Below are 144,179 nucleotides of genomic sequence, written 5' to 3'. Positions count from 1 at the left end.
ATATGCCACGCACTTAGAAAAATCTGTTTTCATTCATTTTCTTCTATGTCTGAAGTTCTAAACTGTACCATCTTTTCCTTTAACCGCTATATTTAAATTGGGAAATACTTTACAAAGACTTGCAAAATATTTTAAAATGTGTTTTGTAAATTGTTTTTCCAACAAAAAGTCACTTTACAAAAAGATTTAGTTCCAAAATGTATTAGTGCTCTGATGTTTGACTCTTTAAATCACGGTGGTGAAATAATATTGTCAAAAATAAAGTGCCTTTCAATGATTTTTCTTCACTTTTCAGTTTAATTCTTAACATCAGACTTCATCTAATGTCTGGCCCCTGTTTTACATTCTTCTGCTTAATATTTTAGTATCTGCTGCTGTTTGTTTACTGCAGCCACTGCTCATATGTTCAGTGTTTTAACCGTCACATTTCCTTCTTCATTTTGTTCTTCTGCTTCTTCTTTTTCCACACTTGTTGCAGCCCTTATACAGAGCTTATGGTTGAAGCCTGCTACTCCAAGAGGTGGATATGCTCTCCCCATTTCTCTTATTAGCCTTCTTTGCTGTTTCAGCAACATTGCTGTCCTGTTCTTCTCCAAATAACCTCTTGACTGCCACACTGCATTGCCTTACCTTTTCCTGGTTCATTCTTCTCTGCTACTGACAATAATACTGTTTTTCCCCAACCCTCCTGAAGCTGCAATCATGCTGACTTTGTTGCATAGCTCTCAAACAATCGGGGACAATTTCAGCAGAATCACGGACAAATCCAAAAATAAGCAGGGACAATCAGGGATACATTTAAAATATTAATATTATTAAATTGAGGTATTGACAAAATAAGGGAATGTGAATTAATACACATTTTATGAATATAAAAGAAGTCTATAACTCAAATTATTTTCATTATTTAAGTGTAATTCACCAACCTGTCTTCAAAAATTACCATGTTTAAAAGGGATTAAGAGGGACAGATCTAAAAATTGAGTCAAAATCAGGGATGTTCCTGAAAATCAGGGTCAGTTGAGATGGAATGCCATTATCTATCAAAACATCTTTTTCTTCCATTACAGAATTTTCTGTGTAACAGCAACAGCCTCATTGCTTTCCATCTCTGAGTGAACTGAAGCTGTGGTAGCAGCCTTCTTGCGCCACATTGCAGCTCCAAAGAATAGTGGAAAATCCCTGATGGCTTAGCCAAATTCCCCTACCCAGTATATAAATGGCACCTTGGGTCTCCCCTGAAAACTGTCCACTGGTCTAATGGGACTAATCAGGTGAAGAAAATGAAGATAACACAATTAATATACCCCAGTTACTAAGGGACAGACTACATGTTTATTTTTGTCCACCAGGTTTCAGTGTAATTACCAAAATGGGTTGTTTCCTGACTAGTCTTTTATTTGTTTAAAATGGCAACCTGGGAGGTGCGACATGATTGAGAAGTATTTATAAACATCATGCCCTATGGAATAAGGCTGATATTTTTAAAAATGCATACCTAGGTCCTTTCAGAGTGGAAAACACTGTGACACAATGGAGTAAGTCTATGTTCCACGTTCTTAGTCCATCATTTAGCTGCAGAACTCCATGTACAGACAACATATGCAAGTCACCCAGAATGTTTGTGATTCAGAAACAGTGAGACAACAGCACATGAAATGGTTCCAGTTACATGAAATAATGGTATCCGAACAGATTACTGACACCTGGGATAGTGAGTCTTCCAAGACTGATTCCTCCTTCTCAGCACAAATGTAAAAAAATAAATAAATAAAATTGGAAAAAAAACCCCACTTTTGTATAGTAAGAAATTACATGCCAGTTTCAGTGATTGCTGTGGTACATGTGAGCTACCACAACCATACGTGCTCACAGTAGTAATGTAACAACACTCCAGCCAGTCAAAACACTTGCCCAACAGGTGCCCCGTCATTAAGACAGAATGTTAATATAGCCTTGTCATGGTGACAAAAGACAAAACAGCAATTTATACAAAGTTTGTCAAGTGCTTGACTTGGGAGGTGAGCACTACTAACTGTTTGAAAAGGGCACCAAAACTTTTAAGTGCATCTCCTTAAAGGTGTATATGGCCAGGCATCGTGTAGTCAGCGTGACTGCTTACACAGTATTATTTCTATGTTCCTAATCACTACCAAACCATGACTGTGGATCAGGGAACACAATGCAGTTTCAAGTATTTTTATAATTTCTATTAGCTTCACATGTATCTCCAGTACAGCTTGTTTACAATAGACAATGTTCGACAATGCTGAAGACCTGCATGATGCTATGCACGTATTTAATTTTATTTAGTCTCGGTTGCTTTGTCAAACTATCCTTAAATAAACCCTGTATGAACTATACTGACATCTTCCATTCTTCCACACCTATTATAGCTATCTTTTTATTTTGTGTTGGTTCTACTGCAGTAGCAGTAGTTCTTTGTCTTCATTTTCACTATATCAAACAGTTGAACATAAATATATGTAATTTTGGCAGCCCTCAGACTGTATAGTACTTAATACTCTCCCCAGAGTATTTGCATTAATGCCTGTTCCAGTATTGTTTAGCAGTAGTCTTTTTCCATTTTTAAAACTCCTTATTTATTTTATAATGCATCTATTTATTTTACATTTGTTTACCAGAAAGTAATGTAACCTGTTTTCAGTGAAGGCCCCAGGAGAAAATTTCCAATGCAATAGCTTACAAGTAGTCATAATGGGTACAATACAACATATTAGTAAAGTTACAATAACATTATACACATACTATACAATGCACTAAGTAATGAAAGAATCATAACATAAATAGTATTAAAAGTCTTGAAGTGTACTGACATAAAATCCATCTGGACATAAATTTCAGCAACAGGAAGAATAAAGTATAGTTGAAGAGTATACAGTATTAGGTTACAGAAAAACAGGCATTTTTGCTTATGAGAGAGAGCTTTTAATACTGAAAGTAATTAGGGCTGTACAAGACAGGATATGACTTGGCAAGAGGATTTGAAGCTTTAGCCTGGAGTTGAGCAGGAGCATAGCCAAGTATTTATTAGGTGTAGTTTTACTTGGTCATTAAAGGACTGGTGGTTGATTATTGAGTTCTAGAGTTTTGCCACATGTCTAGAATATAGAGAATAGAATAGAGAGAATCATCAGCAGAGTAATTTGATTTAGTTACGTCAAGGAGCAGCGTATCTCCTGAGCATTGTGGACTGACAGTTTGGAGTATAAAGTTGTATGAAAGCTTAGTTCTTTCAATGCAGATCCAAACAGCTCACAGATATGTTCACATTTGCAGGGATGAACAGCATAAGTGAACTTCCTCATGCCACTATCTTGCACTACTGCATATAATACATAACTGTTTACTATGCAGGCCTGTGCACTATACATAAAACCTGTGTGACCTCTGGTCATTAGCAGGATCCATCTGAATCATGTTGCTGACAATACCATTTAGTAACATATTGCACGCAGCTATGTATGTAGCTAGCTATGTATTATTTTTATGAATATTGAGGCATAGCAGAGCATTATTCTAATCAGTCTAGTTTTCTTAGAGTTACATCTCAGCAGAAGTTCATAAAGACAAACAAAAAAAATTCTTAGCCTTCTTTTTATGATAGCAAAATAGTGGCTCTTTTCTTTTAGTTATACTTGTTTTCTGTAGGAAAGAAAATGTGTTATTTTGACTGCCATATAAATAATACTGTGGCCAGAAAAAAGAAATGGATTAAAAAAAACTAAGGTACACACAGCAGAAATGGTATACAATTTCAGTATATATTTCGGATCTCCCTGGTTACCTGGTGTTAATAGTTTCAGCAAATATACAGATTATGATTCCTATGAAATAACTTTTAACATTTCCACATTATTTATTTTTTTTCCTCTGTTTCATTTCTAACACGGTAAGCAACTTTAAAGACCTGCGCATTGTCTATCTAAGTGGGTACAGTAATAGATAAAGTAAAGGATATGACTTTTGCAGGACTTTTGCTTCTTTCAAAGATGACAGTCCTAGTGCGGAGACGTTTTTCTGCTTCATTTAGAATAGGTCGTTCTAAAAGTTTAAAGTGTTGTGTTTAAAACCTGCATAGTGTGAATGACTCCATATTACCAAGAAAATGGAAGTTTGGGCTGTAGTAATTATCCCTACTCTTCAGACAGATCCTGCATTAACCAAATTCTTATAGTTATCACTGAATGAACATGACAAAAGCGACAGGCTTTATTTAATGAGATTGTTGTTAATGTCAACTTGTCTGAGACAGATAAAGACAAAATGCAGTGACTCATGAAATGCACAGCATAATCCTTGAGACAGCAACTCTAAAGAAGCCTTATTTAATAGTAAGCAAACCTGTGAAATGAATTTAATGCTGACAACAAACAGCAACCTCCTGTTGATATGTTTGCAAAGTTTTTGCTGCTGTGAGGTGATTTCTCATTTGGTCTCCTTTAATAATAGTATTGTTTGTGTCAGGCTGTCATTCTGTGAGCTGTTTATGCATTTCTTTGTAAAATGCACTACTGACCTTGAATTTGACACTAAAGTGATGATTACTTGAAATCTGCAGACTGAGCATGCATTGAATGAAAATATATATTTTCTCATAGGTTGTAAACATTTGTAGATGGCAGTTTACCACTACATTTCAGTGTGATTTATGACACACAGGCAACATTTATAAACATTTTGAGTAATTAACTGCACATGAATTCTGTATAAGCTGAGGGCAAGGCACAAGCACCCAGGAAGAAACACATGATTAATACAGTAAGAAATGGGCACAAAAGTGTCAGCAAATTTCCATTTGTCTAGTCACATGTTTCTGCTAGAATGTGTTTTCTTTCTGTACATTTGCAGTGGCTACTGGTGCAGTGTAAATCATACCTCTCAACCTCTTAGAGTAAGAAATCTGGACAAAGCCATAAAAAGTGGTACAAATAGGGACAATTTTGAAATATTACTCTTACAAACTTAGAAAGTTGATAGGATAATAGGTTTTGCATTAACATGAATTTTCTGAAGGGTATGAAATCTAAAACTCAAATGTCTGTCATTATTTTTGAACTTCAATCTTTAATGAACTGTAAGTACCATTTATTGTCAGCGTTATCTTGCTTACTACATGTACTGTCGTTTGATGTTATCACTATTAGATTGTATTACTTTTTGCTAATTTCCTCCTTGCACAACTAGGATAAGGACCCTGTAACGGCTGAATCCGCTAATTGTGTTTTGCATTTATAAATGACTGCTCTTTGTAAAGTTGTTTAGAATTACATTGTGGTTATTCTGTCTCATTGCTGAATTAGACTGCATATATGCTAGCAATAACTCGCTTGTGTTTCCTGCACGCCTTGTCTGGAATACACTTTAAGGTGATTTTGTTGTCCTAGCTTAAGGATTTAAGAAACGCTAGAGACTACTTGTTTTTTTATTCGTTCCCTCCCAAGGAATGTGTATTTTAGTACAACCTGTCTGATTGCTAAATTAGACTGCATATACGCTAGCAATAACTCGCTTGTGTTTCCTGTACGCCTTGTCTGGAATACACTTTAAGGTGATTTTGTTGTCCTAGCTTAAGGATTTAAGAAACGCTAGAGACTACTTGTTTTTTTATTCGTTCCCTCCCAAGGAATGTGTATTTTAGTACAACCTGTGTTGAATACAATCACGTTTGATGTAATGTCCTGGAAATTGAGGTTTTTATAAACACTAGCGACGCCAAGCTTTAAAAACGCTAGCTAGTACAACCTGTGTTGAATACAATCACGTTTGATGTAATGTCCTGGAAATTGAGGTTTTATAAACACTAGCGATGCCAAGCTTTAAAAACGCTAGCGACCACATGTTTTTGTTTATGGTCCTATAAGGAATGCATTTTTAATACAACCTGTGCAGGAAACAATTCAATTCAATTAATTTAATGACTCTGAGACTTTAAAAACGCTGGCGACCATTTGATTTGTTCGTTGTCTTACAAGGCTATGTGTTCTTAGTACTACCTGTGTAGGAAACAATTTGAATCTAATTTAGGTCCTGGACTATGAGTTTTTGTAAAGCGTTAGCATCTACTTGGTTCTTAGCATCTCCCACGTGGACTGTTGTTGCGCAGTTCTTTGGAGTGTGAATCTTTACCATTAAGTGGTATCTTGCCTACCCTCTGTGGTACTTACTATCAATATACCAAGTGGCTGCTATGAGCTTTTGGGAACCTGCCTAGCCCTAGCATCTCACCTTACATAACCTGCTGCTTGAGACTGTTCTTTTTCTCGACATTTGTAACCTGTTAATGGCTCCATTGCTAACGTTTGTTGTTATAACTTTTGGAACATATTACCTACTGCAAACTGCTTTATACTGATATCCACTGTTAAGCTTCTTATTTTATTTTATTCTAGGCCTGTACCTATGTGATATTTCAATGTTAGAGACTGTTTTTACTGACAGTCTAAATGCTTTTAACTTAGCCTTAGTAGTGCAAGTGTTTTTTATGTTCACAGTTGAATATTACTATTAGTGTAATGATTATATTAGTTGTCTGGTAGTACTTTTCCTAATCCTAAACAGTTGACATATCTACTTTTTTTTGAATACTAGAGCTACTTGTTATTTGCCTCATGTTATTAACACCCTCTCTCCTTACCTTCTACCCTCCTAGCTCTCTATCCACTACCCAGAACTGAGGAACTCCCTGGCTATTAAGGATACCCTCATCTACTTCAAGCTTTGCCAATTTGGATCTACTTTTTGTGCTGTCCCAATGCTTTACTACTGCTTTAGCAGCATTTTACAAAGTACGTCTTACCACTTGACCTTGCTGATAGCTATTCTCAGCTCTGTTTTTTTATAAGTGTACTAACTTATTTGTTTGGCCTCTGTGTCAGGAATACTAGCAGCCAGACTCCTCTCTAAGACCAGTATTTTTCTAAGGTCTTCCTTCCCATACTGCCTACCTTACCCTTCCCAACTTGAGTTATGTTTTTCTGCCCTCAGACACCTGTTGTAATACCACCTTTGAACTCTAGGGGTCAGTCTACCCTGGCCTAATCCTTACCCTCCTTCCATTCGTACTAGCTTAGCTCTTTACACTACTCTTTCCTATTTTATCCTCCCTTGCCCTGTTCCCCAACTATTCCCCACACTCCCACTCTCTCCCCCTAACCTGCATTCCTCTCACCTTCTACCCTTGGAAGACTAGTAAGGTATATATTTTTCATCTTCTTTGCCTTTGTCTTGACCTTTACCTGCTCAACTGGACGCTACTCACCAGCTTACCTTCTCTAACTGGGCAGCTCTGCTCACTGATTGTTTCCCTCTCTACTTGCTGTCTCCCGCTCCGTTCGCCCTTCCGGCTCACTCCCTCCCCTACCCTACCCCAATTCCCACCCACCCCAGTGCTGTTACACTTATACCTAGCAAGTTACACCCACTTTCCTACCTACCCAATCACTCTCAACATATAATTCTCAACTCCTCCCCTTCTTGCTCTTCTCTACTCCACCTCTTTTACTAGAACTATACCTCTTGACTTCTCTCCTCAGCTTACTCCTTACCTACTTCTACACATAATCAGTATCTATAATCACTTATTTTACACCTATTTATTTATCTTATACTCCCTCTCCCTTTTTCTGACTATCTTTCTAAACTCTTAACCTATATCTTTCCCTACATTTGATCCACATTTTCAGCTTCCTATCTCCTGTATATAACCTCTATATTCCACTCCCCAATGGCCCATTCTCTCAAACCTTCCCTGAAAAACTGTCTTGTCTCCTCTTCCTTATTTCTCCTTCTATCCTTAACCCACTCTCTCACTGCATACTGAACACTACACTCTAAAGCTCAATGTGACCTATCTACAAACACTCCCCATCACAGATTCCCTCAGTCTTTCTCATAGTAACATTACCTCTACCTCAGCCTATTTGCTTCCCAAGTTCCATAGGAACACCCATGTTTCTTACCTCCCCAATAAGCTATCCCCACCCAAGTACTATAAATACTTAAAGATTTCATCCATTCAAACCATAAACATTTTAACAGGTGGAGATATTCATCCCAATCCTGGTCCACCCTTACCAAATACCAATCTACAGAATCCATCATTTAATAATGCTACCTCTTCTTTCATAATTCAGAACTCTCTCAGTATAGCACATCTTAACATTCGTAGCATTAACAACAAAGTTAGTCAACTGCATGCTCTCCTTCAGGTTTATCCATTTGATATCCTTTGCCTTACTGAAACTTGGCTAAAACCTTCCACTCATGACCTAGAAATAACCCCTCCTGGATATAATATATTAAGATATGACCGTACATCAAAAAAGGTGGCGGTGTAGCTATCTTGTCCAAATCTGATCTTCTGGTTTCACTACATGATGTATCACTTCCCTCAAATACCAGTGCTGAGACCCTTACTATCAAACTCCAATTGAATAGCTCTAAAGCAATCTATATTGTCTGCTCTTACATCCCTCCAGGAAGTAATATTAGCACCCTAGAAAACATTCTCAGTAGCCTTTCTACCCAATTACCACAAGAAACAATTGTCCTAGGTGATTTTAATATAGACTGGACCTTATGTAATTCCCCCACCCCTAACACCCATATTAATCTATTTGGTTTCAATCAAATAATAAACTTCCCCACTAGAATCCACAAACCAAATAGCAAAGAATCTACTCTTGACTGGATCCTTATAAATAGTCACCCAGATTCCTATAAGGTAGGATCTCTCCCAGATGACATTAGTGATCACATGCTAACCTTTATCACTAAACAAAAGAAATATAGCCCAAAAAAGAACAATTTTGTCACCTATCGCTCTAAAAAACATTTCCATGCTGAGAACTTTATTAATGAACTAAATGCATGTAACTGGTCATCTCTGAAACTACTTAATCTAGATGAAGCAATCTCTTACTTCAATTCTACTTTCCTTCATATTCTAAATAACCACGCTCCTTTCCGCTCCTCTAGAATCAGGACAAAAATAGCCCCATGGCTCACAAAAAATACCAAAGAAAAAATGTTTCTTCGAAATAAAATATGGGCAAGATGGAGAACCTCTAAAAACTCTGTTGATCATCTACACTTTAAGCAACTAAGAAATGCTGTCAAAAAGGATATAATCGCAGACAAAAAAAACTACTACTCCCACCTGCAACATTCACACTCCAATAATCCTAAAAAATTCTGGTCTGGCATTAATAAACTTCTCAAACCAGGACATGCCACAACTCCTTCCCCCTGCTCTATTCCAAGTAGTAATCCTCTGCAAATAGCTAATGCCTTTAACAATTACTTCATTGAAACTATTCAAACATTAACTCAAACTCTAGTTCCCATGTCCCCCATTCCTACACAACACACAAATTGTCCCTTTCCCCCCCTTCATCTGCAACCTGTTCCCATCTCCTTTATCTGCAAACTCCTTCAAAAACTCAAACCCTGCACTCCCTCTGCTGATTGCCTCCCAGCAGAATACCTTCAAATTGGAGCCAAAGCCATAGCATACCCTGTTTCTATCCTGATAAATAGATCCATCTCTGAAGCCTACATCCCCTCTATTTGGAAATTCTCACATATAATCCCTCTGCACAAAGGTGGTAAATCTACTGAGATCTCCAACTACCGTCCTATTGCTCTACTCTCCCCACTAGCCAAAATTATGGAAAAATGTATTCACCATCAGCTACTCCAGCACCTTCTCCAAAACAACTTGCTTGCTAACTGCCAACATGGATTTAGGCCCTTTCATAGCACTACTTCTGCCCTTTTAACTTTTACTGATTGCATAAATAGGAATCGTAACAATAACTGTCTCTCAGCTGCCCTATTTATTGACCTTTCCAAAGCCTTTGATATGGTCAATCATAACCTACTTATCAATGTGCTAAAAGCCCAATCTCTTGACCCACAAGCAATCCTTTGGTTCAAATCTTATCTGGAAAACAGACAACAAGCAGTACTCTGGGATAATAATCTATCCACATACCTCCCAGTAAGCTCTGGAGTTCCTCAAGGTTCTATCCTAGGCCCTCTTCTTTTCTCCATCTTTATTAATGATCTCCATACTGTTTTTCCACAATCCACCTGTATACAATACGCTGATGACTCTACTCTTATCTGTACTGCCAAATCTTCTTCCTCTCTCCACACCCTTACACAAAATGTATTTAACACAGTTGAAAAGTGGTTCGGACAACGCTGCCTTCTTCTTAACCCTAAGAAAACTAAGCTACTACTCTTTACTCCCACTATAAAATCTCCTCAGTTCCACTTCACTATTACCTCTGACAATGGAACCTGCATTTCCAATTCTACTGCCCAACTACTTGGACTAACTATTGACCATAACCTCACCTTCGATGCCCATGTTAATAATATTATAAAAACTGTTAATAAAAAATTAGGCTCCCTGTATAGAATAAAACCCTTCCTTACACCTCTAGCTAAGAAATCCATAGCCCAGACTCACCTTACTTCCACCCTTTTCTATGCTTCTGCCATTTACACCAATCTATCTAAGCATAATCTCACCAAACTTGAAACTAGCTACAATAACATAACCAGATTTGCTACTGGCTCTCCATACAGAATCCATCACTGCCTTAACCTTAACCTTAAACAACTCAGATGGTTAGAACTACAAAACCAACTACAATACAATCAACTTGTGATTGCACAAAAAATCCTGCACCATCCCTCTAATACTCCCATCCTTACTAATCTGATCTCCCCTTATAAAAATCTTTCTACACTACGCTCAGCTAATAAACTTCTTATTGCCTGCAACCCTTCTAATAACAAAGCAGGCGATTCCCTCTTCTCCAATGTTGTGAGTAGAATCTGGAACAAACTTCCAAATACACTCACCTCACTCTCATCCTCTGTAATCTTTAAAAAACATCTTAGAGACCACCTTAAAATACATTGGCTTTGCCCCTGCTCAAAGCCTGATTGAATCTACTTTTCATCTCTCCCCTCCCCTGGTTCTTACTTTCCTGCTTCCTTAATCAATTACCCTCCCATATCTTATGAACAACACTATAACATGTTTCCTAATGTTAAATTGTTTTAGTTTTGATTGACTTCACATGAACCCTACTAAAGCATTAAGACTTGTTTAATTTTTTTACTTCTACTCTAATGAAACGTTACTTTATTCACAATTTATTTTTTTCATGTCTTATTTTGTAATGTAAAACTAATCTTTTTTATAATATTTTGAATGTATTAATTTACTTATGTTGGAGCTTTTCTCCTTGGGCCTCTACTGAAAAGGGATATGTATCCAGCTAGACTAGCCCGGTCAACAAATGTAAATAAATAAATAAATAAATAATGATTTGCCACTAATTTGCCGGAAAGCCACAATTTTATTAAAAACGGACCAAAAATATAAGACAAAAATCTGGACATTCTGTGAAAATCTGTACAGTTGAGAGGTATGGTGTAAATGGTTTACTCATATGTGTCTATGTAAAACTTACTGCCTCAGCTGTGTTTTCTGGTGTCCTGACCTTACAAAGTAAAGCATTTTCATGTTTTTTTTGAATGAATCCAATACTGAAAAAATGTTTTTTCGTAAATGCATTAATATTTTCTTCTCATTTTCACATTTATTGTACTACTTGCTCCTCACTATGAAGACAAAAGTTGTGCATTTATTTTATTTTGCCATTGTTAACTGGGAAATTCCGACTGGGTGCGGGAACACCTTTTCAGTGGAGACTCTGGTAGAAAAGCTCATTTCAGTAACAATGTACAGTAGAATTTACATGGGAGGAACACATACAGACATAACATATACATGCACACTGGATAGTTATGGTAGTCCGTTGGATGGGGGGGTTCCAAATCTTGGAAACATGGTTGGGGTATAGTGCATTTCCTTTTGTATTTTGGAAGTTATTTAGGATGAGTATCGTTTGTCATGGGATCTGATCGCTCTCTGGGTTATAGTGGCGGATCATATCATTTAGGGCAGGGCACTTGCCTGGATTGCATATTAAACTGAGTGCCACTGAAAGATGAGGTAGGTGAAGGCTGCAAGGGAGTTCAGTCCATGTTAATAGTTTAAGGGCTTGACAGCGGTAAGTTTGGTAAGAGAAGGTTTCAGTGAATTTTGTGATTTTATTGTAACATTGCTCAAGTTTAGTATTGTGGAGTGTTAGCAAGTTTGTGAATTTGTGAAAGTCATATAGTAATGTTGGCAGCAAATATATTTTTGCCATTGCTTTCCTGACTTTATTTGCAGTTTGGCTTTATACAGCAGGTCAAGTTTTAGGCATATACTTTTAACTGCTACTTGGATCTGGAGGTCAACTTTTATGTTACCATATATTATGATTCATTGGAGTTTTGTGTGTGTGTCTGTATTGATTGATGAGGTAATTTTAAATTGGTCTTTACTTTGTGAGTGATTTAGGAGTAAAGAGGAGCAATTTTTTTCAGTTTAATAGCAGTTGTGAGTTATCTAGACAGAATTTGATAGTTAAAAAGATGTTGGTGTCACTTCTGTAGTTTGTGCAGTTTAGGGATAGAACAGATTGCAGCAGTATCATCAGTGCATTGTATCAGAGTAGTGTGTTTAGCTGTTGAATGCAGATTGTTTGTACATATATTAAACAAGAATGGTCAAGTTGTAGATCCCTGCAGCACACTGAGTGTGAGAGGTAGGAAGTTGGAATTCTCATTGTGCATTTGACAGATATCGGATAAATAGCTTTGAAAGTAGGAAAGGGAAGTAAGAAGTTATTTGTAAATAGGTAGCTGTGTATGTATGTATGTATGCAATTTTTAGGGATTTTGGACATGGATGGCAAGATGTTGACTGGCATGAAACTGGTATAGTCATTGGAAGGGCCTCCATTGTGAGTGGCACTATCTATGCCTTTTTCCCAGATGTCAGAGACATGGAATTCACTGATGGGATATAGTTATTATATAGAGTTATGTAAGGGCAGGCATCAGCAACAGTTTCCAAACATTCTGGTGGAAGATTGTCTATAACTACTGGGATGATTTTCAATTTGAGGAGATATTTTTACAGCTGAGGTGAATACAGATTTTAGAGACAGATAAGTTAGAGTTGGATTGATGTAATGGGAATACCTTATAAGTGGTCTTATTTTTCTGTAATGAGGTTTTGGCTTGTATGAAATGATTGTTGAATGAATTTACTATTTTTGCTGGTAGGCGGTCTGGTGAGGGTTGGGAGTTGTGGTCTTGATTTGGTAAGTCCCTGATGGATACCCAGTTCAGTGTTGGATTATTTTGGTATGTTTCCTGCATGCTACAGTAGTTTTTTTTGCTTAGTTTTATGTTATTATTGGCTATATTCCTTAGGTTCCTAAAGAGTTGGAAGTTTTCCTGTTTTTTGTAGGCATGCCATATTTTCCAGGCTTTGTCCCACTGTCTCATAAATTAAGTTTTGCAGGATAGTCAGGGAGCGGGGCTGAATTTAACTCTTTTTCTTCTTAGTGGGGCTTTTAGTATAGTAAGGAATATTTTATGGAATTTAAGTGCAGCTTATCTAATGGTAGTATTTTTATATGGTACAATTGTAGGATTTCAGTGTACTATTAAATGCTTCTGCATTGAAGTTAGACTGCACACCGAGTTGTAATAATGTTTTTTAGTGGTAGCTAGGGGTTCTATTAGAAAAAAAATGGATAGATGGTTGTTTAAGGTGTCAGATAAAGAAATTATGGTAGAAATATTACATGGGTGTGATAAGAGCAACCAATCTAGTACTAATGCTCTCTTGGTGGACATATAGCTAAATGGAGTATAAATAAGTTGTTTAACGCCATATAATTTGATACTAGCTTTGGGGGTGTCAAATATAATAATGAGTTATTCTATGTTTAAGTTCCCAGGGATTAGTGTTTCATGTGGTATGCTGTTGGATACCCAAAATACTATATCTTCTGCAGCAGGGATATTATTTCTAAAGGGCTCTATAATGGAATGATATACAGACTCTTCAATAATATTAGTTTAAGAAAGGAAATATGAAGCTCTGCATTGTTAAACTGAGATAGATTAGTTGATAGAGAGATATAAAAGTTGTTTGGATATATGAGAGCTACCCCACCAGCCTTTTTGACTTTATGGTTTGCGCTGAATATGCTATATCCTGCTGGAAGGATTTTAGTGTCTGGCAAAGCTAATTTAAGGGTGAAAGGGCTCATTTATTTGCTTTCCAATAAAGAAGCTTTGATTTCTAAATAAGTAATAATTGCTTGATTACTCTGAAGTCTCAACTAAGCTGGTTGATAGTGCATGCTTCTTTTTTTCTGATTTTAGGATTCTCAGCTAGCAACTTTGTTGTTCACAAATAGCCATTTTACCTGTGGTGTACTCATCATGAAGATCTGTGATATGGATACACACTTATATATGTGTGATATATATACATACAAAGACCCGCATGTATATATTTTAAATGTATTATGTGCATGTGCACACACATGCGTACATACATGCAAACATTTTCCTTTTCATTTTATTGTGTTAGCCAGTTCATTGGATGGGACCGCCTGGCCCTATTTCAGCCTCACACTAGTTACAGTAAATACTGCAGTCAGAAATTTACAACAAATACCTTACTGACACATTTGATGAAAGCATATTATTAGTGATTCATTGGAATGTTTTGAAAGCAGTGGTTTAAGGATCACCACCAGTGCTGTAAATATTGCACACCGCCGGCATAATATTACAAAAGTGGCTAATGAGCTCCTTGTACCAAGCACACTGCAATAGCATAAAAGAATATAGTAGCATACATCGCAGAATGGCAGGTAGATTCACAAAATAGCAGTTTTCTAAAAGAATTTTGTATGATGATGGTATTAACTCTGTTCATAAAAATGAATAATGCTAGTGTCAGACCATGCACACACCCATACTGAAGATATGATCCACACATGAACAGCCCATTTCTGTCTCATGCTGTGCTCACAATGCTGGTTAGAAATGTAGCCCCAGAACTAGTAGATTTGCACACTTCTGATCTGCCTCTGTGGCTCATTAAAAGCAGTTCACATGCATTTAAATATAGAATACCACTTCACATATGGTGTGTTACTGTAACATACATGTCCGTATGGAAATATTATGTATATTGTTCCACTGATGTGCAAATGTATCATAAGATGTAGCTGCTACCTGGTTCTATACCCAGAATGCACAGTGTGCTGCTGATTGCCTCTTGGATGGTATGTATTGTACAGGTGTGTGTCAGGCTCTGTACATGCTATGTTCACCTGATTGCCTCTTGGATGGTATGTATTGTACAGGTGTGTGTCAGGCTCTTTACATGCTATGTTCACCAAAAGACAACCTAACAGTTCTTTATAGCTTTTGTCTGAGTAGTGAAGCAGGGTTGAGCATGATTGGATGATACTGGGGCCAAGGATGCAAGTACTAAACATCGAGCAGATGGTACAACTCAGGTGTGATCATAGCTGTTACGTTCTTGCACCTGGCATACATAGATATCTGTGGTAAGCACTGCAGTACCTTAATTATCTCTGCCTATTGTACTTCTGTGGTATGTGGGTTTTTACTGTGTACTAGACCTATGTATCTGTGGATAGGGACTGAGAATAGAGCCTGAATTTATTAAAAGTTCAAAAAATACACATAATGTTCAATACACACACACACACACACACACACACACACACACACACACACACACACACACAAATAATTTAAAAAAATATATTTTCAGTAGACAAACACAATTAAACACAAAACAATATTCTGAATAATGTACATCTTTAATCTTATCACCTGACAATAATAACTTAACAGATTTGAATGTAGCAACTGAAAAAACAATGTTTATGATTGATTTTCGTAATCTGGCATTTCTGAACTCCAAAGAAGTTCTAGATGAAAATCTGTCATTTAAGCCATGTCATTTACTTGTGTATAATTTATACTTGTGCAATACTTCCAAATGTCATCATCTCTTTCTATTATCACTGGTACTGATTCTTATATATATACAAGAACTGTGAACATAAAGTCGGGTATACTGTGTGCGTATGCTGTTCTCCGAGAGTGGTGGTGCTCTTACTTGTATCCTGTTTGTATTCTAGAATCCATGTATCAGACCTACGTTCAGTTATTTTGTCAATACATAACATGAGACAACAAACACTGTTGTTTATGCTAGTCATCATACTCCTTAAAATAATTGTCTTTTATCACAATCAGGATATGTAAAAAAACAATCTTAATGAAGGGGACAGCTGCTATTGTGACATGAAAGCATGCCAGTAGTGATTAAACTGGGTGTTTAACTTTACAGCGCTCCATGTTCTGAAGGCTACAAATATCAGCTAATTTGTTATTACTTCTATAATTAAACACGGTCTGTCACCTATTTGTTTGGCAGTTTTATTTCTATTGGTCAATTTGCCTCTCAAGTGTACAGATTTTCAAAGAATGTCCAAATTTTTGCCTCTCATTTTTGGTCTGTTCCTCCTAAAAATTGTGTTTTATGGCAAATTTCTGGGATGATCTAAGGATTAAAGTAATTAAATAATGACATGCATTTTAGTTTTAGATTTTAAATCCTTCATAAAATGCATGCAAACACAAATCCTGTTATTCTAACAATGTTCTAAGGTAGCAAGAGCAATATTTAAAATGTGTCCTATGTTTGGGCCTTTGTCCCCCCATTATGTCAGACTTTGTCCAGATTTCTTGTGCTAAGAGGTTGAGAGGTGTGGGTAAATAAGGTAATAAGGTCTAGTTAAATCTAATAACTTCACTTCACCAGTGTTATTATATGTCGTACAAACCCTATGAAAATCATGGGACAACCACCTAATAAACTTAAATTGATCATCGTAATTTTGTAAGGGTAAAAGTGACCCTCTTTGTACCATATGAATAATGTCATCAGGGACAAACTTTTAGAAAAATTCCTGATGACATTATTCACAGGTCATAGATGAAGGTACTTGGCATACTTATCCCACTAAGGGCTGTTAGGATACCACTGTAACTTCCAGTGTTCTCAGTATCTGTAAGAAAATACTGAGGTACTAGGCAGACTGCAAGGCGACCAGGGTTCTAAAGTTAAAATGCAGGAGTACATAGAAGAAGAAACATCTACCTAAAAATATTCATTATCTGAATATGAATAAAACCTCCGTGGTATAAAGTAAATAAATGTACAAAAAGTATATAAACACCACCAGAGGTAAGACACAGCTGCAAGTCGATGAAAACAGGAACAAAACCAGTCGATCAAAAAAGTAGAAAATCCACTATTTATTTTAACATACAACAAGGTAAGCGCTTTCACATAGGAGCTTCATCAGACCATTAATAAACTGTGTACCTCACCAACCTTTATATAAGGCCATTCCATTGCAAATCAATTAAAAAATCTACTAATCAAGTATTAAAGCTACAGCTTAAAGAAACATAAAATAACAATGCAACATATTCTTAAAAAACATTGTTAAATAAAAAACATAGTGTCACATACAAAAATAAAACCATAATACATCCACAAAGTGGAATAAATAAAATAAAAACTGCAATGAATAAACTTTATTTACACAATCTCCTTTTCTTCAAAATGGGCTTTATAGAGGCCCTTTCGTTCAAGCCCCTGCCCCTGTCTGCTCTTAAAAGAACAATCCAACGAGTTTCCTTGTACTCAGTATGTGTAATAATGTCACCTTCCCTGTTGCTCCGTGCAATAACTTCAGTCACCTGAAACGTGAACGTGTGAGAATTACCGAACTCAATGACATGCTTGGCAAGTGCATTATGTACTTTTGTACCCATTAATCATCCCCTCGTAGAAGCCTATTCTAAGTTAACCGAAGAGGACATATTACAGTGCTATGATAATAAGCGACATTTTAAGAGGGTTTACAAAAACAATCTCACTTATATGGAGAGACTAGCTTTGAACCAACTTTAGAATAATAGTTCCCTTACTATTAGACCCGCCGATAAGGGCGGATTGATTGTTATTATGGATAGTACTTTTTACCATCAAGCTATGCATGATATGCTCAGTGATACGTGTTTTTATAACAGAATTTCAGTTTCAGAGGTGCACAGGATTATTTCTTCTATAGACCATGACACCAGAGATTTACATGCAGCTGGTCTTATTACTGATGAGTTGTTCTCATTTATGAATGTTACTAACCCCCTGATTCCAGTTATACAAGGGTTGCCGAAGGTTCATAAACAACCTAGAAACCCACCCATGAGACCTATTGTTGCTGGAGGGGGGGGTGGGTGACTGAACTTTTATCATTATATGTAGAAAAATTCTTACGGCCAGTTATTAGTTTGAATTCGACTGTGTTGAAAGATTCTAAACAGTTTCTATCAGATTTATATGACTGTGTCAGGGGATTAGATTACATTAATGATTTGGCATTCGTTACGCTTGACGTTCAGTCATTGTTCACAATGATACCCAATGAGCTTGGCATACAATGTGTGCAGAAATATCTTTTAGCACACAGTGAATACTCACCCAAGCAGATTGATCTGATTTGTTTCTTTTTAGAGACTGTCTTGAACAATAATGTTTTTATCTTTGGGGAAGATATGTTTTTGCAACAGCATGGCATAGCTATGGGCACTTCGTGTGCCAATAGCTACGCCAACATGTTCCTTGCCCAATGGGAGTCTGAGTTTCTATTCCCACTTTCTGAGTTTGGAAACCATGTCGTATTTTATCGACGTTTTGTGGATGATTTGTTTGTGTTGTGGCGAGGGACATCAGAGGAATTTGCTGGGTTTTTTGGGATTGTGAATAATTTAACTGAATGTCTCAAGTTTACCTATAGCCTGTCGTATATGGGCATCAATTATTTGGATGTTTGTGTTGAAAAATTGAGTAATAACATGATCAATACGGGGATCTTTCGGAAGACATGTCATAGGAATGCCTTCCTATTTAGGTCCAGTATGCACCCAGGTTTTATTTTTAAAAATCTTATTAGGGGACAGGGTATGAGAGCATCTAGATTAAATCCTTCTTTAGTAGGATTTCAACAGGAAATGACCAGCCTGTAGAAAAAATTTTTGGACAGAGGTTACACCTTAGATGAACTGAACATACAATGTTCTGATTTAGTGGAGCTTAGGTCTACCAGGGCATGTCCTTATTTTGGTCCATCCATGGAAATTAATAATCCTTGTGCACCTAACATAAATCACCAGACCAAAATCCCCCTTTTTTATACCAATGATAATAAACAGGTTACTCATCTGTTTAATCAGCATTGGCCTATCCTTTTAGTGGACCATGATATTGGTAATATTGTAGGCAGTCATCCCAGTTTTCGGTATAGGAATCATAAGAACCTTAAGAGGTTATTATGCACTGGGAGATTTACCATTGATAGGCCATCTAATGGCCATACTGAACCATGTGGAGCTTGCAATTTCTGTGGCTATATTGATTCATCTGGTGCTTTTTATCACCCTGATTTACAGAAAGAATTTCATTTTAAGGGAGTTAGTAATTGTATGACCCCAAATGTTGTGTACCTGGCACGGTGTGGGGCATGTGGTGCATTTTATGTTGGGAAAACCAACAGACCCCTACGTGATAGGATGAGGAAACACCTCTATCACATTAGGAAGGGGTCCCCACATAATGCACTTGCCAAGCATGTCATTGAGTTCGGTAATTCTCACACGTTCATGTTTCAGGTGATTGAAGTTATTGCACGGAGCATCAGGGAAGGTGACATTATTACACATACTGAGTACAAGGAAACTCATTGGATTGTTCTTTTAAGAGCAGACAGTGGCAGGGGCTTGAACGAAAGGGCCTCTATAAAACCCATGTTGAAGAAAAGGAGATTGTGTAAATAACGTTTATTCATTGTAGTTTTTATTTTATTTATTCCACTTTGTGGATGTATTATGGTTTTATTTTTGTATGTGACACTATGTTTTTTATTTAACAATGTTTTTTAAGAATATGTTGCATTGTTATTTTATGTTTCTTTAAGCTGTAGCTTTAATGGTTGATTAGTAGATTTTTTAATTGATTTGCAATAGGATGGCCTTATATAAAGGTTGGTGAGGTACACAGTTTATTAATGGTCTGATGAAGCTCCTTTGCGAAATCGCTTACCTTGTTGTATGTTAAAATAAATAGTGGATTTTCTACTTTTTTGATCAACTGGTTTTGTTCCTGTTTTCATCGACTTGCAGCTGTGGTGTTTATATACTTTTTGAAAATTTCAAATGTGTTTGTATTACAGCTATAAAATCGATATCTGCTACCATCATAGATATAAAAGACTATTTGAGGAACACTATAAATGAAGATTAAAAATAAAGCTGTTAGCACTTCAAGATCTGGCCCTACAATGTATAACTTTGTGCACAGTCTCATAAAGGGATGGATTGTTGCTAGTGGATGGCCCCAACAAGTGTGTGATTCATAAAATTGAATCACACTACTGTAAGGACTGTAGATGGGTGTCGACGTGTACAGTCTCTTAAATGGATGGCACAAAGTATTCTGAAGAAATGGTGGCATCCCGAGTCTGCTCCTTTATCTCTGGTCATGGTAGGGAGTGAATTTTAAAAGTTTTGCCCTCTGTTGTCATGACTGAAGTAGCATAATCTAGTCATGTGAGGATCCAGTCTGCAAGAGTTCCCCATGAATGGACCATCTCTGCTTCACTAGTTGGGGGTGGTGACTGAATGTGTTTGTGGTAGCAGGTTTGCCTGCAGCACAGGGGACTCTGTTCCCAGCAATATTTATATTCCATGCTATGGAAGCTGAGCAGCATGTCAATAGGAAGGGAAATCAGTGCAGTCACAATCACTATCCCAAATGTACGTCCACACGTCAGATTCCATAAGTTACTCCCTTAACATTAGACTATGTATAATTGGAGTGTTTTTTTTTTTTTAACTGAATATGATTCTGGGGGATGGTCATTTAGATTTGGACTCTGTAGATTACTATGTTTCCAAAATGGAGAATACCACTCAACCTCTTAGCACAAGAAATCTGGATAAAGCCAAAAATAACAGGGGGACAAAGACCCACAAATAGAATTATATTTTAATTACTGATCTAATAAACTTAGTTGTTATAATGACAGGTTTTGCATTAGCTTGTATTTTCTGAAGGATATAAATACTGAAACTTAAGTGTCTGTCATTATTTTGTGACTTTACTCCTCAATGATTTGACAGATTGTATGAGGGATAGCCCAAAAGCACAAAGCAAAAATCTGGACAGTTGTGAGGTATGCAGTGGGATAATCCTGCATACGATGTCGTAGCCCATTGTGTGAGACCAAATTGCAACATACTTTAGTACATCATTCTACATCATTTCAGCTCTGCTTTGTACTGCAGAATGTTTATGAATAGTGCACTGACAAAACGTACATAACTGGGAATTAGAAGTGGCACCAGTGTATAGAAAAAAATATGAATATCTGCCAAAAAAAGGACCAACTGATGTAGCATTCAGATCTGACTTGGTCAGGTAAATTGGTAATACAAAAAAAACAGATAATACTTGTGATAACATTATTCTGTTAATATAAACAACTCTAAAATATTTGAGAGTAAAAGTATAAATCACTAGGCTAACCAATAAAGTCATTATATAGGGACACAAGAGAATGCAAAAAGCAGCAGTTTAAATGCAAAACAATACTTATGTCCTAAAAGAAAACTTTTTAAGTCAGTAATTGTCACAGAATCTGCACAGTGCACATCTTCAGTTTGCACAAAGTTCATGTAAAATGCATTAGTCCATTGTGGAAATAAAATAGCGAGAGACGAGACATCAACCTCAGCAGTTCATGGTGCATAGAGTAAGCTTGAATATGCCAGCAAAATGAAAGAAGGAAGGGAGAGGTGAAAGAAGACCTTGAAAAAATCATTACTACTGATGCTATCACTTTTCCATTCTAATAACAGAATTAGTTCAGGTTGGAGAAAACATTAGATGATGAGCAGGTATGTTAAAGATGACAGTAGTCAGTCTGTAGATAAAAAAAAATCATAAATGAACTTGTGAAATGGGCAATCAGGTACATTATAGGATGTAAAGGAAGTATGTCTATCACATTTTTAGTTCAGGAAATACCTGGCACCATATTTGTTTGACAGAATAGTAGGAGGTAGTGCTAAAAAATTCTTCAAGAAGGCTTTGATAATGAAGAAATCCTTAATATCATATTGGTTAATTCAGTAATGGAAGTCTTAAGACACCAGTAATAATATGCAGAATATCAGGGGTTCACCAGCAACTACAGTGTAAGACAGTGCAGTCAGAAAGGGGAATGTAGTTCCGACAGAAAAACCTGATCACTTCACCTGACGGATCATTACTTTGGATCAGAAGGTCAGTTAATATTGTTTGCCTGGGTTTCAATAAGGCATTTTATATAGTACCTTATAAAATTCTTACACATAAATGTGTAAAACTAGGAGTGCTTCATAATTATATAAATTGATTTAGACATTGGTTGAATGACTTGAGAAAAATATTTTGGTCAGTGGTAATTGGTTGAAGGAAGCACCAGTGAATGAGCCCTTAAGGAATACACCTAAGACCTGTCTTTCCCAGTAACATTGCAGAAGGCCTTGAATGGCAGGTCAGTGTATTTGCATATCACACCAAAATCTGCACAGTAGAAATGCTCAGGGAGGTGAAGAAGAATTGATGAGATATTGTTTTAATTAGAATAATAGTGTTGGGTTGTGATTTAGTATGGAAGGTGAAGAATGAGGCATCTGCAACACAGTTAAACAAGGGAGGACTACATAATAGTTACAATGCTCCTAGATGTAGTCATATTTCATTATACAAATCCAGCTAAAAATATGTTACTACTGTGGGAAGCACCAGTACGTTAATGGGATTCATATAAAGTGAACAACCCAGAAGAAATATGGACTTTTCTGACAAACACATGGGTAATTTTGGAAGCTGTTTTTGAATTGTAGTTACATTATATGATTTAAATCAAGCAATAGAGACATTGGAGAAGCATAGGCTGTATATGACATGTGGAATCTGTGGTACCTCCCTGTATACTGGTATAATCTGATGAACATAGAGTTCCTTGCAGTCCAAAAAACATAAGGTACAGATGATGTGGTAGGAGAAAAAATAATGGAAGAAACAGTACTTCCTGAAAGGGTAGTAGATATAGGGAGCAGGCTCTAAGAATAGGTATTAGAGATGTTGGCACAGCGGTGCAGGACATAGTGTTTGTCACCTCACAGCAAGAGGTTCCCCAGTTCAATTCTCAGCTAGGGTGACTTCTGTGTGGAGTCTGCATATCTACCCTGTGTTTGCATGGGTTTCCACTGGCTTCTGCGGTTTCTTCCCACATTCCAAAGACATGCAGTAGGTGGACTTTACACACTAAATTGGCTGTAGATGTATGTGTGTGTGTGTATGTGTATGTGTGTGTGTGTGTGTGTGTGTGTGAGAAAGAGAGAGAGATATGGAAGAACAAGCACAGCTAGCCACCCAACAGTGTGAACACTGGCTCTAGATGATTGTCACTGTAGAAGTGACATCCTGACTCCATGTGCAAAATTGGAAAAAAGGATGGAAGGATTCAGCAGTGAATGAGCCTCTCACACAGAACAGGAATACTAAGCAGGACAGGATGGTGGTATAAGTAGGGAGCTACAGAGTTGTGAAACAGAAATGAGCAGACTAAATTTTCTGTTTGTTTATGAAATCATTGTCTATGTTTCTATTTGGACAGTTTCTGTTCTTGAGACATAGCCGACTTTATAACCTTTGCCAAATGTATAAACTGAAGAAACTACAATGCTTGGGGACAAGTTCAAAATGTCTGATAGGGTAATGAAATTCCTACAGGTCATACTGCTCAACTTATTTGTTCAATAATTTTGGACAAAGCCAAAAAGAGTAGTAGGACAAAAGCCCAAAATTAGGAACAATTTTTAAACTTTGGTTTACTTCACATAAAAAGTTGAGATGTTTTGTATCAACATACATTTTTGAATAATAAGTGGTACACAACTTTAATGACTGGAATTACTGACTGACTGTAATCTTCGGTTATTTATTATACAAAAAAACCCAGCAAAAATATGAGGCAAAATCAGGGATTGTTTTTGTAAAATCAGGGACAGTTGGGAGGTATGGTACAGGTAATATTCTAAACAGGAAAGGTCAAAGACAAGTGCTTTGTTTCAGGTATATTAATGAATGGAAAATTCAAGTAAATAAAACCTTTTTTTTGCTTTTCTTTGGACTCCTTGCCTGTCTGCCTTCAAGCTTCCTTGAAATGGATTTGAACCCATTTTTTCCAATGTACTGGAGAGTTTCCAGAACCATGGAGATGACAGCCATCCGGTGGGCCCATCATTCAAGCAGACATAAGGGTTGCTTGTGCCCTTGATGGTATCCTGGCTAAAAGGACATCTAAAAGCCCTAACTTCAATCCCCTAGTTGGGAGATGAGATGCCTGTATTATTGTGGGGGCCCACAGTATTAGATGTGTGAGCACATTTCCATGTACTTGCTAATGAGGACTACCTACCAAAGTGTGGCTTGGTGGACTGAAAGCATGTGTCCAGGATGTCTACACAGTGCCACCCCTTCTCTGAGGCTTATGACAGTATGCATCCTGCTCCTCACAACCTCCCCCCCCAGAATGAGCATGCCCATTCTCCCCCGACACGTCTGTCAAGTTTGTGTGCCACTAGTTGAATTCTGGTCACCAAGGCTGCAGTGAGGACTTTATTCTTTTATGCCACTGGAGCTGGCTATATAAGGGATTTGTTTTGATCAAAACATCACAAATGGTGCATACCAAGGAGCTATCATATTTAGTACATGTGAACAGTGCTTCATAATTTATTAAACATTCATGCAACTTCATGATGAAAATCGTTCACTGTATGTAGAAATCTTATATATACAGATGTTGATAAACAGCTTTTAAAGTCTGAAACTTCAGAATTAATTTTAACAAAATGAACTTGGGCAAATTTATGTGTTTTAAAACTGGGAGGCACAGAATGCATTTTCAAGGTGAGAAATAAAAAAATATAGTATTACATTTAAAACATGCGCTTACTGAGTAAATGGCTAAAGTGAAAGTTAAACCTCAGTTTACCTTATCAGACAGATAACAAGAAACACAAGCAATTGTCTTGATACTTTTCAAAGGTTGTAATATTTTAAATTATGTAATAAATCTTATAATACCTTCACTGCAATTTGGTATTACTCTGTATGGGTTTGCAAATAAATGATACTGATTAAAATTATGTTTTTAGAGATAAGCAAAGTTTCTGCTGCAGTGCTGCCATTGTTCTCATCATTGGTATTCATATTTTAAATTTGGTCTGATGCCTTTAGCTATTAGGTGGAAAATAAAATAGCTAAGAGTTATACTATAGTGCAGGTTTTTATGGAAAACTATTAAGCTCAGCAGCTAACATAATCAAGAGAGAAATTAAATACCCGCTGAGGAAAGTCAGGGGTAATCAAACTCTGTATTAAACGATGTTAAAAGAATATACAGAAATGACTTTCAGGGTAATCAAACTCTCCATTAAATGCTATTAAATGAATAAAAGGAAATTACTTTTGTGCTTGCAGGTTCTCATTTTTTGACAATTTAAGGTGCAAGTCTGGCTCAATTCAAGTTTGTTTAACTCAGCTGATAGATATTTGAAAAGAAGTTTCTGCTCAACAGCATAGAATTTTAAATAATTTAAGGATATGTAAACAGCTGATATTGTTACAACCATTTTATTACTTTTATCTAATGTCATTTAATATTCAAAGTAAATATACTTCAAGAAATAAGAGCACTATAAGAACTGAACATTGCACTTATAATTGTGTATTCACAGAATAATATGACAATGTGCTTTTTATTTATTTGTTTGTCAACCTGTATGCCTTATCTGTAGTTTTGTTCAAGATATATTGGAGCAAACATTTCTGGTGTAGCATTTGCCCCTTTCTGCACAAAACCTCTGTACTGCACCCGTTCCTTTTGAGAGAAGGGTTTATTAATTTTGTGTACAGCAAGCTATGTCTGTCACATTGATAAGGTTTCTAAAGTTCTTGGGCAATTAATTTCTGATAAGAGTTTTGTTACTGGGGAAAGAAAGCGAGACATCAGCTCAGGAATTAAAAAAAATTACAAGCATATAACAATGAATGATAGTCTGTCACATTTAATGTCAATTTATATATTTATATGTGTGTGTGTGTGTGTGTGTGTGTGTGTGTGTGTATATATATTATTCCTTGGGTTATATTGGGATACATAAAGTCAGATGAAATTAATTTCTATGAAAAAAGGAATTGGTAGGTTCATTCCATTGATTCCTTTTTTTTTAGTAAAAGATTAGAGTATTAAACAGCAAGGTTAGTGGACAGAGGGAGACATTCCTATGACATACAGGGTACCTATCAGTTAATCAACTTTTCAGAAACTTGAAATTCAAATGCTTGAGACCATATGATTGAGTTTTTGAAAACTCAAAGCTTTTGAATGGAGATCACAGTACAGTGCAGATTGGGAAATTTACCCTTTTCCTCGCTGTTGTGCAATCTCGGAGTTGGTATATATAATGGGGTATGGGGGGGTTGCCCACCTGAAAAAACATAAAAAAAGATAGAATTTAGTGGTTTTTTTTTGATGTTCGAGTTTTTGGAAATTTGATCATCTGACATTGATCCAGCACAGAGGGTTAAAACCCTGCCTATGACTAAGGTGACTCGGGTACAATTAGTAGAAGGGAGGGATGGGTGAGCCTATCTTAGGGGAGGGTGGCAATGTGGGCATCTGTCTGCAATGATCCTACTGGGAGGAGAAGTGGTCCAAAGAGGAGGCAAGGGTGCACCTGGCTGAGCTTCTATGGAGACAATGCCCCTGTTGTACGTACCCCTCTCAGACATAACCACATCACTATGAGGGAGGATGGAGTGGCTAGTCACCCCCCCAATGGATTTAAAGATGGCCGAGCCACTGGGATACCCTTACAATCCACAACCAGACCCAGGAATATTGGCGTATGTTTGGGAGTAGGAGATTAGCTGGTACACCTAGCATGGAAGTGGGGAACTGGGGTGCTGGGCTAGTAAGGATGATGTAAGGGGACAAAAAAAAGTTATTGAACAGTGAGAGCAAAGAAATTTCTCCTTACCACCCCCAATGTTGTGCAGTCTCAGAGCTACTATATTTGGAGATGCAGCGATGTGGATGCTGTATTTGTGTTTTTTTTTTTTTTTTTTTTTAGTAGAGTTATATACTGAATTAGTAATTTTAGTACTGGTTCGATGAACTGCATTGTCAATTTTTTTTTGTTTTTTTTTTTTCTCCTTGGAATAGGCTCTAATGAGAGGGATTTTCACTGACATGACATTTGACCCATTACATTATGTGAGTTCCAAACAGGAATTATTTTTTACCTAACAAGCAGCTTTCATCTCATGATTTTTATTGTGATGTAGTACTGAGTATACTTCACGAAGGAAAATAATATGTACAGCCAGAACAAATTCTTTACCAGTGCAGCAGTTCTAGTCAGCAAGCAAATTGTGATTAATTTCTGAAATAAATAAATGTTTGTCATGGGTGAAGGTTGATTTTCTCTGTCTTTCTGACTACAGTACTTTGAAAATTTTACAAAATTAAGTCACTTTACAGACTTCTACTGTCACATTACCTACTCTCCAAAACACAAACCTTCACAGCTTCTCCCCCAACAGAAAAATGTGTGTTATACCCACAGCATTCCTATAAGCTACTCTAGGTCATGATGGTCATGATGTATTTGAATATTTGGCAGCATATTGCCCAGTGGTATGCTTTGGTGTTGCCATGTTGTTTCCTCAGATATTGAATGGCTACCAGATTGACATGTGTACCAAAGAGGTAGCATTTTAATTAACAGTAGGCCACTTCACAACCAAATGCTCCCTCTATATGGCTGGATACTTCTTTTCAACATTGCTTAATTTTTTAGTGCTAATAGTATACAGGGTGCCTTTTTTATCAGCAATGCCATATTTTTTTTCATCTGCAATAGTGGACTATCACTCTACTGCTACTAGCCACATCACCTCAGCCACGAGTCCTATCCTTGGTGGACCTGGGTGTTCCCTTCACTATAAGGATCTCCCCTACTAGGAGAGGTTGTCTGTATTGTGAGCAGGGTAGGAAGGGTATGCTATACACCAGGCAACTGTTGGGAAGGACTGACAGAGAAGTTGTCATCTGATCATTTTGGGATTTTTCACTGCTTAATCATTCCATCTCTACATGTTGATAGCCTTGTCTGCAGGATGAGCAGACAAACTTAGGGCCACTCTGAGTGCATGCTTCATCCTTGGTCATAGGCACACATGCCTTAATATCTCCCATTCATCTCTGCATACCAGATCCATCTCACAAGCCTCAACCTTTAGCAGCTCTTATTGGACATGTCCCTCCCTGCTAGGATGGGCATGGCTGCCTTCCCTGTCATTCAACCTGTCACTGGAGCCACTAACTGACCACAGGTCACCTGGACTGTAGTGATGGCTTTATCACTGTGTGCAGCTGAACTTACTCAGTGCTCCTTGAGTATCTTGGGACAACACTGTTCCCAAACATACTTGTAAAACAAACAAATGCAATACTTGGAATATTCAGTAGTAAAATCAGGAGTTACTAACACTGGTTTAGAACATAATACTCTTTTTACTTCCATAAATGCTATATGTACCTCAAGAGAGGATTGCATCTTAATAGGAGCTTTTCCTTTATCAGTCAATCTCTGAAAGGTGGCAGGAGCTTCATGTATGCTAAATTGTAGTACTGTATATTAACATAGACATTCAGGGGTTAAAACAGCTGTTTTTTTTATTTAGCAGAGGAAGGAGTCAGTGTCTGCTAATATCCCTGCATCAGGTGTAGTGCTGCCAGCTATCTGGCTTTTTCTAGGTTGTCTATCAAGTCCTCAATTCTGGACATAGAATAGCTATCACACTTTGGAATACTAGCAGTCTGGCAGCAGACAGAAGATTAAGGAGCTGTTTCCAGTGGTTAAGAGATCCATAGTATGTTTCCCCAGCCCACATTGCCTGTGTGACTCTGAGCAAGTCAGTTAAGCAGCCAGTGCTCCTGGGATAAGTCTGAAAAAGGTCCAAGGAGATAAGTTCTGTACCTCACTTAAACACAAATAAAATAAAATACTGTTCAGTTTTCTAATCTCTTTAGAGAATGTGATACTTCTATCAAGTTTATGAACTGCCACCACTATTCTGCTCAATTGTCTACATAACTCTTCTGTCACTCTTACGTTGAGTATCTTTTGAACTGTTTCTTTTACTAATTGTTTGTGCGACTCTGGTTCTCAGTAAGATCAAAGTCTAACCTTTGTTTTTTTCTGTTATATCTTTTTATTCCTTAATATAAATGATCTTGTTTACTACTTATATACTTTTGTTAAGAATTCTTCCAACTACACTTTAGGTAGAAATTCACTGGTTTCTCTTGTATGACCTTCGGCTTGCAAGATAATCATAGAGCATTCTATTGCTTTACATGCTTTAGAACATTAAAATGGTAAACCTCCTCTACCATTCTATTTCTTGCTTGGAACCCCCTTGTAATTCACAGGTTTTATTCTTTCAGTCACCTCAAATGGCCCTGCCACTTTACTAGAAATCTGCTGTACATGGAAGGTATTAACATTCAGTGGCAGCAGGTGACATCAAAGTAAAGGGGGCAGTAGGAAGCAACTGAATGGTTCAGACACATTGGAATGGGGGTGAGTCTCTATTTTGGCAGGTCAGTGACCATTACCTTTGAGCAAACAATCCTGAGTTTATTCATTTTCATTCATAGATTTTCTGTCAACTTTGATGTCCAACTGAAATGAAGAAGAGCAGCCATAGCTGAAATGGAGCAGTATATAAAGGATTCCGTGGGCACCCCTGTTGGACAACATTCTCACCTGTACCTTCCCAGTGCTTTTCCTCTTTTTTTTCCACAATCTGTCCTCTTTACTTTTTTCCTTTTGTCCTCCAACCTTTTAACACATCTTAAATGGCCAAGACTCCAATGCAGTAACAATGGAGGAAATAACTGTACAAAGCCAGGGGTCTGGGGGCTGCTAAGCCCCCAAAAGTCAGAGTTCTAGATGTTCTGAGGTGTACTGCAGATCTTTTTTTTTTAATCTATGGTGGCATTTATAAAAATGAATAAAGAAAGAAAAGGTATTTTTTTCTTTAAAGACAAATTAAGTTGTACCTAAAACTAAATGTATAATGTTAACAAAACGGTAGTTCCCAATAAACTGTGAGACCAAATGCTTGCAAGAATGTATAAATCCTATCTGGGAATAGTGTCTGCCAAAATTATTAATTAAGCTCGCACCCGTGCACCAAAATAAAAAAAAAATTTAATTTTTTATTTTTCCCGGGGTGGGGGGGAGAATTGCAGTCCAGCAGCCAGCACCACAAGCTGCCTCTGCTAATATTGATTCCTGATCATCTGGGTTAATTTTTCTAAGCTGGGCATTGTTTCTTATTCATTGTTGCTTCTCCTGGGACTTCCTACATGTGCTTTTTGACTATGGGCATAGCTTGACTATGGGCATAGCTAGCTTTAATCTGTACTACAGACTAACATAGTGTTCTGTCAAAATAGTAAATGATGTCTTCTCTTTTTCCCATGTTTCTGTAGGAATATCAAATAGACCTCTAAGATGTCTGCCGTGCAAGAGTTCAAATGTAGTAAACCCATTTGAAGCTTGTGACAATTCTCTTCTTGAAAACAACGTGCAGTCTGGTCCCACTTCTTGCCATCTGTATCAGCTACTTTCCATAGCATGGATTTCAGTGTTTTACTAACCCATCAGTATGGGGGTGGTATGCTGAGGCTTTCACTTGCTCAACTTTAAAGCACTGCCATGGCTGATGTACAGCTCTTGCATAAAGAGGATGCTTTGGTCAGTAACTGTTTAGGGATACCCAGTCTAATAACAGCCTTAGTTTTAACCTTGTATTATGGTACAGCTTTTGGCAATGCTGTAGCATCTTACGTTTTTACTGTAATATACTGATACTCATTGCTGTATTTCACAAATGGCCCTAGATTGTTCATAGCTATATGTTTAAATGGCACCTCTACAGTAGGCATTGGAATAAAGAGACTCTTAAATCCAGGATGTCGTGCAATTTTCTGACATTCTGGACATTTTCTGGAGCATAAGATTTAGCTCTCTCTGTCTCAATACCTTTATACCACTCCATAACATCAATGCTTGCTGCTCAGTCTTAAACTGAGTATTTCAACAACTGACTTGTTTATTATGCTCTCCCTATTTGGTCACAAATATCGTCTCAGCAATTCATATTTTTCCTGCCTATAAAGGGTTTAACTACAATCACTACTGTGGACAGTGTCATCATTGTCATAGTTATCATCATAGGTTCATAGGTAGGTACTAGGCTATTGGTCCTAGGGCCTATACAAGCCTAGCCAAAAAGGTACCCTATCTTTCGCCACCCAAGAAAATTATTCCTGTGCCCCTGTCAAGCAGAACCACAGAAGTGATCCCTGGGGTGAATTTTCTATTACCCATCTAATCATCAAGATTTTTCTTCAAGAGTGTTAATGAGGAGCTCTGTTTGACATAGATAGGTAGTCTGTTCCAAAGTATGGGAAGTCTCTGGGACAGGAATCTATCCCTCCAGCATGTTCTGTTTATTGTGGTGACAAGGTTTAGGTCCCTAGAGCGTGTAGCTCGGAGGGATTGGGATTTCTTTAAGTGGAGCATGTCCAACAGCTATGGGTTTGACATAGCTTTGTATGTTAGGCAGAGATCGCCTCTGAGTAGGCGATATGCGACGGAGTAAAGCTGGAGTTTTTTGAGACGGACTTCATAAGGCATCTGTTTGAGGCCAGTAATCCTCTTTGTGAGGTATTTTTGCGGCCTTTCCAGTTGTTGTAGATGTCTTGTGAGGTACATACCAAAAGGGGCATTGTACTCTATAATGGGTCTAATGAGTGATGAGTAGAGGGGGAACAATGACCTCTTTTTTTTCTGGATGAGAAACCTTTTGTGATGAGGTGTGCCATGTAGAAGGATTTCCTGACCACTGTGGCAATGTGATTATCAAAGGAGAGACTACTGTCCACCTGTGTCCCAAGGTCTCTTATCAGACTTTTGGTGTTAAGTAGACTACCGCCTATGTGGTAGTTCATGGGTACAGAGTTTTTACCAAAGGGGATGACAATGCACTTTTTGGCATTGAGCTTGAGACCATGTCTTTGATACCAGGCATCTGTCTCAGTGTGGCCCTTTTGTAGGATGTCCACAACGTTAGGAGTTTCGATTATGGCTCCTAGTTTGCAGTCATCTGTGAATTTAGTTAGCCAAAGACGTTCTGTGTTAGCCTGTACTTCAGAGAAGTAGATACCAAACAGGAGAGGACCCAGGACTGAACCCTGTGGTACTCCACTTGTCACTGGTCTGAAGTCTGATTTGGAGTCTGCTACTTTCACGGTGTGGGTTCTGTCAGTAAGCCAGTTGGCAATCCATCTTGTGACATAGGGATTTATACCTAGTTTAGTGAGTTTATCTATAATTCCAGAGTGGGGGATGGTGTTGAACGCCTTGGCGAGATCTAGATAGGCTGTGTGAACCACTTTACCCTCATCTATGGCTTTGGTGACTACTTCAAAGAAGTCTATCAGGTTTAAGAGACATGATCTGCCTTTTACAAACCCAAACTGTGCGGGGTCCAGAGTTTGGAGATCTCCAATGTCTTTGTTTATGAGTTCCATGATGATACGTTCCATGGCCTTGCAGACGAGACTTGTCAGGCTAATGGGGTCATCATCAGTAATTCCATTTTTCCTAGCATATATATATATATATTTTATATATATATATATATATATATATATATATATATATATATATATATATATATATATTTTTTTTTTTGTGGGCTTGTGGTATCACTCATCATCTGTTTTTATTCAGTGCTACTCTTTAACTTTCTTCATGCCCAGCTGTTGCAAGTCTTCTGTCATACAACCCTTCCATCTCTTGGCTGGATGTCTTCATTTCCTTTTACCTTCTTCCTGCCTGCTTTACCACTTGACCATACATGCATTTTACTTACCTGTACATGATCAAACCCATGAATTCTGTTATGCTTGTGTTGATATACTCCATCAGTGTTTCATTTATTTTTACCAGGTCTGTGTAGAGTTGTCTTATATATTCTTGTAGGTTACTGGAATTCATGTCTGGAGGTTGCGAACAGCTGCAGAACTTTCCCCAGTCAGTGTTTCTTCCTCATTTTTCATATAAAAACAGTAGCCAGGAAAGGAAGCTAAGTGGTTGTACAGAACCAAAGACAGTATATATTAAAATCAACACAAAGTATAACACATCTCAGGCAGGCATGTTTAATAACACAAGTTAGTGCTTTCACAATTACAAATCGCTTCTTCAGACCAAGATTGTAATTGTGAAAGCACTTTCTTGTGTTATTAAACATTCCTGCCTGAGCTGTGTTGAACTTTGCATTGTTTTTAATATATACTCCCTTTGTATTTTTTCCTGGCATCCAGGCAGTACACTTACTAGCCAGTTAATGAAATTTACCCATAATCACGAGTCTACTGGGCTTCTCTGATGAGTTTCTGTTTTCACACTGGGAGAGCTAAAATTAAGCTGTTACTCAATGTGCAGCCATCTTGGAAGTTGCATTCTGTTATGCTTAACCTGTTCTGTAGCAGGGGCTATTTTCGCTTCAACTCTGATGTCCTCATTTCTTTTTCTGTCCTACAGTTTGCATTCCACTACCCATCTCAAACAGTTCTTCTCCATGCCTCAGGCTTCTTCAGCTGCTCTGCCTTCACTGACCAAATTTCTGTGCCACATAGAAGCATTAGTTGCACCACTCTTTTGTGGACCTTACATGTTAGCTTTGTTTGACACACATTACCTGACACATTGTGTTACCTGGCTGCAGCACCACTGATTCTTGCTCTGACTTCTTAATTCTAACTTGCCTTCTCCTCAACCACACTTCCTAGATACCTGAAGCTGTTAACGTGTTCCACTGTTTTCCCTTTTATATCAAGTTTCAGCTTCTTCTGATTTTCTCATGTGCTGCTATTACACATACCTTGTCTGTATTCAGTTCCATCCCATGTGCCTTAAGTTTTGCATTCCATTCTCTTGTCATGTGCAGAAATTCCTTTTCAGAGGGTTCTTGCAGTCCCACATTATCTACATACAGCAGCTTTGTTGATCTGTCCCCTTAGATATATTGCATCACCGATATGAACTGAAGCAAGCTCAGAACTGAGCTCTAAGTCCAAAGATTATTCATACTTGTGTCAGTGAGTCCTTGTACATAGTCTGCACTAATTCTACTATTGTTTCCAGGACCATTATAGCCTTCTTGGGACCTTGTTATATGCTTTCTCCATATCTAAGAAAGCCCATCTGGGCTCTCTCACATATCTAGCTTCTTCTCCTCTCTCTGTCTTAATGCAAACATCAGGTTCATTGTACTTCCCCCATTATCTGAATCCAAACTGCTCATCTCCCATCTTTCTTTCTACTAATCTGTGTATTCATTTATAATCACAATAACAATGTACTTTAGAGATGAGTCTGAAACCATACGCAGCAGAATTTGTCAGTACATTAAATTGCATTGTATGTTGACAGAATTCCACACGTCTTAATTTGTAATTTGTTTCTCTCCCTTAAGATTTTTACAATTTCCCCCTGTAAATGCCATATACAGCCAATGAGCACTGTAATATCCTTTCTTATTTCTTTCATAAATAATTCACCTTTTGCTTCATAGAGCCAAGCACTTTCTTTTGGTACAGCTTCAGTTGTTGTTTATAACCATAGATTTTTGTGTAGTCCCACGTATGCCTGGATGATAACCGGACATTATTCTTTTACCAACAGCACGTTGTTGACTGGCAGTATGATGGTGGTGTGATGTCCAGCAGTTTGATTAATACAATGATGCTGAATGGTAGGAATGATCAAAGTGTGCATTTCATATGAGAGAGCTCATTTAATCTGAAGTGCAGTGATACTAGAGATTATTAGAGTCTGGTATGCAGAGGTGTGGGTCCTTTGTTTCCCACAGCAGGAAAGCAAAATGAAAAAAAAAAAAAACATGTTTTAACTGTGCTGGTGGTTAGTTGGATTGCTTTTTTTTTTGTCCAAAGCATCATTTGTATTATTATTGGTGTGACTTCTCCTTCCCCTGAAGGATTTCTAACCCATTGTTATTCCCACTGTTAGGACTGACAGGTGTTTTGTGAAGAATGATTCTGTCATTCTTTAAGCCTAGGCATATTTTTGTCTTATCAAGTACAAATTTAGACAATCTCAGATTTGTAAGTGTGAAAGATGTAACCATTAGTACAATGTTCTGGTTTATGACGTTCAGTAGAGGCTCCACCTGGGACATGTAGGACACATGAAAATAAAAACAAACCAAACAAAGACATGCTAATAAAGTATAAACCACATGGTAATTCACCTGCAATGCATTATTAAAAATGAAACACATTTCTTGATGAAAAAAGTAAAGACAACAGTCCAGTACTATATTTTACAAATTCTGGCAAACTGCAGAGCACATGTCATAGCTACTGATTTGTCAAGCTCAAAGATTATGTTTTGGATTAAGTGCCATGTTGCAGTATGACAAATTAAGTGGGTAGCTTGCAATATAACAAAGAAAGTGGGAAAATGTAATGCACACAGACATTTATATTCCATTAAAAAGAGGAAAAAATCCCATTACACAAAATTAAGATCAGAAAGTCAAATCTATTTTGTATTGTGCTGCATTGTAATGATAAGGATGATATGACAGAAATCATAAAATACTTTTAAGCAACTATTGCACATTTGGCCAACATTCAAGGTAAAAGATGTGTATCTTCTCACTGTAGACACTGCTGAATAGTCAGAGTAGTTTAAAATGTCTGTTAAAAGCTCTGTGAAGCTAAAACAGTGTGTAAAAAGCTCATGGTTAAATTGGTAACTTTGACACCTGAGGAAGAGTGGGAGTGATGGTCTGTCAGTACTTGAAGAACTAGAAATTGGCAGCCTTAGAAAAGACCTATGGTTCTGCTACTTTATTTTGTTGAGGACTTGCAACTATTGTTAAGAGATGAAAACAGCTCTGAGCATGCAAATCACAGTATTAAAGCAAAAAAGAGGGAAAAAGTTCCAGATGTTGTGCAAGATTCCTTTCGCTCACACTACTGATATTCTTTTAAGATGACATTAAAATAATAATCTCTTTGTGTTTAACATGACTCAAAGGGGTATTAAAATGGATTCTGGAAGCTAAACATTCAAATTCAATTTAACAGAGCAGTCCTTATTAAAATATAATAAGTACTTGGCAATGTTGATGCATTAAAATAGTTCAGAATATAAAGTTACAATGAAAGAAATACGATACAGGTCCTGATTTTAAAAGACTTGCTCTCAGTGAAAGTTACTTACCCAAATGCAAGCCTGCTTTACAGATAGGCCTTATATTGGAATAAGCCAGTTAACACAGAAAGCAGTCCTTTTGGAATCTGGCTGATAGTGGCAACCATAAATGACCACACAATGATATAATTTTCCACAATCCTCCCAGGTAAATGCACTGAGGAAGACAAAACTGTACCAAGCAAATGCAGCAACAAAAACAGCCTAGTACTCTGTTTCTGGTCAGTACTACTAACAGCAGAAGAAATAATTAAGATTTGAACAGGGATGGCCTTTGGTCAACTGCTGCTCTAGGCAAAAAGTCTCCACATCACCCCCCCAACACCACCCAGTGCCACTGTCCTGGTCTACTTACACTATCCAGATTACTGGAAAAGCTCCCCTGCTAGAGTGGCACCCTAGGTGCCGTCTAGTTGGCCTATGGCTAAGGCTGGCTATGGATTTGAATGATTTGGGGTAGCACACGAAGGATAAAGTCTGATCACAAAAATACACTCATGATTTCAGTACTTTTTATTTGGAGGGGTTAAATGATTCAGTTATGGTTTTCTGAATGATGTTATAACTGCCTGTGAACAAGTCTCAGCTGAATAATTTAAGGATTCGTAGATTTAATGACTGACGCAATCAAAACTACAAATGATTATTAAATTAGTCTGTTGAGACAATTTCATATTCATATAGCTTAGTGTAGATTGACAGTATTACCATACTATTCATAGCGCTAATAAGCAAAATAATTAAAGAAACTACAGCCATAGTCAATCTTCCATCTTCAAAATGTGGAACACTGCACTCTCTCTCTCATAATGTATTAACTTAAGATAAACTTTGAAGGAAGCTCACATCATGGTTAAAACGTGGACTTTATACTTATTTTGTTGCCCAATTTCCTTTTACTTGTCATATAACAGCTTTAAAACTATTTCTGATTCAAAACGTGTGTGTGTGTGTGTGTGTGTGTGTGTGTGTGTGTGTGTGTGTGTGTGTGTGTGTGTGTATATATATATATATATATATATATATATATATATATATATATATATAATGTTACAGTTCACATGGATACTTATTTGAACTTTTTGTGTAGCTGAGTTTGTGAGAATGTCTGAGTACTTGTCCGGATGGTCATTTAAAGGTGAATACTTTATTTGTTTGTTTGCTTTGTAGAGCTGGGAGTTTGTGTGTGTGTATTTTAGGGTTAGAGTACAGGTTAGGTAAGGAGATAAGTTTAGTATAAAAGTGTGACTATAATGACTAAAGACTGGATTCATTATATGAGTGTGTATGGGTTTTAGGATAAGTTAAGGTTAAGGTAAGGAGGTAGGTTTAGTGTTTGTGTGTGTATGTATGTGCAGTTATGTGTTTTTGGGTTTTGGGTTAGTGTTAGGTAAGAGTATAGATTTATGGTAGATTCATGAATGCCTACACTAAGTAGGGATGCCAACTTTTCATGTAAAAAATTCTGGACATGTATGTGAAAGCAAAATGCATGTAATTTTGGTACCCTGGCCCCTCCCACACAGCCATTCCAGTGTCCCATTACTTGGCTATTTCTCCATTTCTTCTAGGGTTGCCAACATTTCATGTAAAAAATTCTGGACATGTATGTGAAAGCAAAATGCATGTAATGTTGGTACTCCTGTCCCCACAAACAGCCATTTCCAGTGTCCCAATACTTGGCTATTTCTCCATTTCTTCCCAGTTGCCATAAACACTGTTCAAAACTCTCAGTGTGCATGCTGTTTTCTGCTTTACTTCTACAATAATTACATATATTTGGATTTAATTTAAAACTTTTATTTCAAATTTTATAGTGCAAACACTGATAGAGATTTGCTAAACAAAGTAATACAGTCTCACAATGAAAACAGACTTAGCATTAAAACTGTTCTCCTTTGAAACTCACATTCACTGAAACAGCATTGAAACCTACATTCAAAGAAAATGGACCTGGCCAGTGGCGGATTAAGTTTACCTTTGGTCTGTTTCCAAATCATAGGCCCCTTGCACACATTTTTAGGACCATGCAAAAGTTCTTTGATTCACCTTCCTGATTGTAGTAAATTATGATGTACAACAATCAAATTATATCCTTTGCATAATACAGAAACACTTGTTAGAGAGTAGTCAAAAAAGAAAATGCAGCAACCCACAGGACAAACGTTCCGTTACTAATAACTAATAAATCCAAATTCACCACAAAACCACATCGTTTTATGGACTTTTAGTATCGTTTGTTTTGTTTATGCCTTGGTCGCTCCTTTACTGTGGTTTTGTGGTGAACTTGTTAGAGAGTGTTTTAGTGTATACTTTTGAACAGTTTTCCAGTAAGCAATGAAACAAAACATATGAACCAATAATGACAAAACTGTCCAATTGAGAACATTTCAACCATAAAAGGCCACTCAAACTTCTGTCATTACAATCCACCAATATCAGTCAGTATGCACAATCTCTGCAGAAGTAGACGTCATCTGAATAATTCCACATTAAAGAGATCTTAAAAGGTTGCTGCTAGCAAACAACTTTGTATTTCACTGTTTCATCTACAAAGTCAGGACCTGCTGCCCTTGAAGAATAAATTGCCTTTGTTACATTAAAAAATGTGAAGCTGGTAATATTGCAATAAGGAATAGATGTCAAATTAAAAACAGGTTCATTAAGTTCATAACAAATATTGAAGTCTACAGAAGAAGCGCTTGATGGTTTAGATAAAAGATAATCCGCCATCCTGGAGAAAATCTTGTTTAGATACACTATGAAATTCAAGTCTGAGAAGCACAGTACTATCATGATTGAGTTTATTTCAAGCGAAACAAAGCAAACAAAAAAATTAACTTCAACAACCTAGCAGGATTTAGCACAATACATATAATGCAATTCCTCTTTCATTCCATTTGCGTTACTTTCCATAAAATGCCCTAAATACCAAGTGTCTTTGCCAGCAGTTGTCACAAAGTGATTCAAAAAAGCCTCTGCTAGAGAGGAACATTTTTCAGTGCTGAGTATTTACAATATAATGCAGTTTCTGGTTCAGTAGTAGAGATGAAAGATAGCTTATTTTGGTGTGCTCTACTTCCCACCTAATGCAGGAAAGTATATATTTCTAGATTTCTTAATAAGTATCCAGAAAAGGGGAGATATGTAATGTAAACAATGTGCCAACTGAAATCTTAACACAATGTTCCCTTCATCTTGAAAAATAAATAACAGACAGAAGGCAAATGTATGTATTAGCCATTTATACAGCTCCCCTAAATGCTAAAAATCTGCCTAATGATAAAGCTGTATGCCAAGTTACAGAAATTTGACCAGGTAAAGAAATATGCTGAACTCTAGTTTAATGCAGTCTAGGCAATGACAGCATCATTGAAAAAAACAGAGTAATACTATGCCTGGGTACTGCTTCATATTTACAGAACAATGCCACTGCGCTAAGTACTGAGCAGTTTGGCACTTTTCAGCTTAACCTGCCCCTGAAAAAAAAATAGCCATCTATATAATGGATGTTAGCACAGATATGAAGGGGTTAAGAGGAGAACCTCTGCCATCAAGAGCTAAACCCAAGTTAAAGTATATATATATATATATATATATATATATATATATATATATATATATATATATAGAGAGAGAGAGAGAGAGAGAGAGTCAGAAACAGAATCAGAGCACTTAAAGTGGACTAATAAGTCTGATATTTAATGATGAATTGCTTGTGTTTCTACCAACATATAAATTCTGTTAGACCGCAGAAAGTCCAGAGCTGCAACAATGGCTTCTTAGTATAGTGAGACCATATTTTTCACCTCATTGTGTCAGATCTGGAACATTGGGCCTACTCAATATGAATATCAAGAAAGTAACATGAAGGGGAACAACCCGGGTGGCCACATAGAAATGCACACAAAGACAGACATGTTAACCACAGTATATTATGTCTGCATGTGAATTAGTCTGCTGAGTTAACAAGTTACACAGGTCAGTAAACTGGTCTGAGAATCCTTTTTAGCCATGCCCCAGGCTAAATAAGCAGATACAAACAATGCAGACAGCTGTATTACATGTAGTGCATTTACAACTGGTTTAACATGCACAGAAATAAACCTTCTATCAAAAGTATAGAGATATGTAAGCAGCAATATACAATAACTAAATTATGTGCATTTATGGAAAAACTATTTACAATGTCATATAATAGCATGGGAATCACAAGTGAGTTATGTAGTCAGCTTTGTCCTCCTGTACCACTTTAGTAATGGGTGCTAACCCTATAATGCTGCCCCTTTCCTCAACCTTAAACCCTACATCTTACCTTCATTAAATCCATCCCATAACACTGCCACTACACAAGACACACTTGGACACACAAACAATACTGTATCTTATCCCCTAACCTAACCCTGATGCTAACTCTAAAATACACAGATTCACACACAAATATATAACATCTATCCTTTACTCATCCCCGATCCTAACCCTACCTCACATGCACATACAGAAACACTCTCAGCACTCCAACCTCATTTACCTATCTCAACATTACACAATATCAACACTTCCACTGCGTGGCTATCCATATCACTGACATTAAACCACACACCCTGTGTTTGTTGAAGAAACGGCATTCAACAAAAATGTGGGGGACCCATATTTATATATATATATATATATATATATATATATATATATATATATATATATGGGTCCATTTTGGAATTTTGAAATTTCACAATCCTGGTGTTCTAAATACCGATGCTCAGAACCTCGGAATTGTGAAATTTCGAAAACTGTAAGTGGTGATCGCCATACAGTGAGGAATGGGAACATTACCATTCTCTTCACTCTAGTATAATCTCTGAGTTAGTATATTTGAGTTGCAGGTGGTGTGGGGGGTGCAGTGGGGCTTGCCCCTCTGAAAAAATCATCTTTGTTGATGTATTCTTGATTTTATTTTTGTTATTTCGAGATTTCACAATCTTGATATTCTGTGCATCAGTATTTAGAACGTCGGGATTGTGAAATTTCGAAATTTCACAGTGGACCCCTAAACATACATACATAAAACCAAAAATATATACCAAATATACGCTAAGCAGGACCGTAGGTCACTGCAAATATACCTGTAAAACAATCACATGTGTGTATGTATTTTTTTTCTTTTTTTTGTTCATACTATAGAACAAAAGTGCAATATTGCATTTTAAAGAAGTTCATATATTTTTAACATAGCATAAATTATTTAAAAATGTATAAATGTGTTTTTATACCAAAATGTGATATACATACACACGTGTTTGTTTTACAGGTATATTTAGAAACTGTATGGTAACAGGGTGTAATACAAAACTGTGTAGGCTGAATGAGCAGAATTAATGAATATTCATAAGGTTATGTTTTATTCATGATAAGGTCAATTGATTGAGCATTCCCATTGGATCTTGATTTTTTTGAAAATGTATTATATAGGGAGGAGAAACACACAGTTCATTGTTCTGATGAAGTCTGCAGTTAGCACATGAAAGCACTAAACCTGTGTGTAAAATACAAAAACAAAGAAACGGAACCCAAAGCAGTGTCAGGACAACAAATGTAAACAAAATAAGTCACACTGCTGCTGCACAGACCAAATCCACTTTATTGTTGTATGAATCCACAACAACACGAAAATTTCCACTGCAGAGATGAAGAACTCAACAGCTTAGACTGCACACACAGATTTGCACACACCGATTGAATGCTTTCCTCCCTTCAAACAGGGACTTCATCAGAATCTGGTGTTCAGTTACCCATTCTCCTTAAATAACCAACAATTAAAGGCAACACCTCATAAATTAACACATCTTTAAACCTCCCCCAATAAATATACCCATCACTCTAGGCAAGTACTGAACACATACACAACTTTTTCCTAATGTCTGTTAAAAATCACTCTATAAAAATGCTTTTGACAAATATTAAAAACATCTAAAAACTATGTAAAATATGTAATGAATATATACAAAATGTGTAAACATTGTAAAACATGGCAAACCAAACAGCTAGCTTTCCTATTTAAAATAGGCTTAATTGAAATAATTTCATTAAGTCCTGGACTTTGTAATTTAATCTGCCATCTGACCTCTCTTTCCTCTATGTAGCTTTTAAAATCTCCCCCTCTGGGGTTTGCTAAAACCTTCTTCAGAATGGCAAACTTAAAACCGAAAAAAGTGGGACAACTAGTAGAATGTTTAAACAGGGCATTATTATTATTGCTGGTGGAAATTTGGTACATGTATTCATATATCCTGTCCCTTAATCTTCTTTCAGTTTTACCAACATAAAAACTGGGACAGGATGAACACATGGCCAAATATATCACACCTTTACTCTGGCAATTACCATAACTGAACTGTATCTTGGTTTTCAACATGTTTCCAAGTGTTACATTATCTTTGGTATAAATATGTTTACACTGGGAGCAGTTTCCACATTTTTATATCATATTTATCAGTCCTTTTTGGGACATTTTCAAAGCTTTTCTTTAGGTTTACCCCCGTCTTAAAAACAAAATTGGGTCTAACACCCACTACTGACCACAACTTTGAATTGTTCCTTAAACTAGCCCAATTATTTTCAACAATCTTTTTCACCTCATTTGCCTTATTACAAAAAGGGACCACCATGGATCTCTCAAATTCTTTGTTCATGTCCCCTTCTACTTGTACATAATTTCTAATACCTTCAGGTCTACCCAACAGAGGTTTATATTTCTTTCCCCACTCCTTCCTAACATAATCAAGGTTTTCTTGAATAATCTTATGGGGGTACCCCCTTTCTTTAAATAAAGTAACTACTTTTTGTAATTCACTTTCTATATCTTCCAAATGGGATGTCATTCGGGCCACCCAAATGAGTTGTCCCTTAATAATGCTCTTTTTTTGATGTGTTGGATGATTACTGGAGTGCTCTAAATACGAATTACTAAAGGTAGACTTCCTAAAAACCTTAGATCTAAAACTGTTATTTTCCTTTAAAATATAAGTATCCAAATAATTGATACCCCTCTCATTGTATCCAAAAGTAAATTTTAAAAATTCTGTGGTACCATTCAAATATTCAACAAATTCCATAATCTTGTTCTCCGGACCCTTCCATAAAATAAAAATATCGTCCAGAAACCTAACATATAAATTCATGTACCCAAAAAAATCACTTTTGAAAACAAAATTATTCTCCCATTCAAGAAGTACCAAATTAGCATATATGGGGGCACATGAGGCCCCCATAGCTACTCCTTTGTGCTGTTTAAAATATTCTCCTTCAAAGAATATATAATTATGGTCCAACACTATTTCCATAAACTCCAACACTAAATTAATTTTATTTTCAGTCAAATTAGTATTTTTATGCATACTGGCATTAAACCATTCCATCCCTTCCTGTTTGGAAATTGAAGTATACAAATCAACAATGTCAACTGTAACAAAGAATAAGTTTTGCTCCCATAATGAGTCCCCTAATCGCCCCCAAAAGTCCCATGAATCTTTTAGTAGGTGTCTAGCATTATACACAGTCTTTTTCAACTATTTATCTATCACAACCCCAAACGGGTATGTTTTGGAACCCAGTCCTAATACAATGGGTCTAAAGGTCAACTTATTAAACCCTTTATGTATCTTAGGGATCCCAAAAATGGTTGTCACTGTGGGGTTCTTAACTTTCAGAAAATTCTATACATCTGGGGAAATCCTTCCATCAATCAAATATTCTTCCAAGTAAAAATCAATCCTGTGTTGACTAATATTTATTTCATTAATGGATGAAGGTAAATAGGTGGATAAATCATTAAGCATTTCATAAATGTCCTGGGAGTATTGCATGGCATAATAAATAAATGTGCCACCTCCCTTATCGGGTCACATAACTCTTATGGCCCTGTCATTTATTAATTCATTCAGAACTGCTTGTTCTTTAACACTTAAATTCCAAACCTTTGAACAAGAACGTTCCCTTACTTTGAGTTTATAAATGTCTTCCATAATGGCTTTTTCTAAAATATTCAAAGTAGGCTCAAGGGGTGGATTAACTACACTTTTCACTTTTAATTCTTTCCCTATTTTACAATTCTTATTTTGTTCCTGAAACATATAGGCCAAATTTAATTTTCTAAGGAACATTTTAAGCTCTAAAATCATTTTCGTGTAGTCAAATTGTCTACAGGGTACAAACTTCAAACCTTTCATACACAGGGAGAAATGCTCTTTGGTTAAATTAATTCCAGAAAAGTTATATATGTGATAACCCTGGAATGTCCAAATGATACCATTCTGTATAATGTTCTCTACCACTTCTCCCTGTAGCTCCTTTTGTTTCTGCCCCCCCCATTCCTCCTGGTACAACCTCTCTTGATCCAATCCTACATCCCATTCTTGCCATTGGTGAAAAGACTGAGGAACATAACCTTGTCTACCATATTCTTTTCTATTATTCCCCCTAAAATTCCTTCCATCCATGAACTTCCCTTGATAAGGTTTTATATACCTACCCCGTCCATTCTTAAGTGGTACATCTTTCTTGATATCCCTCACCGAATATGCCCTGTTCTCATTATAGTCTTTTAAATCTCTTTCCATTTTTTTGCATTTTTTATCAAATAATTTATTACACATAACATCCACACTTTTTATCTGTTTGTGATACAAATCTTCATATTCTGAAAATAAAAGGTCATCTTTAATATCACGATTCAATTTTTATGCTTGCCCAATAAGTGAGCTCAACTTTGCATCATTACTTTTAATAATTTTCTCCATTATTTCAAAGCCATGTCTGTTAAACATTTCAATAAATTCATTAATTAAATTGTCATCATATTCAATTTCAAAAGGGAATTTGTAAACTCTAAGTCCCTTAGGGACTATTTTTCTCTTTAAACATTCAGATAAATAACCATTTTCAAGTTGCAACTTTTTAATAACATGCATTTGAGACTCAAATGAATAAATCATATCTTTTAAAGTCCCACTCTGTTTGTCCTCTTTATTGTGACCAGCCGGGTTCTTAACACAATTAGAACTCTCTTTATCTGTAAATACGAACTATTTTCCCAACAGTTCATCAAAACTGGAAATGTCCCCTGTCCCATTGTGTACTCTATTGGTTCCACGGCTGGAGGCCCCTTCGAATGCCCAGCTGTTGCTTCCATTAGTAAAGCTGCTAGTACTGTTCCTAACTTCTTTGCCAAACAAAACATTGTCATGACCATTAATGTGCCTAGAAACAGTACCTGTATTTTTTGACCTTGCTCCAGTCCTCATCGCCTCCTTGTCATCAAAAATGAAAGTTTGTACACCGGTGTTACCTCCTGAACTCAATCCATTCTTGTTTAAGTTGATTCCTCTATCCATAGTGCCTTCACTGTTGGCCATGCATGCCGCCGGCACATCCCTGGGTCCCCCAACAATGATGTCAGTGTCAGGAGAAGAGTGCCGTTTCCTTTTGTTATACGCTCCCTTGCTTGCTTCCTCCGACTGGGTAAGGAGGTCTATGATACATGTTGAAAACCAAGATAAAGTTCAGTTATGGTAATTGCCAGAGTAAAGGTGTGATATATTTGGCCATGTGTTCATCCTGTCCCAGTTTTTATGTTGGTAAAACTGAAAGAAGATTAAGGGACAGGATATATGAACACATGTACCAAATTTCTAGTAGCAATAATAATAATGCCCTGTTTAAACATTCTACTAGTTGTCCCACTTTTTTCGGTTTTAAGTTTGCCATCCTAGAGAAGGTTTTAGCAAACCCCAGAGGGGGAGATTTTAAAAGCTACATAGAGGGAAGAGAGGTCAGATGGCAGATTAAATTACAAGCAAGCCAAAGTCCAGGACTTAATGAAATGATTTCAATTAAGCCTATTTTAAATAGGAAAGCTAGTTGTTTGGTTTAGCCATGTTTTACAATGTTTACACATTTTGTATATATTCATTACATATTTTACATAGTTTTTAGATGTTTTTAATATTTGTCAAAAGCATTTTTATAGACTGATTTTAACAGACATTAGGAAAATATTGTGTATATGTTCAGTACTTGTCTAGATTGATGGGTATATTTATTGGGAGAGGTTTAAAGATGTCTTAATTTATGAGGTGTTGCCTTTAATTGTTGGTTATTTAAGAAGAATGGGTAACTGGACACCAGATTCTGATGAAGTCTCTGTTTGAAGGGAAGAAAGCGCTCAATCTGTGTGGGCAAATCTGTGTGTGCAGTTTAAGCTGTTGAGTTCTTTGTGTTTGCTGTGGAAATTTTCGTGTTGTTGTGGATTCGTACAACAATAAAGTGGACTTGGTCTGTGCAGCAGCAGTGTGACTATGTGTAAAATAGTTTTAACCCTCAGGGGTTCATTTTTATTTGTTTTATTTGTTTTCTATTAAAAGTGATTTTTGAAAGTAAGCATTTGCAGTGAGCTACAGTCCTTCTTAATGTATATTTGGTATATATTTTTGGTTATTTGGTCGCATATATGCTTACAACTTGGTATTTAATATACACACACACACACACACACACACCTTATATATATATATATATATATATATATATATATATATATATATATATATATATATATGCAGTATCATGTGTATATGGTACACTAAGTTTTATAAGGCAGTCATAAAATCAGATACATGAATGTGCATGTTGATCATATGATCTTCTGAGATCATCCCACTGAATACTGATTTGGCAACCATCATCTTTTTAGAGAGAGGGGTATGCTTAAATTGTCTGTTAGTATTTGATGCAACTAGATTTGATTAGAACAACAGCATCCTCAGGCTTGTCACACTTGTACTTTTGGATACATTACATTTGTATAGCACCAGTTACTAATATTTATCAGAAGTCTGTGATCACATCTGTCACCAGAAATGAATTCACCCACAGAAAGAAACATTTAAAAGACTTCTTTGATCGGATTAAATGATTAAGTCCCCACCAATACTATCGAAATGCATAATCAAGTGCAACAAAAATATTCTACTTAATCACTTAGTGCAAACATGATTATAACAGCATCGTAACTGAAAACGGTATCATAATTTAGTAGCCTTCTGTTTCAAAATATATTTAATATTCACGGAGTCCTTTAAACCTAATATATTTATTGCTTGCAACTTTAGCCACCAACATAGCTACTTTAATATCCAATAAGAGTACTTTGAAATATTACTGTATAGCTAGGAATTCCACATTCTACTTCCTCTATCTATGCAAACAGACTATGGAATGAGTAGGTAAAACTGCAATGTTTCATAAGCACCTGAACCATATTTGAAACATGCCCATGTGTGGTCTGCTGCACAGTTCGAATGTCCTCAATAATTAAAATTCCACATGTGTGGAAGACAAAGACGTAAGCAATCATCTGCACAGATGCAGAGGATTGCTTTTGTCTTCTGCATCAGTGTGCAACTGGATGCAAAGGGTGTTCTTAAAGAAGAACACACTAAAAAAAAAAAAAAAAAAAAAAAAAAGAAAATTAATCTCCTGGTATTTTTTTCTGGACAATATGCTGTCCTTTTCGTTTTCTGGACAGTGTCCCTTAATTCTGTACAGTCCAGAAAAATTCTGGACAGTTGGAAACCCTAACACTAAGTGTACACTAAGCATACACGATCTGTATTCAAGACATCCCTACCGTATTTTCTTGCTGTCTATTCACTCAGAAAGCTTACACTAAGTGTAGACAAAGTCTGCACATTGTGGTAGAGTTATGAATACCCCTCAATATTTAAGGTTGCAAGAGAATTAGTAGGAAAACAAAATTAGGAGGAAGGTGGGAGTTGTGCTTGTGTTGTCTGTTTACTCAGAATGGTGAACACTTAGTGTGGGCATTAATGAATCCGGTCTTTATTGTGTTTTGTTTGTGTGTGCATGAGTCGTAGCTGTCTTGTGTAGTGGTAATGTTACAGAAAGTGAGCAGAGGACTGTTTCTGTTTCATTATAGGCACACTTTTATAATAAAGCTAAAGTTTGAACAAAAGTCTTGAAGACATATAAATAAACAATGAGTAGTAGGTCTGGTTATTAACAATTTCTTTGCCTACACTGTTGAGGGAGCCAAGAAGTAGCCTAACATACATTTCCACAAACTGGCATTGCACTTAAATTGAGAAACAGAAGGTGACATTAATGTAGCTGAACAAGCATAGAGTATATTTAATCCATTGTATTATGGCCACACTTTTATACTAAAGCTAAGTCTGAGTGGCAAAAGTCAAGACATGGCCAAAAAAAAAAAAAATAAAGCTGGGTTAGCAATTTCTTAACCCCTTATTACAGTTTACAGAACCTGAAGAAATTTGGAATTGCTCTGTTTCATCTCTATCCCATCAACAAACAGTAAATGCTGCTCCATTTTAGACCATTTAGATAGCCTTCATCATCTTCTCACTACATCAGACACACTTACATACTCAACTGCCGTCACGAAGTGGCACATTGCTGCTATTGTTTATAAACTGGCTAACACAGGTAAACAGAATGTAGCAAAGGTCCAGGGATGTATAGTCCACTCCACCAATATAGTTGTATTACTAAGGCTTTGAGGCAGAGCAAGACTAAAATTTCCCAGATGCATTATGCTTGGGAATGGGAAGGTGCTTATTTCAGATGAAATGAGACTCCATCCCTTAAAAAAAAGTAAAACTCACAGCTGGCAACAGCTCTCACATCTGCTGCAATTGCAAGCTTGTGATCATAACTAGACTAAATTGTTGCCTTGGTTCAGCTGTTGCTGGTGATACTAAAAAAAAAATAATTTCTTATTCTTCTAGTGACCAGGGGGGACTCAGTAGGGCACACAATTTCACAAACTTGTGTTCCTATGTGCCCTGGTATAGGTCCAGCCATGACAACCTATAAATAAATCTTTACAGTGGAACAGCACATTTTAGTCATCTTGCCAGATGTATAATACGCCACAGCATTCTGGCAATGACATGAAATTTCTCTAATCTTTTGGCCAAATGTTTCTGTTTCATTTAATTAAGCACATCAGATTACAGACAAAAAAAAACAAAAAAAAAAACACTATTATTCATATACTCACCATGAGACAATAGTGGTATGCAAAATGGATGAAAACAAATATTTTACTTGTAAACAGACTTGTACTTAACTTGTGAATCATTATAGCACTGTGTGATCTTCTGATGTAGTTAAGCAAGTGCTGTTTCCCCAACATAATACAGAGTACTACATAAATAAACATTGCAATCACATATGTGCAAACTTAAGCAAATGCTTACTTTACACCCAGGACTGGATTTCATGTGGCAGCCATGTCACAAGTTGTGCTGATGTCACTGTACAGCATGCAAAAGAAAAACTTAGTTAATAAATGAATATTAAAATATTATTATGATAAACATTGGAGTATTATATAGCAATCAAGTAGTAAATTATGAAAATGTAATATTAATAAAATGTTCTGAAGTGAGTATGGTACAGTATACATTTTAATTAACATGCTGATGGGGGGCATGTTATCTGCTTAGTCCACTGGAGAACTTGGATTGACTACAGATCTGTACATGATAGAGCAGAGTTGGGGGGGGGGGGGTGTCTTTACAACCAGTGACATCTTATCTCACTTTTCTTGGATGGAAATGGTAAAACTGAACCAACCATGTTGCAAGCTTAGTGTACCTCTCTAGACCATTAAAAAAGATATGTTTGGTTGTATTGCTGAGCACCAGAGAATTGACTGGTAGAAGGATTGTGCGGGCTAATGTCTTTTTGCAGGAGAGATTTTTCATAACATTGATATTTCCTGAAGAGGGGAGACCCATCCTTCCCAAGGGTGACATGTGTTGCTAAAATCTGTGGTATTTGAACAAATGGGTCAGTGGGAAAAGGGTTAAACATAGCTTGAAATCAGTGGGAGATGAAGTCTCCCCAACAAACAAAGGCATTAGAATGTGCATTTTAAAATGTGGACTCACAAGGATGAAAGATGTAGACTTTCTCTGATTACTTTTTTTACCTTTGTAACACAACTGTCTGTCTGGCTGCAGGTCCTCATTACTCCATATTTTGACCAAAGTTGCTCTGAAACCAGGATGTGGGCTGCACTGCTGTTATCCTCTTAAGTTATTATCTGCACACAGGTCTGGGGCTTGACATAGAACAGTGTCTACCAAGATAATGGATAATGCTTACTCCTGGTTACAGAGACCTGCTCTTACTACCTACCATCTTTTTTTGTGACAAATTCTCGTTTTTGAACCGTAGATAATTATGATACAAGATACACCCTTCTAAAGTACTGAAAACATAAGACATGCAATTCACCATCTAGCTCTTTTTCTTTTTTCTTATTGCAACTTTAGTGAAAAAAGATAAAAATATTTCATAGACAGCGGTGGAACTGAGGCAATGTAAGCACAAGAATTAACAGAAGGAATTCCCAGACTGCACTGCTTTGTAACATATGAGACACCAATGATAATGCTAGTAATTTTAATATATAAATATAACTAACAGAACACACAATGAGTGTATCTCTGACAAATGTAAAAGAATCCTCGCTATAAATTTTCCTACAGGTGAATAAATGGAAGTGTCAATCATCATTTTTGATAGTGTGCAAAAAATATCATTCCTTATATGCAGAAGTTTCAGTATTGTTATTGAAGTAAATAGAAGCAGCCAGGACTGATCAGCACACGGGATCTTAGACTGAGAAGACAAAGATACGAGATGAAAACAGGTGAGAAGATGAGTATTTGTAAAAGGTAAGGTCATGATGTATGGTACGTAACTTTAAAATGCAATTTAGTAAGCTGATAAAATGTGCATTTTCGGTTTCAGAACATAGACTGCAGAAGGTATGTGCTGCATACCTGAGTCTGTCTGTCTCTTTCAGGACACTCTTACTTATGAGCTGTTACAGACACAGAACTAGTAGGCCCTGTAATGGCTAGAATTAGTACCCCATGTTTAGAACTGTTCCTGCACATAGACAAACTGAACAAAACATTTCTTAGCTTGTTATTATTTTGGTTTAACAAAAACTGTAGCATTTTATTATGAGAGCAATGATAACTGTGTCTCAGAGAATTTAGCCTATTGATGAGAAAACCTATACATGCAAAAAACATTTCTGTTATCTGCATCACAGCTTATAAAATCATCACAGCTGCAAATGTTTCTTAGCAGTAACCTGTCAAGTATCACTTACTGGTGTATTTTGTTGCTTGACATTTTTGCTGTTGTGTTTCATGGAAAGACAGACTTCTGGGATTTGCCAGCGTGTGATTAGGGTCACTGAACAGAGCCAATTTCTTGGTCTGCAGTTAAGTAGCGGATTCCAAAAGTAATCCAGTTAACACATGGAATGGACTAGTAAATTGGGTGAAGGAGAATCCAATGAGGCATTCAAGAGGACATGGGCTAATGTGGTAAAGGTGTGACGGAGAAGACAAGGGTTGAAGAGTGGTAGTATATTAAACACACCTAAAGAACAACTGCCTCCATTTGCCTTCAAGAAAATGCATTGTACCTCAAGGGACCATGAACTGAGAGAAGAAAAAAGTCTATTTTAAAACATAATGAGAGAAAACTTATTTAAGTAGATGGCAGATGTAATTTCTCATGCAGTAGACCCAGCAGTGCAGGAAATAAGCCCATGGTGATATGAATAAGTTTGACAAGAAGCCTGCAATGGAATTTGAAGGGCACATTTACTCAGTTTCATTCATTTACAGCTGTATCTGGACAGCAGCCCAGCTGCCATTTCTTTTCACTTGCCACTGAAGTGAGATGAGTCAGACCTCCATTAAAAGAGTGTATCAGAAACAAATCTCTTGCTCAGCTATGACTTTCAGAACTGGATGGAAAATGAAAACCCATCAAGCTGAAATATGTCTGAATGAAGCTCATCATAGATTATGTACTGCTAAGACAAACTTCATCTTCAGCTGTACGCATTCTTGTCAGACTATTCCCAAAGACAACTAGATGCGAATCACTGGAAAGCTATGATTGTATTACTTTCTCTTCTAAATGCTAATGTTTTCTTGCTTTGGGCTTTCATTTCTATAAAGTTCTTGCTTCAGATTTAGTTTCTTAGAGATGACACAAAGTAAAAGACAATGCATACTCTTACAGAATGGTGATGAAACATTTTTACTGGTTATATGAGGTAAGAAACAGATGGGACTTAAAAAAGGAAACCCTGATTCCTGTTAGGTTACTGGTGTTGCGTAACTGTAGCATAGGAAATATGATGAACTAACATTCTGCTTATGGAATTTTGTTTATATAATGGTTGTTAAAAGCACAGTACATCAAAACGGAGTTTCAAAAACTGACACTTTATTGCTTGTCTGTGCTGAATAGTTAACTATAATCTTCACATTACCAAAGTGCTACATCCTGTGACAAGGCCACTGAAACTCGCATATGGATATGAAGCGGAGGTTTTATTATTGGTCTCATATTTTGTTACTCTGACAGCATTTGCAAATACACAGTTTATATTAGCTTTCCTTATAAAGTGTCACTTGGTAATAATTATTTATACTGAAGTATTAGAGCAGTTACAGTTAATGAAAAGTAATTATGTTGCATTGTTTGGCACAGTGCAATACCTGTGCCATAAACAGTATGGACTTAATGGGCAAGTGGTCATAAATGGTAAAGTTCTTATGTCTCCAAACAACTGACTAGTAATTGAAGTGACCTTTAAAATGAAGCTTGAAAGGACGCAACTATCACCAAATATCTGCCAGAAGGGTAATAACTTTGTCATGCCCAAATGCTTATACATAATTTATTATAATTTGCAGTCTGATAAACATAAAACATTATGGGTAAAGAAATGGAAATCCATTTGAACTAAAATATACAGAAGAGCAATGAGGAAGAAATGGTCTTTTTTGTGTCTTTATAATCTGTAGCTAAAATAGAAATAAATTATATGTATTTTCTGACATGATTGTGAGTTCCCCCGGGCACATCTCCAAAGTATATTTATCAGTATAGAATACTGTATTGTATCTAAACTTATTCTTCTGTTTGCTGTATTTCTGTCTGACTGGAACCAAGTCATAGCTTATTCCTTGGGGACAACTGTAGTTATCATTAAAAAAAATATATCTCAGGAGTAAAGCTCCAGGGATGCAAGACTTTGTAGGACCAGCTCCTTGAAGGATTCTGTGTTGATTACTCTGAGCCTCTGGTTGCTACAGTAACTGGTACATTGGCTTGAATTACTGCAGTGCATGTATACTCCAGTCTTTTGGTCTGTCCTTAAACATGTTCTGACTCTAAACTACATTGAAGGTGCTAGCTGATGCAGTAGTTAGTCTTCCATTGGAGAAGCACTTGCTTTTGGTTTCTGCAGCATACCAAAGGTATCCCACAAGAAAGCAATGCCCTTGTCTGAGGAGAGTTGTGCTGCACCTAATTGTCTTGACATTCTTTTAGGTTGCGAGCAGGCTGACCAACAAAGTCTGTTTTATCTTCTGTATCACATTTTCTTTTCCTGTCTGTGAAGATCCTGCATGCTTCTTGTCAGATAGTGATGCCAAGATTAGGCATGCCTTCCCCAGTGGTGGTTCTTGATTAGATAATATTGTCTTTTGTTTGGTAGAGGTTTCTTATGCTGACAAGTAATTGAATTGGTTTCATCTGTTATAGCAGCCCACAACAATCTGAAACCCATAGTTAGTTAAGTCCTGTCTTAAGTGCTTGGGTCCATTTATTTACCTGACTGCCTTGAGAGAGGGTTTGTTCTTCCATCATGAAATAGGCCTTGATTACTCCTGTTCTCAAGAAACCATCCTTGGATCTGGATAACCTGAAGTATTATTGACATGTCTTTAACAATCTAGCCATCTATGAATTTGGACAACCTGAAAAATATTCAAAAACATTATGTTTATCAGTGAGATTATTGAAAAAGTGGTTTACATATCAATTTATTCCTATTCAGCATGGCATGACATACTGGATCTGTGTCAGTCTGGTTTCAGCTAAAGAAGACCAACATTACTAGAATGGTTAGTGAACTCCATATGGTTAGATCAGTGGCTGCATTCTGTCATGGCTGTCTTTGAGGCAATGGAAATAGTGGACCATAAGGTCTGAATGGAGCACCTCTGCACCCCCTGTGGTTCAACTTCCACAGTGCTGACATGGTTCACCTCTTACCTTTTGTGTGGCACTCACTGAGTAGATTCAAGAGATAATTTCTCCATCATTTCTTGAAGGCGTGTGTGACCGAGGTACCAGACGAAGTATGAAATAAAGACATTGCAGCTTTATCCATTTGCTTCCTGACTTCATTTTTTTTTTGAGGAGTATTCCTAGTCCCCTGTGGGGGTTTGTTGGTTTATTTGAATAATTTCTCCATCAGTCAGACACTGACCTTCAGCTGTCATTCTTGACTCCATGTTTCTTCAAATTGCATAGAGTGCCCTTGAAGGATGTCATACATGAAAGAAATATTAGCTCTCTGTTTTATGCTGATTATATATAGTTATATCCCCTGTTTTCTTATGTACTTGCATACGATTTTGCCACTCTAGAATACTACCTGGATGTTATTTTAGACTGGATGACTTTGATTTGAGAACTAGTAGAAAGGCAATGGTTGTACACACCATCACCTTTGCCAGTTCTGTTCACTTGGAGTTTTTGTCTTCCATGTTTAGGTCTGCTTTTTGATGAGATGCTGACACTCAAGGACCACTTGTTAATGATCAGCAAGATATCGTATTTCCATCTGAAAACATTGCCATTTCAAGTATTCTAGTCCCACTATGTATCACACAGTAGTGACTCAGACTCCAGTGTCTTCTCTCTGGAACTACTGTTATGCTCTTTACTTCAAGCATGAAGATAGTGACCTGGCATACTAAAATGGGAATAGAACTCCATGGCCAGACTGCTAGCTGCAGCTTCTCATTCCAATCATATTATCCCTGAGTTCTGGGATCTACACATGGCTGGTTGCTGCTAGGTCAGTGTTTAAGATGCTGTTTTTGACTTTTCAAGCACTGCACCATTTTTTGTCTGTTTCCATGAGCTTCTGGTGTTCTACAATCCAGTTCTCCTTCTAAGATTATTAGGGGAAGGACTGCTATTTTTTCCACAACTAGACTTAATATCTAGTGTAGGCTGTTCCCTGCTTACCCAGTCTCATTTTTGTGGAATCAGCTATCTTTAATGATTCAGGATATGGGATTTAGAGGTTCCTTAAATGCCATCTTTCTAGGGGAAACAGAAATGTTCTTTAACTATTCTTATTATTCAAATGCTTTTGTTTTAAATTTATTGCATCTTTTGTCCATAGGTTCATAGGTTCATAGGTTGGTACTAGGCTATCAGCCCTAGGGCCTATACAAGCCTAGCCATAACAATTCCCTGGCTATTTCTTCCCACATTATTTACTTTCCTGGACCCCTGTCTAGCAGGGCGACTGACGTGATCCCTGGGGTGAATTTCCTTTCTCCCATCCAATCGTCAAGGTTCCTCTTGAAGAGGTCCAAAGAGGCACTCTGCTTGACATGTATGGGCAATCTATTCCAGAGTCTGGGGAGTCTCTGGGTCAGGAACCTATCCCTCTGGCATGTTTTGTTTATTGTGATGACAAGGTTTAGATCCCTGGAGCGTGTAGCTCTGAGGGATTGGGATTTCTTTAAGTGCAGCATGTCCAACAGCTCTGGGTTTGACATGGCCTTGTATGTTAAGCAGAGATCGCCTCTGAGTAGACGATATGCGACAGAGTATAGCTGGAGTTTTTTAAGGCGGTCAGCGTAGGGCATCTGCTTTAGGCCTGTGATTCTTTTATTGAGGTATTTCTGAGGCCTTTCCAGTTGTTACAGATGTCTTGAGAGGTACATACCAAATATGGCGTTGTATTCTATAATGGGTCTAATGAGGGATGAGTACAGTGGGACAATGACCTCCTTTTTTCTGGATGAAAAGCCCTTCGTGATGAGGTGTGCCACATAGAAGGATTTCCTGACTGTTGTGGTGATGTGGTTATCGAAGGTGAGACCACTGTCCACCTGTGTCCCTAAGTCTCTTATCACACTTTCTGTGTTTAGTGTACTGCCACCTATATGGTAATTCATGGATACATGTTTTTTCCCAAAGGGGATAACAATACATTTCTTGGCATTGAGCTTGAGCCCATGGCTCTGGCACCAAGCATCTGTTTCTGTAAGGCCCTTTGTAGAGTATCCACATCATTTGGGATTCAATAATGGCTCCCAGTTTGCAGTCATCTGCAAACTTTGTTAGCCAGAGTCCCTTAGTGTTGACCTGTACTTCAGAGAAGTAGATGCCAAACAAGAGCAGCCCCAGGACTGAACCCTGAGGTACTCCACTTGTCACTTGTCTGGAGATGGATTTGGAGTCGGCTACTTTTACAGTGTGGGTTCTATCAGTAAGCCATTTAGCAACCCATTGGGTGACATAGGGATTAATGCCCAACTTAGTAAGTTTATCTATGATTCCAGAGTGGGGGATGGTGTCAAAGGCCTTGGCAAGGTCTAGATAGGCTGTGTGGACCACCTTACCCTTGTCCATGGCTCTGGAGACTGATTCAAAGAAGTCAATCAGGTTCAGGAGACAAGATCGGCCCTTCACAAACCCAAACTGGGTGGGGTCCAGTGTTTGAAGGTTGCCAATGTCTTTGTTTATAAGTTCCATGATAATACGCTCCATGGCCTTGCAGATAAGGCTTGTCAGACTGATGGGACGGTAGTTTCCGGGATCCAAGGTGGATCCCCCCTTGTGGATTGGGATAACTGTAGCTCTGCGCCACTCAGTGGGCACGAAACCTGAGGTGAGGCTATGATTAAACATGACACTTAGGTGAGGTGCCAGTTCATATTGTAGTTCATGTAGTACACAGCCCGGGATGTCATCTGGTCCCATGGATGCTGTATTCTTGGCTTTAGAGAGTGCGTTTTGTACCTGTGTGGCCGTTATTACTGGAATTTGGCAATCTTCCGGTATTGAGATGGGCCATTTAGGGGGTGAGAAGGGGTTGAAGTTGGCACTGAATCGATCTGCCAGGATATTGGCAATATCCTTCGGATCAGTATATTTAATGCCATTCTGTTTTAGCTCAGAGCAGATCTGAGTATTGCCATTTAGATTCTTGACATAGTTATAGAATGCTTTGTGGTTGTCTTTGGAATCTTTGGCAATTTTATTGTCAGAACTAGCTTTGGAGGATTTTATGAGGCATCTCAGTTTCTTACTGAGGCTAGTAAGGGAGTTTTTTGCATCCTGGGATTTTCCTCTTTTCTGCAAACGTTTCTTCCTTTTGTTGTAAAGTTTGTTTATGGCAGGGGACCACCAGATTGGCTTCCTTTTTTTGAATGAGAGCATTTTGGTTCTATTTGGGATGGCACGATTCATGCATGAGTGGATGTGCTCGTACAGTGCCTTAGTGTAGGATTCAGCAGTTGAACTTTCAGTTCCCATTTGCATGGGTGTCATGAAGTTTGTCACTTCTGACTTGAGTAGCATGAAGTTGGCTTTGGAGAAGTTTTTTATGGTGGTTTCTTTACTGGGGGGTGGGGGTGGGATGTGGATGTTAAATACTTAAATACATTAAGTCTGCAATATATATATATATATATATATATATATATATATTTTTTTTTTTTTCTACTGATACAGACAAGAATATGCACATAGAAATATACACAGATAACTGTAACAGAGAAGAGAATGGGTGCATGTGTCAACCAAAAGAAAACAACAGTTGAATAAATCCATATATGCAGCTGTTTCAGTGTCAACTTAGTTACAGTAACAACCATACTTTGATCTTTGGTGCATCACAAATGATAGGTTTGTAGGTTCATATATCTGAGTATCAATCCAATGACCTATTACATCTCAAGAAGCTTGATTACACTAACACCATGCTGATAGTTTCTATTTCATATTACATATCCAGATTATTTTTGAAGGAAGTTAATGATTGACTTCTGAATGTAAGAGGAAGATTATTTCTTAATTTGGAAGGCACTGTGTAATGTACTTGTCACTTTATTCTGTTGATGATATTTATTTTTATCATCAGGTTGCCTTATATGTACCATTTCCCTCAATGGTGAGTTCCTGGTGTACACTTTCAAACAGAACTTGATCAGACATTGCGTTGTAGACCAGGCCTAGATCAACTATAAGTAACCTGTAAGAAACAGCGTATCATTTCCCTATAAATACCCTATGAGAAACATTATAACAATAGTTTCTGCAGCCTTTCTGACTAGGTCAAAATTTCTAACTGTGATTTTTTTTCCACTAAAGAATCATACTATTAAAGTTCTTTCATGTTGCTTGTTCAAAGGTTACAAAATGTAGCATTGTTTTCAATAATGGGTTAGTTCAGTGAGATAAAATAATATGCCCTTTAGAATTAGATGGCCTAAAGAAATGCTTTTCTGACTTTTAGCAAATGCATGTTGGTCAGAGTTTATATTATCTGCCATTGGCCCTAGAGTTTAATGATGTTTTTTACGATCTGAATTTTTATTTGTACTAAGTATGTATGCCATTTTGCCAAGTCTTGTCCTGTTTACTGATATTAAAGGTGGGATGATTACTACTGCACCAGGTGTGAATTTTTTGCAGACCATCCACAGAAGTTTTATTATCTTTTATTGGTGTAGTTGTTAGCCAGTTTGTAGTCACCATCATTATCAGATCTGGTTATCTATAACCCATTTACCACTTTTATACACCAGAAGAGTAGTCCAAAAAAGTGACCCCAGTGTAATGTATTTTGGGACATCCCTGCTAACTGATGTGTAGATAAACAGGTAATGCCCCACCATGACCTGTTGTGCCCAGTTGATTAACCAGTGTTTTATCCACTAAATTACATATTTATTTATCTACCTATCAATCCATTGTTGACCAGGTTAATCCCATTAGGCTAGTAGCTCCTTTTCAGGGCAGACCTGAGGTAATATTTACAATACTAGGTAAAATATGGCCAGGGCATTGAGGAACTTCCCTTACTCATCACTGTTATGCGTGGGACCTATTTTGGAGGAGCACTTCCTGTTTCCAGTCCAGGTGCAGGGATGGCATGGAGAAACAGGAAAGCAGATGGAGAGTGAATAGGATGATGGAGTGGTGAAAGAAGGGGCAGCAATATCCTAGACCTGGTTATTACCAACATGGGCAACCGGTGCTCCACACCAGAGGGCAATTCCTCGTTGGTCGGATCCGACCACAAGCTAATCACCCTAGACATCCACATCCCTCCCCCACCCCCATTAGGGAAACCACAGTAAAAAATTTCTCCAAAGCCAACTTCACACTTCTTAAGACAGAAGTGGCAAACTTCACGACACCCATGCTGACGGACGATAGAGGTATGACTGCTGAATCCTACACAAATGCACTTTATAAGCACTTACACGAGTGCATGGATTGTGCAATCCCTAACAGAACTAAGATGCTATCCTCCAAAAAAAGAAGCCAATCTGGTGGTCCCCTGCCATAAACAAACACTACAACAGAAGAAAGAAACTGTTGCAAAAAAAGAGTAAAATCCCATGATTGAAGAAGCTCCCTGGTGAGCCTCAGTAAGAAGCTGAGATCCCTCATAAAATCCTCCAAAGCTAGTTATGAAAACAAAATCGCCACTGACACTAAAGACAACCACAAAGCATTCTATAGCTATGTTAAGAATCTCAATGGCAACACTCAGATCTGCTCTGAGTTACAGCACAATGGCATTAAATATACAGAACCAACTGATATTGCCAACATCCTGGCAGATAGGTTCAGTGCTAACTTTACCCCCCTGTCATCCCCTAAAGGGCCCATCTCTATACCAGAAGAATGCAAAGTTCTTGTAATCATGGCTGCACAGGTAAAAAAAAAACACTATCCAAAGCCAGGAACACAGCATCCATAGGACCTGACAACATCCCAGGCTGTGTTCTACATGAACTACAGAGCGAACTGGCACCCCACCTAAGTACCATGTTCAATCATAGCCTCACCTCAGGCTATGTGCCCACTGAATGGTGCACAGTGACAGTTATCCCATTCCACAAAGGGGGAGCCACCACAGACCCCGGAAACTACCACCCCATTAGCCTAACGAGCCTGGTCTGCAAGGCTATGGAATGTATCATCATGGAACTTATAAACAATGATATTGGTAATCTCCAAACTCAGGACCCCACCCAGTTCGGGTTTGTAAAAGGCAGATCATGTCTCCTAAACCTGATAAACTTCTTTGAAGCAGTCACCAAAGCCGTAGATGAGGGTAAGGTAGTTCACACTGCCTATCTAGATCTCACCAAGGCTTTCGACACCATCCCCCACTCTGGAATTGTAGATAAACTCAATAAACTAGGTATAAATCCCTATGTCACAAGATGGATTGCCAACTGGCTCGCTGACAGAACCCACACTGTGAAAGTAGCAGACTCCAAATCCAACTTCAAACCAGTGACAAGTGGAGTACCACAGGGTTCAGTCTTGGGTCCTCTCCTGTTTGGTATCTACTTCTCTGAAGTACAGGCCAACACAGAAAGTCTTTGGCTAACGAAGTTCACAGATGACTGCAAACTAGGAGCCATAATCAAAACTCCAAAATATGTGGACATCCTACAAAAGGGCCTCGCTGAGACAGATACCTGGTGTCAAAGCCATGGCCTCAAGCTCAATGCCAAAAAGTGCATTGTCATCCCTTTTGGTAAAAACTCTGTACCCATGAACTACCACATAGGCGGTAGTATACTTAACACCGAAAGTGTGATAAGAGACCTTGGGACACAGGTGGACAGTAGTCTCTCCTTTGATAATCACATTGCCACAGTAGTCAGGAAATCCTTCTACGTGGCACACCTCATCACAAAAGGTTTCTCATCCAGGAAAAAAGAGGTCATTGTTCCCCTCTACTCATCACTCATTAGACCCATTATAGAGTACAATGCCCTTTTTGGTATGTACCTCACAAGACATCTACAACAACTGGAAAGGCCACAGAAATACCTCACAAAGAGGATTACCGGCCTCAAACAGATGCCCTACGCAGACTGTCTCAAAAAACTGCAGCTTTACTCCATCACATATCGCCTACTCAGAGGTGATCTCTGCCTAACACACAAAGCTATGTCAAACCCAGAGCTTTTAGACATGCTCCACCTAAAGAAATCCCAATCCCTACGATCTACACGCTCTAGGGACCTAAACCTTGTCACCACAATAAACAGAACATGCTGTAGGGATAGATTCCTGTCCTAGAGACTTCCCATACTCTGGAACAAACTACCTATCTATATCAAACAAAGCTCCTCATTAGCACTCTTCAAGAAAAATCTTGATGATTGGATGGGAGATAGGAAATTCACCCCTGGGATCACTTCTGTGGCTCAGCTCAACAGTGGCACAGGAAAATAATTTTCTTGGGTGGTGAAAGCCAGGGTGCCTTTGGCTAGGCTTATATGGGCCCTAGAGCTAATAGCCTAGTACCTACCTATGAACCTATGAGAAAGCAAATATCTAGACCAGGTAATGCGTACAAGATTCTATGGAAATGTTTCAAAGAAATCTGATTGATTGAGATGAGTCAGGAAATAATGGATGTATAATTATAACCCTTCTGAAAGGAGGGTTGCAGGATGACTAAAATGGTGTTGCATGGTGAGCCAGAAAATGAAAGATATGTTTCCTGGGGAGACATTATGGAGAAAATACAAAAGGAGTATGCAGAGACAATCCTGAAGAATAGTGGTGAGATGGAAAAGAAAACATATGCAGAGAAAGTAAAAGAAGGCAGAAGAAAATGAAAAACAGAAGTACATAGTAAGGATTCAAAGTAAAGAAGACAAAGAAATGGATATATATGAAGTGTGGTACAGCTTAATAGCTCCTTTGAGTGTAAATGCACATGAGGTAAGAGCAATTATTTTTATTAACAAAGAGACATTTTGTGACATTATATTTGAGACTGTTTTTTTCAATGGAAACTTTTCTTGGAGAATAAGAAAAAAAGAAAGACTGTAACCCATGGAATGTTTATGTGATAAAAGCGTTTAAATGGGAAACAAAATATAAAATCCATGTACAATTCTGAACAGAGGTAGAAAAGAGACTTTGAAAGGACATCTGTATACTTTATATATTTATATAAAGAAGTACTGGACATTGCAAAAGTTTATAACAAAAAGGGTTTATGGACCAGTGACTGGGACTGTAATATTGTGTTAAAATAGAAAAAGACAAAGTGTGTGTGTGTGTGTGTGTGTGTGTGTGTGTGTGTGTGTGTATATATGTATATGTGTATATATATATATATATATATATATATATATATATATATATACACCAAGCATGATAAATGTGGAGGGGGATAGGGGTGTCATAAATTAGTGGGGACAGCCCAAAATATGTTTTTTTGTGGAAAAGAAAGACATTTGATAAGTAACTGAGACAAAAAAATGTTATATAATGGGGAAATGGGCCTTGATGCAATAACATGTGAATTGAAATGTTATAAATGAAACAATTGGACATTTGTGGATGAATTGAAGAAAAAATTAGATGAGAAAAAAATAATAAGCAGGACATAGAAGAAGGTTCTGAAATAAGTAATGAAGATGACATATATTGGGAGATTGTAAATGAAAAAAGAATTCTGTTGGTAAAATGGTAAAGATGGAAAACGAACACTCATAAAGATAAGTACAAAAGAAAAAAAGGAATGGGGTGAAACAGAATTATTTAGCTAATGATTTGGGTTCGTATAATGGTTAAGGTATTTGATTCACCGACACAAGGTACAGTCTTTGATTCTAACCTTAGGGAGGGAAATTGGCTAGGCTTAGAATAGCCTATTAAGAAAGCTAGCATTGTAATTAGCTATGAACTTATGAAACTATGAATCTAAAGAAAAGGGCAAATGAAAATTTTAGAGTGCTTTCTGTATATATGAATAGTATTAAGAATATAGTAAGAAGAATAAGGATTTTGGAGTGTTGCAATATATTTATTAGAAGATTTTTAACAAATGAAGAAAGACTACTAACAGAGAAACTATGGAGAGTAAAGATAATCTGGAATTTGGGAAATGAGCAATGTCCTGCAATCACCATATTCTGTAGAAATATAGTAAAGATATTATTGTAACTTTAGAAAAATAAGAGATAACCATTGTAGATTTAAAATGGAAAGAACAAGTGTAAAGAATTATAACATTGTATGCTTATACTAGTTGTAAAGAAGTGGAAAACTTATTTCATCAGATTTTAGACTATGTAGTGATAACTATGAATATTATAATAACAGGAGACTTTAATTGTGATTTAAGAGGCAAGTGTAAAAATAATGGAAATGATATAAGAAGAAATGTTAGAAGTTATAAGCTGTGGTAAGTAAAATCTGTGGGACAAAATTTCATGGACTTACAAAGGGTTATGTATAGAAACTGAAATATATTTAATAGTATCAGAAGGTTTAGTTATAGGAGAAGGGGAGGTAGTTGAAACAGGATTTTCTGATCATGTGACTAGAGATAAAGGAAAACAAGGAATATATAAAAATAGGCAAAGTAATAAAAAGGATAAATGAGAAAGCATGGAATGAAGAAAGGAAGAGATCAGTATTACAGTTATGGAAAGATCATGTTACTATGAGAACATTTTATAAAAAATGGTCTGAATAATGGATGATATTCAAAGAAAAATATTAAAATGTTTTTACAGTGGCAATATGATGTGAGAAAATAAAATAAAGAAAAAATACAAAAGAACATAAAAATATGCATTTGAATATTTAGAACATAATGATAGAAACTTCTTTGACAAAGAAAAAGAATTATATGAAAGAAATCAAGAAAAAAATACAAGAATTGTTATATAACCAAAATATTTTTTACTAGGAAAAAGAGAAGCATTGAGTTACTTAAGCAGATTGGTAAAGGAAGATGGTAGTGTAATGAGAGAAAAAATGTTGAAGGGGAAACAGAAAGAACTCAGGAAAATATTATGAATAATGTAGTACAATATGTACAAGCGATGTTTAAAGAAAAAAGAAGGTAGTGAAAAAAACACTGAAAAAAAGTTAACAGAAATAGAGAATAAAGTGTTGGAAAAGGAGATTTCTTTAAATGAGTTAGATAAAGTATTAGGACAAATGAATATAGATTTGGCTGCATGACCAAATTGAATAAGGGTATGAAATATATACAAATTAAAGGTATTGGCGAAAAATTAGAGATTTTGAATGAATGGTTAAATGAAGGTTTTATGTATAAAGAATTATGTAGTGGAATACTTAAATTCATATGGAAGAAAGAAGACAGAAGACAGTTAAAAAACTGAGACCAATACTATTGAATAATAATGACTATAAGATCTTTATGAAAAGTAAAAATACATATAAATGGCTGGTTAAGCTAAGAGGTACATATGAAGAGTGATGTAAGACAGGAATGTCCAATGACTTGTATAGTCTTTGCATTAGTTATGAATGTGATAGTATGTGAATGAAATTATAAAACGAAGGAGGCTGGATATAGAAAACTTGAAGGGTTAAGCATTCCAGTTCTTTTAACATATGCAGAGGACATAATAATTGTGAAAAAATTGATAAAAGATGTAATAATTTGCACAAATGAGTGTCTAGAGATGATAGGTGTGGCTTTAAATAAAGAGAAAAGTAAAGGCTTAGGTGATGTAGTAAAGAAAAGAGGTATATATTTTACAATGAATGAAATGTCTGTTTTGGGTAGAAAATGTGGGAATAAAGATGCAAGTAGAATTCAATGGGAAAAACAATAGAAGAAATAAAACAAACCTGTCTTTCCTGGATAACATATAAATTATCATTCAGAAAAGAGGTTTATTTGATAAATTCAGTACTGATGGGAAAACAGCATACTTAGCAAGTGTATTTATATTGCCAACAGTATTTGAAAATGAATTATTGCAGATATATGTTTTCATTTATATGGTGTTATAGCTTAAACCCAGTAAAAAGAATAGTTTTTCATGTAAATAAAGAAAAAGGAGGTTTAGGGTTAATTAATCCAGTGGTATATGCTGCTTCATTAAATCTGAATAAAGGGCCAAAGTGGATAAATGAAATAGATGAGAGATTAGTAGTAAACTTGTATAAATATAAGTATGATAAATTCTGGGATATGGTAATAAAGGATAAAAAAATAATGTATAAACGAAGAAATAAAATGTTACCAAGAAAAAATATTTTTGTGGAAAATAAAAATTGATATAGAAAAAAGAAAAGTATGGTATAAGAGTTAATGATAACACATTACTATGTAAAACCATGGGAACATTTTACAGATGAAAAAATTAAAGCTACAAAAATAAGAAGCAAATGGTGGAATCAGAAAACAGAATGCCAAGATTGTTTGTGTAGACTGGTAATAAATACATTGTCAGTAAAAGGAAATATGCCATTTAAAAAGTAAAGTGATAGAGTATGTTTACAGTGTTTTTGAAATGTAAAAGAGTAAAAAAGTATGAGGAAAACTATGTAAAGACGATTTTGTGGAAGATATAAATGGATAAAAACTTGGATATGATTAAATATGGATATTAAAAGAATAGAAATAAAGAATATGTTAAAATAATAGATACAATTATTTTAGGTTATATGGAATGAAAGAATAAATTAAATTATGTTTAATGGTAAATAGATTTTACCAACAATATTAAGTAAAATCAGATGGTGGTTATAGAAAAAGGAGTGGTGATCTAATAGGGATGACAATTTATTATGATTGTAAAGGAAATTATGAATATATGTAAATAGATTTGTGAATCTTTATTTGTACATTTGTAAATATTTGTAAATATGTAAATAGTTTGTAAATAAGAGTTCTTTTTGTATATAAATAAAGGACTCCTACTCTTTGGAGCTGCTAGATGGTGTGAGAGAGCTCCTACAGCAACAAGGAAGATGCCTAAGGGAAGTAGCAGCATTGAGGAGGACAGGAAACTATGGAGAGTTTGGAGGTGGAAAGTGAGAATCTAGAGAAAAAAACTGTTCAGTGTGGAGCTTCATTATGCAAACAATGATTCCTGTGTAGTGGATGTTATAAATGAGCATTTAGCTGTCTCCATGGAGAAAGTAGTAAACAAGTATGTTGAAGTGGTGTTGATAACAGAAGTGGCATCAGTAGATGATGTTCTGTTAAAAATTATCAAGCAGAATGATCCAAGGTGAGAGTTCTGCTGCCTAGGGGTGAAATGACAGATAACTTTTTTGGCAGTGCTGAGGATGGTAATGCTGAAAAGAAACCGAGTGATGTGGCAGTCAACACTTATGCAGCAGTGGCAAAAAGTAAAAGAAAAAATAGCAACAAACTGTGAAGGTCTAGTTTTGTGGCAGCAGATCATGCAGTAACTAAAACATATGCAGCAGCAGTCACAGCAGGCAAAAAAGAGAGCAGCAACAAACTGTAAGCAAAGCTGCGTTTAAAATGTAGAGAAGACCAACTACGAGAATAAGAACAAAAATGACGCTGTAATAGACATATTATGTATAGGACAATCTGGTAACTTTTATACGTATTGGGGCAGAGACATTTTGTGACCTAACATTTGAAACTGATGGACTGATGATGAAATTTCTGGAACTGTGTAATAAAAATAGACATTTATTTGTAGAACAATTATTTATTTTCTGGTAGTAACGTAAATGTTACTTTGGAGTTTAGAACTGATGAACTGGAAGAAGATTTTAAAAAATGCATGCAGGGTCTGTGTGAAACATTTGATAATACTGTAAAAGTTAGAGATGAGAGAAACTTATGGAATGGAGATTGGAAGTTGTTTTGAATTGTGAAAAAAATGTGGTGAAGCACTTGTCAAATGTTATTTATGTGGCTGGTCAGAGAGGGACATTAACATGTGCTGGCCAGCCTAAATAATGTTTCTTTTATGGGGACTTTCTCATTTAATTAATGATTACGACAAGGTACAATATAACCAGTGTGGGGGAGAAAGGACATGCAACATGATGTTGTGTACCTGAATGCAGTTTGTGTAAAAAGGGACACCTTTAGATGGATTGGTCAAGAGTAGACAATAAATAATGAAAAAGAAGGGGGAGGGAATAAATCATACTTGAGGAAGGACAACAAGAGGCTGGGGGACAGGGTGAACTAGGTGAAGAAGAAACTGTAGAAGAATCAAAAAATGAAAGGGAGAACAAAGAGGGAGAGTGCATGCAGGAAGAGAGGTCAGGAGAATGGATTGATAATATTTTTTTTAATTTCTACCCAATGAAAAATCTGATTCTGAGGATCAAGGGTTATTTGTATATAAACCTAGGAAAAATATTCAGTTGTGGAAAGAGGAAATATGAGAAAATGAACATTTTAAAATATTTCCCATAAAATTAAAAAAGAAGGAAAAGCAACAATTTAGAGTACCTTCAGTAAATATCTCTGTGATATTGGGACTGTGGGAGTCCCCCAAGGTTCCATTCTTGGTCCACTCCTCTTTATCATATTCACCAATAACCTCTGCACAGCAACCCAGCATGCCTCCATAGTTCAGTAAGCTGATGACTCCACCCTTATCTGTTCTGCTCCCTCCGCCCTTAATCTCCAAATTAGAATGCAATCTGCTTTCCAGGACATCGAATCCTACCTCTCACAGCACCAACTCATTTTAAACCCCAACAAAACCAAAGTTATAGTATTTAGGAATAACAAATCCAAACCTTCCCCAATCCCCCTATCCATTACCTCTGCTAATGGTACCAAAATTACCCCCACTAACCACACAAAACTCTTAGGCATTACCATAGATGAATACCTCAAATTTGACATACATATTGCCCAAACCATCAATAAAGTCCACATTAAATTAGGTAGCCTGTATAGAGCCAAGCCTTTCCTAACACTCTATGAAAGGCTTCTCACTGCATGCACACACCTCCTAAGTACCCTTCTCTATGGTTCCATTGTTTTCACCAACCTCTGTAAATCAGACCTCAATAAACTGGAATCATGTTACCACAAAATCTCTAAATTTGCCACCTACCTCTCGCTCACATCCCATCACTATCAGCATTAAACTGACTAGAGCTACCTAACCTTCTATCTCTCAATCATTTAGACTTAACCCACAAAATAATCTACAATTCCAATAACTGCCCTGTCTTATCCTCCTTAGTTCAACCACACTCCAACCATTGAACTCTCAGATCCTCCAACAAACTCTTACTTAAGGTTCCCAACTCTCACAACCAACACGGCAACTCCATCTATTTCCACAACATAGCCAAACTCTGGAACTCCCTTCCAGAAACCATAAGGAACATACCCTCACATGATCAATTCAAAACACTACTCAAACACCAGGTTAGCAACCACTGGCTATGCTCCTGCCACTCCCCTGCTTAAACCCACTCTCCTCTCTTGTTAGCTACACCCAGAACAAGCTCTCATCCTGCTTCTTTTGTAACTTAGTTCTTCTCCCTGCTCCCTTCTACTCCCTGCCCCCTACCAATGCTTTGCTTAAACCCAGTCTCCTCTCTTGTTAGCTACACCCAGAATAAGTTCTCCTCCTGCTTCTTTTGTAACTTAGTTCTACTCCCTCTACCACCTTTGCCATTAGCTCTCTCAAATTGTAAATAATTCTTTACACAGCTTCCTCTTTATTCACTATATTATCTGCTTTATTAGCAGGTTTTTAATTTTTCATCATCCTGTTGTGTTTGTTCATCAAGGCAGATCTTCCCCCGGGATCTACACCAGTAAACACACAATATTCCTGTAATGTTTTCTTCTTGATATGTAAATGTTTTTACTTAATTGATCTTTTGATATTGTAAAAATGCTTCTATTTTTGTGATGTTATTGACTTGTAAAACCGCATTCTAAGTTTGATAATCAGTGTATCTAATATATACTTGTATTTTACTTTCTGTGGAGCTTTTCTCCCCGGGACTCCCTGGGACCTCTGACCCAGTTGGACATTCCCGGTCAACAAAATATAATAAAATAAATATGAACAGTATTATTAACAATGTTAGAAGGGGAGGAATACTGGAATGGTGTGTTAATGTGATGTGAATGCTATTCTGTTAAAGGATGCAAGATTACTGAAAAGTGAAGAAAGACTGCAAACAGAAAAATTGTAAGGTAGAAATATAATATAGAACTTAAGAATTGAATCTGGCTCTGGACTAGTTGTGTTGTGTAAAAAACTAAAAATGTTAGATGTAACATTGGTAAGAATGGGAAGGTTAACTGTTGTGGATGTGAGGTGGAAAGAACATTTTATAGAATTATAGCATTATATGCATATATAACTAGCAAGGAAAGAGGGCATCTATTTCATCAAATATTAGACTATATGGTGGTTAATATGAAAATTATAATTTTAGATGACTTTAATAGTAACTGAAGGGTAAAATAAAAGGGAAAGATATAAAAAATACAGGAAGTAATAAAATGTGGTAAATTAGCTGTGTGGAACACAAGTCAATGGATGGACTTATAGAATGGGAACACTTAGATTTGAAATAACTTTTTTATTATTGGAAGGCTTGAGGGTAGCAGATGGTGGTACAGTTGTGATGGGTTTTTCAGGCCATTTAGCAACAGATGGAAGTGATGGAAGAAATGGAGTGTATTAAAATAAGAACAAGAATAAAAAGAATACATGAGACATTATGGAATGAAATTGGAAGAGTGAGAAATATTGCAGTTATGGAAGGATCATATAACCATGAAGGACTTCTATAAAAGCTGGCCTGAATGGTGGACTGAATTTAAAAAGAAGTATAAAAAGTGTTTTTTTTTTCCAGTGGCAGTTGTAAGAAAGGAAGGGAAAGTGAAGTATGGGAAATATACAGTAATGTATTAAAGAATTTAGAGAATAACACAAGAGGATATTATGATATGGAATAAGAGTAAAAACAATGCTTTACTGTTTAGGCAGAGATATTATTTACAAGGGAGAAAGGAGGAGATTTCTGCATTTTTCTAGAAAATAGTAAAGTAGGACGTTAGTTTAATGAAGGAAATGAATAATATAAAAGGAGAGGTTAAAAGAACGCTACGGCAAATTATGAGTATTGTAGTACAGCATGTGGAAAGTACGTATGAGAAAAAGAAGGAAAATAAGAGAGAATGGAAGGTAAAATAACATTCCCATAATGAAATAAGGAAGAATTTGAAAAATAAATTCCTATTAGTGAATTGAATGAAGTACTTAGGAAAGTAAATTTTGACTCAGTATTAGACCCAGATGACATGTTGTATGGAATATAAAAGAAACTAATGGATTGGCAAAGATAGTATTTTGTAAATGTACTGAATGAATGCTTGAAGGAAGGGTTTGTTTATGAATAACTATGTAGCAGGGTATTACATTTTATGTGGAAGAAAGATGAGAAGAAGGAAATAAAAAAATGGAGGCCTATCATTCTAAACAATATAGGTTATAATTTCTTATGCGAATAATATAGAGTAGAATGGAAGGAAGAATGAAGAGACATTATGGAAGAAAGTATATATGGAATAAGAGAGAATGGATGTCATGAATTGTTATGGGTTGTGAGAGAAGTTGTGGATGATATGAGTAAAAGGGAGGATGTGAAACTTATGGTAGGTTGATATTAGCAAGCCATTTGATACAGTAAAATATGATGCTTTATGCCATGCTATAGAAAAGTATGGAATAGGTAATAGAATTAGGAGTGTGTGTATTTCAGCATATCAAAATAATAGAGTGAAATTGTTAGTGAATGGGTGGCTGAGTAAAGAAATATGTATGAAGTGTGGTAAAAGACAAGGATTTCCCATGAGTGGAATATTGTTTGCACTGGCAATAAATGCGATAGTGAAGTAGCTTATAAAATGAAAGATGATAGATATGTGATCCAAAAGGAGGTGGTGATTCCAGTACTTTTGACATACACAGACAATATTTAGTTGTAGTTGTTAAGAACCAAATATGGATGCGAGATTTCTGGTTTGTCTGAATGGATTTTTAAAGAAAATGGAAATAACCTTGAATAAAGATAAAGGTAAGAATTTGGGTTGTGTGGTGAAAATTGAGGGGGTGTATTTTTCAGTCAGTGAAGCATCTTTACTAGGGATAAAATTTGGGGAAAATGATGCAGTTATGATGCAATTGAAGGGCTTGATAAAATAAATGAAATAAATATGTCTTCTTTGGAGGATGTATAGATTAGCATTCAGGAAAAAGGTTTATCTGGTGAATTCTGTATTAGTGGGAAAAATAGCATATATGTCATGTTTATATGATCCCAGAAAAATGTGAAAAGGAAATTGTGCAATTGTTTTCTTTCATATGGGGTTCAAGATTAAACCCAATGAAAAGAGGTGTATTGTATATGAATAAAGATGAAGAAGGATTGGGGTTACTAAATACAGTTGTTTATTCTGCTTCTTTAAACTTGTATATAGTATTAAAGTGGGTAAAGGATCAGAATGCTAAATGAATAGTGATAATATTTAAATATAAATGGTTCTGGGAGAAGATGAGAACAAGGAACTGAACATGTAAATGAAGAAATTAAAAATGATCAAGAAAATACTAACATGAAAAATAAAAAATGATATAGAGAAAGAAGTACGTGATATAATAATATGAGGAAACAATATTATTATGTAAATCCATGGGAACATTTACTAGAAGAAGTGATTAAAGCCATTAAAGTAAGGGAAAAGTGGTATACCAAGATAGTAGGGTATCAGGAATATACCATATAAAAAGAAAGTTGAATGAGTGTATTTATTTTGTGGGGAGAAAGAGACAACAGATCATGTTTTTTTGAAATGTAAAAAGGCATTCAAACTCTGGAAAAAGATGTGTTAAGAAAACGTTTTTGAGAATATTAATGGCATAAAGAATATGAATATGATTATGTATGGATATAATAAGAAAGAATATATGAGAATTTATTTGATTAATATTGGTTATTTGGAATGAAAGACTGAATGAAATTTTGTTTAATGGGAATTGATTTTTGGGAGATATATTGCAAAAAATTAGATTATGATTGTGCAAGAAGGGGTGGAGGTCAGTTATGGAAGAATAACAATGAGGATGTTATAAGAAAAATGATAATTACTAACAAAATAGAATTGTGGCTATATGTGTCTGTAAATATGCAAATAATGTTTTTTATATTGTGTTAAATGAATGACCCCCTACTCTTTTTGCTAAGTGCCATGGGATCTTTTACATCTACCTGAGCTACCACCAACCCAAGCAGATGAGACTTCAGTTTACCATCTCATCTGAGGGACAACAGTTAGGAGTGTAGCAGCCCCCTTATGCTGCCCTGCAGTGTCAGCAAGCCATCTATCTGTTGTGAGAATAGAACCCACAGCCTTCTACACCAAAGCTGAGTCTGCTACCTACTGTGCCATTGACCTATGGTATTGATATTTCATGCTTTTAATTTGTAAATCTCCCCCTTTTATGGCATAGTGTTGAAGGCCTTAGCCTTAGGGTTCAAGATGCAAGTTCTTCACTTACCAAACACATACTGTTTCATGTCTAACAGCACTAGCTTCCATATGACATTTTGGTTACTCTCCATTATGACTCTCTACAAGATTTTACACAGAATACTTGTCCACCTGATGGATCGTGTAGTAATACTGCAGTTTGTCGCCATAGGTAAGGGATGCAATTCAATACTAACATTTTATAACATGACTGATAGACTCCTTGTAGACTCACTGTTTCAATACCCAACACTGTATAACTGATTGTGTGTGTGTGTGTGTGTGTGTGTGTGTGTGTGTGTGTGTGTGTGTGTGTGTGTGTGTGTGTATATATATATATATATATATATATATATATATATATATATATATATATATGCATGCAATGCTATGACTGTTGCCCATATACTGTTGAATATTTAGTCGTTCTCCTCATTGTCATAGTACTACATGTATATTACTTTAACATCTAAGGAAACATGAGCAACAGTGTACTATGCATATTATACACCAAATACAGATAACAATTCCATGATGCTTTAGCAGAAAAAAAAATGGTATTCAGCTCAGTAAACGTGGTGTTCTACTTGATAAACCCAATCAAGATACGGAAATATAAAGATATAAAGAAAGCACATTAACAGTGGAGTAGGGATATAGGATATGTGTTAGCATAGCAGAAAACTGCTGTAAATCTAAAGCACATTAATGATGGAAGAAGTTGTATGTTCTATAAGAGTGAGAGAAACAGAGAAAGAAAGAGAAGGGGAAGTGAAGATAAGAGATGGAGGTCAAAGTTCAACAGAGAAGACATGTAAATTGGAAATGTAGAGGCAGACCTGTGAATATTTAGGTATCTCTAGCCTTTCTTTTACAATACCTGCTACTGTCTAAGTGAGACTTGGGCATTTTGAGGCTTGGCATGGAGGAAGTTTTTTTTTTTTACCGAGGTGGTGGTGCTGCGGTAGCGTTGTCGCCTCACAGTAAGATGCTGTCCGGTTCGATTCACAGCTAGAGCGTCTTCTGCATGGAGACATGCATCAATGGTCGTACCTTCATTGAAGGTTGTGCGTCAGGGCTGGTAACTCGGCATGTAAAAATCAACTACCAATCATTAACGGACCGGAGTTCCGCTATGGCAACCCCTAACTGGGAAAAGCCGAAAGAAGCAAACATTATTTTTTTTAAAAGAAATGTATTCTACAAATTTGTATTGTAAACATCACAGCTGAGTCTTCTTGTCTGTTGACAGATAGACTGACTGACACTAAACTGGTACAAGAGCAGATATGTTTCCTATTATTTGTTATAAACTGGTGGGTATTATATTATGCAGAAATCTGGCAAATGTGGTGAACAGTATGTTGGATATGGCTATAATGTCAAAGTTAATGTTGGAGGCTACGGTGACAGTACTGCCAGAGTAGAAACCCTGAAGATTCAGCTAATTCTTCTTTCAGCTTTTCCTGGTTAGGGGTCGCCACAGTGGAACTCCGGTCTGCTAATGATTGCCAGCAGATTTTTACGTACCGAGTTGCCAGCCCTGATGTACAACCTTCAACGAAGGTACGCCCATTCACGCATGTCTCCACACAGAAGACGCTTTAGCGGAGAATCGAACAGGACAACGTCTTACTGTGAGGCGACAACACTACCGCAGCACCACCACCACAGCATATTTGGCCAGTTTCTGTTTGGATCTGCAATGATGAGTTACTTGTGAGAGGGCTTGCAGTGACTATTTCCTAAGCTAATGGAGTACTGACGTGTCAGGTTTGTCAACAGTACCTTCTCTACAAACTACTGGAGATGATTACTTAAACTGGTAGTCATTGTGATTGGGACATTACTGTATCTTATTGAATTAGGTAGAGAAATGAGGCAACAATGCCCCTCCACACCTTTTATTCTTGCTCTGGAAAAGTTGAAACAGAGGCTAAGTAGATATACAAGGTGTTAGGACAATCAAGGAGGGTGTGATAGTGTTCACTTATATGTAGCAAATTGTATGATTTTGGTAGATTATGGGTATGAAAGTTTCTTTAACATGCTAGAGATTTTTGAAAGGTTTGGGACAGAGTCAGGCCTATGTTTGTACTCAAAGAAGTCTGTAATTAAGTAGATGGATGAGATAGAAAGGAGTGGGATGCTGTCCTACTGGTATCACCAGTGGGAATCATATGTAGGTTTGAAGGTATACACAAATGTGATTGGGGGAGACTGCAGAAAGAAACCAGGCAGTTTTATAAGAGAAAGTGTCCAGTTTGTTGGTAAAATGGTCAAAAAGAATTAATTAATTCTATCACAGGAAGGCCTGAGGTCATTCTGATAATACTTTCCTATGTATACTATGTATTTATTATATATTCCCATCGGATAAGAAGGAAAAGCAGATTCAAAGTTTTGATAGTTTTGTATGGAAGGAAAAATGGGAGAGGTTTAGTAAGAAACAATTGCATATGGGACAGAATACGCCTGATTTTAAGTGAAATGTTTTGTCTACATCCTCATAGCTGCACCAATGGCTACCTCCAGGACCAGTAGTGCCCGCAACAGGCACGACTGCTCCAGGTCCCTATATGTCACGTCACTCTGCATAGATTTCAGGATATTCTAAAGCTCTTGTAGTGGTCACATCTCCTCATACAGGTCAGGCAGCATACTCCATGTTTCTGTGATAGTCTGGGTAGTGGCCATCTGTGCCTGGATCACTGACTTCCATAATTGCTGACTGATGTCATGGATGGCACTCGGGGGTGTCCTAGAGTCATAGTAGCAATAGCCACTTATTCTCGTCTGCCATATGCTACGTGTATACAGCTTGGAGGCAGTGTGGGCCTCAGATGCTTTCTGTGCAGGTGACACCTGTGTAGTAAACGTGAGGTTGACGTGGGTGGATATCCTTTGCCAACTATAGGGGATACTGTAGATTTAATTTACTCCTTCACCATCATTTCGGCTGTGGAAGTTGTAAGTGTGCTGTCCACTGTTAACATTGCTGACAGTGCCTCTATAATATGAAATTGTGCCGTGTGCATGGTATCATCAACACCTCCTAGTGCCTGCTGATATCAGGCATGGCTTGAACAGTTATGCTGGATTCTCTTGCAGCCATCTTTGGTCAGTGTGATAAAGCCTGGTGTGCTGTTTGAAAGATTAGGGATGGAGAAGCTTGAAGAAATATATGAGGTTGAATTTCCATTATGGAGTACAAAGAAACAAATAAGTGAGTGATGAGTAGAGGCTTCTAATGGCATTCTTGGACTGCGATCACAAAGTTTGCTGTAGAGGGTAGAAGAGACTGTTTTGCAGATGTGTCTGTATGGAACAGATTATGTCAAGTGCAGAGAAATATTGTCAAGATTCACATATGATGTGTAATAAACCTGAATGAATGATGCACCGTGGTAGAATATAATCTTGGTCTCCTTAGCACACCAGACAGGGACTCAGTGAGAGGTATTAGTGCTAGTAGCCATCACCACAAATGTCCTGCAAAAGAAGTTAGGGGCTCACTGTAGGGTATTAATGCCAGTAGCCATCACCACAAATGTACTGTAAAACATGATTGTGGCCTGGGATTCAGGCTGGAAATATAGCTTCTGAATTGTGAACAGTGCAGCTTAGTACAGCCATAAAGCACCATGTGCATACACATGCAGCCAGTATGCATGAGCCATTACTCTCTATGTATCAGTTCCATCTGTGTGTTATGTCACCAATGCATCTCATTGAAATACACCAGAGAGTCAATTATCTGAAATGTCAGTTATCCAAATGCAGGCTTCCAAAGTTTTTGGGTAGAAAAAAATCATAAAGTCTGAATGTCAAACTTTATACGCATTTGATTCTGTGTGTTTTTAGAGCTTGTACTATAATAATATACTGTAATGTTTTGTACTTACAGTAATTTTCTTTCTTATTTTTCTTGTTTAATGCTTATCAACAACATTTTTAGAAGTTTTTTAAATCTGGTTCAGTTATATGTTTGATTATCCGAACAGCTTGATTATCCGGAATACCATAGGTCCCAATTTTTTGGGATAATCGACTCTTTACTGTATAACAATTCATAGAGATACATGGAACATGGGCTCATACAAATGCATACTTTGTAAACTGCTGTTTACCTCTGGCTTAAGCAGACAGTGTGCCATTTTAGCTGCCAAACTGTGCACCACAAAAAGGAACAGCAACAGCAGCTATACAGCACTTGCAGCACTTGTCCAGCAGCAGAGAGCAAGAGAGAGAGACAGCATTCAGAAGGCACAGCCACACATATCTGGTGTGATGCATATGTGATTCCTTGTCTTGGAACAGACTGTAGGAACATATATTAAACTGCAATGCTTCTTTTATGTAATGTGCACCTGCATATAAAACACATGTAATATATGTGGCTGCATATCTACACTGTAGGCAACAAAGACAGCCTACTATCAAAACTGCCTTTTCGTATATTATCCTGTATGTCCTACATACACATACTTTGAGCCTGTGATGTGGGATAGTAATTATGTGCCCCTTGAGTGAAACCTAAGCATCACACCATGGGAGCCCACTGTTACATGTTACTACAATGTTGTTCCCAACCCATGCAGCCAGTGAAACCCACCCTTCAGCTGCAAAGCCCAGTCAGCCTCTGTGTGGCAGCCATCCCAGCTTTTTGCATGCACATATTCATTCTAAACTGCAATCTGAGGTATCACTGGAGTACCCCAATGTCCAGAAACTACATTATCTGTGGCACCTATTGTATTCCTATTCCTGTCCACACCTGTACAATTGTGTGCATCTACAACAATACTCTTAGTAACTCATAACTTACTGTCTCCAACATTCATTAGCCTCCAGCTATGAAACTTGTTCTCATAGGTGTGTTCATGCCCGCCAGAGTCAGTGGATGGGAGATGTTGGACAACTTCATCTGAGCTGAGAATGACATCCTTCCACAGGTACTCAGGATCCATGGGCATTGTCAGTTAGGGAGAGAGGGTGCTCATCAGCCTCTATGAGAATACATTGGTGGAAGTGTGTTACTAACATAATCAGGCAGGCCTATAGGAAGGCATGCAGAGTAATAGAAAGGTCAGCCACTGGTGTGGAGCCATGCTCTACTTCAAGCCTAATGGATGAGCTGAGGTTCCTAGTATCACTGCATGAAGATGATGAAGGCAACGGTATCATAACTGGATGACTGGACACAGGTTCTTGGAATGGGCAACCCTTGCAAGTTTTAGAAGGAGGCTCACCAGGTTAGTAATCATATTGCATGTCTGTATAGCAGCAGTGTACTGTGTGTTGATAGGCTGAAGAAAGCATTACATATGTTTCTTATAGGCATGTCGGGTGTGTGGGCATAATGGAATGACAGAGGAGGTATGTGTCTTTTTTATATTTGCACAATCTGTACCAGTGTTTGCATGCATAACATAGGGTCTCATATGCAGAAGAGGTACTCAAATTCACTCCATTTTTTCTTGTGTACTCAAAGGCCAGACTACTGCTGTGGTGACACCTGTACAACTGGGGGTCAGGACAACAGGCTGATAACAACACCTAGGCAGGATCTGACAATGATTCTGAGACACAGATATGGTCACAGCTAGATGATACACAGGCATTCTCCATCTCCCTCATGGGTGGTCCTCCCATTTTTCAGGGTGAATGTATGACCTCTCCCACAACTTGTCACATAGTGGCCCCCCCCTTCCAATTACAGTTCCATAGTGCTACTCCTCCCAGTCACAGTTCTATAGTGCCACCCTTTCCCAGACATTGGAAAGCATTGTATATGACACAAAATGCCTTTTGACAAAATACCTCTGTCTCTGGCTCTGGTGACACCCCTCTGCATGTGATGCTGGTCATGTGCTGCTGTGTCTGTTGTCACCTATGAAAATGATAGAAACAGTGACCCACTGTGGCCTCTCTTCTGTGTGACATATGTAGAGATGTTTGACGCACAGTGTGACATGATCCACTACCTAGCATAGCACTTAACTAACACTGCATGCATTATGTTTGTTCTGTATGACACTGTCACTATGTGCTCATCATGGGACCGTACAACTGTACTTTAATGCCACTGCTTCACCAACACTGCTGCGTACTGTGCCCATCATCTTGTCTAGGACATGATGCAGCTGTTGCATGCTGTCAGCCTCATTATCATCGCCAGATGATGGTGTACTTTTTGTGGCAGGTGCAGCTATAGTGGCCTTGGACATTTCCTGCATGGACGGATGCTCTGTATACTTCCTGATAAGTGCGTTATGAAGCATGCAGCATGTTACAAAAACCTTGCAAATGGTAGCAGGGCCATACTGCAGAATCTTCAGATTTGTCTAGGAAATAGAACCATACTTTCAGCAATCCAAACAAATGCTCAGTGATGTTTTTAGTTCGTGCGCGGGTGATACTATTGTATTGTTTGGTGATGCTGTGTGCGTTCTTTGTGGGTGCCATCAACCATGGCGGCTGTGAGTATCCTAGATTACATGAAACACAATGGTAACATATGTGGGGAGTGAGACATGTTCATACTCTCTTTGGCTATATGACTGCTTCCTGTAGCACTTATGCTTATGATACAGGTGGCTTTGTAAAAATTCCCTATGCAGGAAGTGCCACTATAGATTACTTGCATGCCATACATGGGAATGATGGTCACTGTCAATGTGTTGGGCAGACACTGGTTATCAGCTCTTGTGATTTGGAGAGTACCTACTAGTTGCTCTTCCTAATGAAATTCCATTGCCATGGACACCAGGTGTGATCCTTATCACCACATGTATGCAGTCTATGGCACTCAGTACTTCAAGGAGGTTGACAGTGTCATCAAAGCCATAAATGACTCCTTTCTCTGAGGTGCTGGGGAAACTGATGTGCTTATCCATATGTGGAAGTAACACATCGAGAAATGTATTGTGTAGTTTGCAGGCTGAGAGCTGCGATATACTCAGTGTGCCCACTATTTGTTTCCGGAAGGTCCCTGTAGCAAGTGTAGTAAGAGCTACATATACCCTTGTGTCCACTGCTATGGGAAGTCCACTCATTTCTTTCAGTCCCTTTTGTGTGTCATACTGTCAAAAAATAAAACAAAAAATATCCTTAGAAGGACAGCATTGTAGTCTACTGATTTTTTTAAGAAGTTAAATGCTTTTGTCTGCCCAGTGTACAGAAAAATTTTCAGGACAATAAAGAATGAAATAAGCCTAATTTAAATACCTTCTACAATGTAATGTGAAAAGGCAGTGCACAAATAACCTGTTGGAAAGTAAAAACACAAGAGCTTTACACATTGCAGTTGCAGTGATATTTAAATGACACATTTTGTCATAAAATAGAATGAAAAACTAGACTTTTTAACCCTAACTCAATATATGTATCCTGATCTTCCACGCAACCTGAAAAACAATATTTTCCTACAACAGCAGAAAAACTTTAAATATATATATAAAAAACTAACATATCATAAAATATGTAAGAAAGCATATAATTAGTGAAAGAGAAAATATATGTTCAAGGCTAGAAGAAAGTGTCTGTTGTATTAATGTTCATTAACTTATGTATTAGTATCCACTAACTTACAAGGGCCTAATTTTAAAATATATTTTATGTTAATGTGATCATTTAGGTCTGTGTTTAATTCATTCTGTTCTGAAATGCTATTAGAATTCCCTGCCCTAAAGTCAATGTTTACTTTTTCAGTCACAAAAGCTGTAAACGTTCTAGTTTTTTCTTTGTGGCCCTGCTGTTCCTTGATTGTCACCCCTTTCATGGGCAGTTGGCCTATTCATTCCTCATCACTGGGGGCAAGGATCGATTGAGAGAGTCATCACTCAGACAGCAACAAAGAGTCTTTGGAGATTTTATATTTTTCCTGTTCCTATTGCAGATACCTGATGAGGCATAAAGGAAGGGCATGAAACTATATGATAGCAGAGGATGCCCGCTCACTCCTACAAGGGATATTCCCTCCAGGTATCACTGCCCCATCACTTGAGGCATGAGAGGTCAGCTTCTCAGTCTCTACCAGGAACTTAATACTGCCCAGTGTGCCCCTGAGTGCACACAACTTCTCTGCCCCCCCAGGAGAGGTTAGTGGGTCACGCCCCTTCCCCTTTCACCCCTTCCTTACCTGGCTTCTCTAGTGCACCCTGGTCATCTAAGATGCATTTGAGAATCTGTCCCCTGTATCATGGAGAAAGGCACAACCTTTCTATAATTTGTACAAACCACTGCGTGTTTGTAAAGGCCACTGATTGTATCTTTATTCTTAATGGTATAATAATGATCATATGTGCACTGTGACAGCTATGGTGTGGTTTTACCCATTGCAAATTTTTTTTGATGTTGCAGAAAGGTACTGTTTTTCATGGACACACAAAGGGCAACAAAAATGGATTTATACTTGAACTCTCTCACTTGCTCTAAAGCAGCTAAAGAGATATTAGATGTTGTTCAAAGATTGTATACATATATATGTATGTATATGGCATCATTTTTTAATTTCTTTAAATATCTTAGCAACTAAGCAACACAAACAGAACTAATTACCATTGTATGAAAGCTCACAGCTGCATGAGCAAAATGCTGCTGACAGCATTTTATAGCCTGAGTGGTTAATGAGATATTGTAATTTTTTTTACAAAACATCACAAAAATGAATATTTACTGTATTTATTCAGTCTTATAAAATCAAGTCTAAGACATAGAATTTAATTGATGCAGCCTCTGTAAGGGCTAGGTTGTGCTGAACAGTTTGCCATTTACACTTCTTTAGTAACACATATCGTTCTAGAGATATGAATATTTGTTTATCCTTGTCAAAAGAGTCAGGATGCAACAATTGAAAGAGTATAAACTTCCAGAGCACCATTGTTGGGAATCTTGTTTTCCTATACATGGTATAAAGCCTCTCTCCTCATCTTCCTTTTAAACCTCTAGCCTTCTTATCCCATTTACAATAATTGAATCCCATCAGTGAATAGAATGCTGTTCCCATTGCATCAGTTCATGCCATTTTCTATCATACAATCCTTTTGAAATATCTGCAATGGTTCACTCACTCATTTCTTACATCTCTGACCATTAAAACGTATCCACTATCTTTTTATAACCCACATTACCCTTGTTTCTTCATACTGACTTCTACCTCCTCCTGAGATTTTTGATCTTATTTATTTGATACACAAACTCTTGCTTTCAGTACATGCTTCTCAGCATGGAACTACTGATTCATTCAGGTGATACTGAACTCAGTTCATACCTCCTCCTCCTCCTTCTAGCTGTCTGTTCGATTTCATCTTTTGTGAAAATAGATAATTGAAGCCAGGCCACATTATTGTTAGAAATACCAATGAGAAATATAAACGTATTTAAATACAGCTTAATACATACACTACTGATAAACTTTAAATTAATTAAACTTGATTAAAACCAGATGATATTCTTCCAGGAGTTGATCAGGTAATTCTTTAGTTATGGGTCTTGTCTAACTGTTCGGAGGGGGGTGGAGTTCCAGGTTTTGGACAGTATCTGAGAGTAGAGGGAGTGGTCAGCTAAGCTGTTAGGTTTGGTTACAAGTAGAAGGGCCTTGTTGGAAGATTTCAGAGTCCTAGTTGTTTGGCAAAGATTGTATTAGATTTGTTAGGAGTGGACAATCATTCGGTTTATGTACTACCTTATAGGCAAGAGGGAGTTGAGAATATATAAGTTGGTGTGGTAGTTCAAGCCACTGGAGGTGTCAGAGTGCTAGACAGTTGTGTGATCTATGGGAGAAGTTGGCTGGAAATTTTGCATCCTTGTTGTAGCACTGCTCTAGTTTGTTTAGGTAAGTTAACTGGATGTTCGTAAGTACAGGTGCAGCACAGAGGAGAGCGGTTTGGAGGCGGACTGTGGCAATATGAGATCTGCTAGTGTTGGATTGATAGAGTTTGGCCCAATAGAAGGTGTGAAGTTTTTGGTGAGTTTTTTGACTATTTAGTCTATGTGGAAGTTAAATTTTAGATCTTCATCTATATGAACTAGTACTTTGGTATGGGTTACAAGTTATATTTTGGTGGTGTTAGAAGAGATAACACAAAAGGATGACTTTTTATGGAAAGCTGTTTTGCAATGAATAGAAGCAGTTTTGATTTGTTCGGGTTAAGGAATAGCTGGTTGGAGGTCAGCCAGTTTTCTGTTTAGGAGAAAGATTCATGTGTTAGCTGCTGTAGTGTTTACTCTCAGGCAATATAATGGTTAATTTGACAAGTGACTTTTATTTAGTGGACTACTCCTAGCCATTTGAACAGCTTTCTAAAACAGCTATAGCAAACAATCTTAAGTGGGTTCACAGTTAGTTATCCAAAAGACTACTGTCAGACTACTACAGGTCTTCCATCTCTAAACACTACCTTTTGAAAGATGGCATTCCACAAAGCTTTACCTTTGGCTAGATTCTATTCTTTTATTTTTCATTCATGATCTCTCAATCGATCTTTCTACTCTAAGCACTATCCTGTATGCTGAAAACTTACTTTTACTTAAATAAGGACTTTGCAAAACAATTGATTGACCTATGTCTCTGGTTTATTAAGCACACACACATTATTAATGCTGCTAAAGTCAGAACCATGATCTGTTGCACCAACCATTTCCCATTACATTCCCAGAATCCTTTGGGGGTCATACCATATCTCCCACCAAGTCCTGTAAATATTTAGGAATATTACTTGGTCTCTCATTTTGGGCTGACTATCAACAATATACTTTCTCACCTTAAAAAACTTCTAAATTTGAAGGTGACCACCCACACTCCACTCCCATAGATCAGGTACCAAAAGCATACTGATATAAAATCTGTAATATGCATTTTCATTTAACTGCTTGAAATAGTTTTTACAACACTAACCTATTACAAAATGGTCTAAATAAAATCACATTTTATTATGATTTCTGACCAGCTTATAAACCAACTTACTGCTTGCTTGTACTAATAGTCCACCATTACTGAATAAGCACATTTTATCTTAGTTTTGTACAAATTACTCCCCATCACAGATCAGGACAATTCCCTCAGTGAAACTACATTTTCCTTCAAATACCTTGGCTTCTGGTTAATCAGTCTCTTAATTTCAGACAATATTCTTCTTCTTTCAGTTTTTCCCAGTTAGGGGTCGCCACAGCGAATCATCTGTCCACTCATGATTGGCAGTGGAGTTTACGGTGTCGAGTTGCCAGCCCGACACCCATCCTTCCACAGAAGGCCCACACACATGCACACACTCACACCTAGCACCAATTTAGAGTGTCCAATCCACCTACTGCATGTCTTTGTGGGATGTGGGAGGAAACCGGAGTAATCGGAGGAAACCCACACAACCAGAGGGAGGACATGCAGACTCCGCACAGAAGGCACCCCAGCCTAGAATCGAACCAGAGAACCTCTTGCTGTGAGGCAGCAACAATAGCCGCTGCACCACTGTGTCTGCCCTAATTTCAGACAACATATAGAAACAAATAACATTCTAAAATGAACTCACTTCTTTTTGGGGAGAAAAAAAATATTTCACATTGTCTCAGCCCTGCATCCTGCACAATTATTAAAAAATATGTACTGCCAGGCTAGACCATATCCTTCCCCTAATCACCTCCACCTCCAAATGACACAACCACACTACAAACCATATCTAATTTATTCATTACTAACTCACCATCTCATGAATACCACTGTCATACTGTCAACAAAGCAAAATGTCTCCCCATCAAACAAAGAGCTGACCTACTTCACGTGCATCCAAATCTTTAAACTATTGCATCTCATATATGATGTCCCTTTTCTGCCAATTTGCTTGAAAAAAATTGCACCTTGTACAATCTTAATCACTTTTGTCAAATTGCTTCCACCCTGTCTGCTCTTAGATACATCTTCCAGTCAGTCAAATATGTCATTTCCATAACTGGACCATCCCTCTGGCAATCCGTACTCACTCCTCCAAGAAAACACTAAGCTGACTACCTTCAGGCAATATCTCAAAAGTCCCCTTCAAAAGCAGGCCAAATGCATCTGCCTCAAAAATGGGCACATGACCCAACATACCTCAATCTGTGCTTCTGTCATCACTTTTATTTCTGCTCTTTCAACTCTCCCTCTGTATACACTCAAAAAATACTCTTCTACTCTGTCAAATTATAATAGCCAATAGATTATTTTCTTTGTTTAGAAATAGTTCAGAATCTCTCCTTCTGGGTATGTTAAGCAAGGGATTTCCTCTCAGATCTGGTAATTAATGTTTATTATTATTATTTGCCTGTTTATGCTATTATGTGAGTGTTTTTTTTTCTTTCACCCAGGCTGTGCCTGCAAAAATTCAAACTGGATCAATGTACTAATAAGTAAATAAATATAAAATAAGAATAGATAAATACATTTAAGAGATGGAGAGAAGATTAGATGAATGTAAATATAAAATAATATTTCAAAAAGCAAGGAAATGAAAAATTATATGAAGACATTCCTGACACTAGGAAAATGGTACCTATCTGTGATAAATATAATTTATATACAAAAATTGTGGAATATTGTGGATAAAAATCAAACAGTAATGGTATTAAAATGTGAAATATAGGAAAAGTATTTTGGTTGTGGGATTTTAAAATTATTTGTGAAGGAGTTAATGAAATATACACTAAAACAGGAGAATTGGATAATGTATTTAGTGGATAAAAGAAATCATGGGAGCATGCATTTCTATATTGTTAAAGATCATTAAGATCAACAACTTATATGATCTCTGAGAACAAGAAGTCAGTTTTCCAAGAAATATTTAAATAATAGACTGGAAATATGGAAAACAATTAGGAATGGGGGAAAAATAGGAGAAAGTAACAGTAATAATTGTATAGAAAATGCCAAAGTGAAAACGTACTGCTGTGTTATACAACAATAACTGGGCAGTAGAAAGATCTGAATTTGAATAATGGTTCAGATATCTGGAGAAGCTGGCTGGGTAGGTTGGAAGTGCATTGTCACTGCCAACATAACCATCAGGAGAGAGGCAGGTGGGTCTGGCTCACCACAAGCATATCATCTACTGGGAAAGCTAGGCATTACTGACATTTGAGCCCATCAAGCCAGCAGCATCATGGAGCATTCACACCAGGTAGCTAAGGGGAGGTTGGCATGCAGAAGCATACTGCCCTTCTGGATCAGTGGTAGTAAAGCTCTCACTGCAGAATGGTGTTCTGATCAAGATTCCTGAGCAGGAGTGAATGAGTCACTGAGCACTAGTCTAGCCTGGGAAAGCCTGACTACCATCCCACTGGAATGAGTGGGCTGAATGGCTACTTGAAGTGTGTGTTGTGTGTGTGTGTGTGTGTGTGTGTGTGTGTGTGTGTGTGTGTGTGTGTGTGTGATGTCTTGGAGGAAATAAAAAAAAAACATTGAAATTAATGATATTATTAAAGAAATCTAGTTCACAATTTGAGATTTCCTGTGTGATAAAACTGAATGAAGATGTAATGGGAAAATAAATATGTTCATATGTGTGCATGCATACACACACACATTGAAGTATGCATGTATTGCCAAATGAAAATGAGATAAAATGCATCATGTTTTTGCATGAAATGTAAAGATTTGTATATTAAGTTAAAAATGTTTCATATCTGTATTTTGCTGAGCTTTCAGAACCCCTGATAAGTACCATGGGATTATTAACACCTACCAATGATACCACCAACCCAGGGAGATGAGACCTCTATTTATCATCGGAAGGACAGTATCGCAAGACCCCACTCATGTAGAGCTGTATCAGTACTGGATCATAAATGCAAGTGCCTGATGGGAGGTATTGAACCTGCAGCCACCTGTTATCCAAATCAAGTCGAATATGTTACCTGATGAGTAACTTATGCTGCTTCATTACTGCATATGCTTATATGTGTGTGTTTTTAATGGATATTTACTCACAGGGGTATCCCTTGAAAGTAGACTGTGCCCAGATGGAGCTTTCTGCTGAGCTATAGATGGCTAATGTAGAGTATGGTGCTGCTTCCTGATCTGGTTCCCCTCATCTCTAACTTCAGGAGCAAAATACTTTGAAAAACAGTAACAAACTGCTTCAAAACTAAAAACGGACTGAAACCGACACAAAAAAAAAAAAAATGATGAAAAAAAAAAATACAAATGACATAATTTTCCTTGTAGTGTTGTTAAAAGACAGAAGAAGAGCAGGCCTTTTTCTGAAGAAGTTCAGTTCACGCATAATAAATGAAATGAAAGCAACTAAAATTGTTGCATGCCTCATTGTGTAAGTAACAAACTGCTTGCTACAAGTAATACTACACACAAAGCTCTGAAACTAATGCTTTAGTCCTAATTGCAAAAGCAGTGTTTAGGATGTTGATACAGAAATGAATGCACTGCTGACTGAGTGACCGCTCCCCCTAACACCTTGCACCCCCAGTGTAGCTACTTCCTATGTCACACCTTACCAATGCTTTTCGCTATCTTGTTAAGAAACTCTATACAGTTCTGTGTATAATAAACACAATAGTAAGTATATAATGGCATTGTTGCTGTGGTCAGATTTGCGTTTTGTATTTGGTCAAGTTGGAATAGCCACAGTTATTTTTTGTTTGAATGGCTTCTGCTTGGAGGATAGGACTTATCCATCGTATAGAATCCATGTTAATGCATGCTTTGGTGGTTTTGAATGTTTGAATGTGGTCTTCTTGACCCCCCCCCTCCCCCGGACTCATGTTAAAGCTCAGTCCAGCGTTTTGACTTTTGATGGAAAGAGCTTTGATGTGTTTTTATGTAGTTTTTATCATTTGATTAGGAAACAACATAATGAAAGATAACAGAATTATGCTCACCTCCATCCCACACACCCACATGGAATAATGTTACATTGTTTAGTTACCATTCAGTTGACAAGGAAATCATGATTTTGGTTGATTGTTTGTTAGCAGTTTGGTGTAAGGTATTGCAAGATTGTATGGCAGTGGAGAGTAGGGAAATATGATTTTCTTCCAATGTTGTGTGATCTTAGAGATTATCCATCTCTCTCTCTCTCTCTCTCTCTCTCAATTTATTTATAGGTTCATAGGAAGGTACTAGGCTATTAGCCCTAGGGCCTATATAAGCCTAGCCAAAAAGGTACCCTGGCTTTTGCCAACTAAAAAACTCATTTTCCAGTGCCCCTGTCAAGCAGAGCCACAGAAGTGATCCCCGGGGTGAATTTCCTATTTCCCATCCAATCATCAAGATTTTTCTTGAAGAGTGCTAATGAGGAGCTCTGTTTGACATAGATAGGTAGTCTGTTTCAGAGTATGGGAAGTCTCTGGGACAGGAATCTATCCCTCCAGCATGTTCTGTTTATTGTGGTGACAAGGTTTAGGTCCCTAGAGCGTGTAGCTCGGAGGGATTGGGATTTCTTTAAGTGAAGCATGTCCAACAGCTTTGGGTTTGACATAGCTTTGTATGTTAGGCAGAGATCGCCTCTGAGTAGGCGATATGCGATGGAGTAAAGCTAGAGTTTTTTGAGATGGTCTGCATAGGGCATCTGTTTGAGGCCAGTAATCCTCTTTGTGAGCTATTTCTGCGGCCTTTCCAGTTGTTGTAGATGTCTTGTGAGGTACATACCAAAAGGGGCATTGTACTCTATAATGGGTCTAATGAGTGATGAGTAGAGGGGAAAAATTACCTCTTTTTTTCCTGGATAAGAAACCTTTTGTGATGAGGTGTGCCACGTAGAAGGATTTCCTGACCGCTGTGGCGATGTGATTATCGAAGAAGAGACTACTGTCCACCTGTGTCCCAAGGTCTTTTATCACACTTTCGGTGTTAAGTAGACTACTGTCTATGTGGTAGTTCATGGGTACAGAGTTTTTACCAAAGGGGATGACAATGCACTTTTTGGCATTGAGCTTGAGGCCATGGCTTTGACACCAGGCATCTGTCTCAGTGAGGCCCTTTTGTAGGATGCCCACATCGTTAGGAGTTTCAATTATGGCTCCTAGTTTGCAGTCATCTGCGAACTTAGTTAGCCAAAGACCTTCTGTGTTAGCCTGTACTTCAGAGAAGTAGATGCCGAACAGGAGAGGACCCAGGACTGAATCCTGTGGTACTCCACTTGCCACTGGTCTGAAGTCAGATTTGGAGTCTGCTACTTTCACAGTGTGTGTTCTGTCAGTAAGCCAGTTGGCAACCCATCTTGTGACATAGGGATTTATACCTAGTTTAGTGAGTTTATCTATAATTCCAGAGTGGGGGATGGTGTCGAAAGCTTTGGCGAGATCTAGATAGGCTGTGTGAACCACCTTACCCTCATCTATGGCTTTGGTGACTGCTTCAAAGAAGTCTATCAGGTTTAGGAGACATGATCTGCCTTTTACAACCCGAACTGTGTGCGGTCCAGAGTTTGGAGATTACCAATGTCTTTATGAGTTCCATGATGATACGTTCCATGGCCTTGCAGACCAGGCTCATCAGGCTAATGGGGCTGTAGTTCCCGGGGTCTGTCATGGCTCCCCCTTTGTGGAGTGGGATAACCGTCGCAGTGTGCCATTCAGTGGGCACAAAGCCTGAGGTGAGGCTATGATTGAGCATGGTACTTAGATGGGGTGCCAGTTCATTCTGTAGTTCATGTAGAATGCAGCTTGGGATGTTGTCAGGTCCCATGGATGCTGTGTTCTTGGCTTTGGACTTCCCCAGTTAGTCAGGAGAATAATCTGTCGTAAGTCAGTAACAAATCCTTAATTACCATGTACCATGGTATTAATCAAGGTTTCCAATCCCAAGGTCTTCAGGAAGTTACTTCCTTACCTGGAGGATCATATGGAAGTAAGAAACTTGAAGAGTGGAGTACATTTTTCCCTGTCAAGGTTAACTAATTGACTATACCAAGGGGAGTGCCTGAGACAGAGAGCTGGTATTGAGGCCTGGCTGAGGCCAGCAGCTTTATCATCCTGTGACAACTCATTTCCTGAATGGTTTGTGTGGACTGTGTAAAGATTCCAAAAAAAGATACTGTTTTGTGAAACTGTAAGCCAAAGAGCTATGTTTGCTTTATTTAATTTCTGCACTGAGATACAGGAAGTATTGTGATGTTCATTTCCCAACTGGATGTATTCAATAAACCCGTGTTTTTATATAATGTAATATCTTAACTATTCTTTGGACTTAAAAATGCAAACACTTCATTCATTCACACACACCCCCCCACACACACCAATATAATTAACAGTACATTTCATCGTATATATGGAATTAGTTGGCTATAAATCAAATTCTAAATTTCCTGTATACTCAGATGTTTAGAGGATCATGAAATTTCTCAGTCTCTGTGCTCTCCTATATTCTTAAAATATTCTGACTGGCAGAAAAATGATGCACATGAACTATGAAATGGCAGTGCCTTGTAATTTTATTCTGAAGCCTAATGCACTAAATTGAACCATATCCAGTCATTCTTTGGTGGTCAGTGTGATTTGTTCTATAGAATTACTTTTCATAATGTGATACTTTGATCTGCAGTTCATACCCTTACTCTGTTATGCAACTATTTACTGTAAAGTGTATTAAGAAACTTAAATTCAAATTCTGATCTTAAAAGAAATGGTATTTTGTTATGATCGGAAACCTTCCTACAATTCTAGTTTTCTGTTGAGATTAGTTGTACTGCATTGATAACACGATGCCACTAGATGGCAATATTGAACCACTTCTGGCCCTTTAGCAGACAGGAGCTTTTTTGGAACTTTGAGGCCTGTAAATGAAGATAAGTCATATTATTAAATGCATCAGTTAATATTTTATTCACATTTTTCCTTTTGCCATTTCCCTGCAATTGCCAATGGCACTGTTATTTTATTGGAAGATTATAGTTATATATGCTTGATATATTGGTGACTGATTGACACAATGCAGCAGAAGGGAAAGGGCTGAAATCACTTAGGTTAAGTTAGGAAGTACAAGACCTTCAGCCTTTATTGCAGGAAGTCAGGCCATTGACGTTATAAATGTATTTGTTTTTCTAAACACTTATCTTTAAAAGAAAAACAGTTTTCAGGTTACCTCTGTGAAAGGCAGATGTAAAAGTATAGGCTATAATGTCATCTATAGTTAATATTTTAGTACAGTATTTAAAAAGTCAGAATCATAACAGTAAATGCTACACAATGAACAATTTGTTTGATCTAATATCCAATTTTAGTATTTTGCACTGTGTGATTGCTGCATATAATTAGTAAGTTTATAAGAAAGCATGATGCCTTTTGCAAGTAACTTTTGATAGATTGTGCATTAATTTTCTTTGACTTATTGTCTGAATGATTCTTCTTTCACTTATGCACATACACGTGCATGTATACATACACACACACACACACATCCAAGAACTGTTAGAATGAAGTACAAAGTAGCAACTTTTTCAGAGTAAACACAGAGCCACTGATGTTCAAAAGAAGCACAGCTATTAATATTGATAATAATAATAAAGAAAATCAGCATTGTTTTTCTTTACTGATTTTTTTTGCCTAGTTCAGATATAACTTAATGTGTGTGTATACACACACACACACATATATAAATATATGGTACTTACGTATTATCGCAACCAGATTTTCGCAGTTGCGAAATTGTCATGCTGGCATGAAAACGAGTGCTGAAAACACCGTAAGGTGTTATTTTGATGTCCTTACAACTGAAAAATCACTCTGGCTTACATTCAGGAAGATATACAAATGTGCAAGTGTTGTTCCTGTCTTGTGTGCATTACACACGCATGCCTCGGTTGGCAGACCTTCTGTCTTACTGACGAAAGGAGTACTTTTGTTGTGAGGAAAAATGCTGAGTCTCCCTCTCCCCAACAAAATAACACTGACACATGACAATGATTCAAACTATTCTTCTCATTCCTTACGACGGCCCAAAAACTTTACATTACAAATTGTTCCTGTTCCTAAAAGTAAAAGTTTTTGGGCAGTACGAAGGAATTCGAACAGCAGTTTGAATTATAATGAGGTCATCCCTTTCATTACTCGTACTTGTTAGTTCTTCTGGAAAAGGATATCATTAATTCCCTGTTCAACTTCACTTTGCTGTTTCAGGAAACACATCCGGTTATGAGGGAAAGTAACGTTGCTTAAGATTGCATGCATCAGTTAATCAGGAATAGGTATGGGTACAGGGAACTGAAGGAAAACCGAAAAGCTCTTAAGTTCATCTTCCGGACATCTGCCGTGGTTAATTTTCGGGGATGATAAGAACCCAGCCGACAGGATGATAGCAGGCATTAAGACTCAAGTGTGCGTCTGCGATGCAATGCACACAAGACAGGGAGAGGCTTTCCCAAATTGTTCCTGTCCCTAAAAGTAAAGTAGAGTTTCTGGGCAGCTGTAAGGAATTAGAATAACATTTTAACAATTTTCATGCACTCAGATCTGTAGACATATGCGCATGTTACAACTGTGAAAATCTGGTTGCGATAATACGTAAGTACCGAATATATATAGAGAGAGAGAATGAGAGAGAGATGGATAGATATATGAGCAAGCATACAAATAAGATCTTATGCAACTCCATGAGACTGTAAAGTAGTCCTTATCAAGAAACAATTTATTCAGTGAGATGCAATGGAGCAGTAGATACTGAAAGGAATTGTTTTTCTTTTCTCTGCTAATTTGCAGTTAGAGCCTTCTCCTTTACAGTGCATTGCATCACAGGCACATCTATATATTATATGATCTGTTATTGTGTTGGGTTAGCTAGCACAATTTGGATTATTTCTGGGGATTTAGGCCTAAGTTTGATAATCTTAACTTTCCTAACTCCTTTCTATTGTATTCACTATTTAGTTCAGTTTCTTCATTTTGAAATGTTCATGTTCTAGTTGCTGTGTCAAACATCTTAACTTTAGTATGAGGGTTAAAAATGTATTTAAAAACACTGCAGTTTGTTGTTTTTCCATAGCTCATAAAGGTTGAAATGGTCTCCCATGCCAATAAGCTTTTCAGATTCCATTACAAAATATCCATTTTGTTGTCATGTTTTTTTCTGTAACTTTTTCTTTCTTTCTTTTTTCTTTCTTTCTCTTTTCCTGTCTTTCCAACCATCACCCTCCCCCGATGAGTTGCCCTTTCATTCCCCCAACTTTTCCAATTTGCAGCACCTCATATCACCCTTTGAGTCTTCTATTTTCATTGAGTTTTTACCTCATAGTGTCCCTACTTATAAGTTAGGAAAAAGGAGGTGAGATGGCTGACAGACAGGCTATCTTGGTCATCTAGGTATTGTATACTCTGACACTTCCTCTCAGCACATTTAGCTCATTATAAGTATCTTTGTCAGAGTAATTGCCTCTAATGCTGGATCTATGAATGTGAGCATGCTGCATCCCATACACAGAAAGAACTCCTATCTTCAAGGAAATAAATCTTTTCATTGGCATATTTCCTTGCTGCTACAACGCCTAGTCTCTACCATATGGCATTGGCACAGTGGGAAAGTATGGCTGTTGACTTCCATCCCAGTTTTCCACCTCTAGTTTCAAGGCTTCGGATGCAGAGAGTTGTCTATCATGTTGTCAGCCTGATTTCTGAAATCAATTATTACCCTATAGTTAGAATGGCTTTCTTCAGCATTTCTCAAATGTAGTTTTCTCATCTCTCTTTAAAAAAAAAACCTTTATTGAATTATCACTTGTGCCCTAGACAAACTTACATTTATATAAAAGTGTACAGACCATATTAACAAGTTCACATTTGTAAACATTATGTATCACATATATTCTTCTGTGCTATACCATCAATCCAAAATTACATAAATTGTTCAATTTCTGCCTTTTCTTAAACTCCTTTCCTCCTCCCAAAACATTTTTAAAGCATCATTATTAAATTATCACTTATGACATATGCAAGTATACATTTATATAAATGAAAACAAACTATACTGACACATTTTCAGTTACAATCATTATACATCACATATAATCTTCTGTACAGTCATTGTCACTCCAACATTACATACTGTATATCACTTCATTCCTGCCTTCTCTTAAACCTCACTCCTCCTCCAAAACATTATTTTACATGTATTGTTCCCACAATTCCCATTTTGTTATGTAATTTGCTCCTACCCTTTTCTAAGGATCCCACTTCTAGTCATTTTATCTCTGTTACTATATTCACTACATTAAATATAGTTGGTTTAGACTTTGATTTCCATTTTCTAGAAGTTGCTTTTGGCAGCCACCATAATTAAACTCAGCAAGATCTGTCCTTTCTTTAACAAATTCACATGCTCATTTCTTTCCAAATGTGTCTCCTGTAGTATTACTATTTGCACTCTACATTTCCTAAGATAATTAAATATTTTTTCCTTCCTGTCTATACCTGTGAGACCATTCACATTCCAAGATAATGTGGAAAGTGTTGCCATTATGATAATAAGTCCTTATTTTATCATATTGCATATGACATTTTTTTCAAATGTCTATTTCCAGCTTTTATGAAACATGCAACCACTAATGACTGGCAGGCTGGTCCTTTATACATTTTTGATTGTCTCCATTTAAACCTGTGTTATATTTTATAAGACTTTTTGTTTTAATGGAAACCCTCAAAAAGTACACACCAAGAACATGTTAACTTAATATAAGCACACAAAACTATGTCCATCTTCAAATAATGAAGTTTAACCATCCTAATCCCAAACAGACAGCTACAACACAGGCCTTTTCTAACCTAAATTTGAGGTTATCTATACTAAGTTTTATGTTACTGCCTGTGTTCCTGCTTACACTAATTGATGTTTTTATTTTTATGCCCCTCCTAGATGTGGAAAACAAGCTACATGTTTTCAGAAAACATTAACTTTTAGCCTCAGAGAAACCAGTGCATTGGCTTTTTGTTGCCTTATAATCCGTTTGTCTCCATGGAAACTTAAGAAAAAGATTGTAGCCGTCAGCTGCAAGCTTCTAAAGACAAGCTGAAACATTTATTGCTGAAGGAAACTTCATTATATTAAGTGTTCTTTTATTTACTTGTTTTCACTTAAAACTTATCAGATTAAGACAGACATTCACCTATGCAAAAGTAAGAGAAAACTTATCAGCTGTGGATTTACATCAGATTATCAAAGTTCCAAAACTTTGAAATTCATATAGCCGAGACCATACTATCAAAGTTTCAAAACTTTGAACAATCAAAAAATTCTATTTTTAATATTTTTGCAGGGGGACAAGCCCCTCCAGCACCACACACCCTCTACTAATTAAATATACCAACACCAAGATTGCCCTACATTACAGAAAAGGATAAATTTCCCGTTCCACACTGTGCTGCAATCTCCATTCAAAATGTTCAAAGTTTCAAAACTTTGATCATATGGCCCTGTCCATATGACTTTCAAAGTTTTGAAACTTTGATAATCTGATAGTGACCCGAGCTGTGTGTGTGTTTGTGTGTGTGTGTATATATATATATATATATATATATATATATATATATATATATATATATATAAAATGATCTGTGTACGTTTGCACCCCATCCCCACCTCTACAACCCAAGATTATAGCCTATTAATGTAAACATGCTTTTGACTAGCCTTTTTTCTGTTTTTTTTTTGCATTGTAATACCTTCATTTATTAATACTAAAAAAGAAGGAAGAAAAAAAGCTTCTGTTTACTTCATATACAGAAATAAATAAAAATGCTTTATTATAAAATATGCAATTTATATCATTAAATGTTTTAAAGAAATACTGTTAACTGAACTTGTTTTACTTACAGTTACCAGTTTCCTTCCTTAGTATCCTTTCAAGCATTAATGACATGAAGTGAGGTAAATACCTTTCAGTGCCCCACAAGTTTAACAAAGTGAATAAAAGTCCATTCTTTCCACTTTTTTTGTACAGCCATATTTCAGAAATGCAAGTGATTCTTTGTAACCTCACATTTATTCACTAATTTCCATATTTCTGGTCTTCTTTCTGTTCATCTCCATCTTCCATCTCCAGACTCTGTTTCACTTCCAAGGTATTCCCGATACTTCTAGTCAACTCCTGTGATTTTCTATGTCTGTCAAGAAGCATTTTCCTTTGGAACATTGTAGAAGGTTTACTGGTGAAGTCTCTCTGTGTGCTTTATTAATAGAAAAATGAGAAGCAGAGTTCCTTTCTACTTGTTGGATAAAATTTTGTATTTCCACCTTAGCCTGCTTTGCATCAAAAAAATGACTTTGATCCCCCAGGAAAAAATATTCTGAAGACAGCTGGATACAGCAGCTTGGATCTCACATCTGCCGCTAGACATTTATTGATTGTTGGGATTAAATTTGTTTCATTTTTGCCTGGTGTACAGTGAATAATCATTTTCACAAGCACTCTACTGTCTCCAACTTCTAATATCTTGCCCTTTTGCCACAGTTTTGTATGCATCAATTGTTTCTTCTGGTAGGATTGCATCTTTAGTAATACAAGTCTTAGCTGCTTTCTCATGGCCAGTTTTGGAGTGTACACACAATGTGCCCTTTCAGTTAATTGATCCTCCTGTAGAATACCAGTCCAGTTACTTACTTGTGCCTTTATAAAATTAATATAGTCCATTCCTTCTAGTTTCTGTGGTGCAGCATAAAATATCAGATTTTCCCCATGTGCCTTGTCATCTAGTTCTACTATTTTTTGAAACATCTCTTCTTGAGCAGTCTCATATTTATCCAGTCTATTCTTCCTTTCAGTCTATGATTTTTGCAGTTTTGTCAGCTTATCTGGATATCTGTTTAAACTTCTTCCATGTTTTACAGCCTTTTGTTATTCAAATTAATATACTCCTTCAGTGTTGTATTTATCATATTGGCTCTGAGCCCATTTGACTTATTTTTTCCGTTAGATTACTGGAAGCCATGTCTTGCACTAAAGCTGGAGCTTGAGCTGCTTTTTGCTGTACAGCTGCAGGATTCTTTCCAGTCAATGCTTTCTGTTCTCCTTTTCTATTTCATTTCTTTCAGTCTCTCTCTCTTAGTTTCTTCTTTGCTGGCATCCACACAGTATACTTACTAGCCAGTAAATTAATTTACTAAAATTGGCAGATTTCCCGGCCCTTGTCTTTCAGTTTCTTTTTTTCTCACCGAGAGAGCTGAAGTTAAGCTGTTGGTATGCGTGCAGCCATTTTGGAAAGCCTTTATCTTATCTATCTTAAATAAATTAACAGACGCCAATAAAGATAATGTCGATAAAGAAGTAGAAGCAGCAATATTATATTTCAGGTAGGTTTCTTGGTGCAAGGTTGAATATAGTTCACAATACGTTGCTAGTTGCTTGCCAAGATCCTCAGTCATGATTCCTAAGAGCTGATTGTTGTCTGTGAATTCCAGTGTAAATTAGTTGACAGATTTGTTAATACATGATCTGGTAATATTATAAGGTACATTGACTATTTGTTTTTGATACCCTCTTAGTGTTTTATATTCATTATGTCCTTTTCCACTTGAGTTACTCATCCACTTATTTTTCCTAACCATCAATGTTATGGTTCTTGCCCAAGTAATTCACTTCCTTCCAGTTCTATCTTTTATCCCCCCACTACGTCTACCTACCTCGCCTCGCCACTGGCTACCCTTTCCTACTTTCCCCTTATTATCCAAAACCTGATTGCCTTAGGCAGAAAACTGTTCATTAAACTCTTAATTACTGTTTAATACTACTCCCCACCCATATAAGTCTTCATGTTACAACTAAACCCTCGGGTTCATGTTTTAGTAAATGGCATTTAGTCATATCAGCCTGTAACCTGAAATAAAAGCTGTTTTTGTCAGAATGCTTCACAAGGTGCACAGCTGCTGTGGATGTGTTTCTAGTTTCCATGAGGTGTTTTCTCAGACTTTTTCTACAAACAGTTACCTCATGACATGCAATTTGTTGTAGTAAATTTAATACATATAACCAATATACTTCATCCCTATTTTCAAGCTGGTAAATGTACTTTCTGTGAAGTACAATGCATTACATATATTGACAATTTTAAAAATTAATTTCATACTAAGTATATCATGGGGTTTTATAGAAAACAAGGTGATTTTATACACATTCCAAAGAATTTTTAATAAAAGCAACTTTTTAAGCTTTAGTGACACAATCAGTTCTCAGACTTTCCATATTTCTTTTCTGCTGTCCCTATATGATCCCTACCTGATGGCATTGACACACTGACTGAGTCTGATTGCTGACTACCATCCCTGTAAGTTATTTTCCAATGGTCCTCCAAATCTGGAGTATTCAGTAGATGTCTTCTCTAAATGGACATTTGAGTTTCTGTTTTGAAAATTATTTTTTTTGCCCACTCTTTGCCCCCACTGTCTGCTGATCATCAACCCTGCCTAGGCCAACTGACCCATTTAGTCTCTCATCACTGAGGGTGACAGCCAGCTGAGAGAAGCTGTCATTTAAGCAGCCATCAGAGATGGTTCAAGTTTTTTCCCTTTCTGTGGCCCTGCATTCCTCCACATGTTTGGCTATACAAGTGAGGGGAGTATTCAACAGGCTAGCATTTCTACAAGGGATATTGCCAGGAAACAACCCTACCCACCATCCTTGATGCAGGAATTTGGTTCCTTGGTCTCCTCCAGACAAACTGCATCATCCCAGTATGCTCCCAAGCACGGACAGCTCTCCCCTTCCTGCAGGAAAAGCATGCAGGCCAAGCCCCTTCATTCCTCTCCCTCTCTTCCTGTCTGGCTCCTCCAGTGCCAAGGCCACTAATGGATCCTCAGACATCTGGGATGCAGGCAGTCCCCATGGCATTGCACCATGGTGCTAGACTGTTTTTAGACATTTCTTGTTGTACTGCACATTTGCTTGGAGGCATGGGTAGAGCAGCTTCTCTCTGCAGCTCCTGATTGTCACACATCATGTGGTCCTTATGTTGTGTGGCGAAAGCAAGACAATGAACTCAATCTCCTGGGGTGCAATTTTTTATTTATCTACAACTTTTCCAAGAGGTTATGGACAATTTTGGGAAAGAAGTCCTTAAAATGAAAGCGATGCTTTTGAATAGGAGGAGGTAAATGGACAGAGGGTAAGAGGATGAGAGAATATAGTTGAATGAAGGACAGACAGTATCAAATGGAGGGATGTGGTCCTTGAATAGGTTGAATGAAGTATTACATAGGGCTGTATTTGCTGTGATCTGGAAAACTGACAAAATAATTCTTTAATAGCTCATCAAAAGACTTTATGGTGCTTCTGCTTCTTCCTAATAAACACAGCTTTGGTAGAATTGTGCTTCTTCGTAATTTACACAGTTTGGTAGAATTTTGCTTCTTCGTAATATACACAGCTTTGTTCGATTTTTGCTTCTTCGTAATATACACAGCTTTGGTAGAATTTTGCTTCTTCCTACTACACAAAGCTTTGGTAGAATTTTGCTTCTTCCTGATGTACACAGGTTTGGCAGAATTTTGCTTCTTCCTGATGAACATAGGTTTGGTAGAATTTTGCTTCTTGCTGATATACAAAGCTTTGGTTGAATTTTGCTTTGCACTAATATACATACCTTTGGCAAAATTTTGCTTCTTCCTAATATACACACCTTTGGCAGAATTTTGCTTCTTCCTAATCACAGCTTTGGCAGAATTTTGCTTCTTCCATATATACACAGCTTTGGCAGAATTTTGCTTCTTCCTAATATACACAGCTTTGGCAGAATTTTGCTTCTTCCTAATATACACAGCTTTGGCAGAATTTTGCTTCTTCCTAATATACACAGTTTTGGCAGAATGTTGCTTCTTCCTGATGTACACAGCCTTCATAGAATTTTGTCACTACCCCCTTCCCATGAGGTCCATGTAATGCTAATGATAGTACTGGCTATGTCACTTGTCCATTTCTGTCAAACTTGGTCCCCTTCCCTCATCAGTGCTTTGGTGTTTGATATTACTAAATAGCATATTTGAGCTCTAAGCTGTGTGGGTTTAGCTGAGAATAGCCTTTTCCTGGACTAAACTGATGTGGTATAGGAGGTGCTGTAGTGCTGACCAGAATGTCTGTCCATTTGTTTTTCAATGAAAAGGAGACTCAAATAAGTAGACTCAAGCTTTAAGAACAAAGTAGTTTCTGTCATCTTAGAATTAGATCTACCTTTAATCATTACCGGGGCTACTTTAGGTCATCATTTTAAAAAAAGGCATGACAAGAGAGTGGTAGTCACTCAGTGCATTCATCAGAATATTACTACCTCAACAGTAGTGAGGAATGTTGGTGGGGATAGCCTGTGGCTTCTTCAACAGTTTAATTAATGCGCAGCAAAGAAAGGCATCTGTTCAGCTCAGCCTTGTTTGACTCTAGTCAGTCAAAATTAAATTCACTGTGAATGATGGTTTTGTTCTTGACCATCTTCAGACCCATCTCTTGTAAGATCCTCTCCAACAGATCCTTGGAATAGGACATCGGTATGTATCCAACAACAGCCCATTGGGTACTAGTACACAACTGGGGGCATCATCATTGGCAATATTACCTTTCCAATGCTAGGAAGCTTGAACCAGGACATAAGTACTCCCATTTGTTCTTGGCCCAAGAAGGTTATCATAAAATTTGCATTTGAATGCAGCTTGATAGAAAATAAAAGTCCTTAGGCCTCATTTCATTGACACCAAAAGTGTCTGGGTTTTTCACTGGTCCGTGATTCAAACACAGGCCACTTATTTTTTATGCTGTTGAATAAAGAAGCCGTTTTGATACCCTTGTGTACACAGTAAAAACTGAGCTGTGGACCTGATTAATGTTAATTGTAGTGCTCAGATTAATATTAATATCATCTGCCTTCCACATTTTTAAAGTACAGACATATGGGGAAGCTAGGAGTTTTTTTATTATTCTGTGAGGTGTTAGTGTATCAGAGAATAGTAAAATCCTGACAAATGGTTACCTATCAGACAATCAGATTACCCTTTCCACACATTTAATCCCAATTGCATGTGGTGAGGTGGCATGTTTGCACGCGCTTTCATTCACAAAATGTGACTTTTATCTGAAAAGAAATGCCCTTCATATGAGTAGTCGTAAGCATGAAGTGAACATGCATAATCAGGTAATTAATTAAATAAATGTAGTAAAACAGAAAAATAGATATAACATGCGGCTTATAATGTTAATGGAGGAAGTAGCATGCAATACAAAGGAAAGAACTTTATAGGGAAAATAAAAGCTGCAAGTGAGAAGAATTGTAAAGCAGTGTAAAATCCTAGACAGAAGGAAGGAGAATGGAAGGGTGAGAAGGTGTGGATGTAAAGGTGCAAGAAGGAGAGGAAGACAGAAAGAAGGGATACAAGGATCAAGAGGTGAGAAGTGAGACAACAGGTAAGTAGTGACAACTATTAAACTAACAGAAAGGAGTAAACTGTTGGAGCTAAGAATAGCCTAGAATGAAATAAGCTGACTCAGACACTTTATCCTGCAGATGATATGATTGCTGCATAAGAGTAGAGCGATCAGCTGTCATAACAAAAGTAATAAGAGGAAAATTTGAGATGGTTATAACAATTTTTGGCCATTTTTGAGTTGGAAGACTCAAGTTCACAAAGACAGAGCCCATGTCTAAGCCAGTTCAACTGCTATATGATAATCCAATGTCAGTTACTGACATCAAACCAAAACTAAAAAGTATGGGTGAACAAGAGACTAAGAGTACTTTAAATTCTTTTTAAATTTCAGTTTCTAAAAAAAACACACGTAGTAAGAGGAAGTGAACAGTCCAAGTTACCCTGAAAAATCTCAAGTGAGCTGGAAGCCTGAATATAAGTACATTTTAAGAACAGTTTGTAGTTAATAAGGAGGACTGAGGGTTACACAAGGTAGTGAATGCTGCCACTCAAATGAGAGGATAGGATTTTGAGTAATCTTGGACATGGCAGATTAAGGAAGGAGTGTGGAAAGTGTATAACTTAAATGTGAGTCTTTTCTCCCCGGGACTCTGCTGAAAATGGGTTTTACCCAGCTGGAGTTTTCCGGGTCAACAAATACAAGTAAAAAAATAATTAGTGTCACTCATTTTACAAAACCTATATTTAACTAAATGTGGGGGTTGGAGAGTTGAGAAGAAGAAATCAGCCTCAAACAGAACATTTCTGTGGTTGTGCAGAGGGCCCTGCAGGCAGTATTCTGGCCAACTACAGGTTAGAGGCACAGAACTTTAACTCAGTGTAAGCCTTCTAATACACAAGGGGCTCATCTTTGGGTGGTGGAGGGATTTAGCTTTTTACGTTAATGCTGGATTTCCAGAAATGAGTACTTATGTGAAAGTCAGTCTCATATGGTAGTAAGCAGTATTAAAAATACTCCAGTTATATAACCATAAAATTATTCCCCAAAGCATTAATCTCCCTAATGTAGTAGACAGCTTAAAACAGAAAACTGTTTTTCATATTCTGTTTATAAAAAAGCTTAACCATAAGAAAATGGTCTTTCCAAGCAGAAGAGAAATAAAACTGAGGCATAAATTCAAATAGGAATTCTACTGAATCGTTTATTACTTATTATATTTAACCCAATGATGAAAGAACAATTAAAAGAAAAAAGTAAATACCAGCACTAAGCTAAGGAAGAGCCAAACTGGTATGGAAATACTAAACAAGTGTTGATGCTCTTAACACAACAAGGATTTACAATCCAGTTCATAGTTTAAGCTAAAGGTACAACACATGGAATATTTAGATAAACACCGACTCCTTCTTCTGTAAAATTTGTTTCACTATCAACCCATATCTAAAATCTAGCCTATCACGATTTAAAATTGTATTCAATAACAGGCCACCATGCTTTTCCCAAAAATGTGACTCCAGTGGGGCTATGCATATTTTATTAATGCCCCGGAGTCTTCATGTATGCTAAGGTTAAATTTATTTTTTGTCTCACTGTTATGGATGAGAAAACAGGAGCACCTCAGGTCATAAAGTTGTCACATACAGTAATGTTACCTCCTCTTGCTGTACTTACGGGTCAAATGTGAGCAGAGCCTGATGATTTATTCTAAAATATTATGAAATGGTTATTTGTCTGCTTGAAGTGACGCACACAGAAAAGCTAAGATTAATTTAGGAATTCACCGATTTAATCATTGTATGACACAGACAGTGTCATCATATGATTCTGTCAGTAGGCATGATGGAGTGCTGATAAGTCAAAGGAAATTAACTAACATGGGTGTCTCTGAGTCACTAGCTGATTGGCAAGAGTTAGGGGGCAAGTATTTGAAAGCATGGAAAATGAACAGTAATATCGACACAGTGAAAATGTTGAGAGATTAATGTCTTTTATGCTAGCTATAGGCTTGAATGCACTGATAATCATAGAACACTTCTGCCTTCAGCTGCCTGTATTAAGGGAAGATAGCACTATGCTAGTCATATGCTACTTGGAAGCCTGTCTAGGGGTCCTTTTGTGTAGCAGAATATTTAATTGCCGTGTTCACATTCTGATGAATGAACAGAGTCTGCATGAGGAAACATAGATGAAATCATACTGCTGTATCAGAAGAGTGACTGACAGAAATTACAGTCATAACAAATAACTGTTCTGTATGAAGTAAGCATAACAGTTACATGGTTTAATTGTACTTTCCTGATTTTGCATACGTTATAATTATAGTAATGTCCTATTGAGTTCTTTTTAACTCACTGAATTTTTTGAAAATCACCTGTAGAGAAAAAGCAGAACCAGTATATAGAAAAGCATATATACCTAGATTAACAGACTATACTCCACTGTGATGCAGAAAAGCACCAAAGATGATCACCCCGACTGTAGTCCATCATGTTTAGATGAAAAAAAAACACAATCAGACAAGGATTTACTCACAAGTCTCACATCTCCATGCTTCAAACACTAATCACCTTCTTCTTATACCACCTTGCTCTCACCACCCTCCTCTTCCCATACCCTACTCACACCCTCTTCTCCCTCACTCTCACCTTTCCACCTTGCCATGTTTCTCCTGATTGCTATACCTCTTCTAATCCAGCTGGCCATTAACATTAACATATTCACCATGTTACTGCTAACTGCCTTACCCCACTCAATTCTGCTACAGGCTCCCAAGTTCCAGCTGCTTGAAGATCATGGTGGCCCAACTGGGTAACTCGGAGACTTGTGCCTTGCATAGGCTGCTGCTTGTGCTCAAACTCAATATGTGTTTGCAGAAGGTGCAGCAGTCATGCAGAGAGAATGGAATTGCCACACTTTGCCTGAACACAATATTTGAGTTTGAGTCAGGTAAGTGTGGCAGCTGTAGGGAAGGGGTTTAGATTGCATTTTTAGGTAGCGATCCAGACAGAACTTGAAGTCTAGGGAGAGGGAGTAGATTTTTTAGCTAGGGAGTGATCAGAGACTTTAGGTTTAGAGAGCAAAAGAGAAGTTTTAGGTTTATGGTGTGATTTGGGACTTTAGGTTCGGGGATAGTTTTGGGTTTTGGAAGTGATCAGTGAATTAAGGTTTAGGTAGGGGGTTACATTTTAAATTTAGGGAATGACTGGTGAAATTAATTTTAGAGAGGAGTGTAGGTTTTTGGTGTAGAGAGTGACTGGGGACCTTAGGTTTAGTGTTGTTTTAGTATTAGGGTGAAATTGAGGAATATAGGTTTTGGAAGGGGGAGTGGACTTTTAGGATTAGGGAGTAGGAAGAGAATTTATGTTTGGGGAGGGGGTGAGTTTTAGCAGGATTAGGGATTCAGGTTAGAGTTGTGGACTGCCTAGGAGTTGTAGGGTTAGAGTTAGGGCTCTGGGAAGGTCATGCAGTTTATGTGGGTCAGGTAGTGGGAGGCTTAGATATTCCAGTAGGATTGAACTAGTGGGAGTTAGGGCACTTGCCATTTCAAGTGACAGTAAACAAGTGTGTCACAAGCTAATAATATGTGGGCAGTTGTAGAAGACCCCCATTTCCCACCTAACCCCAACCGTTACACCACTATCCAACTAATAAGCCAAAATCCTTTGACTTCCTTTTACCATTACCACATATGGATATGGTTTGCACCTGTATACTTACATCTCCAGCACTTGTCCTACAGTAAGATTCCTTCTGCCCTTAACCACACTGGTACCTTATGTCATCTATGTACCAGCCTCATCTGTAAGTTATACACCAACCTGACCCCCTTCATCATGCTGTACTACCTCTATATGTCTTCTATATGCTCCATTTCACCATTCTAGTTGTTCTTCCTGCCCACTCTTTACTAAATAACTCTACATCATGCACACGTGCTTCTTCCAAACTCTGCATAAGTCTTTGTCAACCTTACCTTACATGTCTCTCCACCTGGTGGTGGGGTGGGGGCTAGGCAAAAATAGAAATGCCTCTTATTGCTGGGATAAAAGTAAAGCCACAAACAACTCCAATGTCTGCCTGTATGACAACTCCTCTTGGGAGCTCTCACATTAGAGGATCTAGAGATTCCCCACCCCTAAAGAATAAATGGATTTGAGTCCAGTAGAGGGAGGCTTGAGGGTCAGCAGACAGAAGAGGGAAAAGGCACCTAGAAAAAAATAACTCATTTATTTCTTATTTTATTTATGGAAGCCAGTTTTCTTAATGGTTAAGGTCTTCATCTCCCATGCATAAGGTACAAAGTTCAATCCAGACCTCTGGCCAATGCCTGTTTGGAGTTTATATGTTCTCACTGTGTCTCTGTGGGTGCCTCTCACCTCTGAAAAACATGCTAAGTGTTTCCATCTCAAGCTCACTAATGAATGGAGCTTGGGGCAGCAGCCCCGACTCTACATGGTGCCCTATAGGTGGAAGAGTTGAATAGGCCAACCACTTCAGCCATCTACTGTGATGTGCAGTATCCTCAAGATAGGAGAACATGGATCACAGACTATGTGCCATGGCAGGGCTATCCACTCAATGGTGTAAAATATGGCTGTAGGTGATTTGGTCATGTTGACTAATGTTGCCAAAAGGGCATGGGTAGTTACCAGTGAAAAAGTGGGTTGAGGACCTGGCCTACTCCGACCTATGCCAGGGACCCATGCTAACGGTGAGAGGGGTTTATGTGCCCCTGTTGGCCAGTGTGTGCCTGCCATAAAGCCCAGCAGCCCTGGATCAATAAGCTATTGGCCGGCCGGTGTCCATTTGCCAGCCTGGGTTACCTGGGATGGCTCTGTTGAGTGAAAGTGTAAAACTAATAAACCTGCCAAACATGAACTAAACATTTCTACACTCAGTGTAGGTTCACTGATAGGATGGTGATTGGAAGTGCATGAGATGATGGTATGGAGGAGGCTGGACATCCTATGTATCCAAGAGACAAGATGGAAGGGCAATGTAGCAAAGCCACTTGGTTTGAGATCCAGGGTCTTCTACTCAGGAGAAGGACAGGCTAGAAATGGTGTTGGAATTATTTTGAGAGAGAGGCTTCAGAAGGCAGTAAGGGATGTAATCAGAATTAGTGACAGAGTCATGGTAATCATGATAGAGCAGTACTCATAATCTCAGCCTATGCCCCACAGCAAGGCTGTGATAGTGAGGAAAAAGTGCATTCATACAGCAGTTGCAGGGCCTACTAGATAAAGCAGGACAGCATGAATTGGTGCCGATAATGGATGACTTGAATGCACATATTCGGACAGACAAAACAGGATATGAGGACTGCTTGGGTCCACATGGGTGGGGCAACAGGAATAAAGAAGGAGAGGCCATTCTAGAATTCTCTCTGGCAAATGGCTTGATAATAGCCAACACATGGTTCAGAAAGAGAGACATTCATAAGATGACATACAATAGTGGTCAACATGCAACTCTGGTAGACTTCCTCATAGTAAGGAAAGGGCACTGGGATAGAATCAGTGATTGCAAAGTCATTCCCAGTGCAACAGTTGGCTCAGAGCATAAACCACTGGTTGCCACAATAGGCAGCATGCAGTGGTCAGAGAAGGCTCTAAGGTTAACAGATGCCAGGCTGAAATCCTGGAAGTTGACTGAAGTGAAAGCACAACAGCTCAAGGAATTATTCAAGGCTCTACCACCCCAAGAATAAGAACAGGAAATAGGTGGAGTTGAACATGAATGCCAGCACATCAAAACAGTACTTGTGAGGACTACAGAACAGATATCTGAGTGAGCCAGGTATGGAAAAAAAGAAAGTAAGGAAAGTTGGTGGTGGAATGCAGAAGTCCAGGAAGTCATCAAAAGAAAGAAGGAGTGCAGCAAAAAAAGGGAGATAAAAAGACAGACCAGGACAGGAAGGTTGGTTAACAAAGAAGCTAAGAAAGGAGTTGCAATAGAAAAGAATAGGGCATCAGAGGCACTATACCAGATTCTAGAAATTGACTAGGTAGGTGGCACAAAGAAACTATGTCAAGTTGTAAGGCAAAGACAGAAAGATAAAGAAGATAGTCAGACACCATTCATAAGGGATGCCGGCAACACCCTGATCACCAGTCCACAGGACATCAAAGGCAGATGGAAGGAGTACTTCCAGCAGCTTCTAAATGTAGAAAACCCCACAGAAGCTGTAGTGCCCCAGACAGAGCCTACAATGAGAGAATAAGAGGAGCCCACCCTAGAAGAAGTAAGAACTGCACTAAGGAAAATTAGATTAGAGAAAGCAGAAGGTTCAGATGAGCTCACAGCAGATATGAGAAAGATGTTGGATGAAACAGGTGAGAAATGCTCCTGTGGGAACTCATAGCAGTGTGGAGAGAAATGCATATCCCAGATGACTGGAGAATAAGCATACTCAAGCCAGAGTACAAAAACAAAGGGGATATCCACAACTGTGGGCAATACAGAGGTATCAAACTCCTGTCACATTGCATGAAAGTTCTGGAGAGGGTGACTGATAAATGGATAAGCACAGTAGTAGGAGGTAAGAGGGGAGATGAGCAGTTTGGATTCAGATCAGGATGCAGCACAATAGGCCCGATGTTTGCAGGTAGACAGATACTTAAGAAGAAGCTAGAGATGGGGAAAGAGTCCAACTGGACATTCCTAGACTTGGAGAAAGCATATGACAAGGTCCCAAGAAAGCTGATTTGGGCAGTACATCGGTGGTTCGAAATCCCAGAAACATTGGTAGAATTAGTGCAGGCTATGAACAAGCACCCAATGACCCAAGTACAAACAGTGTCTGGTCTCACAGAGGGGCTCCCAATGGGAATGGATGTACATCAAGGTTCAGCTCTGAGCCCACTGCTGTTCATACTGGTGATGGACTATATTAGCAAACAGGTTGGAGGATACAGATCAGCAAAGTTGCAGTATGCAGACTATGTGGCATTACTGGCAGACTCTGAGCTAGAATTTCAGCAAAGAATAGGGGAATGGCATGCAAAAATGAAGGCACATAGGATGAAACTAAATACAGATAAGACAGTAGTAATGGCAGCAAACTGAGGAAATCAGAAGATGAGAACTGAGAAAGGAGGGAAGATAGCAGAACAGGATAATAGCTTCAAGTATCCGGGAGGGGTGGTTGAGGAGAAGGGAAGTCTGAATGAACAGGTCAAAACTAGAATCAGAAGGGCTGCAACCAACTGTCATAGAGTGTCAGGTGTAGTCTATGACAGAAGAATCCCAAAGAAACTGAAAAGTAAAGTGTACAAACCAGTGGTGAGATCAGTACTACTGTATTGTACATAAACTTGGGCAGACAAGCAGAGCAGATAAGGAAGCTAGAGATGATGGAAATTAAGTGCCTGTGATGGGTGGTAGGATGCACACTGAGGGACAGATGAAGAGATGAGGACATAAGAGCAGAGCCAAAGTAGCTCCAATTGCAGAAAAGATCAAAGAAAACAGATTATGATGGTTCAGGCACATGTGCAGAAAAGCAGAAGACAATCTGGTGAAGAAGATTTAGGACAGACAGAAAGAAGGTAAGAGGAAGCGAGGGCATCCAGAAAAGAGGTGGATGGATTGTGTGAGAGAAGACCTATGACAGTCAGGCATGAGCATCGAAGTAAGAAGGCTGTAGCACTGAATCGAGAGAAATGGCAACAGTTAACATGACACCCTGACCCCACGTAGAAAATGGGGAAAAAAAGTGGGTTGATGATGATGATGGTGATGATTATGACATTTCTAGCCAGCAGTTTAATCACTATGAAAAATATTTATTTATTTATTTTGTTTTTTTGTTTGTTAACCAGGATAGGTTGACTGAGCTAATTCAAGACCACTTATCGGTAAAGATCCAGGGGAAAAACTCTGCTGTGAGAACAAATAGGATAACAGGATTACTTTCAGACAACCAAAATGCCATCATGCTATAGGCAATAGAAAATGAGGAAAAATGTTAAGTCCCAAATTCAAAGTTTACTAAATGCACATTTAAATGTCAACAAGTACAGTTGCATTCTGTCCAGTTTCCATTTTTACATTTACAATGTTGGTGACTTTTCATATTTGAAGAGAATTAGTAAAAGATAATGTAAGAGTTGTTAGTGTTCTTAAAAATACAGAAAGACAGTTGTGTGGGAGAATGTTATTGGGAGAGATTTTGTGAGGTGTTTAATTCACAAGTAGGATTATTAGTAGGGCCATGTTAGTAACAGGATTATAATAGAAGGGAGATGGAGAGCTACAATAAGTGAGAACTATGTCTATGGTAATTGGTTCAGGTTTGTATAATGGTTAAGGTGTTAACCTCACAGACAGAGGGTACATTGTTTGATTCTTACCTTTGGAAGGAAAACTGGCTAGGCTTAAAATTGCCCACAAGGCAGCTAGTCTAGTATTTACATATGAACCTACTTTTATGTGTTTAATTACTATTAGGATTTATGGTTGTTCTTCACTGGGATTTTAGTTCAATTTTGAATAACAGGGGCAGTTTATGTTGTTTGTTAGGCAAATTTTAATTGTTATGAGAAAGCTGATCTTCCAGGGCATGACCTCATTCATTGCAACTTTTATAACCATATTCTAATACAATGCCTTTGTTTCACTTGTCTCCCTGACCTCAACATTTATTTCAGTAAGTCCATGATACATAAAGTCCCACTCAGCCATATGAAAAGACATTCATATTTCACCAACATATCCCCATGTTCCCAACTCTTAACATTTCACAAATCCTAGTGCTATCTTCTAACTATCTATACATTTTCACTCCCTCACAAAATATATTGTATATTCTGTTCAAATTATCTCACCCACCACTATCTAGAAACAAGTACTCTGTATCCTTCTTGTACAAATTAATCAATGTTATGAGTGGATCATTTTCCAGGTGTTCTTTCTTCGTATGTCAAATATGCAATGACTGCTTTCCCTGTGGATTCTGCTTCACCCTCCCCCTCAGTACACCTTTGAAAACCATCTTCATTGTCATGTAATCTAATCCTCACCCATCACAATCAACACTAACAAATCATCAAAGTATGCTACAGTTATAAACCACAGAAAATGGAACAAAGCTTACATTAACAAATCCCTAAAACGAAACATGTCATCCCCAAACCCATTAAACAAAAAAATAATGTAGTGGGCATTTCAGAATAGAGGATATGCAGACCTTACTCTTGCCATGTCAAGAGTTTTGCCCCTCTACCTTCCTTACCATGTGTGTGTGTGTGTGTGTGTGTGTGTGTGTGTGTGTGTGTGTGTGTGTGTGTGTGTATATATGAATATATATATAACATGTCTACTTCATAAGAACGAAAGACTACATTACCGAGGACGAGAACGTTGAGACAGGAATTTCAAAACTTCATCTGAATGAATGACCACATAGCTGACAAGTTTCCAACAGTAAGTAACCAGTTGGCCAACAAGGGGAGATTTACCCTTTTCCCCACTGTAGTGTAATCCTGGAGTTGGTATATTTTGTTAGGGTGTGTGTGTGTGGGTGGTGTAGCCCCCCATATTGGTGGTTGTGAGGGGCATATCCCCCCACCTAGGTGGGTTGGAGATGGTGTGGTGTCTTTTCCTTTTCCCTCACTGTAGTACCATCTCAAAGTTGGTATATAGAATTTGCAGGGTGGGCTTGACCCCTGCAAAATTGTAAAAAAATTTAGATTTTTGTGTTTGTTTGTGGTTTTGTTTTGATATTCGAGTATCCTCAAACATCTGACATTCACCCTTGTAGACTTGGTGTTTTTAGGCTGTGTTACTATTGCACAATTTAATGAAATTTCCGAATACTCGCAAATGTTGAGTGTCTCATTACATTAATTTTGACATTGTTCCTGTTTGGTAGTGTAAAATGCAGCAAATACATTCTTTTTTTTTCACAAATACATTCTGTGATTCGGAAACATGAATGTAAACCTATATATATATATATATATATATATATATATATATATATATATATATATATATATATATATATATACACACACATATATATATATATATATATATATCTATATATATATATAATAGTTACTCACACAACTGTGAGGAGTTGTGTCAAGCTTGACTGCAAGTCATTTGTGCTAGGCACTTAAATGGGTGCTAACAATGTACATTTTACTTATTTTGTTTAAAGATTATTATTGTAGTGTTTTGCAGAATTTACTTTTTTGTGACATAAACCAATGTCAGAGGTAATACATTTAAGTAGCAGGGGAATGCAGGACTCAGATAGGTGAAGTCCCTCCAAAAATCCTTTAACAGTGAAAGAGTGACTCTTGATAGTTGCTGTTTTAGTTCTGGTCCAATAGTATTTGCTCTTCTGAGTGTATTGATCTTCAGTGATGGTGCCTTGTGGGAAAAGTCATCAGACCCACAAAGTATGTGTTAAAAAAATATAGCATATTTTCAGCCTAAAGCACACTTGACTAATGAAGTTCTTCAATAAAAGGTAGTTTGCTTTAAATACTCCTGTGGAATGTGCTGTAACTATCAGCATTAAAATTTTGTGCTCCCATTTACACAGCCAAGCTCTTCACCCATTTATAGAACTCCAGACAGAGGCTGACTTTCCCACAAGCCCTGGCACACTTAAAATACCTTATGGCTTACTTCGGTACTGCCTGTGCACTTGCAACAGCATGAAGCCCCATCTTCATCATCTGAGTATTTCCACTTCTAAAACCACATCAATTCATTCATCCTCTAAACTCTTCTAGGTCCTTTTCTCTGTCCTACAGAAGATCTCAAGGAAAAATGCAAAGATCTCTGCCATTTCTGTGTTCCAGCAGACTCTCTTATTGGTTCTTCCCTACTAGTGCTTCTACCAGCACTTTCAACATTTAATTCCACAGTTTCTAGGCCAACTATTACTCCTTAATTTCTCCACAGGGCATCATACACATTTCTGCTGTTCGGTTTTATGTACTTTTTCTTGACCAGGTGCAAGACAAACCTATTTACATTATGAATTTCCCACTTTCCTACCCCTTGTCCCATGTATGACCCTGTTTGCTATACTTCAGCTACTTCTCTGACTACTAATGAGTTTTTCTTTAATCCATTTCATTTTATTCCTCTCCCATGTCAATTTTCCTCTTTACATTTAAGTAGCAGGGCATTGCAGGACTCATCTGGGTGAAGTCCCATTAAAAATCCTGTACAACGTCATCACCTCACCCAAATTGTTTACCACCTCCTACCTAGCATGTTGCCGTTTGTCTGCGATTGTTTTAGTAATATGACTGATAAGTTTGTGTGTGGAATCTTAACAGTATACAGATAATGGCAAAAAGAAAAGTATTTTTATCTTGTCTATGGCAGCTGTCCAAATAGATTTAGCTCACGAAACACATTTGTTGGGTATTCATTTACTGATATCAGAAGATTGTTAAAAGCAGTAATAACATCTGTCTCTTCAATGAATAGTATTAGGCTGGCAATATTCATAAAGAAACTTTCTTATCTAAAGTAAATATATTTTCCCCGGGATTCATGAAGCTTGCGCCAGGTGCAGGCGTAGCGTTGGCATTCCAACACCAAATATGGCCAGCGAGGCAGGTACGAGCTGTTTTCACGTGCACTACCTGTGTACGCTACACCCACACAGCTCCCGCTACCTGTATGCTAATTACCCCATTTGCAGCAGTGTAGCATGCAAACGAAGGTATTTAGCGATACAGGAAGTGGTGCAGGCATAGTGTAAGCATGCAGAAATGTAAACCGTAAAAAACGGTTTACATTTTTGCAAACATGAAATCGGAGCCATGACAGCTGGCCAAACACATGTATTATATTGTTAATATATGCCAATGGCTAAATATATAACCATTGGCATAAAAAATGTATAAAATATAAAATAACATTTAATTAAGTTTAAGCGTAGGGCAGCAGCACGCAAACAGTATCACAAGGAAAATAGAAAAATATATAATAAAACTGCAATGTAACACATATCATGATTTCCCCATAATAGTCAATGGCAGGCATGTTACACCACACCATGGTGCAAGGGTTGCTAAGGGGCTGTGTCAGTGTTATGTGTGGTATCTAGGAATTAGTAGGCAATTCCATGCAAATAAGAGGAGTAATAGTGAATCACAGATTCCCCGCTGGTGTAAGGATGCACCTCACAGCGTAGCGTTATAACACTGAGGTGTGCCCATGAGATAAATATGACATCAAGAGAGGAGTGTGTCACCTTTGCTGTAAGCACATTGGAGCATTGCTAATCCGCTTTGCCCGTAACTAAGCAAAGCTGCAGAAAAGGGGTGTGTTGAACTGGCTTTAGCTTTGCTTAGCTGAAAGCACACAAGGTAACTGAGTATGCATGTGAACGGAGATTAAAATGCGCTTAAACTCGGTAAACAGGTTTGCGTGGTGCGCACTGGAGCTGAAACAGGAAGGATATAGGAAAAAAATAAGGAAATGCTGTAGCACGGAATTTGGAGTACAAATGACTAATTAACACCTAGGAACCTACAGTGGGCCATTGACAACAGCTAACAAGGCTGCAAACAGCTACCTGCAGAACAGGAAAGGGGAGGGGCTGTACTGCAAAGGAAACAGTAAAGTGTCACAGCAGAACAAAGCAGAATTGCATTATATCAGCTGCAAAACACTTTTTGCAACACATGGCTGGGTAGGGAAAGTAGAAAGCAAGAAAGGTGGCAGGTGGATGCATGCCTGACAATGGGAGGGGATCCAGGTTTAAAAGTGAATTAAAGGGCAACAGATTAATCAAGGCAGGCAAGCATAACTTCACACTACATGCCCCACACTTGCAGTACTCACTGTAAAACCCATAATTAAGATACCCTGCAGCTGGAATTGCTCATACACAGCCAATGACAACAGCAGCATCCATAGCACAATAGTATAAAGTGTGAAAGCACCTCACACACACTTGTGTATTCCCATACACTCTGCACCATTGGTGTATACATACTGGGAACTTTTAATATGTACATGTTAGGGGCTGCCATAGCTTTGATCTACCAGCATGTGTTGGTGACTGAAGGTGGTGTGGAGGATGATGCTGACAACCACCTCAGGCACCAGAGGAGGAGAAGAGTGTTCAGACCCAAGGTAACCTACCAGGGGCTACATGATCTGGAGATAGTAGAGCATTACAGGGTGGACAGAGACACCGTACAGCAACTTGTGGAGCTATGCCAGCCATGCCTCAGAGCCAGAACAAACAGAGGGGAATCCATCCCAGTGGATACGAAGGTATGCGTAAGCCTGAGAATACTAACCACAGGTACCTTCCAAAGGCCAACTGGGGATATCATGGGGATCTCACAGGCATCAGCATCCAGGGTACTTCACCAGTTCCTGGATGCCATGTTACCATATGCCGATGAGCACAATATACTTCCCCCGAACGCAGGAGGAGTTGGCCAGCAATATGCATTTCTTCTACCATGTGGCAGAATACCTAGAGGTACTAAGTGCAATAGACTGCATGCACATACACATCAAGTCACCACCCGGTGAGCAGGGTAGGCGCTACATAAACCGCAAGGGATACCCCTCCATCAACTGCCAGGTCATGTGCAATGCCCAGGGCATTATCATGGATGTGTGTGCTGGCAACCCTGGAAGCTATCACAACTCCCACATCTGGCATGCCTCACAGCTGTATCAGGTATTTGTCAGGGGGGGACTTCCCATATGGCCACCTGGTGGGAGATGGTGGCTATACACTGGAACCGTGGATGATGATTCCCATCAGAAATGCACACACACCCATGCAAGAATGCCATAATGAGGCACACACACAAACCAGAATCATCTTAGAGTGTGTGTTTGGGATGCTTAAATCACAGTTCCATTGCTTGGACATATCTGGTGGAGCCTTGAGTACTCTCCAGGCACATGTGCCCACATCTTCATAGTATGTACCATGCTACACAATATGATCCTATGGAAACAGCTGCAGCAGGGACAGAATGGTGAAGGCCCTCACAGCCCACCACTATTGCCAAGGGCCCCACAGGCACAGAGGTACTCAGACCACAAACACCCTGAGCCAGCCCCAGTAGGCAGGCAGAGGCATGTCCAGTATGCCCATGCCTTGACAAGGAGGGAACGTATAGCACACACACTGACAGTGTAGGCACTTAGGGACTGACACCTTTCTCCACCTGCACACGCAGTAAAAATGGATGGCACAGACACAAGACTACCTGTAAATTGTCATGTATAGGCAGTCTACTGTGTGCATCCAACATAGACAGCCCTCAACTATTGCACACACAACTGCTATTGGCACAAGGTAAGTCAACACCTGAACAGTAAATTAAGCTATCAGCATGTGCTGATACTGTATGCATAGGTTCAAAGGTTCATAGGTAGGTACTTGGCTAACTGCCCAAGGGCATTCATAAGCCTAGCCAAAATGTGTCAGCTTTTGCCACCCCATTGATTAATTAACTGTCCCTCTGTGGAGCAGAGCTAATGGCGGGATCCCTGGGGTGCATCTACTGTTCCCCATCCACTCTTCAAGGTTTCTCTTGAAGAGTGTTAGTGAGGGGCTCTGTATAATGTAATTAGGGATGTTGTTCCAAAGCATGGGGAGTTTCTGTGACAGGAATCTGTCCCTCCAGCATGTTTTAGTTATTGATGTGGCAAGGTTTAGCTCACTACAGCGTGTGGCTCACTGTGACATTGATTCCCATAGGTGGAGCATATCCATTAAGCCTGTGTTGGACATGGCTTTGTAGGCCAGCAGAGATCATCTCTGAGTAAATGAGATGCCACTGAGTAAAGCAGGAGTTTATTCAGTCTGGCTGCATATGACATATGTTTGAGGCCAGTAATCCTCTTGGCGAGGTATGTTCGTGGTCCTTCCAGCTGTCAAAAGTGTTTTCTGAGGTACATCCCAAATGGGTTATTATACTCTATGATGGAACTGATGAGTGACGAGTAAAGGGGCACTATAATCTCAGTATGTCTAGATGTGAACCCTTTAGTAATCAGATGGCCTACATAGAAGGATGTCCTAACTACTTTGGAGATATGATTGTCAAAGGAGAGAACACTATCTACCTTAGTCCCCAGATCCCCTATTACCTTGTCTATATTAAGGTGGCTGCCACTTATGTGTTAATATGTGGGTGTTTAGTTTTTCCCATATGGAATGACCATGCAGTTTGTGGCACTTAGCTTGAGGCCATGACTTTGACACCCTGTGTTGGTCTCTCTGAGGCCCTTTGAAGGATGTCTGTGTCAGATGGACTGTCACTTATGGCTCCCAGTTTGCAGTCATTGCCAAACATGGTCTGCCGTAGTCTACCTGTGTTTTTCTGTACCTCTGAGAAGTATATGCCAAACAGTAGGTGTCCCAGGACTGAGTCCTGTGGGACACCAGTTGTGATTGGTTAAGAGCTGGACCTGGAGGCTGCTAGTCTTACCATGTGGGTTCTGTGTGTAAGCCTGTTGGCAACCCATCCTGTGATGTATGGGTTTATGTACAGGCTGGTGGGTTTATCAATAATACCTGAGTGGGGAATGGTGTCAAAAGCCTTGGTGTGGTCCAGGTAGTATGTGTGAACCACCTCTTTCCTCATCTAATGCCTTGGTGACTGTCTGTAAGACGTCAAACAGGTTCAGTAGGCATGATCTGCACTCAACCAAGCTGACCTGGTTTGGGTCAAGTGTTTGTCTTGTTAATGAGTGCTATGAGGATGAACTCCATAGCTTTGCAGACCAGGCTAGTCAGGCTTATGGGGTGGTAGTTACCATGGTCAGTTGTGTTTCCACCTTGGAGGAGTGGAATAACCGTTGCTATGTGCCATTGTATGGGCATGTAGCCTGTGTAGAGGCTGAGGTTGAAAAGATTAATTAGGTGGAGGGTTAGTTTGTCTTGTAGTGTTTGCAAGATGCAGTCTGGGACACCATCTGCCTCAATTGATGGTGTGTTTTGCCATTTGAGAGGGCTGTTTCCACCTGTGTGTCTCTGATGTCTGGGATACTATACTTTTCTGGTACTGTAGTGGTCTCTTTAGGGGGTGAAGTTTGCACTGAATGTATCTGCAAGGATGTTGGCGATATCAGTAGGTTCAGTATATTTTGTGCTATATTGCACTGGCACAATGCAAATCTCTGTGTTACCACTTAGATCCTTGACATAGCCAAAGAAGGCTTTGTGGTTATCTTTCGAATCCTTGCCTATTTTCCTGTTGAAGTTAGCCTTGGATGATTTCATGAGGGACCTAAGTTTCTTACTAATACTGGTCACGGATGTCTGTCCCTCTTGGGATTTGCTGTTTTTCTGGACTACTGTCCTACTTCTGTTGTATAGCCTGTTTATTGCAGGGGTCCACCAGACTGGTGTCCTTGTCTTGGAGGACCGAGTCTTGGTTTACCAGTGATGGCACGATCCATACATCCTAGTAGATGCTTATAGAGTGCATTTGTATCTTGAGCAGTGTTTCCCTTGGCATGGGGGCTGTGAAACCTCCCACCTCTGTCTTTAGTAGTGTGAAGTTAGCTGTAGGAAAGGTTTTCACTGTGGTTTCCTCAGGTGGGGGAGATGGTTGGGTGTGGAAATCATCAGTGAATAGTTCATTGTCAGATCTAACCAGTGACCGGTTTACCTCTGCTGTGGTGCACCTGTCACCCATGTTGGTGATTACCACTTCTAGTATGTTTCCACCTCTGGTTAGGGAGTTTACCCTCTGATACAGGGCATTTGAGGTGATAAATTCCAGGAAGCGCTGGCGCTGAAAGTGAGTACTCGAGTAGGTTTCCCAGTTAATGGAAGGGTAGTTGAAATTGACCAATACCAGGGTGTTCGGTAGGACTGTCATGTTTTCCACTGTCTCCAGGTAGGTGGAGTGGTGGTCCTGGGTCATGGAGGGTGATCTGTAGCAGGCCACAGTTTTCATTGCAGTTGTGGCTGATGTTAGCTGCACATGGATGATCTCAGAGGTATCATGCTGTCCCACTAAGCTGGAGGTGTAGGTATCCCTGATGAATATGGATACACCCCCTCCATGTCTGTGGCCGAAATGTGTGATATGGGTTGCAGTCCGGTAGTGTTGGTGTGCTCTCAGGAGCCTTAAAACAGGTTTCAGTTACTGCACAGATGTTGAGATTGTCCATACTGAGGAGTGCTGTGAGTGCATGCATTTTGTGATTACAACTCCTGGCGATGAGTAGCATAACCCTCATTGATTTTGCTATTGTGCTGTTTACGGAGGTGGGATTCACCTTTGAGCCTTGCCTAGAAAAAGGCACCATGAGCCGTGGCTAGTATTTGAAAGCCTAAGGCTGACACATGCAAGCTGGTATGGTATGGTTGCATGCATAGGTTCATAGATTAGTACTAAGCTAACTGCCCTTGCGAGCCATTTTAAGCTTAGAAAATTATCCCTTATGAGACTCAAACCCTGCACCTTGTGTTTGTAAGGCAAACACCTTAACCATTAGGCCACCCTCCCAACCAAGCATGTTTTCCATCTGTGCTTCTCATCTTTCCTGTAGGTAACCTACTGGTAAGCAATAGAAATCCTTAAACTGATACAAGTCTTCTAGCTTTCAAGATAGGCTTTTGGAGTGATTAAGTATCAGTGTTCTGTATTTTCTTGCTGTACTTAACTGTTTTCTGACTACATGGTGATTTCTCACTGTATATTGTGATCTGAAAGCTCTGTTTATTCACAAATTATTTCTGTGATGGCCTGCACTTTAGAGGTTCACAGATAGGTAGTAGTATATCTGCTCAAGGGCATTTAGAAGCATAGCTACAGTGTATTGGCTTTCTCTGCACCATTGATGAAGTACGTGAGCCTCTGTCAAGCATAGCCAATGAAGTGATTCCAGGCAGAGTTGCCGGAAGCTGTTGAAGACTGTAGGGGTGGAGGGTGATAGGGGCACTTAGTGATCTAAAAAAGGCAAGTTAACGTGAAAATTCAACACTATTCAAGTTCCCCAACAGGTCTTGCAGCTATAAAACTGGGAGGGGCTCCCCCTCCCCCTGGCTGTATGGTTTTGGGCACATGATCCCAGGGGTGTATATTCTGTTACCCATTCACACATCAAGGTTTCTCTTGAAGTGTGTCAGTGAGGGGCTATGCCTAATGTAGTTAGGAATTTAATTAATAGTCTCTCATTTAATTTGTTATGTTTTTATTTCAAGAATAAGTGAAGCTCAGTGGCTTTGGGTGCCTCCACATTTTGCTTAGTCTAGCTTACACATAGACATCATCTAAATAGGAAATAGGCAGAAGCAACGTTAATGTCAATAGTGTAATGGTTACAGCATTCGCATAGTATCTGTGCATTCGTGGTTCAAATCCCAATAAAGTCAGAGATGTTTTTCATGTCAAGAAGTATACCTTAACCACAGCTGGAATATTTAGGTAGTAATCTTCAGTATAATAAACATTTGAAACACCCATATAAACCCATGTGTGCCAGAGAGTAAAGTCAACAGAGACTGTAATGTTATGTAAGTACATAGTGAGATGTTACTTCACTGAAATATATATATCCTGAGTAGTTAGCAGATGTGACCATGTTTGCGCGCACAGGTTATACATTTTTAAATTTTGTTTAACTGTGTTTAACTGCTGCTTTAATGTTGCACAAATACTTTTAAACATGCTTACAACTACTTAAATGAGCCTTATTCTGGAGTAAAAAACATTTTTAAAGCATTGCAGGTCTTGAACCTGGGATAATGCACACCATAGTCATGGGACTTACCACTAAGCCCTCTGAGCTGTATACATGTTTCATTGTTTTTAGACTACACCTTTTACTATAGGCATTCCACAGTACTGACCACAAATGGGACAGTCTCTTTGTGTACATATGTACAGTACATTGTAATGTACTGTAGTTTGTCAATCAACATATACAAGTTTACATATGTATAACTGTTAAAAATTAATACTAAATATATATATATATATATATATATATATATATATATATATTTATATTTATATATATACATATGTCAGTGATGTCTGAAAATAGATATAAATATATATATATATATATATATATATATATATATATATATATATATATATATATACACACACATATATACAGTTACATCTATAGCCATATATATAAACATCTATGAACACACTTTGTGACACAGAAGCAATCCAAAGGAATTGAAGTGTACACAGAACACATGCAGCTCTGGTATTATAACTATTAATATTAACTTAATTCACCATAGAAGGGGTGGTTGTTGTGTATGTGGAGTTTGGGGTGGGGAAGGAATGATGGCTAATGAAATTATGCATCAAGGAGAGCTTGGGTTGGATGTTCAATAAGTGAACTGGAGGTGTATACATGGAGTATGGGGACAATAAAAAAGAGGACACAAAACAAGAACCATTCTCATGCCTAATACACATTGCAACACTTAATTCCACAAACATATAAACATTAACATGTATCAAACATATGTACACTGTCACATTTGTTTTCAGTAGTGAGGAATGCCCGTAGTAAAATGTATATTCTAAACACCATAACATTTGTACATATCTCAGATGCCTTAGTGGTAAAGTCAGTGATTATGGTGTTCAGGGTCCTGGGTTCAAAACCTGCAAGGACTGTTAATTTATTTTGAGGGCCAGAATAAGGGCTGTTGGATGCAGGTTGATTAAGGTACTTTTAAGCAGTTGTAAGTGGTTTTGCATGGGTTTGCATGATGGAAAAGTGGTGCTTAAACACTGTTAAATGGATAAGCGCTTCACAGGTGTAACCTTTGCTTACTGTTGTGCAGACCACGGGCAGACTTGCTTACAACTGCTTAAATGTGCGTTAATCACACTTTCCCTACCAGTGCCTGCTCTGAGAGGTAAAATAATAACCACTTCCAGGATTAGACCCCACAACCATGTACACCATCTTCAGAGTAAGCTACCACTAAGCTACCTGAGATGTACCTATGCCAGTTGTGTATTCAGACAGGTTAAAACACAAAAGGGAGGATTGTGTGGAAATAGGACAAACCACCATGTACCCAATGAAAGGTGTATGCTATATATATATATATATATATATATATATATATATATATATATATATATATATATATATATATATATATATATATATATATATATATATATATACACACACACACACACACACACACACACACACACACACATAGAGAGAGATACATAGATACATGTCGATATATAGAGATATGCATATATGTAGATATATAGATAGGTTAAAAACATCTACACGTCTATGGAGGTACATATAAATGTATGTAATAATATATATTATATATCTATATACAAATATATATATATATATATATATATATATATATATATATATATATATATACATATATACATAAATGTGTGTATACAACATCTGAAGTGTTCAAATCTGAGTATAACATGGACCATAGCAAACACACATTCTGCCACCCCTAAACAATATGAACATAACATATGAAGAATATATGCCAATACACTATTACAAATATGTTCGATGAACATGAGCCAAATAGGGTAAGTTACCAACACAACTACAATGACTGCAAATATCCATGACAGAAATACACAGACATCTTTTATTTTGGAAAGCGTTATTACATTTCAATGTATTGCCAACAGGATTCAAGGACTAACATTACCTGCATGCTATACAGGAAGCATTTAACAGTGCCTTAATGAATCAGCCTGCAATTACCATAGTATTACTCCACTAAGGGATGGGTGTTCACATAGGGAAAGAACACCCACACACATATAGAATATGTATAAAAGCAGTTCCTACACACCTGCATCTGCTATGTACACCCACGAACACCCCCCACACCCAAACTAATTACAACAATACATACTGTCATACCATAACCAATTATTCACCCACTGTACAACATCTGCTGAAACCTTGACATACCTGGACAGAGACACACTAACATGGCCCTATGTGAAATAGTTGCTGTTATACAATGGAACAGATGCTGATGTTACAGGGTTTGTTTGAACTAATCCTGTTTCAGAGGGTTGAAAAGTAATTACACCAGTTAAGTGTTACCAATTACTGATTATCAGCACAGTATGATACACATTTACACCAAACTAAAGATGTCTGGTGAGCACACTCTAACCCCCCTAACATTATATGCATAGCCATACAGCCCTGAGCTGGTCAAACATCCTGGCCAGACTGAAGCATATGCAGTAGTGTTGGGTACAGGCAAACTCTGCACAAGTAGCAGTGTTCAGAAATATAACAGCAGTACTCACATTTAGACCAAATCTTTTAGGCATTACACACAATATATTTGTGTTTGTCTCCATACATCTGTTGCAATAGATTTCAGACAACAATTCCAGGCTGTCTTCCTCACAAGTAAGGCAAAGGGACAACGCCCAAGTGGAGTACTCAATTATACTCCACTGTTGCCATGGTAGTGGCTAATGGAGTAGCTGCACAGCTGATGTGCATGTAATTAACTACTTTGGAACACCAATTGGTGATCAGGATAGCATGTTACTGATCTCTAACTATAAAGGGATGCCTTGACACACATTCAAACCATCTGTATATACCTGCAGAACAGTGCAAAATACCCAACAGAAGATTGAAACACAAACCGAAAAAGATTAAAATACCAGTCAATAACACATCCAATTACCAAGAAGGTGTGTATAACATTTAGTATGTTATTTTTTATTTTATTTTTTATTTTACATTTGTTGACCGGGCTAGTCTAACTGGATATATGTCCATTTTCAGTAGAGGCCCGGGGAGAAAAGCTCCACTACAACATTGTTCTAAAGAAACCAAAAAAAAAACTACATAGGAGTAAACATATTTTAAAAATTAAAATTGATATAGTGACTAATAAAAGTGAAATATTCATTACATAAGAGAATATAAAATGGCATGTTTATAACAGGATTAACACGTGTAAAGGCAATATTAGAAAGTTAAAATACAACTTAATATAGAAAAGACAAGACAGGGTGACATTTTTACAAGGGATGCCTGTAATTGTGCATGTGAAGATGGTGGAATGAGGAGGAAAAAACAATTTAGACAGGATTAGTACAGGGGCAAAGCCATTGTAAAGACAGGTAGATTCTTAGATGCTTTTTGAAAAGTGGTGTGGATTCCAGGGATGTTAGTTTGGTAGGAAGCTTGTTCCAAGAAATTCCAATGCTATTATTGAAAAGACAGTCTCCAGATTTGTTGTTAGATTTAAGGGTGGCTAGTAGTGACTTATTAGCTGAGCGTAGGGTTGTTAGGTTTTTATAAGGGCTAATAAGGGTAGAGAGTATGGGTGTATTTGTAGGATGATACAGGATCTTGTGGGTAATAGTTAGTTGTTGGAAAAGAATTTGGTTTTGCAGTTCCAGCCATCCTAATTTTTTTAGATTTTGGCAATGGTGAGTACGGAATGGGGAACCAGTTGCAAATCTGGCAATGTTATTATAGGAGATGACCAGTTTGTTTAGGTTATTTTTGGATAGGTTAGTGTAGATAGGTGAGGCATAAAGAAGAGTGGAGATTAGGTGAGTTTGGGCGATAGTAGTCCTGGCAGAGGGAGTAAGAAAGGTTTTTAGTCTATAAAGTGAACCAAGTTTTCTATTAAGTGATTTGATAGTTAAGTTTATGTGTGGGTCAAAACTAAGATTATTATCGATTGTTACACCTAAAAGCTTGGTTGTGGTATCGGGTACTATTACAGTGCCATTATTAGTATGTATGTATGTGTATGTAGTACCTGTTCTGTAATAATTACAGTGTAATCAGTGCACATAGTGGGAATAGCTATCTTGTAGTGATGTATTGTTGAGCAGTAGTAATGCTTGTAGTATTCTGTGTGTGTACTGCTGTAGGTCACAAGGCAAACTCCTCATACACCACAAGGGATGATATATATGGGCTTGGAATTCACCAATTATTTCCCAGCCACTGTCAGTGTCAGGGGTGGTCCAACAAGTATGTGCTATAACAGGGAATAGTATATGTTGATATATTGTAACAGTAGACATATGTATGGGTGTATTAGTGAGATGAACATGTCAAAGGTGGGCTTACTTTGCAAATATGATTTGCATTGTGAGATACTGTGCCAATAACTGTGCAATGTACAGTATTCTAGGCAGATCTGTATTCCATTTTACATAGCATTTCTGTTATGTTATGCAAACATTAGTAATGTCTATTGGCAATTACAATACTAAATAACAGGATACATCTGAATTGTATTCATCTGACAGTTTAGCAGCATGATAGCAAAGAAAATTGGAAGAGCTAGGTTACTATCCATGCACATAACATATGTAATATCCACCTCTCTAGTATAGTTTGCAAGCAATAACAGCTGTGCATGTGTACATGTTATGCAAATGTGTAGTGACCCTTGTTACAGGGCTGGGCCAAATGGCTATGTGCACACCTACATAGAGTGGATATTGACAGTAGAGACACACTGGTTGAACTTTCAAGTTTGTGTAGCCTAACCTCTTATTGCCATCCTAACAGCCGCTTGCAAATACTGTATGTAAGATTGTGCACAGTACTGGTAATGAAACAAGTTGCATATCATCTTTAACTCCAGTGTAACATCTGCAGTAGGAGTGTAAGATGTAGGAGACTGCTGCCCATGTGTAATAGCTGCTTCATAGTTGATTACTTACACTATCTGATTATATCCTGATCATGCTGATAGTGGCAGCAGAGTCTATTGATACTTGACTCTGTTAGGGGAGTGGGTGTCCGTGCCCAACAGAGCTCATAGTTCTGGTGGATATGTGAATATATACCCAGAAAAGGATACAGACCTGTTGACACTTGCATTATTGCTAATCAACTATCAGGATGTGATGTGCTCCTCAGATGAGGATTGCTGCTAAAGTTAGCTACTATGTTTCTGTAATAGCCAGTGTTGTCACGTCCATAACACAAATATTTACTTGTGAGCATCGCAGTCTAAAACATCTTCTTAAGCAATAAGTAAACTAAATACAGTACTTGGTACTTATAGTACTGAATGCTCATACAGGCATGTCCACTAGTCAGCTACTGATGTTTACTTATGTCAGCTTTGTGTATGTGGCCATCCTGGGGGAATGTAAACTCTATGTCATGTACACTGCTAAACCCACCTAACACCACACCCCACACATTGTCTGGGATGCAGCTACAGAGGTAAGCTGGAAGGCAGTCCAGTCTATAGCCATGACTGGATTGGACAGTCATGAGGTGTAGGTTAACACATGCATCTCATCACCACAACCAACACATACCCTTACCAGAACACAGTAAGGACACCCACACATACCACCAGAAATCATACACATTCACAGAGGCATCTAAGTATCTGGCCAAGCAAGAGACCTCCCAAGCTGGAATAGACAGACAACAAAATACACAAACTGTATGAAATAGTTTGCCAAATTGTGCCACACCTCAGAATATGTGGCCAGAAACATGCCTAACAGTACTCATTTGTGAATGCAAACTCTAGCACTATTTTACACACCAAGCTATACGAGGGCAAACATACTGTCAGCTGCCTGTCTGCCATGATTAGCTTGATACCCATACACTCAGACCACCTTTTGAACTATACACATGGCTCTGGCATATTCCATGTTGTTGTGCAGGTCCTGTGATGTAGTAGCCTGGACTGCATGAAAACACACATGTAGGAACTGTCAGGTCTTGTAGCCCATGCAGGTATGTCCCAAGGCCTGGGTAGCATTCTGCCATTGGCCAGAATGATACTGCAGTACAGGGACAAAAGGATTGTATTCCACAATTGTCTAATGTACTGGTATAATTCAAAGGGTATCCAGTATCTCTCTGCCTGGGATAACATGGTTAACAGACCATGATGCTTTGCCAGACAGGGCCTGCACCTGTCACGCCTGGTAATCTGGATACTGGCTAGGGCTCATGCTTCCCCTATAGTGCCTTCATCATGCAAAGTTCAAGTGAAAGTCCACTGCTGTAACAGGGACAGCCAAGCAATAAACTGCGGGTCTCGCTACTCAATGATACATTTCAGAAATTCAATATGGACTCACTCACGTAAATCCTTAACATGGAGAACATATCTGTGCAGTGACTGAGATATGGTTCAATGCTCCGGAGAGCACCCCTGCATGACCATGTTATAACACATACCTCACCTCTTGACCATTATCCTTTATTGGAACACACGGGCCGCAGGTGTGTCCATATTCCTGAAGGATATGTACATCCCATCTAGTTGCACTTGCATAACTTCAGATGCATTATGCTGAGCAACTACCTTTGTGCCAAAGTGGAATCCAATTTGCACCTTGTGATAGATCACCCACCATGCCTCAGAATTCCCAACTGTCATATTGTGCTGCAATGGGGAATATTAGGTTTGAGACAGAAAACCATAATAATGGCTACTCTCAACTATCCCATTATGAACTGGGAAGACTCCTCATGTACCAACACCTGTGCTCAATGCATGTTGGATTTCATTAACTTCAATGACCTGGATCACCATAGTCACACAAACAGGGCTAACAGTATGCTACACATAGTCAATCTCTAAAGCCGATGTTATGCTTCTTAAGAGCGAAGTAGTGACTGTCATGGCACCCATGCAGATGGACAATGCATGTGCAAATGCTGAATCCTACACAAATGCACTTTACGTACTCACATAAGTGCAGTGATTGTGCTATTGAAACAGAACCAAGATTCAACCAAACACAGACAGGAAGGTAAACTGGTGATACCCTGCCTTAAACTTTACCACAGAAGGTAGTAACTGTTGCAAAAGTGAGCACACATGAGTGGAGGTGATCCCTGGTCAGCCTCAGTAAGATGCAGATACACCATATAAAACCACACAAAGCTACTGTGAAACTAATCAGCCACATATTATGAGGCCAACCACAGAGCATTCTATAGCTGTGTCATGAATCGTAATAGCAATAACAAGACCTGCCGTACATCACAGCACTATGGCATGAGAGGTACTGCACCTACAGAAATAGCACTTGTTCATCCAGATAGGGTCTTGGATAATCTAAACCCACTCTCGTCTCCCCCCAACAGGTACACATATGTATATATCCCTGTACACTACAGAGCCCTCGTAATAACAACTATGCAGGTACAAGTTGCACTCTCTAAAGCCATACATACAGCTTGCATGGGACCTGTCAGCATCCCAGGGTGTATTTTACACAAATGTAAGAACAATTTGCTCTCCACATACACATCATGTTCAATCATAGCTTCATGTCAGGCTGTGTACACACTGAATGGTGCACAGCAACAGTTATCACACCCCACAAAGGGGAGTCACCACTGATAATGGGAAATAGTGCACTACTACCCTGCTGAGTCTGGTCTGTAAGGCCATGAACCTTGATCAACTTATTTGATGTGGTCAGTACAGATGTAGATGACAGTAAGGTTGATTCACACAGCATATCTTGACCTTGCTAGGTGTTAGGACACCATCACCCATACTGTGTTCCAGCTACACTCAGTAAACTAGGTATATATTCCTATGTCACAGGATTAGTTGGCAACTGGACCTCTGGCAGAATCAGCACCACAGAAGATGTCTGACTAATACATGCACATCAAACCAGTGCCAGCTACAGTAATACAGGGTTCATTCCTGGTACTCCCCCTCTTTGTTATCTATATCACACAGACTCCCAAGCCCGGATAAATGGGGAGGGTTGCGTCAGGAAGGGCATCTGGCGTAAAACCTCTGCCAAATTACTGATATGGAGAACATTTCATATTTCCATACTGGATCAGTCGAGGCCAACAGGGTGCTGGCGGAAATTGGGCTACTGTTGGCCGAAGAAGAAGAGGGGGAAGGCATGCCTGAAGGCAGGAAGAGAGGAGGAAGGTTAGGAGTGTAGTACTGAGGGTAGGAACTTTGAATGTTGGCAGTATGACTGGTATAGGGAGAGAGCTAGCTGATATGATGGAGAGAAGGAAGGTTGATATATTGTGCGTGCAAGAGACCAGATGGAAGGGAAGTATGTCCAAGTGTATAGGAGGTGGGTTCAAATTGTTCTATCATGGTGTGGATGGCAGAAGAAATGGGGTAGGGGTTATCCTAATGGAACAGTATGCCAAGAGTGTTTTGGAGGTGAAGAGAGTGTCTGATAGAGTGATGTTTATGAAGCTTGAAATTGATGGTGTAATGATGAATGTTGTTAGTGCATATGCTCCACAAGTTGGGTGTGCGATGGATGAGAAAGAAAAATTTTGGAGTGAGTTGGATGAAGTGGTGGTGAATGTACCCAAGGGTGAGAGACTAGTGATTGGAGCAGACTTCAATGGGCATGTTGGTGAAGTGAACAGAGGGGATGAGGAAGTGATGGGTAGGTATGGTGTTAAGGAGAGGAATACAGAAGGTCAGATTATTGTGGATTTTGCGAAAAGGATGGACATGGCTGTGGTGAATACGTATTTTAAGAAGAGGGAGGAGCATAGGGTGACTTACAAAAGTGGAGGAAGATGCACACAGGTGGATTATATCCTATGTAGGAGGGCCAGTCTGAAGGAGATTGGAGACTGTAAAGTGGTGACTAGGGAAAGTGCAGTTAAGCAGCATAGAATGGTGGTTTGTAGGATGACATTGCTTATCAAGACGAGGAGGAGGAGTGTGAAAGCAGTGCCAAGGATTAAATAGTGGAAGTTAAAAAAGGGTGATTGTGAGGTGGAGTTCAGGGAAGAGTTAAGACAGGCACTGGGAGGCAATGAAGAGTTACCGAATAGCTGGGTAACTACAACAGAGCTAGTAAGGGAGACTGCTAGGAAGGTGCTTGGTGTGACATCTGGACAGAGGAAGGAGGACAAGGAGACATGGTGGTGGAATGAGGAAGTACAGGAGAGTATACAGAGGAAGAGGCTGGTGAAGAAGAAGTGGGATTGTCAAAGAAATGAAGAAAGTAGACAAAAGTATAAGGAGATGAGGTGCATGGCAAAGAGAGAGGTGGTGAAGGCTAAGGATAAGGCATATGGAGAGTTGTATGAGAGATTGGACACTACAGCGGGAGAAAAGGACCTGTACTGATTGGCTAGACAGAGGGACAGAGCTGGGAAAGATGTGCAGCAGGTAAGGGTGATAAAGGACAGTGAGGGAAACGTACTCACAAGTGAGGAGAGTGTGTTGAGTAGATGGAAAGAGTACTTTGAAGGGCTGATGAATGAAGAGAATGAGAGAGAGAAGGTTGGATGATGTGGGGATAGTGAATCAGGAAGTGAAGCAGATTAGCAAGGAGGAAGTAAGGACAGCTATGAAGAGGATGAAGAATGGAAAGGCTGTTGGCCCAGATGACATACCAGTGGAAGCATGGAGGTGCTTAGGAGAAATGGCAGTGGAATTTTTAACCAGATTATTTAATGAAATTTTGGAAAGTCAGAGGATGCCTGAGGAGTGGAGAAAAAGTGTTTTGGTACCTATCTTTAAGAATAAGGGTGATGTGCAGAGCTGCAGTAACTACAGAGGGATAAAATTGATCAGTCACAGCTTGAAGTTATGGGAAAGAGTAGTGGAAGCTAGGTTAAGAAGGGAGGTGATGATTAGTGATCAGCAGTATGGTTTCATGCCAGTAAAGAACACTACAGATGCAATATTTGCTCTGAGAGTGTTGTTGGAGAAATACAGAGAAGGTCAGAAGGAGTTGCATTGTGTCTTTGTGGACTTAGAGAAAGCATATGACAGGGTGCCTAGAGAGGAGTTGTGGTATTGTATGAGGAAGTCGGGAGTGGCAGAAAAGTATGTAAGAGTGATACAGGATATGTACAAGGGTAGTGTGATATTGGAGAGGACTGCGGTGGGAGTGACAGATACGTTTAAGGTGGAGGTGGGATTACATCAAGGATCAGCTCTGAGCCCTTTCTTATTCGCAGTGGTGATGGACAGGTTGACAGATGAGATGAGGCAGGAGGCCCTGTGGACTATGATGTTTGTAGATGACATTGTGATATGTAGTGAGAGTAGGGACCAGGTTGAGGAGACCCTGGAGAGGTGGAGATATGCTTTAGAGAGGAGAGGAATGAAGGTCAGCAGGGTTAAAACAGAATATATGTGTGTAAATGAGAGGGAGGGTAGAGGAATGGTGAGGATGCAGGGAGTAGAGTTGGTAAAGGTGGATGAGTTTAAGTACTTGGGATCAACAGTTCAGAGTAATGGTGAGTGTTGAAGAGAGGTGAAGAAGAGAGTACAGGCAGGGTGGAATGGGTGGAGAAGAGTGTCAGGAGTGATTTGTGACAGATGGGTACCAGTAAGAGTGAAAGGGAAGGTCTACAAGAGGGTAGTGAGACCAGCTTTGTTATATGGGTTGGAGATGGTAGCATTGACAAAAAGGCAGGAGTCAGAGCTGGATGTGGCAGAGTTAAAGATGTTAAGATTTGCACTGGGTGTGACTAGGATGGACAGGATTAGGAATCAGCATATTAGAGGGTCAGCTCAGGTTGGACAGTTTGAAGACAAAGCAAGAGAGGTGAGATTGCATTGGTTTGGACATGTGCTGAGGAGAGATGCTGGGTATATTGGGAAAAGGATGCTAAGGATGGAGCTGCCAGGTAAGAGGAAAAGAGGAAGGCCTAAGATAAGGTTTATGGATGTGATGAGAGAGGACATGCAGGCAGTTGGTGTGAAAGAGCATGATGCAGAGGACAGGAAGAAATGGAAACAGATGATCCACTGTGGCGACCCCTAACGGGAACAGCCGAAAGAAGATGATGATCACACAGACTAACACAGAAGGCATCTGCCTATTGAAGTTTGCAAATGACTATGAACTAGGAGCAACAGTTGACTCAATGAGTGATGCAGGCAACATACAGAAGGGCCTTTGTAGGTCAGATGTGTGATGTGTGATGTATGGCCACAATCTCACAGCTAAGTATTGCATTGTCATCCCCTATGTTAAAAACCCTGTACCCATGAACTACCACCTAGGCAGCGGTCAGCATAATGGAAACTTTGTGTGTACGGGATGCAGCTGGACAGTAGTCTTTCCTTTGATAGTCACTTCACCACACCAGTCAGTAATTGTAAGTGGCACTCCTTATCATGACAGGGTGACATCTATGAATATAGAGATCATTGTTCAGCCATACTCAACACTCAGGTGACCCATAATAGATCACATATATTTTTAAGGGTTATTGGCCATGTTCAGATGGCCTACACCGGCCTTCCCAAACCCTAGCTCCACTATGTAGCATGATGCCTACCCTGAATAAAGCCATGTCCAACCCAGAGATGTTGGACATGCTACACTTACACATCCTGATTTCAAATAAACATATACTTCATGGACATCTACCTTTCTAGTACAAGGATCATAACATGCCTGACAGATCTCTGTCCCATATACTTTACATAATCCTACCATACTATGTATCCCTGTCTGGCAAAGCTGCACATTGCCCCTCTTTGAGACATGGTGTGATGATCGCATGGCAAATATATCAGTAACCCTGTGGATCAGTTCTGTGGCACTGCTTGAACTGGCCACTGAAAGTTACCTGTCTGTTGGCTACAGCTAGGTAACCTTTCAGCCTAGTCTCATAAATGGCCCAGGGCATACAGCCTACTACTTCACTATGACCATACATGATATAGTTGATATCCAACCCTGCAAATACCATCAAGCTAGCCATTGTCCCATTGGTTTCACATGTGCAACACAGGTATTACATGGCAGGATGCTATTCTGCTGTACAGTGCCATGTAGATGTATATGGCAAAACACATACATGTAAAACTTTTCATGAGCAAGTCTGCAGGGTCACAGGTCATGTCCCTTAAGGCTTTGTATGACTATATATGTGACATATACACAGCATTAAGGTCTCTTGCATTAATGTGAACACATCCAGGCATGTGCTGATAGGTAAAGACACCAGTACAGGCAAACAGACATGCCCACATCAAGACAACATTCACATGGAGTATGAGCAATGTCATCACTTGACACACACATATAAGGTGATAACATCAAATCACCAGTAAGTGTCAAATGTGTGTGAGTTAAACATGTCAGTGGTGTTAGTGTCATGCAGATTTGCAAAGACATATTTGTAATCATAATAAATGTGATACACATGTATGTGCAGCTGTGCGTCTGTACTTCTCTGTGAGCTACTGTGACCTGTCTCCATCATTATGTCTTCCAGGTATGCCGAGTGCCAGGCTGCCAGGTCCTCATTCCATACCTCCTTGACAACCATGAACCACTCTTCAGCCATGTGCCACAGGATGCACAGCGGGATGCCCAATGGGAGGAACTTTGCAGGAGGGTAAATGATGTTGGTGGCCACAATCACACCTATCAGCAGGTGCACTGACACTGCACTGACCTCATTAGATGGGTGAAACAGCATGCAAATGCAATCACCAGGGAACAAGTCTAATAGGTGCTGGGCCACTCACCTAGCCCCCACTCACACGTACTGAGGAGCTACTGGCCAACCTGGGGACACCTGCAGAACTCCATCCACAAGCTTTAGCTGGTATTGTGGCGGTGGGTCTCTCACAACTACTGAGTCAGGAGTTGCCTGGTAAGTTACTACTGCACATATAACACAGCTATATTTAATACAGTTACATGTGTTACTGTACAATATTTAATGTAACATCATATGCAAGGCATTTATGCACACATGCCACATACTTTGCTACTCTATGTATGCACAGATGTACATACTCCATAGTATAGTCTATTGTACTGGCTTATGTGCTAACATGCACATTGCACCCTGTAGCTATCACACAGGTGTGGATAATGAACTTACTCCTGTGACACTCCTATTTAGGTACATCTGACATTTCGCAGTGACAGAAGCCTGTTGCAGGTGAGATTGTTATTATTTATCAGGCTTGATAATGCACAGATCATATTAATTGCATGCTATCTGCCATGTGGCCATTTAACACATGTGCACATAATGTATGGTGGTCCTTTTGATATATACAGGTCAGACCTGCAATGCATCACAGTGGTTATTCGTGGAATAATTGAAGACTATATGAAGCACCTACACTAAACCTTACAAACTGTCATTGCCAGATGTGTGGACAGCTTTAAGTACAATGGTGGAGGTGTGGTTCACTGTAGGGTCATGTACTACAGATCAGCATTACACATGTGGAGAATACAAACAGTACTATACAGAGAGCATATGTGTGCAGGTACTCTAAATGTTTTGGAGCTGGAGTATGACCAGCCCACAGGATTAACCCTTGTGGATTATACCCTTGCTATGAATGTCACACAATGTCATGTGTGATCTGACATGTTCATGACATTTTGTGGGCTGACTGCAACACTGGTTGACTATCCTGCAAAACATGATATCTCACATCCCAAACATACCACCCTTTGTCTGCATAACCCTGTCCTCAGTGGAGCACATGACATCTACAGGTGTATGTCATATGGGACAACACTGACATATGAAAGAGATGCCCATCACAACCATTGGACAAAACATGTTTACACGTGGCCATGGAGGATGGCCAGAGACATGAAGCAACACACACAGTAGAAGGGATGTACATGTGTGTACACCCTGTTGTACATTGGCTCGACACAATACAACTATGGCCTTTGTGTAATGGCGATATTGCAGATGTGACACACTAAACATCATACAGACCTGTGCACAGCTTATGTAGGCATGACATCAAACCACCACACAGCATGTCTTGAACATCTTGAGTGTGTCCCGACATGAAAGGCTTCATCTATACAGTATCCAAATACATACATGTGTTGCACAACATGCACATACAACCACATCAGGCCACAGATACAGTACACTCACCTTGCTGGTGCAGACATCACTGTCATGCTTGTTCATCGTGTGTGAGGTACACAGATGGCATGTGGGACATGGAGTACTGCTAAGTTAGCCATGTCTGGGCATAGTTGCCAGGCATCAGCAATATGGTTGCAGATGTGCAGAGGTGTCATCTGTATACCCTTCAGTGACCTGTGTCACACATTGTACATTAGGGTTTAGTGTGTATACACCTCAGTGACATTGGTCACATTCCACATTAGATATATATTGTATCTGAACACAGTCATGGCTATGAACTGTGTCTGTAACTCACACTGTATAGCAGAAGTGAAGCCACATGATGCCCTGCAATGGCTATGCACATCAGCTCAATGTGCAGTATGTCACTGTATATCTGTAGGCCGGACTGACAACATTGTGTCAGCTGAAGATCCATGCTAATATAACATGTCCCTGCATTGGGGCACCATTACATCACTGTATATTTGAAAGAACACCATTGTGTTAACCATGTATGCATGTCATTCAGCGTGTCAGCAGAAGACATGTCATACTACATGTGACTGGCAAGGTCATATGCCACACATCAGGCTGGTGTACCATTAACCTGTGCTGGTCTGTGGCACCATTGCAAAGTAGGGACAGCCATGTCAAACATGTGTGTACAGCCACATACACATTGTCTATAGACTCAGCTCAGGGGTAAGCAGAATAATGTTGAACAGACATGCACTGCCTTGGGGGAGATATGCAAGCTAGGGCTCAGGTAAACATAGTATTCACTCAACATACCTTTCTGCTCATGTCCTCCTCACACATAGGGGCAGTGGCCAACACAAAGCATCAGTGGCATATGAGCACAGGTCAGCGATGGTCTGTTAAAATGTGGGGTATGTTGCACAAAACATGGCAGTGCGGTGCAACGGTGAATAGTGCATGCATTGTGTTGCAGGTCTGGGGCATAGCCTACTAACACAAATGGTGAAACACAGGGATGTATGCTAACTACTACTATAATTGTGTAAGGTGCATGCCTTCTGCTATAACACATGCATGCTGCTGTGTGCAACTCAGGGATGTATGATAACTACCACTGTAATTGTCTAATCTGAATGCCTTCTGCCATATCACATGCATGTTGCCATTGGGTGCCATATTATGTGTCTGTCTGTCTGTGTCTCTATCTCTGTAATGTATAACTTGTAATGTACAGTTCTTGTCTATCCCTCACAGGTGTTGATGTAGGTGCGCTGCCCTCCAGCGGTCCACCTGATGTTAGTGTCCCCACAGACTCTAGCAGTGATGATGAAAGTATGATTAAGGCACAGGCAGAGTTATCAGGGACTGAATCTGTGCCATTGGTTGCCATTACACCTGTATCCCCCTCATCCCTGCACACAGTTCTCATGCCTGCACATACCCCATCACCAGTGGCCATAGTGGAAGGACAGTTGGTGGGAGGTAACATAGAACAGGAATGTGTAGAGACTATGGAAGGTGTGCCTGCACATCATGATCCCAGCCAACTGGTAAAGTGAAGTCAGAAACCACCGAATGAAGCAATAATCCACCAGCGTAGTTGAAACAATTTATTCGTACACTGTCAAAAAATAGATTCCAAACAGAACAGTAAGACAAGCGCTTTCGCCTGGTATATTCCAGGCTTTATCAAGCCAAAACACTAAACTAGTTACACCAGTGTGTTTAAATAGTGTGGGTTAATTGATCATTAAATGCAAATTGATGTTTCATGCCTTCTTTGGTATTTTACCCTAAGCGGAACAGAAAATAAAAACATGCCTGGGTTCAGAAGACAAAAACTTATATACCCGTAACTGAATGAATTCTGTTAAGTAGTTTACAATTAATGCATTTTAAAAAACGAAGTGTAACTTATAAAATTTGTGAACATTTCACTAAAATGTTTTTTAAAAAATACAACTGCTGCCTTCAAATGTTGAAAACAGCCAAATCTATGTTTAAAAATACAGTGACAAGTCGTAACCTATTGAAAAACCTGCCGAATTTGTACTAATAAAAATGTACCCAAGTAAGCTTAAAAATCAAAAGAAAACCAAGGTGTACAAAATAAGAGTAAAAACAAATCATGAATAATCAAGAGTTTGGGATAATGTTTAATTGTAATTGTTTATAGTCTGGCCCTTCTAAGCCTGAGCACTGAGCCTATGCTAAGTAAACCATTAAGCCCTGGTGGTTTTCCTGCATCAAGCTTGAGCTGCCAGATTAACTCCCTAAACTCAAGTGTAGATTCCCAGTCTCCCCCTCTAATATGTGGGTTAACCTGTTCGAGCACCATAAAGGACAATTTGAAATTAGGGCATTCCAGAGAATGCTTGTAAAAGGCATTACTTTCCTTTTTGTTGTCAATTTCGTATGCATGCTCATATAACCTCTTCCTGAATTCACGCTCCGTTTTACCTACGTAAAAACATCCGCAGGTGGAGCATAGTCCAATGTAGACAACCCCTTTAGTGGCACAGGAAAAATGCCCAATTGGCTTAATATTGATATGACGTGCCCTTAAATACATATGATTGTCATTTATAACCAAAGAACACTGTTTACAGGCACCACATCTGTAAGTGCCATTAACTTTCCGTTGTTTCCCGGTTTTAGCATTATGCCTTTTCTCAAAAATAGCCTTTAAATTCTGCCCCCTTTTTCTAACGAAACTGGGTTTACTTGGTATACTCTGTTTAAACTCTTCATTGTTTTGTAACACAAACCAAAATTTTTTGATTGTGTTTTCAATCTGCGAAAAATCATTTGAAAATGTGTACACAAAGTTTTCATCTTTGACAATGGAGTGTGTATCTGTGCCCCTAGTTTGGGAAAGATTAGTTTCTGCCACTCCTAATAGGGAGGGGGGGTATAAAGAGTTCCTCTTTGTAAACACCTCATTGGTAGTGGACTCAATAAGTTCCTTAGGATAAGCCCTTTCTATGAACATGTTATGAAGGGTTTCAACTTCTTTCGAAAACTCATCCAACCTACTGCACATTCTCGAGGCTCTTATCAGTTGCCCCTTGAGAATGCCTTTCTTTTGATGGAAAGGATGTTGGCTTTCAAAATGCAGTAGAGAGTTCGAAAAAGTTGGTTTCCTAAAAATCTTAGAGTGTAATTCCTCAGTGTTCAAATCTTTGAAAATGGTTACATCTAAATAGTGTAGTTCATTTTCACTGATGTTGTGAGTGAAAGTGAGAAAGTCAGTTGTTGAGTTAATATACTGCAGAAATGCTGTCAGTTGATCTTTAGTGCCATTCCATATAAGGCAAATATCATCCAAATATCTACAGTAGAAAGCGACATATTGTCCCCAGTTGGTTTGGAAAATGTATGCCTGTTCCCACCTATGCAAAACAGTTTGCATAAATGGTGGCGCAAGAAGCGCCCATCGCTACACCTTTAAGTTGCTTAAACAATTCACCATTAAACAACATGAAATTGTTCTCCAAAACTATACCCATCATCTCGGTAATTAGGTTGGCAAAATTGTTGCTTAACTTAGTTTCCAACCTAAGAAAATCCGAAAACCATTCTAGGCCTGTAGTGTGGGGAATACTGGGAAAAAGATCCTTCACATCCACAGTTACCATCAATGCTGAAGCATTACATTTGTCTTTGGGAAAATTTTTTAAAAATTCCCAGGAGTCTTTACATACGTGGGTCAGAACAGTGGTGTGTTTTTTCATAATGTAATCAATAAATTTAGCTATTGGTTCTGTTATTCCACCCGCCCCCGATACAATGGGCCTGAACAGTACAGGGTCAATACCCTTGTGGATTTTGGGTATCCCGAAGATCACAGGAGTTTTGGGTTTGCCCACTTTAAGGAAGTTAAATAATTTCTCATTGATAAAACCCTGCATTAGGTAGTCATAGAGAGTGTAGTTGATTTTTGCAATAGCAATATTGTGCTCATTACGGGAAATTAACCCGTATTGGCTGGCATCATGCAACAAATTGTGCATGTGGGATTCATAATTAGAGTCGTACATGAGCACAATACCACCCCCTTTGTCCGGCTTCATTACCCTGATACCTTCCTTCCTTAACCTGGTAATGAAATTCAACTCGTTGGTGCTCATATTGGCATGTTTAGGCCAACTGACTGGTGATGTCCCACATAGGCATGTGCCCAGGGCTGCTCATAGGAGGACTTCCGGCCAACATGCCCCTGCAAGACATAGCACATCAGCTGATGTCACCAGATGCATGTTTCAGGGTGTAATGGAGGCACAGGCACATGCTAAATGGCACAACAGAGAAGGTCTGAGGCTTCAGAGGGCTGCTGTCCATTCTTTAACTGACAACATCCAGGCAATTGCAAATTCTCACCATCATCTTGCAGATGTTTTGGATAGACGATTGGGTGACATGATGGGAGTCCTTGACCGTGGCATGTCAATCCTTGAGTGTTGAATGTCTGTGCTGGAACATCTGGTGAGAGTGAGGCGTCGGGCACATGGGCATTGGCCAGCTACATCACCTGTTGAAGGTCTACGTGTACATGCTACTTCACATGTTTGCTCCCATAGTGGTGGCAGCAGCAGCAGTGCAGCTGGTGCTGTGCTGTCCACACCAGGACACAGCAGGCCACGTGCACATGGTCCTGGATGGTCCCAACAGGGACACAGTTCCAGTGGACATGTGTCACCAGACAGTACCCAATCTGGACCTCTGCCTGGTAGTGGCCGTGCAACCCCTGGCAGGTGCAGGTCACGTGGCCATGGTCGGACACCGTGAACTGTAAAACCTGCCCTGTACAGTTTGCAGCTGTCAATAATATCCCTGTGTAGGCCAGCCACATGCCAGACCTGTATGCATACATATGCACACACACACCAGAAATAAATGTAGAGCACCTCAACACACACACACATAACATCCACTCACGCCCAATGAGATAAAAGGCCCTAACCCACACACTTGATGCCATCCAATGGTGCAACCTAGGCCTCTGGCAAACATTATCACCCTGTGCATATGATGATGCCTGTGCCGCATCCCTGTCATCCACACCATCGGTGCAGGGATATAGTCATATGGTCTGATGCACAGGGTGAACATACTAGGAAGACAATTGTAGATTACCATTGTTGAGTAGTGTTGACAGGCAGCAGACATACCATGTACTACAGTTTTAGAATGCATTTTGTACTTTTGACAGTATGTATCATGTGTAACAACAGTAACTGCATGTTCATCTTGATGTTCTGCCTTCCTTTTTCAGGTATAATTGCATGTGCTGGGGGATGTCAGTGTTTGCAGTTAGTGTCCCATATGTAAATGTAGACTACTCACAGGTCTGTATGACAATACTTGCATGCACTTTGTAGCTTCCACATTACAGTTATACTCTCCCAAGTTTCAAACATGTTTACTGATCTAATGATCCAAAAGCATGATAGCTGTGTAGTAAGCTACTGTGGCCAGAGCCATCACATTCATAGTGGGTGACATGACAGGTATAGTTACCTGGAGCAAGGAGGAGGTAAAAGCGTGGTTTAGCAGATGACAAGGGTAAAGGCCAGTGGAAAAAGTGGTTTCTCATTGGGAAGCAGTAATACCCGCTATTATGACAGGATGCAAACACACATACACACCCACACACTCAGGGATTCATAGACACAATAACACACAAACACACACACACACTCAGGTAATTGCTGACACAGTAACACACACTCTGATGCACACACACACACACACACACACACACACACACACACACACACACACACACACACACACACACACACAAACACACAGTTGCCAGTGTTGGGATGTGAACCCCTGCCTATGTGCAAATCATCATTATAGTACTACACAATTACAAGACGCGCCACAGAGATTACACGTGTACAGGTAGTCCAAATGGCCTAAGATTGAGGACATCAACAGGGATACTAGATTGAGGTGAATGTATGTGGGGAGGGGGGTTCATCAGTAGGCTATGGAACAACAAGCCTCACCCCAGGGCGTACATGTTTACAGGCAGTTAGAATGCCCTTCTAAGATTGATGACATCAACAGGGATACTAGATTGCATTGAGTAGATGGGGGGAGGGGGGTCTTATCATTTCACTATGGTAAAATACAGCCTCACTCCAGGGACCAGACAGCCATACACACACACACACACACACACACACACACACACACACACACACACACACACACACACACACACACACACACACACTAAGGCATTCATAAAGATCTACACCTATGTCACACACACATACAGACACTTGACATGTGTGAGATCTAAACCCCTGCCTATGTCTTGCTTTCTACACTTCACTCTGTATAGATGCCTACAACAGTGTACAGGAGAGTGAAAAACATTTGGGATGTATTCCCCACCATACGTGACATATATGGACACACACACACACCCACACGTGCCAGTACTGTGAATCAAACACCTGCCAATCTCATGATAGGTATTACAGAGTTACAGCACTATTGCACATGCTACAAAGTGTACTGACTCTTTCCTTTGTCATCTGTGCTGCTATATGCACAATATATGCACAGGGGAGGTGTTACTGTTACAGGTGTCAAGAGGTTTGCCTTCAGTGTCACCCTTACTGCATTCTATGTTGTGTGTCTTCCTTTTCAATTAACAAAACCATAGCTTAGCAGTCACACATGTTATTGTAGGAATGGTTGTAACACACCTGTGAGCTGTCCTCAGTAACTATTCATCTGCAAAGTAGCCCCACCACTTAGTAGTTATGTCCAAACATCTGTCCATACCTAAAGTACAGCTTACTGTACTTTGAGCATATTACCATATACAGTTGGCAATGTTGAAGCTGCATTGCAACTGCATGATGTACTAAGACAACAGTCACCTTCAAACATCAGACACTGCACACACATGGAATCTAAACACACATCAGTACATGTACACATATGCAGTCTCCATCAGTAATTGGACTAGCTGGTCAAGAGGATACATTCCACACCTTCCCCACACCATGTGTGAAACCTAGCCTAGCATTACACCATAATGGATGTTGTATTCATGCACTGGTAGGACACACAACCACCTTCACTGAGTAGCTAAGTGTACATTTATGCCAACAGCACATATCAGCAAGACGCACACACACACAGCAATCTTCCATGTCATGATCCCATAAACCGTTAGTTGACAGTTCCACTGTGAAGCCAGGGCACTGTAATGGTCAACAGTGAGCAGATATTTGCCACACACACATCATGATTACTAGAAGAGTGCCAGAAATGTGCTCTGTCTGAGCTAGGCATTACCCTTATTCAAGCATGTGTGAGGTCTGTGGCTTATAAACATCTCACCCCAGCACATGCAGGCTATTGTGGTAATAAGGTTAATGTCCAGACAGCACACAGCATGCATGGCTTGCAATTGTTGACATGGGGTATATGTAGGAGCTGTGGGTCACACATGGCTGTACATATCATGGACATATCACCTGTAACTACTCAGGAACATACAGAGCATAGCTGTATTTCCCTGAGTCTGTCAATACAGGCCATGTGTGTAGGTCCTATGATCCTGTTATTTGGGTATGTTTGTAGGCATTGCATTTGGTGGACATGTCTAATGACATACATGCCACATGGATTGTTGTATGATATGACAGGTGTCATGGGTGACCAGTAGAGAAGGAATATTACCTCTGTCAACATAGATATCAAACCTCATGTACTGTTAGCATTCAGCAGCCATGGACCTATCTTCCATATGCATGTGTGTAATGAATGTAAACACCTGTATGTACAATGGACAACAACAGCTATAGTATTTTCATGTATGTTGTATGAGTGTGGGATGTAGCTATCCGGGGCAGGTACATCTAGGTCATATCCAGCCATGAGGGTGTTGTTTACTGGTGTACAGCAACAGTCAACTGTGTTAATGCTGACAACATCTGAGGGACCCTGGTATGTGTACAACTGACCTGGTTACAAACAGTGGTATTAGTGCATTGCATAACACATTATGCAACTGTGTCAGTACATGGGTACTTTGCATAGTTGATGTAGGGCTAGGTACAGTCCACCAGTCGAAGGTTATTTGGTGTTGTACCATAATATTCCATACCACATTTATGGATGTGTGTTGGTAGTCTGAGGACATGGTGGTGGATGTATATGAAGATACAACCTAGAATGCAGCTTTTGCCACTGTCACCTGTACCTGACTCATCTGTGATGAATTATGTTGGAGTAGTGGTCCTTACTTGTGAGTAACCTTTATGAATATGTGGACACCACCACCTGGAGTGGTCCATATCAGTGTTATGGCCCACATGTCTGGATCTGAGTTATATGGTGGTAGTGCTATTGTGCACTACAGAGCCTTCAGCCAGGTGCTCCTCACTACACAGATGTCAGTATTCCCCACTATAGGTTCTACATTGAGAAAATGGATTACGAAAGCCACACATCTATCACTGGTTAGGATAAGCATCCAATACAACTGTGTTGTAGGTGTCAGGGTGTTACTTCTGTGTTTAGGACATTTGCCTTGGAATGGCACTATATGTCTAGATGCGACCTAGGTATTATCCACACTCCCTTGAATCATGGATGCATGTGATCTGTGACAAAGGCTTGTCTTCTTTCAGTCATGTCATCCCGGAATGACAGACAATGGACAACCTCATAATTACAGCAGGACATTGGCTCATTGTTTTGGTCAAGCAGTTGCCACTCGTACCATGACATCACTGCGAGTGGCAGTATTGTGCATTGTATTGTGTATTGTTATCAAATGCTACATCTAAGATGATGGACAGCAGCAGAAGTTGTGTAGATGACCAATGTCAGATATACTTAGTGGAGCGGTCCTGCTAATAATGAGAACTAATAACACAGCCAGGAAAGGTCATCTTGACACCTGCACCTCAGTACCATTAAACAATCGGGCTCACATATTATGCTTGCACATGCCACTGTTCCAAGTATAATGCCACTGTCCACAACCTGATATCAATGTATGCCTTACAGGGCAGCAATGTGTGTGACACATGCTGTACTTTGCATTCACCTGTGTGTCCCAGTTAACCAATTGTCTGTCACTTCCACACATGCATGATTGTGTATACTTCACATATATATGGCAGTACTTCATGTACATGTATGCATGTGTATCACACAGCACAGATGCAGATATACCATTTACAGGCCACATACAGGTATCTGGTAGTAAACCTGTATGATGTGCATATATACTGACAGTGAAGATGTACATAGCTATAAACCTGTGTGTTTACAATAGGAGTCCATTACAATGTGTTCTGTACATCTAAGTGTATGAGCATGCACACTGTGGCCTTCTGTGGTTAGAATCAGAGTGCATCCCAAACAGCCCTGTGCTACTAAGTGTATGAGCGTACCCACTGCCACCTCGTGCAATTTCAGTCAGTGCATCCAAACAAGCCCTTAATTTCTAACTGTATGAGCATGCCCAGTATAACCTTGTGTAGTTGGAGTCAGAGTGCATCCCAAACGGCCCTGTGCTACTAAGTGTATGAGCATGCCCGCTGTCACCTTGTGCAATTGGAGTCAATACATCCAAACAAGTCCTGTGATTCTATGTGTATGAGCATGACCACTGTAACCCTGTATAGTGATAGTAGTTGTCCATTCCACAGATGGGCATACTCCAGTTCCGGGCTTGTAGTGCTACACCTATACCTCTCAGGCCTACCTATGTCTTACCTGCAGATGATGTGTCTTGTTTGTGCATACAAGTTGTAATGGACTCCTTCTTTGAACACACAGGTTTACAGCTATGTACATCTTAACTGTCAGTATCCCTGTTGATGTCCTCAATCTTAGAAGGGCAGTGTGTAATCTCTGTGGCATGTCTCGTAACTGCGTAGTACTGTAATAGTGATCTGTAGATAGGCAGG

Source organism: Protopterus annectens, chromosome 7.part0 (assembly GCF_019279795.1).
Source record: "Protopterus annectens isolate FY-2018-M chromosome 7.part0, PAN1.0, whole genome shotgun sequence".
Lineage (NCBI taxonomy): Eukaryota > Metazoa > Chordata > Ceratodontiformes > Protopteridae > Protopterus > Protopterus annectens.
Note: the sequence above shows the minus strand (reverse complement) of the source record.